General features: G+C 39.8%; 7 protein-coding genes across 16 annotated transcripts; 6 read left to right on the top strand and 1 right to left on the bottom strand.

Moving 5' to 3' along the window:
* The first annotated feature begins 925 nt into the window (after positions 1 to 925).
* smad3b (SMAD family member 3b) lies at positions 926 to 18600 on the top strand. The gene is made up of 9 exons (XM_086298779.1): positions 926 to 1382; positions 11092 to 11285; positions 11383 to 11517; positions 11739 to 11813; positions 11911 to 11961; positions 14163 to 14375; positions 14475 to 14612; positions 14753 to 14897; positions 15902 to 18600. Exons 1-9 carry the CDS (start codon positions 1180 to 1182, stop codon positions 16023 to 16025), a joined length of 1278 nt encoding a protein of 425 aa, XP_086154905.1. The 5' UTR covers positions 926 to 1179; the 3' UTR covers positions 16026 to 18600.
* Positions 15323 to 21950, bottom strand: aagab (alpha and gamma adaptin binding protein). Its single transcript, XM_086298781.1, has 10 exons — positions 21756 to 21950; positions 21280 to 21470; positions 21103 to 21199; positions 20925 to 21014; positions 20726 to 20809; positions 20564 to 20643; positions 20294 to 20390; positions 20060 to 20164; positions 18657 to 18706; positions 15323 to 18572 (listed from the first exon to the last, which is right to left on the bottom strand). The coding sequence occupies exons 1-10, from the start codon at positions 21847 to 21849 to the stop codon at positions 18495 to 18497; spliced, it is 966 nt and encodes a 321-aa protein (XP_086154907.1). The 5' UTR covers positions 21850 to 21950; the 3' UTR covers positions 15323 to 18494.
* Positions 21951 to 22172: 222 nt separating this feature from the next.
* iqch (IQ motif containing H) lies at positions 22173 to 44139 on the top strand. 7 transcript variants are annotated; one of them, XM_086298776.1, is made up of 20 exons: positions 22174 to 22495; positions 22601 to 22696; positions 22802 to 22893; positions 23024 to 23099; positions 23990 to 24091; positions 25878 to 25980; positions 26665 to 26807; positions 26913 to 27446; positions 29376 to 29442; positions 30325 to 30408; positions 30489 to 30670; positions 31550 to 31822; positions 31921 to 32136; positions 37533 to 37653; positions 37898 to 38184; positions 41110 to 41268; positions 42558 to 42680; positions 42795 to 42843; positions 42961 to 43022; positions 43900 to 44139. In XM_086298776.1, the coding sequence occupies exons 1-19, from the start codon at positions 22445 to 22447 to the stop codon at positions 42990 to 42992; spliced, it is 2790 nt and encodes a 929-aa protein (XP_086154902.1). In that variant the 5' UTR covers positions 22174 to 22444; the 3' UTR covers positions 42993 to 43022; positions 43900 to 44139. The 7 variants fall into 7 exon arrangements, with proteins under 7 accessions (XP_086154900.1, XP_086154904.1, XP_086154902.1 ...); XM_086298775.1 differs by lacking the exon at positions 43900 to 44139 and adding an exon at positions 43596 to 43704; XM_086298772.1 differs by lacking the exon at positions 42795 to 42843 and adding an exon at positions 43596 to 43704 and having other exon boundaries at positions 22176 to 22495; positions 43900 to 44138.
* Positions 44140 to 45826: 1687 nt separating this feature from the next.
* On the top strand, positions 45827 to 47339 carry lg7h15orf61 (linkage group 7 C15orf61 homolog). The gene is made up of 3 exons (XM_086298782.1): positions 45827 to 45957; positions 46292 to 46575; positions 46672 to 47339. The coding sequence occupies exons 1-3, from the start codon at positions 45827 to 45829 to the stop codon at positions 46797 to 46799; spliced, it is 543 nt and encodes a 180-aa protein (XP_086154908.1). The 3' UTR covers positions 46800 to 47339.
* Positions 47340 to 84097: 36758 nt separating this feature from the next.
* On the top strand, positions 84098 to 92065 carry skor1b (SKI family transcriptional corepressor 1b). Of its 3 annotated transcripts, XM_086298784.1 has the most exons (8): positions 84098 to 85216; positions 85608 to 87352; positions 87683 to 87782; positions 87877 to 87981; positions 88097 to 88156; positions 88735 to 88809; positions 90414 to 90488; positions 91066 to 92064. In XM_086298784.1, exons 2-8 carry the CDS (start codon positions 85625 to 85627, stop codon positions 91161 to 91163), a joined length of 2241 nt encoding a protein of 746 aa, XP_086154910.1. In that variant the 5' UTR covers positions 84098 to 85216; positions 85608 to 85624; the 3' UTR covers positions 91164 to 92064. The 3 variants fall into 3 exon arrangements, with proteins under 3 accessions (XP_086154910.1, XP_086154911.1, XP_086154909.1); XM_086298785.1 differs by having other exon boundaries at positions 84098 to 87352; positions 91069 to 92065; XM_086298783.1 differs by having other exon boundaries at positions 84098 to 87352.
* Positions 92066 to 92668: 603 nt separating this feature from the next.
* pias1b (protein inhibitor of activated STAT, 1b) lies at positions 92669 to 107094 on the top strand. Of its 2 annotated transcripts, none has more exons than XM_086298786.1 (14): positions 92669 to 92765; positions 95298 to 95730; positions 95888 to 95972; positions 96142 to 96189; positions 98839 to 98929; positions 99033 to 99167; positions 99283 to 99388; positions 100197 to 100270; positions 100505 to 100665; positions 101358 to 101491; positions 101573 to 101747; positions 101846 to 101985; positions 102842 to 102879; positions 105102 to 107094. In XM_086298786.1, the coding sequence occupies exons 1-14, from the start codon at positions 92742 to 92744 to the stop codon at positions 105447 to 105449; spliced, it is 1992 nt and encodes a 663-aa protein (XP_086154912.1). In that variant the 5' UTR covers positions 92669 to 92741; the 3' UTR covers positions 105450 to 107094. The 2 variants fall into 2 exon arrangements, with proteins under 2 accessions (XP_086154912.1, XP_086154913.1); XM_086298787.1 differs by having other exon boundaries at positions 92689 to 92765; positions 95412 to 95730.
* Positions 107095 to 109569: 2475 nt separating this feature from the next.
* morf4l1 (mortality factor 4 like 1) lies at positions 109570 to 117355 on the top strand. Its single transcript, XM_086298788.1, has 12 exons — positions 109570 to 109708; positions 111875 to 111921; positions 112270 to 112337; positions 112428 to 112514; positions 112989 to 113066; positions 113161 to 113186; positions 113294 to 113385; positions 114501 to 114602; positions 114711 to 114799; positions 114954 to 115126; positions 116721 to 116805; positions 116887 to 117355. Exons 1-12 carry the CDS (start codon positions 109669 to 109671, stop codon positions 116969 to 116971), a joined length of 972 nt encoding a protein of 323 aa, XP_086154914.1. The 5' UTR covers positions 109570 to 109668; the 3' UTR covers positions 116972 to 117355.
* Positions 117356 to 135107: the final 17752 nt, after the last annotated feature.

The following is a 135107-nucleotide window of genomic DNA, read 5'->3' on the forward strand; positions in this document are numbered from 1 at the left end:
TTTCAACCCAGTATTGGAACAATATATAAGATAAAATAATGAGGAAGCACGCAATAGGTCCCCCTTTAATGAGTGACATCTGAAGAAAATCTGTAATAATATATAATTGTAATCATACTTCCATTATAAGCCCTTGGGTGTTTTTGAGATAAATGCACTGAACACTGGAATACTTTCAGATACATGCAGCACTCAGCTGGCTGGTGAACAGAGAGTCATGAAGGTGTCCTTGTGACATTGCCAAGACAGCTATAATATTTATTTAGGATGAAGGAAGTAAGGAGCTATGCCAAATACTTACTTAAAAATAGACAGGAGTCATTGATAGAAGCTATAAATAAAGAGAGGGAAGAGGGGCTTGTCCTGGATGGGAGTATTTATAGCGCAGGCACACAGCTGTTTACGGGAGGCAGTGCACTTATCAATAAAACCATAAACCCTGAAATACCACTGAATGCACAGTGACCCCCCTCATACATTTCTGGAAAGATGCATCTGAAGTGAAATTAAATCACCTTTATGAGGGGATCAAAGGGATTACTCCCAAGGGTCTTCTATTCTCGGACACAGTAAATGCAAAAGTTGGATCACTTTTCAGTGCTCATATACTTTTTTGTCCTCCTCCCCCTCCCCCGTTTCTCGTGCAGGTTTTTAGTCGCCAATACTCCTTCTTCACTGATTACTAAATAAACACTGAGAAATTATATATTAAAGTTTCATAAGTTTAAGATTGAACATCACATACATTTAAGAAGATTTTTATTTTAATTAATTTGTTTAGCTTTATATTTTTAATCGTCTAAGAAAGAAGCGTGTATTTTATGTCACTGTTTTTTTTTGTTCTATATACTAAGTAGCATTTAGTGGCTGTGTAATGTGTAAGAAAGTTGTGTGATACAGGTGCAGTAGGGCAGACCAGCTGACTGAGGAGCAGGAGGAGGGGCAGGCAGGCAGGCTGGCCGAGGTCCTGCTGCACGCCGACACTGAGCATACTTGAACGGAGGGAAGCTGCGACGCGCACCGCTGCTGCTGGTTCTGAGCCCCCGGCAGCCATCAGACATTCACCTGTCTAGGAGTTTAGCTAGCAAGCTAAATAGTTGAAAGTCTGAAAAAACAAAGTGTCTACAGTAATAAATTAAAGATAGGAGCTGTAACTAGTTGTTGCAGTTGCAGGTTAAAATGTCTATCTTACCGTTCACCCCTCCAGTTGTGAAGAGGCTTCTTGGCTGGAAGAAAGGAGAGCAGAACGGACAGGAGGAAAAATGGTGTGAAAAAGCTGTCAAAAGTCTGGTGAAGAAGTTAAAACGGACGGGACAGCTGGACGAGCTGGAGAAGGCCATCACAACACAGAATGTCAACACAAAATGCCTAACTATACCCAGGTAAAGACAAAGACAGAGCGCTGACTGACTGCCTCTGAATAAGTGAGCTAGCAAGCTAATGCTGGTGACAGCTAGCGTTAGCCCAAGCAGCTAGGTAGTTAGCTTGAGTTGATATTAGCAGATGTTTGTATTTAAAGCAGCTCTATTTTATAGAGAGCAAAGTCAAACTGGCGAATTGCCACATCAAAGACAACATAAAGCGTTTGATGTTATGACATGGATTTTGATTGGACCTGCCGCCAGAATAAAACCAATCGTGCATTGTATTTAGAGCTAACATTAGCTCTATCATCTTATCATCTTAACCCGTGTTAAATAGATACAATTTTGTTCTGCAGATGTTAACTCCTTACAGGCAATTTTATATATATATATATAAAAAATTATTTGCCTGGTAGCGTTAAAGGAATAATATGGTGTGTTTCAACCCATATATTAGAGTCTGTTATGTTATTTTCCAGCATTAGTTTGCGCAACGATATGATCTGTAGTAAGACCAGCTGTGCAGCATGTAATTGTGAGGCAATGCTGTAGTAGTGAGTGTTTATCTCCGAGCTAGCTTCACCTGCTGACATGCTAACTAGTGCTGCATAAATATGTCCACAGTTCACACATGTGATAAACTGAGAGGGAGTGGTTTGGCTAAGCTGGAGCTTGACTCATAGAGGATGTTTAGACTGTGTGTGTCTGTTCTCTGGGAAAGTTATAATAAGAGTCCAGTTTGGGATTCCCCATATGGGATACCCATCTGTATTAGACCTGCACAATTTGTCAGACATATGAGGTGGACTCACTGGGTGTGACACATCACATTGGAGCCACATAGTTGTATTACCGGTGCTTTGAATCAGTGCACAGAAGTAGACTGATTAGGCACAACATAAAAATCCTTAGTGAAACACTTAACTCTGATCATTTTGTCAGACTGCAGTGTTTTGGTGGTTGCTGGGATTCATGCGGACAGCACTTTGACATGTAACACCATCTTAAACATGATTACTTGCCTCACTCATCTGGTGGCAGTGGAATCCCTAAGCAGGGACACACTCCACAACATAAAAAAGCAGTTCACAAATGTCTCAACCTGGCATCACACTCCCTGGATTCTTTCCAATCTAATCAAGCATCAGTGGGCAAGAACAGGCCTGATGAAGGAAGACTTTATTCCAGCCTAAAGGGTCTCCTGTCAGTGTCCTGGCGCCAGACAGTCCTGGACATCCCCAGAGGTTTCCCAAAACTGTTTTGTCTGTATGCTGGGTCCTACCCAATATTAGGAAGGTGTTTTTAAGCGTTAAGACAACTCAGTGCATGTGTGCAGTTAAATATGTTTACTCATAAGTAAATGTGTTTACTTATTGTATACAGTCTTCAATCAAAGGACACAAAAAGTAGCCCCTTTCCCTTATAAAGATCTCCCCTTAATGACTAGGTTTGACACCTCAGTATATCCAAACAGACCTGGTTTTGTGACTATTGGGTTCCAAGTGTAGCTGCATAGGCAGAGACCATTCCCATTAATCTCTGATGCACGCCCAATCATTTTGTTCTATAAGCAGGCCTGAAATATGAAAGAACCACTCAGTTCATAAAAGAGATTAAAGGGTTACTCCTTGTTAGCTTTCTATGGGTAAGGAGTTAACATAATGAATGTTGTTACCATGACCTTGAGACCTGTGACAGTCACAGAAAAAATTTGGACCTTAAGCCCCTACTTATTTTATGGTGGCGTTTTGCTGGCATGCTTTGGGTCACCTTATCCCTTTAAAGTGAAAGGTTATACAAGTCAATACAAAGTTGGTTTTAATGATCACTTTATCTTATGATAAAACATTTCAAAATGGCAGTATTCAATTCCAGAATGAGTGTTTCCCTGTTGGCATGAGTGATTAGTAAACGGTTTGATGAGTGTCAGAGTGGTGTAACTCATAAGCTATGTCTTTCAAATCAATTCAGGTCTCCAGTGCCACAATCAAAACACCAAAACAAGATGTAGCATTTTAAGAATGGTGTCCCGTCCAGTAGAGGCCCAGGGACTTAAGGGTTGTCCTCACAGGAAGAGACTGGCATAAATTTAGTGGGGGTCTCTGTGGAATGTCAGTAAAATTCAGACAAATGTAAGAGTGAAAGTTGATTCTAAAGGTTAGCAGTACAAAGTGGTTGGTCAGAGTTGAACCTTTTTCAAGTTAGAGGCGAGCCCATTGAAGCAGCTACCAGTAAGAACGAAGGATAATGCTGATTGACAAATTGGGGAGGTGGTAAATATATAAGCGTGTTGTCTAACTGGAACATGGAATGTGATAAACTGCTATATTATGCCAGGTTGTTGCTACAGGTATAGCAATGACAGTAAAGACATTGGTATAACACAAAGCCTGCTATTTAAAAAGATTCTTTGTTTCTTTAGCTTTTGTTCCCACATAAAACAAATAGGGCTGTTCCACACCTTTTTTTCCTCTTAATAATTAGTACAAAAGGAGCTTCAGTGACCTTAACAAGCCTCCAGAAATTTTTTCCAAGCCCTAAAAGGCAGCTTGTAGGCCTGATTGCTAACAAAACTGGGAGTCTCCCATCACAGTAAGTGTGGATGTCAAAGCATGGGTGGTAACCTACATTAAAACCTTTTTCTCAGTTGTTCGGAATGTGCTCTGGGCTCTAGGGAGGGCGTGGGCCACTGTTTGGATTGTGGTTCAAGTTGTCAGTGGGTTCATAGACAGTAGACTTTACAGAATAACAGCTGTGTTGCTATCTTTTGGGGATAGAGTGACTCAGTGATTCTGTATTGCAGCCAGCCTGCATTGTGCTGTACTTTCATCACCTCCTCTAATGTGGCGTGGAGAGAAAGGGGTTGTGAGCATTTAGAGTGGTCAAGTGCTTGCCTGAGGTGCTTGCACCTAGAATGAACTTAACCAGCAGGAAATTATTATGTACCAAAATGTCAAAACTGTGAAACTAAGCGCACCACAATTTTCTGGCATCCATGACTGATTTTAAAGCACCCACAGTAAGTAGAGTAAAAAGTATGAGCTTACTGCAAAGGTTTGCCTTTTAACTGGTCATGTTAAAAAATAGGGGTGCAATGATACTCGTATCGATATTGAACCGTTCGATACAGTGCTTTCGGTTCGGTACGCATATGTATCGAACAATACAAAATTTGTAATTTATTTTATCAACTTTCCTTCTGACGATGCTGTCTGTGTTGAGCGCTCAGTGAATCTGCGTTCGACTACTCCGCCTAGGCTGCACTGTCGAGCGCAGATCCACTGAGCTTCAACACAGACAGCATTGCCAGAAGGAAGAGCGCAGGACAAGCTAGCGAGACAGAAGTTAAGCTCCCCTTGCAACATGGCAAATTGAACCTCCCCCACCCTCATTCAGATCTGGCGTTTGGAATTATTTTGGTTTTCATGTGACGTATGACCCTGAAGGTAAGCGCGTCATGGACTAAAGTAAAACAGTATGTTGGATGTGCCACGCAATGCTCAATTACATGGGTGGGAGCTCGTTAACGTGTTGGCCGTCTAGCCCCACGCACGGGGCGATCAGGGGTAGCTCGTTAACGGAGATTTGCCGTGTTGTGGCGTTAACGTCATTTCAACGAGATTAACGCTGACAGCACTAGTGGGAACACAACGAATATGACTGCCCGTTGACGCTGACATCATCCTAGTGCAAAGACAAGTGGAAGCAGACAAAAACAACAAGCATGCATGCTACAAACTTTACTCGAGTCATTTAGACAGCCGTTAGCACATGATTTATGTTTAATATTGTGGCGAGCTCAGACAAGGTGGAGACGGAGGTGTCGTTTGGTCTTGCTTCCCGTGAGCTAGCCAGGGAGCACAGCCGTTTATTGACATCTGCAGAAGAACACTGCCGCTAGCTAACTGCTCAGCGCGGCAACAGCACAGCAACAACAACAACAACACACAGGGCGCCCTCTGACCCCGGAAGGACACACCGTCGCAGCGAGAAGGCGTCACCCGTCACTATGGCAACATAAACAAAACATAACTGTACAAACAGAACCCCGAACAGCCCTGACCCGCTACATAGCCCCCACCTAAGGGGTCAGTCGTCTCCGACGACCCCATTGCCCCACACAAAGTCCTGCAAATGTCCAGGTGCCTTCTTTTGGCGCACCGGCCGGTCACGACCGGCGGGGGAAAAGTCACTCGGGTCAGAACATGGGGTGCCACCATCATCCCACTTCTGACACCAATGTGGCGAGCTCAGACAAGGAGGAGACGGAGGTGTCGTTTGGTCTTGCTTCCCGTGAGCTAGCCAGGGAGCACAGCCGTTTATTGACATCTGCAGAAGAACACTGCCGCTAGCTAACTGCTCAGCGCGGCAACCGCACAGCAACAACAACAACACCACACAGGGCGCCCTCTGACCCCGGAAGAACACACCGTCGCATCGAGAGGGCGTCACCCGTCACTATGGCAACATAAACAAAACATAACTGTACAAACAGAACCCCGAACAGCCCTGACCCGCTACAATATGCTGCTGAGAATATAGCCCAGAAGAAGTGTATAGTATTGCTTTTATTTTGGAAAGAGCCTCTGTAATAAACTCTCTTTTCCAAAGATGAGTGATTCCTCAATCAGATACAGGGCTTGCAAAATCGCTAGCCCGACGTCCCGGGGCTAGCGGTTTTTCCAGTCGGGCTACCAAAATCTATCTCTGCCCTGCCCGTCGGGCTATTGAAGGAAAAATATATGTCAATGCTTTTGCATTCTTTTGGAAATGTAGCTGGGTAATTATGTCATTGGCATCGGTGAGCCACTGTCAATATGTGACATATTGAAATCGCGTTTGAATTTGCGCTTGTTTTTTGCTTTCACTTTGCAATCGCGCGAACTGTGTATAGAGAGCGACAGCACTGATTGGTGAGTGATGATAATTTGCGCACCAATTCCTCTGACATCGTCTTATCAATCGTTAGCTTACTATGCAAACATGACAAGTGAAATCTCCCGCAGCTTAAACATGTGAGAGGTTGATCGCACAGAGAATCGCTGACCGTTATGCGAGTGGTGTGTAAAAGCAGCAGGATATATATTTCAGTTCTGCTGAGCCAAATAAGACAGGTCAGGGTGAAGAAGTGACAGCCAAAGAAAAGCTTACCACAAAACGGAAAAGTTATGACAAATCAGACTATAAGGCAAAAAGAAAGTGCAGCTTTATGGTTTCATGGACAAAAGAATTTCTGTGGCTGCAATATGACGAGCTATATAACCGGGGCTGCACATAAGTGGTCCGCAGGTGCGCATTCGCTGTCAAAAAAAACCAAAAAAAAAACCGCGCACAAGATATGAAGTTGCAACGCGTGTTTGCATACATAAGATTTTCTGGAGGAGGACAGACATTTGTTTAGAACTCTTAAAGATATCGAAGAAGCAAGCTCGTTTAAGCAATTACTTTGGTGTTCCTCTACCTCCAAACAAATGTCAGAAGGAGTCCGAACCACAAAAGAAGCATGTATTCTCGGAAAAGTGGTTGCAGGAGGTGAGCTGGCTTCAAACAAATGAAGAATGCACAGAGATGTGGTGCACAATGTGCCGTGAAAATCCCACTCTAGCGGACAAAAACAGTGCCTTTTATATGGACGCAAACGCGCGTTGCAACTTCTTATCTGGTGCGCGTCTTTTATTTTGACAGCGAATGCGCACATGCAGACCACTTATGTGCACCCGTGTAAATAACATAATGTTCTGCCGGGTGCGTTGTTGGTTTTCTCTCGATTCCTGAGTCTACAAGCGCCTCTGTTACTGGGACCAGTCATTTTAAGAAAGGCCCCCATTAGAACCCATGAGAAATGCAAGAAATGCATTATTGCTCAGTCTGCAATATCTTTCCCAGAACAAACACCAATTGCAAATAACATACTAAAAATAAACCTGAAAAATCTGTTTAGAACAGCGTACTATGTTGCAAAGAGTGAACTACCACTGGCAAAATTTAGCAGTCTTTGCAAACTTCAAAAAGCAAATGGCCTAGATCTTGGTTCCACTTGTCTCTTACCCGTGACTTCAGTGGAAATTTCAAATTCAGGATCTGACACAGACTGATTCATGTCCTACACAGTTCTTACAAGTTTATAGAAATTTCTGTTCAATTAGAACCAAGTATTTGAGTTGATGATTGTAATTTTTATACAATGTTGTAATTTGTTTTTCAACAATTTTTTGATTAATGTTTTGTTTCCTTTACAATATTATACTTTAATGTATAATATTGTAAAGGAAACAAAACATCAATCAAAAAATTTCTCTCTTTTTTATTCGGGCTACTTACATTTATTTTGGGCTACCAAAAACTGAAGAGTCCCTGCCCGAAGGGCTACCAGGGATTTTGAAATTTTGAGAGCCCTGAGATATATTTATTTTTTAAATTACTTTTTTTTCAGTAACATTAAATTAAAAAACTGTACTTTTGAGTTAAAATATATATTTATAATTTTAATAAATGACAAATTAAAAAGGCATGAACATTTTTTTGTATCGAAAAAATATCGAACCGTGACACCAAAGTATCGAACCAAACCGAACCGTGAATTTTGTGTATCGTTGCACCCCTATTAAAAAAGTTAAGTTCATTGGTATTATAATGTAAACCTCTCTTGTTTACTGTAGATTTCAAATATATTGGTAATGGGTTGTGTTTCTTGCCCTTAGGTAAGCATTTAATTAATGCCACTGTTAAAATAATTCAGTTATTTTTTGGAGTTTTGTTAATGATTGGCCTATTATGAAATTATACTAATACTTACTTTTAACCTTGATATCATTCACTCAAGCAGAAAATACATTTCTCTTTATCAAATGACCACAAATAAGAGGAAATTGCAAAAACTTAGGTTAAATAAGACAAAACATCTGGGTTAGCTTAACTACATGTGGCAAAGCCATGCTTGCGAGCATAATGGGAAGCCAGAAACAACCCTGATTATTTAAGATGGTGTGGAACCCAACATTGATAAAAGATATCTTATAAAACCGGACGTAGACAGTATGTCTGTTCATATTCTTGCATTTGTTAGATTAATATTATTGTTTATTACACTATATTGGCTATAGGATCATTTTGAATTATTGACCCTCAAGTTCCATACTGGTGCATTGTTGTATAAAACTACATAAATGCAATGAAGGGACTTGCGTTTTGGTTAAAATGAACAGATGTAAATAAAAACTGAGCAGCTGGTGATACTGAAATCCTAGGTCCATATAGTGTGTGTCTTAACTAGTAGGCCACCAGATGTGCTTTAACAAAGACAAACGTTGTTAACATTTTTTAATGCGCTTCTGCAGATGCAGGCACTTTGCGCTGCACTTGCATTTATTTATGTAGTATAATCAGCTGCTTGTGGTTGCTTCTGGAGTTGGAGTCTTTGACAGAAAGTGGTTTGTCTTCTACTCGGGGGGTGATTTGGTTGGTAGTGTGATGCTCTAACTTCCTGGCTGGTAGATGTACTGTTGTTGTATATTCAGCTAAACAGGAAGGTTGCCTCAACTGGCTGTGTGACATCATGTCAGAGTGGCAAACCAGGGAGACAGAAACTAGCCCAGGCCAGCCTCTCAGCTGAGGCTTGCAAATGCTGACCTAAGCTGACCCAGGAAATAATGCTGCAGGTCATCATAAGGAGGACTGGAGTTCTTTCTATTTTTTAAATACCTGATTGTATTACGCTAATGAAAAGTAAGCTCTGTTACTTACTGATTATAGTAACAATATTGGCAACTGGACCTTGTTTTCTCTCATCTTAAAATGAGATTTTGTCCCTCATTGCTTTATTTGAAATCTTTAACAATGGGGCTCTTGTTTTTTCATTTTAGCCTTTCCGCAGTTCTTCCAGTCGTTCCACCATTTGTCATTTTAGCTACTGGAAAAAACAGAAGTGCCATCCTCTGTTCTGGTTGCACATTTTCCTTGAAGATTTTGCCCCCATTGTGAGGCAAAATTGCATAGTGAACACAAGGCTTATAGAGAACAAAATTAAATGTGGATATTGTCATTATACTAAACCATTAAAATTCTGTGGTCTGTTTTGTATGTCTGAAAAATAAAACCACCCTTTTAGGTATTGCATTGCTAACTGGGCCTCACTGGGTCCTTGTGTGTCAGTCTCACTGAGCATCTCTACATGAAGCTACAAAAATGACCAGAATCTACAGTCCTCATTAAAATAGAGGACATTTTTGAGACTCTTGTATAGCTGTTACAAAAACAATCTTGCAGAATGTGTCCTGCAGATGGTATTGCTTTCAAGGAGCTCTTAGTGTTATGTCTTAGTTCAGAGAGACATGGGTGGAGAGAATCAGGATAGAACCTGATTTTGGTTCTATCCTGGTTTTGGTTTTGGTTGGTTTTGGTTGAAAATAAGATGTATGAGCCACATTGTGTTGTGATTCAAGGGACGAGCTGGAGGGACAGTAGGTCATGTGAGTGTTGAAAATAAAAATACCACCTTTTTCCATAATGTGAATAACAAAAGAACAAGTAATGTGTGCACAATGTGAGCAGAGTGTCTGTTATTACGTCTCTAAAACAGTGTTATTAGTGCCCGTTATCCCAGGTAGTAAAGAGTACCTTAAAGACACATACGTCTTCTTAGTGTCTTGCAACATCAACAACTAAATCAATGTTCAAGAGACCCAGAAGGTTGGTGGGTTACATTAAATCACCGTGCAAAGGAACGTACATGCTGGACTTAAAAAGGGCAACGCCCAAGTAAATTCACTGATTAACTTTATGTGCTGGATCACTCCAATCAGCAGTGAGTGTAGACAGGAAGCAGAGTGATTGGCACTTAGGTCATTGGGCCATTCACAGTTGAGGGAGGGACAGCACAGCAGAATTTACGTTGGGTCAAAAAACTCATCATTGAAAAAAAAAAAAGTTTTTCCAGTTCATTTTAAGAAGTTAATGCATAAAAAGATTATTTGTGCACTTAAAACTTGGCCAAAGAATGAAAACCACTTTTCATGTTGCACAGCTCCACAATAAACTGAAATGTTAACTCATCAAAAAGTTACCCCACACTGAGATTCCAAGACAATCCTTCCTTTGCATTTTTTTAAATTTCAGTTACATGAGGGTATACATAGGTTTACACTACAAAGGTACCATAACCTCCTAGGACCTGGCGTCCACATATGTGGACATCACATTTTTGGTTATTTAGACCCAAATACTCAATTTTGCTCTACAAGGGCCTGATATCCACTTACGAGGACATTATACTGCTACTGTTCTATTGAAATTTTAAACAAATATCCTAATTTGTGGCTCTCATTTTTCTTAGAAACGAAAATTTGGTAAAAAAATAAATAAAATCTGGTAATTCTTTGTTTTTACATTCATCGGGGCCCAATATGCCCAAATATCAAAGATAAATTAAAAATGCATGCTGTGGAAGAGTTCGGGTCTTAGGAGGTTAAGTACTTAAATATTATTATTAGTTTTAACGAAAGCTGCTTCATGGTTGGCCTTTTCCACTTCAAATGTAAAAATAGACATTTACATTCTGTTATTATTAACCCAGGTGTCAGTAGAATTGGGGCCCTGTTTTATTCTTGGACATATTTTGTGAGCTGTATTGAAGATGAAAAATATTTTAGTGAAACAATTGAGGGTAAACCAGCACAGAGTGACTAAATTTAATCTGAATGTTTTATATTTCGACTGTGATGTCTTTCAGGTCTTTGGATGGACGTCTGCAGGTTTCCCACAGAAAAGGTCTTCCTCATGTGATCTACTGCCGCTTGTGGCGCTGGCCGGATCTGCAGTCCCACCATGAACTCAGAGCTGCCGACCACTGTGAATTTGCCTTTCACACCAAGAAGGATGAAGTATGTGTCAACCCCTATCACTACCAGAGGGTGGAGACACCAAGTGAGTGTTCTTAATTGCTACGTGTTCCACATGATTGTAGTTAAATTAAAGCTTTCTCCAAACTGGGTACAGAACTGATCTGATCCACTGTCTCCAGTTTTGCCTCCCGTTCTAGTGCCACGACATACAGACATCCCTGCCGAGTTCCCACCACTGGATGACTACAGCCCATCCATCCCTGAAAACACCAATTTTCCCGCTGGCATTGAGCCCCAGAACAACTATATTCCTGGTGAGGGGAAAAAAAGCAAAAAACACATCCCACTCATTCTTGACTCGGTCTCTAAATTATTTTTCTCAGGGATGATTTAGTTTGTGGCTCATGCCCCAAAAATGTTGTTCCTGAGTGCAGTTTTTATATTATATTAAAATATTGTATTTGTGTAGTTGTATCACAGAAGCAGTTTAAACACGCAAAAGAACAATGATGTGTGCTTAACCCATGTGTTACAGAAACTCCCCCACCAGGGTACCTGAGTGAGGATGGTGAGACAAATGATCACCAGCTTAACCACAGCATGGACACAAGTGAGTCACCTGACTGTACACACACCTGAAGCTTATACTACTCTAATTACAGCTTATAATGGTCATGAACCCACCTTCTATTACCACTCTGTTTCAGGTTCACCCAGCCTGTCACCCAATCCTGTATCCCCTGCAAACAATAATCCTGGTAAGTAACATCAGTCAGTCAAGTTTACTCAGCTTTAGCTCCTGGACATATTTTAAGTTATGTGCGCCAATAGAAATTTCAGCCATTCATTTAAAATCCAGTGTTTAATCTGGATTTGAAGTTTTTTGCTTGTTAGGAAAAAGCTTATTACACCCTCCAAGATATATGTATATATAACAAAACTGAGCAGTAACAGAACTGCCCAATAGTGAATGGGAAAAAAATTGATAATAACATATTTAAAAAGAAACTTTATAAATGGTTCTCCAGTTATTACGAAAGTCAAACCTGTAGTAATGATATCATTAAAAGTACAAGTGCTGTAATAGAATATTTGCACTTAATTCATGTGTTAGAGCCTGTCATCGCTAAAGTGTGTGTCATGCAACAGAGCCTATAAAACAAATTGAATGGTCAAAGCTATCATAATGATTTTGAGGTGTGTTGCTTGATTCAAATTTGAGGAGCGCAAGGGATTTAACTGGGTTTTTTTCTCCATATGTTTGTCTGTATTTGGAATAGTAGAGATGAGAAGTTGGCAAAAGAGCCATTTAGTTTTCAAACCGTTAAAACGGTCAAAGTTCCTTAACTAGCATGGATGACAATAATTTAATTAGGCTTGCTTTTTTCTCTTGAATTCACATGAAAACTGAATTTTTTCAAACACTAAGTGGTTTTTATTTATTTTTACAAGGTAACTACCCTTTTCTGATTTTCTTTATTTGGTTAGTGTAATTGGTCATATTTCAATATTTTTAGTCTGATCTCAACCTCTAAATGTAAAATGAACACTTATTGAATTTACTTCAAGAGGGCAATCGCCCCACATGAAAAAACACGGATGCATAATGACTTTATATAGTCTGAAATGGTCACTGTTGTATGAAAACTTGCCACAACTCTACTGTACACATGCTTGTGCTCACTCTTTAATACCTAAATAAATGCTGAAAGACACTGGCTGATAGACACTATCATCATGTACACCTGAACTGCAGATTATTAATTTATAATGGTAAAGAAGCATTTGCATCAGCGGTATGTAGTTATGCTCTATTGGCTGCTCCATTAATAGATGTAAATGGACACTGGGGCTGGGATCCTGGCGGCTCAGTTGGGTAACACACACAACAGTTTTTGGGGGGTTTTTTGGTCACAAGTGACCATATTTAGACAGCAACACCAACAAATGTGGCTAACAGGATGCTTCAATAAACTGTATGGGTGCAATACAATTCCAGTCACCACAACTGAAGCACAAACTTCGTGGACAGTCTGTACTACCGTGCAGGCCACTTTATCTGTCAGACAGTTCCATTGTCATCTTTCAAAAACTACACACACCACAATTACAGTCAAAAGGCACATTTCAGTAACTTAAATTAGAAGAGGTAAACCCTAGCAGTCAGCTATAGTGGCTGTAATTGCTTTTATTGCCCTAGCTCTCACTCAATGTGGCTAAACACCTAATTTTAAAGTCTCCAAAAAAATTCACTATATAAGATATATTAAGAAAAAACATGTATACAAAATTTCGTCATTAGTACAGTTGTTAAGAAGGTGCAAATTAGCTGTTAAGTGAAACATTTTCACATGGGAGTCCATCTCTCTTGTTGCAGCCATTGAAGCAACTGTATTTTATGACACTTCTGCATTGGATCAATGCATCACTTGCATTACTATCCTTGATTTTCTTGTTGGTTTGTTTATTTATTTGTGGAGAACATTATGTTATTTATTTATTTATTTTGGGGGGGTTGGTGTTTTTGAATGTCTGTTTATGAGACTGATGAGCAATATATGCACACACTTGAGTGAGTGGATCGTGTCTGGCTTAGCTTCAGGGCAGTAAGTATGGTATGAATGGAGTCTTTGTGTTTGCTCTGTTCTTATGTGTGGAAAAACCAGCTACATGCAGCTTTAAGATAATGCAGTAAATGTCTGCGTGGCGGGTTATTCTATGTGGAGACAAACTAGGAGGTCCTTGTTTTGTTTTGCTTTTTAAGAAAGGTATTTCATGTCTGGCTGAGGTTATGAAGGTCATGGGAAAGAGCTTTTGGAGAGGAACCAAAGGAAACCTTGTCAGGACTTTGTCATGATGCTGCACCTTCAGCATCAATTTGATGACAGAGCTATTCAACTATTTAATTCTTTCATCATGGAAATAGATTAAACCTGTAAATGTCTCTTTGTCTTACCAGACTTTCAACCTGTGACATATTGTGAATCTGCCTTCTGGTGCTCCATCTCCTATTATGAGTTGAACCAGCGTGTTGGAGAGACCTTCCACGCTTCACAACCCTCCCTTACAGTAGATGGATTCACAGATCCCTCCAACTCCGAACGCTTCTGTCTGGGCTTGCTGTCAAACGTCAACCGCAACTCAGGAGTAGAACTCACACGCAGACACATAGGTATTAACTGTATTTCGAAGCGACGGCATAAATTTGTTCTGATTATATGTGAAGGTTGTTTTATGCTGAGCTAGCTTTTTTTTTCTCCTCTTTTTCCAGGTCGGGGTGTGAGGTTATACTACATCGGGGGTGAGGTGTTTGCAGAATGTCTCAGTGATAGCGCCATCTTTGTCCAAAGCCCTAACTGCAACCAGCGCTATGGGTGGCATCCTGCCACTGTGTGCAAAATACCTCCAGGTCAGCACAACGTGCATACAAACACAAACTCATTAAAGGCAATATGACCAGAGTATGACTGTATAACTGTGTTCTTCTGCTCCTGACATTTATTTTATTCTCTGTGCTAGTAAACCTGATAATAAATATTTTGTTGCTAGGCTGCAACCTGAAGATCTTCAACAACCAGGAGTTTGCTGCGCTGCTCTCTCAGTCAGTCAACCAGGGATTTGAGGCAGTCTACCAACTCACCAGGATGTGTACTATTCGGATGAGTTTTGTTAAGGGTTGGGGAGCTGAGTACAGGTAAATATTTTACTATTTTTCTTATATTACTTACAAAGTATAAGATATTGTTGCATTTGCTTATTATTTGACTGACAGTAAAGTAATACGTGAGAAGGACTGATGTCATGTTGTAGTGGCGTAAATGTGTAATATGGTGTTCTGAAATGGTAGAGGTTGTGTAGTGATTAAAATAAATGTCATTTTCTGGTTAGGTCATTTACAGGTAGTTAATAAATGTCAGTGTACTAAATATTTTGGCTGGTAGATGGCCTGCTTAGAGGTCAGAAGACAAGTTAACATTTAACTGACCCAGCTAGTGAGTGGCTCGTATTACTCATGTCTTTCAAGTCTCTGCCGTGCATTTTTTTCCCTAAACGTGATGTGGAAACTTAAATTGTACACTGCATATACAATCAAATTGAGGTTCAGTGAGTCAACATTTTGTTTATTAGGCAGTAAAATGCTGGAAGAAAAGAATTTGTTCTGTTTGGGAAACATGTGGACAATTGCATCTATTGTAGAACTTATTACACAAATGAATGCACATTATTCTAAAGAGGTTGTTCAACATCTTCATTCATAATTGGAGAAGTGAGGAATAAAAGAAGAAAAACATGACTTTGGGTTGTTGACTGAAGCCGACTTTTAACAGGAAAAGAAGGTGATGGGGGATGGTGTAACTGTGACTCTGTAAGAGAGGAGGAAGAATGCAGCAGGCATGCAGTAGTGAGGGGGGTATGAAGTGGGGTGTGGACATATTTCTAACTGCCTCTGGAAGGGGGATTCCCACTGGACTATGAATGGTGCGTGTTGTATTTCTGGCACCAAACACCTTGGAGAAAAACATCCTCAGAGATACTTGAATGGCTTCAGAAATAGCCCAGAGCTGGCATCACTGTTCGGGAAATTCTTCCAAAAATATGGACTGTATAAGCTATAAGACAACAACCGTTATAATATAGTACAGAAGAAAAGGTTCAGCAATGACAGAAATGTGTGCTTTCCTTCTTTGTGTTCTGCAGACGTCAGACAGTGACCAGCACCCCCTGCTGGATAGAGCTACATCTTAATGGTCCCCTTCAGTGGTTGGACAAGGTCCTCACACAGATGGGCTCCCCCAGCATCCACTGCTCTAGTGTGTCCTAGGAGCAGCCCTCCTTCCCATCCACACTCAAACCCCCCCATAGGAATCAATCCACAGAAACAGCATTTCCCCTGCTGTGTTTGACATTTCTCATCACATGTACAGCACTGTCTTTAGTGTCATTTAGTGTCTCAATTTCATGGTCATTGTAGGACATTTTTATGGGTTTTATTATTTTCAGAAGACAGAAGTGCATCTTCATGATTATTCTTTTACATATTATGTCCATCCTTCCTGTTAATTAACTTTACATTTCACAAAGGAGACTGAAATGTTTGTTTTCCAAGTTGGAAGATATGCAGTTTCAACTTGGCCATCGACATGTTTTAAAACATTTTTGATTCTATGAATTAATCAATATTATGAATAAGCCTTTAGTGTCCCAGCAATCACTGAATTGGGAAGCTTATTTAATAAAAAAACGATAAATTAACATGAGAAATGTTATTTATAGTGACAGAATATATTTCATTAATATTTTAAGTAGAAGGTACTTTCCTTTATTGATTTATGATCAATAAAGAAACCAATTATCTGATCAGTGAATTGGTATTTTGTCTAGCTTTAAAAAAAAAAACAGTATCAGTGTTTCTGATATAGAGCCCTTGTATTAAAAGTATTTTGCTCAATGAAAGAGACATTTTCTAAGTTATTTTTGCATATTGTCCTGCATGAGAATATATTTTTCTTATTGCCTAAATATGATTGTACATAAATATTTATAGCTTGTGTAATCTGCTAGTCATCCATTGCTTGAAAGAGTGGATCAAAGTGAACTCTGGCATGGGTGGATTCATAGTAAGACTACTTAGATGAACTTTTCAGGTGAGTTGGTTCTGAAGTGTGGCACAGGAATACTGTACCAACCATTAGTGTTATTTGATAACAGGCTCGATGAGTCATTATAGTAGACTGACTGAATCTGGACACCATGTGACTTGAAGTATGAAGTGTACAGTGACCAAGGTTGTGTTCATCTGTTGTTGGCAGTGTGGAGTGAAAACAACAATGCAGGTCTTCTTATGTATTATCAATTGTTAACCAATGGTACACTATGCTCCTTATGGGTAAATGATGCATTTCAAGTTTATTGTGTCACTTTAATGGTTGCGGTAATTTGCTTGTCCACTAAATACTGTATATTACATGTACATTACAATATAAGGCATGTGTAATATGCTCACTGTCCTTGGTCGTTGTCTAAGACGTCACCATGTTAATCCTGCACTCACTCACAGTACATAAGACTGAGTCACCAAGCAATCTATTTAAAGGAGTTACATGGTGCTGAACGGAAACACTGTACTACACAGTACATTAGGTATGTGGTAGGTCTGTATCAGTACTTGAGTTCCTTGATATTCTTTTAGTGGTTTTATGATCCAAGTCTTATGTTTTTGTTTTTTAATGTAGACTAATATTTGTTCTCAAATGTCTAGAATTATCTGTGAAATTTTAATAAATTGCAAAACAGTAAAAAGAGGGCTGCTTCTCTGTAAAAGGAATTATGTATGAAATATAAATGTAAAAAGAACAGTTGCCTCACAGCAGCTGGTGCATTCATTGTACCACTAAATTGACCCTTTCTGTGTTAGGGTGGCGACCTGTCTGGGGTACACTCTGCTTCTCATACATGACCCTGCACCAAGGAGTAAAGTTGCTTGTTGAAACATTATTATACACCGTGACAAAAATTTGAAATTGATATACATAAAGCGGATAAGTGTCCTGTAATAAATGATATCATCAGGAAACCTGTAGAGGTGACGCGACACTCTTTTGCTAAACGGCATAGTTTGTGATGGTATGTATGTACAGTATAATATATTTTTAAATGTGCTTCTCTACTCATTAAGGCTTGATAAAAATATTAGAAACTCCCCACTGCGCTACATCTAAATTACTTATTTACTGCAGAGTTAATCGCAAAGCACAATACACATATCCTTTTATTTAAGTTGAATAGAGATTGTGAACCCATGTGAGTGTTCACAACAAATAAACCATACTCACTAAATATTAAAATCACAAGGTTTTGTGTTAATTTATTCCAGTGTGCATTATGTCTTTTTAGGATAAGGCACATCATTTACCTTTAAAATATATGTATCAATGTACCTAATAACAAATACACAAACCACATACATTTCATGTCTTTCCCCACCTTCAACACCATCACGTGCTGAGGTTCACTTAGGGCTAAAGTATAGTGAAGAACCCAGGGGAGTAGATTGAGGATCAGGGCCACTCATTTGCTTTTCTTGCAATCAGGAATTCCCATCTGTTTTTTCAATACATCATTTCATGTTAAGAATCCACAGTTTTTAAATATACTAATGCCTACAGTGCCATCTGTAAGCATCTCCACTTTCCAAGTGCAAGCAGGATGTCACGGGATGCTGAATCTTGTGGAAGCCCCAAGAAAAACAGGAGGATCAGGTGAAAGGAGTCCAAGTTACAGCCAGCTACTTTTAGCTTTCTTCTCCCGATGATAACCCATCTATCTCATCTTCATCACCACCGATGGCCATCCAAAATGCTTTTGCCACCTAGAAAGCAGATTGTGGGTAAACAGATCATGTATTGAACTAATGAAGGGTTAAATTAAAACACTAAAGAAAAAAAAAACTTACCTTTTCTGCGTGAACTTTTCTCTGCTCGTGGGGTAATGAAGAAGCTTTGTCTGTAGGTTTAAAATAGAGAAGACCAAAATCATCAGTCAGCCACAATGACATCAGGTGCACTGGCATCCAAATATTTGAGCACTCCTGATGAAAAGTTGATTTGTTGTTTTTTGTTTGTTTGTTTCTGAAACCTTGAATGCAAGACTAGAGTTTTTGTGCAATGTAAGTATTCCAAAATCTTAGTAATCTCAGAAATCCTGAAGGTAACTACCTTGTCTGTGCTTTGGCTTGTTCATAGTAATTGTTCTGGAAACTTGGGCAATGCACATTTCAAGACTTGCATACATATTCTGACTCCTAAAATATTATTCCTACAATAATCAGCCATTGAGTCCTCTACTAAGTAAGAGCGCCTTGTCTTTTGAAGATTAAAAATTTTATGCCCACAATTCAGGATATTGCTTTAAGAAGGCCTTTACTCAGCTGGAACTGGAATTAATGGAACTGATTTACTGTACTTAAAAAGAAAGGAGGGACATCAAAGTGATGTCTGGAAAACAAAGCAAAAAAAAAAACTTTAAGAGATCTAATCGTAGGATTGCTAGAATCAAAACCCTGTGATGAAAACAAAGGAACTTCAGGAAAATTGAGCAGACTGTGCTTTAATCTACTTGTACAACCACGACCTTCGTGGAAGAGATAATTAAAAGCATCAGAAGTTTTCAAATGAACATCTAAATAAACCTAATGATCTCTTTAACTGTTAAGCATATGGGTGGATGGCTTGTGTTACAGCCACTGGCACAAGATAGAGGAAGGATGGATTCAATTATACACCACAAATTCTGCACTGCAGTATCTGCAAACAAAAAGCTCAAGATAAAAAAAGATGATGTTGTTTAACAACATTTTAACAATCCGAAAAACACCTCAAAATCCAACAACAACTACTGAGTGACGAACACTGAAGATTTGTCAGTGGTTCTTGAAATTTCCTGAGCTAAACATCTTCAACAGTTGATGGAGTTTAAAGAAGCTGTGCAGGCCAGAACAAAGATCTGACAAAACTGAAAGATGTTTGCAAAGAAAGGGTGAAAATCCAACAAACAAGAATGGTAAGATGTGTTGCTTACAAAGTACTGACCATGGGGGCTTAAACTTTTTATCATAATCACTTTCTTTTTATTAGTTAAAGTAATCATCTGAAATGCATCAAACTATTTTGAAAATATAATGAAAAACAAAAGCTAAATACATCAAAGATGCTCACTTAGCTATTCAAAGTGAACTCTATAGAAAATATTTAACCTCCACAGGGACAACATACCTTTAAATAAAAAAAAGAAAGAAAGAAAGAAAGAAAGAAAGAAAAAACAAGATTTGCATATCTTTTTTAAAATTCTCCCATTTACCTTTCATCTCCTTTAATTTGGTAAAAAGCCGTTCAAAGTTATCAACATCTACATCTCCAGTTGTGAGGTTAGCGAGCTCCTGAATGTCCAAATCAGTCATTGCATCTGAGGGAGATCAAAAAAATGTATGTTTATACACATAACTAACAGTTCCAGCAGCAGTATTTTGAGGAATATGAGAAAAATTGATTCACGACTTAGTAAAGAAAATTCTATCACAAGGCATTCGCTTACCAACTACTGCCTCTTCCTGTGTGTCTGTATTTGTAGTACTTTCTGTATGGTTAGGCTCCTCATTGTTAACGGTGCCCTCTACTGGTAAGCTGGAAGACTACCAAAAAAAATAAAACAGCTTGGATCAGCATGCCTCCACAAAAACGACTTTAAAAAAACAAATTTAAATTGTATTGATTCAAGCAAGCAAGCAAGCAAGAAAATGCATGAAAAAATACTGTTAAAACCTAAATAAATCGATCATTATCAAAAAAGGAAAACTCCACTGACTGGTGGATCTTGGCAGGTGCGTGGGTTGTTATGTCTGGAAGCCACCAAACTGCTCATCAGACCAAAGCCCTGATTGTGCCCTGTTAGAGATGTAAACTGTCACATGCCATACATGCATACACAGAGTATGTAGTAGTTAAATCAAAGGTTATGTCATCTTACCATCCTTCATTTCCACGCTGGACCACACATTTGCATTGAGAGCCTGAACAATTCTCTTTACACCTGTGGATTCTGGAAAGTCGTCTGATAGAGAAAACAGAATAGTGTGAATGCGGGTGAAAATATTATCAAAACACAAAGAATTGAGATATAAATCTGGGTGATGTCACTGCTCATTTCTCCCATTTGAGAAACTCACCATCCTCATCTGGGAGCTCCTGAGGATTGAGTTCTACGAGCTCAAATGCATGAGCCAAACACCACTGCTGCGCTTCATGTCTGGTGACTCCTACAACATAAATTAGAAGTTGTATCCCCCACGACTTATATGTAAGACAGTGTTTTCTGCAAGCCACATGCAGAGCAAAAAAACTGACCATTTTCACAGACTCTGTCACAGACCAGGATGAGCACCTCTGGCGCAAGATCTTCCACTACCGGGATCCAAGGTTGTAGCTTTTGCAGCCCATCTTTCTGCAAACATAATGGATGATATAAAGGCATGAAGAAACGTGCTGTTTAGACTTATAAATATAACTTCTTATGTCACATACCGCTTTGCTGTCAAAATAAGCGATGAAAGCTTGCATGGACTGGGCAATCTCTGACGACATGTGAAAAGTGCTTGATACAACACAGAGACTGACATCTGCCGTATAATACTTGTTGTTGATGGTCCAAGGGTACCAGACCACTGTTTCCTCTCGCTTTGTCGGCTCGGGTAAAGTCTTCGTACTGAGGATTTCTGAGACAAAAACAAATCTGTTGATCTACACGAACAAAGACGTCAAGCTAAGCTTCTCACGGTGAAAGCTCAAGCAACAGGAATAGTATTAACCTTAATTAGCATTACCATATCGCTTGTATATCAGCCTGGCGAAAGTAAAGGACATAAAATGGCTTAGACGCCTTGAAGAAATTCGCTATTAACCCGAGAAAAAGACATAAAAGGGCTTCCAGATGCTATCGCTTAGTTAGCTCTGTTTAACGTTAGCTTCCTTACTATTATGTTATTTTCACCTTAACTTACGTTTGATTAGTTCTTCTTCTTTAAACTCGCTGTCACAGCTAGTGACAAGCACACATGGGGTGGCTATTTCTGTGTTTTCTTCTGAAGCTGACATTTTAATTATAAATTGGAGAGAAAGCTTCTTCAGCTATTAGCTTAGCGTTACGATGGAAAACTTGGGAGACCTTTCAACTCTGACCGGCCTCTTCCGGTGCACGTTAAACAGTCTTGTGACGTTTAATTGTAAAAATATTTTTCGATCCATCATTGAAACTAAGTAATAATAATAATAATAATGATGATAATGATAATTATTTAAAAAGCAAAATCAAAAAATTGCACTCTGCGTTTATGTGAAGTGGAGGGACACTGTGAACAAATCTAACATCAGCTGATATGTTTTAGAAGGTGATTAAAGTAAAGGCCATGGTTATGTGGCAATGGGATTGGAGCATTGGGATAAACAATTATTTACTTAGACGTGACCCTTATATGCCTGACTGTCAAACTCCAGGAAGAAATGAGCTGCACGGTGTCTCGTCGTCAAGGTTACGTGTACCGAATCAGAAACTTTCACTGGTGACAAGCTAATTGTTTCGCTAACAGTGGGTAACTCAATGACTGTAGAAAAGTCATTGGGGTAACTAGTACAGTTCGCCATTGTGCTATATATATTTCAGTTACAAACCCATAAATAATGATGAAAAAAAATGTCCGAAGTGGTTAAAAAGGAAGACAAGTCGGGAGCTGTTTCGGTTCGGGTAAAGTTTCCTTGACTTATCTTGCCTTTCGCTAAATCATCAAACTCGTGTATGCTGTTTTTAGGTCATTTTCTGGAGTATTTACATTTTATGACTGTATTGCAGGTGGAAGACGATTTAAGACAACTCAAACCTAGTCTTGAGAAAGTGACTGTCAGTGAGGGGAGGACAACACTGAACACTCAGGCCCTGAACATCAGGGTGAGAAATCTTCACGCACAGTAGCATTTATATTAAATAAAGAGACTTAAGTGAAACATAGTACACGTAAGAACCGACAGTTAATAAGTTTTTGACTGTCTGTAGAAACATGCAGAGGATTGTTTGAAAACAGTGAATAAGCAGCAGCTGGTTCTTCCTCCCATTGAAGATTTACAAAAAAAGACTATTTCTAAATGGTAAGTAGTATTTTTAGTGGGAATATTTTGCTCAACCATTACCTTTTTGCAAATTTGATTAAATATGTTTAGAATTGTTGTGAATTCTGGTTAATTGGGATTGTGAGTCTGAAAGAAAGTCTTTACACAGGACTCCTTGTCTGGAGAAAATCTCAGATGTGAAGAAACAGAGAGAAAACCTTCCAGGAGCTCCAGCAGGGGAACAGGTAGATTATTATGTGCATTCAGAAACTTTAAAAAAGGATAATAAATGACCTTTTTTCAATTAATGAGGGTGTGTACAAGCTAAACACGTGCAATACGATAGGGAAGGTAAAAGCGGGCAAGGATTGATACCTTTTTTGTTTAGCAAAAATCCTAACTATTTACACGCTCATTGGAAAAATTATTAGGTACACCTGTTTGCATTAACAGCATGTCAATGCAAATATCAATAGCCCAATCACACGGCAGCAACTTGGTGCATTTAGGAATGTACAAAATCACCTGCTGAAATTCAAACTGAGCGTCAGAATGGGCAAGATGATCTCTGGACGTAGCATTGTTGGCGCCAGGCGGTCTGTTCTGAGTATTTCACAAATTGCTAGTTTACTGGGATTTTCCTGCACAACCATCTCTATAAGGTATACAGAGGATTGTCTGAAAGAGAGAAAATATACAGTGAGCGACAGTTCTCTGGATCAGAGGAGAATAGCCAGACTCCTTTGAGTTGATCCATCACTTTACGGTTACAGTGTAACCATCTTCAGATGGCTGCTTCCAGCAGGATTATGCACCATGTCACAAAGATTGTTCACCTCAAAGTGGTTTCTTGAACATGACAATGAGTTCACTGTACTCAAATGGTCTCAACAGTCACATGATCTTAAACAGAGCACCTCTGGGATGCAACAGATCTGTATTAGTGGCGTGATGCTGTCAAAGTCTCTGAGGAATGTTTGCAGCCCCTTGATGAAACTTGTGCCATGATGAATTAAGGCAGCTATGATTCAAAAGGGGGTTCAACCTGGTACTGATGAGGTATACCTAATGAATAGACTAATGAGAGTGCATCTTCTATTACAATTTCTGATTTCTTTTCCTTTCTCTGTTTCAGGACAAGTTAGCATTGAACATGTGTTTGCCAAACAAAAGATCCATTAGGCATCAGAAATCTGGGAAATTGCTTACTGATACTCACAGGAAGAGAGCAAATGAGGTAAGTAATATTCCATAAATGTAGAATAACCTGTAGTTGTAGTTTGCTATCATGCATGATTTCTTTAGAAACTACACCTTACAGAAAGCCATAGGGTCTTTCAAATGAAGTATAAACATGGTATTACATTTACTGATCATATACATAATGTTATAACATAAACAACTCTTAATCCAGTTATTCTTATTGTGATGTATTATTTATCACAGGTGGGTCTAAAATAAACCCTGTGAACTTGCCACTTTAGTCAACTTTTCTCTGGAGCCTTTGAATCTGTTTATTATGTCGATAGTTGTTTTTTTCTCCAAAAATTATGTGCTACAGTTTGTCGGATTGAATACTCTACACAAAGTAGCTGACAGATAATTTGCAGTGGCTTTGTAAAACGGAACCACAAAAGAGAATTTCGACTTTTCATTTGTTGCAGACATCAGGCTCAATGTTTTCTAATTATATTTGAAATGTTTTCATGGGGCATTTCAGTCTTACCGCTGGAAAGAACACCATTCACTGCATGAAATCTCGGCTATAATCATAGTTTTGTCAGAGTTTAATCATGAAATAATAATTATTTCCTCCGGGTATTTGCTTTGTACAGTGAGAAAAGTTTCTGCTGCACCTGTGGTGAATTAGATATCATTGTTCTTTTCCCCAATACTTACTCTCTAATCCTTCCAATAGACAGTGTGTGCTGGAGTGAAGAGTGATGGTAGTGTTCTGTATTAATAGATGCCTCAAGTCTCATGTTCAGACAGTCTGTGACGTAAAGGTCACTTGGCTTAGGGATGACATCCAGCACTTGTCACAGCAAACAAATTAATCTTTGCAAAGGTCGGCATTAGTTTTAGATCTATTTTACACACTTTTCTGATATGTTTTTGGGAATCTCTACCTGACACAAGAAACATAGGCCAAGACTGTCACTCTGATATAGGAGAGATGGAATTGCTGGCTGCAGAAAGCGGAAAGCAGCAGATTGCAGCACATCAGCATTCTTCTAAAGTAACAGGCGCCTGATTGCTGTGCTATGGGCTACTGGTTTACAGCTGTCTCAAGACAGAAGTGGATACCTGGTCCAGCATGCCAATAAGACAGCCGTAGCTTCCCCAACTGCTAACCACTGGCTCTCTGCCTGCTACCATCTCCTGCAACTCAGGCCAGCTCTTCTTCTCTCCATACCCATGCCAGGCAATGAGCGTTTGCATTTTAGCAATTTTACAAAGGGTGCCACCTTTTTCCCAACCTCATCTGAAACAGATGTGTGCCTTTGAGGGGAGAATCTCACTGCACCTGGCTGCTACCTGTGGTCTGTCAAAGAGCTCAGTGGTCTGAGAAGAACAAAAGAAAGGACATTAGGTGACAAATCTGGAGGAGCACAAACTTTCTGTTTTATGAGTTGTGAAATGTTTAAATGTAGTCACAACAAATTCATACTGAAATTAGGCCAATAAATCTTGTTTTATTTTTATTGTAATCCAGTGTTATGAATTAAAATGTTTAAGGTTAACAGATTTGAATAACTATGATTGACAGTGAGTTACAGCGAAGGTCCTATTGCCAGTGGCACTTTTCTAAATTCTTAATGAATGCAGCAAACCTGTTGTTTCTGATAAAGCATGCTATCCTGAACCGCTTGTTTATACTTATTCCCCTAGAAAATGTTTTCATGTCTAATGGGACAGATGGGTTTTAATGTGGACAGTAGCAGGTAATGTCAGGCAGCGTTTTGTTGGTTGTGTTTACATCTGATGTGCAGTCACTGATGTTGCGAAAATCTTCTGTTCAGGCAAAAGGTGACAGGATAATCTCTGGCTCTGTGGTGAATCTTCAAGGAGCTGAATCAAAGGGCCATCACATCCTGGTAGTTCCCAAAGAAGACTTTTGGACAGGTTAGCAGCATTTCACCACCCCTACACCATCTCCTCATCTTTTATACTCCAGACAAACATCTTTTGACATTCTGTGTTTGCTTAATGTTTGCGGAAACTTTGATCAAGTCAGTAATTCCACAATACTCTATAGTGTCAAACTCCAAATCATATAAATTTTTATATTAAGTTAGTAGTATTAAGTTTAGATACTATTATATATATTTTCTTAATCCTGGGAGAGGATGAACGAGGACAGTGCCACATCCAAATTTGTGTTCTGTGTCGATCGACTACAAGGCTGCATCTCTTTATCCCAGAGAAGATTGATATTTTTCAAAGATGGGACAGCGCTCTACAGAGTCTGTAGCAGTTTTTCCTGTTTCTGTCTGCTTTTTACATTAACCTTGAATTTATTATTTAGGGAATATTAAAAAATGTCTTTTATGGAAAATGTCATTTATCTTTGCTAAAAGTTCTACTTTTTAGAATACCAAACTTTTAAGAATCTGGATAAAAGTCCATCAGCTTTGCCAAAGCTATTATGTTTTTTGTCTCATCCTTCTAGCTGTTTTAGTTTTTCTTTCATGATTTTAGGTTAAATATCTCAATGACTCTGTTCTTGAAGAGATAGCTGATGCTTGATTTGACTTCTGATCACTTTTAAAATGTATCTGGGTCTTTCTGTGAATTTTGCCCTGATAGATTCAAAGTCCACGTGCCACGAACAGCCAGTATGTAAAACAAAAGCTGAATCCACTTATTTAAGAGCAGACAAAGACTGCACACCCACTGAGACACCAGCTTTCGCCACAACTTCCAAGAGCATGGTTCCTAGAAGTCCTCAGGTACACTAATTCAAAAATAGTAGGTGCTAAAAACCAACATTTTCATGAATTGTAACACTGTTATTAATAACTAAGCTGGGTGTCTCTCACTTGTTTCCTCTTTAGAGCCTGCCTGTAGATATCCCCAGGTACCTTTTTACAATCAGAAGTGGACAGGTCGACCCAATGGCTGCAGACTTCTGTCATTTCAAGCAGTGTTTTGTCTTGTGCTGGAGCAGTGTGGTTGATGTTCTAGAGGCCCTGCAAAAACTGCTCAGGGAGTTTGCTGTGCCTTTAGCCAAAGTGGGTGGAGAGCGCCTGGTGGAGCTGAGCCATGTTTGGGATAGTGGTTGGAGTAAGGCTCCTTCAGCGATGCCTGTCCTCTCAGTGCTAGAAAACTGGGAGGAGGTTTCAGAACTCATCTCGCACCCAGGTCAGCGCTACAAGGGAGAGGGAGGCATCGAGGCCGCTGCCATCCACATCCAGTCCTCCTGGAGGCGCTACTTAGCCCGGACAGCCTACTTGTGCCACTGTCGCCGCAAGTGGGCGGCGGGCACCATTGCCATCTCATGGTTGATGCACGCTCAGCTGTGCCGTGTCAGGAAGGCCCTGCAGGCTCGGCGTTTTAGTCAGCTGGAAAACAGCCGCAGCCGAGCACAGGTGATGCTACTTTCTCGCTTCCATCTCTCTTTTACCTAATAATGCTCTGGTACCTGTTTTCTTGACTATTCTCTCAATTTCTCCAAATCCAATGAATCCATTGATATTTGTCCTTTGACTGTAAATGGATTCCTTTTCATTAAAATAAGGTTGCACATTGTGATTCTGTTTAGTATAAATGTTCTGTATTTTACAAGCATTTTTAAGGCACATGGTCATTTCTAGAACACCAAGACAATTTTAGAAATTTGGACAGAAGCCATGTAATGCTATGCTAAGATGCAGTGTTATAGACAATTGTTTACAGTGGTAAAAAATGCATTTCTCTAGTACTTACAGTGTGAGATTTAAAGAAACAAACCCAGATATACACATTTTAGTAAAGTTTAAGGAGAAAACAAAAAGACAATGGAAAAGTGGACGGGATGAAGACAATAAATATAAGTATAGCCACACTGTAAAAGAAGACAGAAGCAGAAACAGTGGTAATGAAGGCTACAAAGCCTAGGGACAATCAGCTGATTGTCTGTTACACTTCAAGTAATAATTACTACACATATGATGAAATGTTATAAAAATGAAATACGTGTTTTGGCATTTGTTAGTTATTTGATCTCTAAAAGGGAAAGGTTTCCCCTCTCTCTCTTCTGATACTCAACATCTGATTTAATGAAAAAAATTGATTATGTATTTTCTCAGTGCCACATCAATTGTGTTCTTTGTCGATCAAGCACAAGGCTACTTCTCTTCACCCCAGAGAGGATTGATATTCTTATAAGATAGGACAGCTCTCTACAGTGTCTGTAGCACTTTTACCTGTTTACCAGTTTTTTACAACCTTAGATTAATTTAGGAAATATTAAAAAATATATCTTTCTGCTTTTAAAAATGCCACACTTTTTAGCAAGTGAGCATGATTTGTGCTATTAAGTATCAATCCTGATCTAATGAACAACTAATGAATCTTATTCCACTAGTATGAAATAAAATATATTTACATAGTCATGGCTTCTGCGTTTTTCAGTAAGCTACAAGGCAGATTTAGGTGAAGAAAATCAAATATTGTTCAGAGAATGTGTTTTATATATTGCCCACATACTGGAAAGGGACTTTTTCTTCATTCAAAAATAATATGTTACTGTGAATTTTAACGTGTAAATAAACAGTAAACATGTTCTAATCGCACTGGCATAATTTAAGAGATGCAAAAGAGTGACGGTACATATAATCTACACCAGAACTGCAGTTAAAAACAAGTTTGTTTTTTTATTTATTAGGCTGAAAAGACTGATTTTCTTCATTGAAGACTTCCAGGCAGGCTTCCCAAAGTTTATGTTCAGTATCTCCAAATATTTTAACATCTCCTTAACATGGCAGAATGCATGACGTATACTTAACTACGTTAACTTGTAATCTTAGACATGGGAAATAAAACAGTGTTTCTATTTAAAAGACTGCTGTGACAGTTCAATTGTTCTACATACGTAATATTCTGTAATCCTTTTCCCTTTTCTTGTAGATGTCATGTCTCTGTGTCATCTGGCTGAACATCTTCTAGAGCGCTGACATAATATTAATTAGTGCCTAAAACCTCATTTAGTTTTACCATTACTGTGTGTGTATACATGCACTAAATGTATGTTCTCACTCTTAAAGCATTCATACCCTGGTAATTAAGCCTGCTAATCTTCCCCTGGCAGTAGCATCATGTACCTTGCTGATTGAATTAATTGTGAGAAGATGTTCCTAAAGTAAACGCTTAATTTAATTACGGTGGTATTTTATGCTTGGTTTGCTTCTGTGAGCCCAGAGAGAGATTGGCTTGATGTGTTTTAGCTATGCAATGATATGATGATTTGTGTGTGTATGTGTGTGTGTGCATACGCTCTGGCGATCCCATCTCTGATCGCTCCTTTTTTCCGTCCCCAGCATCTGGCAGCCAACTGGAAACGCATCCAGTCCTTCAAGAGGACCATTATCCACATCCCTTCATTAGGTAGCTTTCTTTGCCTGCTGCACACACACAAGCACATCTGATCTAGCAGCAGTCACCCCCGGTCTCACCACTCTGCTGCCCCAGTCTGTGGCCCTGGTGCAGGCACTCTGTCTCGTTCAAATGACTCTCTGCAGGAAAGCACTCACAGGATGATGACAGTCCCCATGCCAGGGAACTGAACAATTTAGTCTCAATCGCCATTTAATTTGTAGATTAAGCAAATGAAAAGCCATTATGGTGAATATTTACAAGCGGCACAAAGGTCTTATTTTATTGCTGCGCAAAAAAAAGGCAGAAAAAAAAGACACAAAAGAGGAATCGCTGCTGTGTTTTTCACACTAAACACAGAGTGCAATCTAGGATCGGTTCTTGTTCTAATTTCACTGCAGCATCCACATTTAGACAGTAATCAGGCATGTGCATTGTAAATCATTGAGCGATTGTCTAAAATTATTAAGCCTAATTACTAGCAGATGGAATGCTTTATTTGCACTTGGGGTGACTACAGAGAGTGCTGTGTGAGCAAGGATAATTAGAAAGTTGAACCCCATTGTTGTTAATTAGCATGAATCCAATCATTTAATTACCTTGATTCAGTTGAGGATTCTCTCTCAGGCAGAAATCCAGACATACATGGGCTAAAATCCTGGCGGTATCACTGAATGTAGTTCAGTGGTGGCTGGACATGGTGCAGCAGGACTCCCAGCATGCGACAGGCACAGCACCTGCTAGTTATTAAGCTAAATTAATCATCGGATTGCACTACAGTGTGATTAGACTTAAGTCCCTCATCCCCAAGTCTAGTAACACACGCATTATCAGTAGTTGTACAGAGCTACAGATTTTTAAACTGTTAGATAACATATAACATTTTTCTGACAGGATACTCTCAGAGGAAACGACTGAACTTGAGAGGCTTTGACATCCTACAGAACATCCAAATGAGCAGGTTGTGTGATATTAGAGGTAAGCTGCACAGCTTACGTTTTTTTATTGTTCATATCTGTAAACATGCCATTTGTAAAACACTCTTTGTGTAATTGTAGATGAAAATGTGGAGGTGATCTACATATGTCCCCAGCATCTGGGAAACGACATCTTGGACTATTACACCAGCCTCCTGAAGTGTGATGGAGCCACAGATGGGGCTGATACCAGGACCGCTCGAGCCTCATCCTCCGTGAGACGCTACATCATCCTCACACCTGAGGCTGTAGATTATTTCCCAGTAAGGATGACAGTATTCACCAATTTACTTGCAACTTTTAAGTATTAACATGATAACAATGTGCCTTTTGAGCACAGAAATCTGCTTACTATATATTTATAGATGCCACAAGCGTTTGTAGTTTATAAATTATCCTCTAGAGGGTACCAAAGGAGGTTGTTGTTATAGCGCTACACTCTGTCTAACATTTTTTCATCTTTCTTTCTACTTGTCAAACCAAAACTCTACATATTTTGCAAGTTTTACTGAATTTAACTGAGGGTGTTTTCAGATGTTGTTCAGCAGATGATTAAATTCCATAGTGGGTGGTTTAATTAACTCATCATTACATTTAAAGGCTGTATTTTTAATAGTTCTGAGTATCTCACTGCTATAAAAGTGAAGCTGTTGCTATATTTATCTTTGCACATCCAGCCATTCTATCCATCTTATTCCATCGTTTTGCGCTAGATTGAATGTGCAACATGACATGGTCTTCTTCATTCTTTTTATTGATTTTCCTGCTGTTTTGTTGTTAAACTGTGCCAGACGTGTTGCTGAGATGAATCACTGCTACCCATGGCTGGCAGCGCATTCTGCCAGTGACAGAAGGGATAATTCCATGTGGATCAAATAAATACAGATGTGAAGTAATTAGTTGTATTCCCAAGGAGCTCATTGGGAGCACACATTAAAGATGTGAAGGATAGGGGAGGCCTCCCACAGGCAGCTTTTATCAATTCAACCTGCTAGAATACAGGAGAGGTCAAAACCCTGCTGGCTATTTCAATAATAGATCTGTTTTGTGTACACAGTGATAAATCAGGTCAAGAAACAACCCTTGGAAGAGACAGTGAAAACGCTCCGCTTTGAAAATCGTCCTCCCCTCTTCTCTTCCAGACCCATAACATGTGCCTGTCTACACTTCTGAAGTACAGTCCACAAACCCTGAAGCACATCAGAAACCTGATCCAGGGGAAGCATGCCTATATTGTGGGTGGAATTGCCCACGTGGATGACCTGGCGGTAGCTGATGAGTTAGGGCTACCAATCCTGGGTCCAGAACCTGCTATTGCTCAACACTACAGCACCAAATCTGGAGGGAGGAGAATTTTTGTGGGGGCAGAGGTCGATGTGCCACCTGGTCAAGGAGACATCTACTCGCTAAACCAGGTCAGACACCAAATACTGCATTACACAGTCCTTCATCACTGCTCAGTAACAGATGAAAACATAATACATTTTCCCTCCTAATGTTTGTGTTAATTTAGTTTGCACATTTTTCAATCTTGGTCAAGCTTCATGAAACACTGGCAGAGCTTATGACTCAAAACACTGATGTGCAGCGCTGGCTCTTCAAGATTGACTCAGAGGATGGCAGCCACGGTACAGCATATTGTGATACATGCCATCTTAGTTGCTATAAGTGGGCTCTGCAGGAGTATCATCGTTACGGTCCGGAGCTGTGGAACCCAAAATGCATTCAGGTAAAGATGTGACTCAGAGCATTATGTCAATCTTCCTGTGACTTAAAATTTTTGAGCATAATTTTACACTCAATTTTATGCAATGTTTTATTAAATGAGTTTGAATTTGGAGTTTCTGTTTTTCTTTTTTGATTACTTTTCCTTATTACATCTCACCAAATTTATGTTTTTTTTACTATTATATCCTGTTTTTATGGCTCTCTCCAAAGCAGTGGTTTTGCAAAAACACAATACAAATAAAGTTTATTGCGATTATTATTACAGCACCCATGAGGAATCTCCCACTTTAAGTTAACATGGTAACAACTAAATAGTTAACAGATAACACTACAGTAGCGACTGGATATTAAAGTCCAGACTGTGCCCAGGTGTTCAGAAGAAGAGAGAGCCCCAAAAAAGGGTTAGATTCACTTCTGTCACTGAAGGAACAAAAGTGTATGTCACATTAGGGTCAAAGAGATGTCATTTTTCACCCTGGGGTCAGTGGCAATGCTGATTCCCTTAGTACAGTATTTTAAACGTCATCCCAGGAGCCTCAGAACAGTAAATCAATAGATGACATTTTTTAATTTTATACATATTTTATACATATAGATATATCCTGAAACACACACATAACCTAGAGTGCTTTAACTCATCCAACAGTAACAAATCACGGTACACATAGTGTATTTAACATACTGTTGCCTATCCGTATAGTACTGTGCAAAACTCTTGAGTCACCCCCTCATTTTTATATTTTCCTAAGAAAACAAGTGCAGTGACTTATTGAAATGTCTACATACATACAAATAAATACAGTATATAAGGCATAAACAGAGTTTATACCATTCTAACAACATTGAAAGTCAACATTTGGTATCACCACCTTTAGGAAGACTTTGTTGCAATAGGCTTCTTGAAGCTCTTCTTTGGATGTTGCAAATCAGCTTTTACAGATGGTGGATCCTGACCTCCTCCGTCCATACTAACAGCGATTTAAACCAAAATCTTCAAATTTGGTTCACTGCTTTTTAAGACCTGTTGCCACTGATTTTCAGTCTAGTACTTGTGTAATTTTTCTTTCTTAAGAATCGCTTCTTGGCAGCAACCTTTCCACTGGGATCATTTCTAATGGGACAGCAAATAGATCAACTAAAGTGTCAAATGTATCTCTCAGTCCCTGGCTCAGGTCTTTATTGGATTTTCTCATATTTCTTAAGGACTTTCATCTGCTGTTCATGTGCTGCAGATAGTTTTTTTTTAATTTTATGTCATTTTTTGTAGATTCGGTTAAAGAATTGGAAGCAAATTGTGTTTATGTGACAGCAGCTAGTAACAAAGTTCCTAAAGATACAATTTACAATTGATACTTTGCTGAGTTGCTTGTTGTGTGGCTCAACAAAAAAAAGTAAGAAAAAAATATTCTTCTGAAGATGGCCAGTTGCAAGGACTGGACTGAAAATAAGGGAAGAAGCAACCAAAGAAAAACTTCAAAAAGTCTAGAGAAATATTGCTCAAGATCACTTAGGAAATTAGGAGAAAATACATCCTTTAAAACGAAATTTAAAGAAATGGGGGGAGATTCAAGGCTTTCCCAAAGTAATGTGTATTTTGATACTTTTACTCTGCAGCTTGAGTGAGGTTTTCGCCTTAGTTGTTACCTTAGCATGTAAAGTTCTTTGTGATGGCTGCTGTGAATTGTCACTGTATCAGTAACTTTGTATAGAACAGAACTGAATAGTTTAAATACAAGTTACATTAATATTTGCTATACTGAGCTTTTTACATCTGTTACACTCATTAGATGGATCTGAGCTCTCTGTAAAATAAAGTCTAAATTGCAAATGCGATGTTGCAAGAATTCATTTGTTTTTCCTGAAAATATAAATCCTGGTTTCATCTTGGATCTATTTAGAACAAATAAAATGTATTTAATCAATGGTAAACCATTCATTTACAACAAATGCAATCTGTACACAGCGCCTGAGCCCCTGGCTCTTATTTCTCATATGCTTACAAAGTAGCCTTTGATTTTCTGTCATGTGTTAATTACCGTATTTTGCCATTTAACTGGGAGCACTGTGTAAACTAATTACAGGCTAATGATTGTGGGCTTGGAGCACAACAATTTTACTTTTTATTCCATTCGGAAGAATAGCAGTCATCTCAAGGTTCTTGTGGCTCCCTCTGTTTTTGTTCCTATTAGCTCATTCTTTAATTCAGAGTGTATGTGTGGTGCGGGGCTGTAATTGTTGTGGCTTTGGTGCTGTTAATTATGGCAGAGAGTGGCTGAGCCACAGCCAAGGTCCATAATGGTGGCTGAAGCAGCACAGGGAAGTAAATGGGGTTTCTTTCACCAGCTGGGGTCCCATGGAGAGGGAAGAGTGCCGAGGCCCCCAGTGTAGGCCGACAGCCTCGGGGCTTCTGGGCCATATGGACACAACACTTTAACTGGCCTTTATTCTACACCTTGCTCTTTTAATCAAAGCAAAGCCCACATCCTGTGCTCTTCATTGCATGATGTTTTTCTTACGATATTGTTTTCTCCTAAAATCTGTTAGCCACTTGGATGTGAATCATACTGACCTTCTGTTGAAATGCTTTATACAGAAGAGTGCAATCTGGCTCTTTGTGCTGAAAGATCATAAAACAGTATTGTTGAGTAGATCCGAGCATATTAATATGTTATATTAATGTATCTAATCGTTATCTTCTTCACACAGCAAAAACTATCATGAATGTTTAACCTTCTTCATACATTTTGAGAAATGACGCTCATTAATAGAGCACTTTGCTGAAAAACAATAGATCTAACTGCACTCGTAATGACAGCTAGTGAATACACTCCAGAATATTTCGCAAGCTTTACGAAAACAGTAGTTTTAATAAATTATTAATCAAATACAAATGATCAAATTAAGCATTATAATACTAATCCATAATTTATCAGCTTTCACCAATAATTGTTTACCAATAAATATCAAAGGGATTATTAAAGTGTATATTATCATATGTGTCATAGTTTAGTTAAAGTCCCATTATATTCACTATAAAAGTAGATGGGGGATAAATGAGTGTGACTGGCCCTTTTTTCTTAATTATTGCTTGCTCTGACGGGCTCCATATGAGAAAGCTTGAGTCAGATGATACCATGTGCTCGTTCAAAATAATATTAACATTCAGAACCCTTCTGGCTATGCAAAAGGATAGCCTAAAATGATACAAAAAGGAGAATGGATGGGTGGTGGTGGTGTGTGTGTGTGTGTGTGTGTGTGTGTGTGTGTGTGTGTGTGTGTGTGTGGGGGGGGGGGGGGTTCATCCTTACTATAGGAGCTTTTGCACAGGTCTTAGAAAGCGTGTGTTTCTCAAAATATTGTGAGGCCCACAGCTTCCAGCACAATGTTTTAGCCTGCAGAAAGCCCCCAGGCCTCTTTTAGCATTTACACAGAGAGAGGTTAAAGACATGTAGATCTGCAGCCTTGCAATGCCCGAAGGGGGCCATACACACACTTAAGCGCTCACACAGCTTGCATATGGATCATTAGGCACAAGAGGGTAAAAATTACACCTAATAGCGTCAACAGATGGAGTATTTCTTTTTGTCATGCTGTGTACAAACAGATCTTGAGCAACACCTTATTTAGGTTAAGTTTGTCAGCGAAATGGGTCATTTGATAATCACTACCACTGAAGAGGTAGAGGGACATTTAATACAGATGTTCTATGTCTAAATATTGTGCAGTCTGTGCTTGCATGGAGGAGTTTAAATATGTAATGTTTTGCCTTAATATAATTAGCCTGAATTTAGGAATTTAAAATATTTCCTTTAGTCTATATTTATATATGTATATATATATATATATATGTGTGTGTGTATATATGTATATATATGTGTATATATATATATGTATATATATATATATGTATATGTGTGTGTATATATATATATATATATATATATATATATATATATATATATATATATATATATATATATATATATATATATATATATATATATTAGTTTTGTTTTTTTCATTGCAAAGACAATCCTAAGTATTTATTTACAATGTTTATGCAAAGAAATTTTGCCTCAGTTTGTACAAGAAATCCAAGGATGAGGTTGAAGTAAAGCAAATATTCATGCGAAATATATAAGTAGCCTGATTATATCTTCCTGTTCCTGAGACCTGTTCACTGTAGTATCTCAGTTGTTGTGCTATGTAGTGGAGAGGTGAAATGGCAATCAAAGAGCCAGGGCAACATCTATTTTATTTATGACCAGATTGCTTGGCTTTATGTGGACACCAAGCAAAGGCTGAATCCTATCACAGGGTACTATACGCAGTTTAAGTCCAAATAATTTATTGCAAAATACCTCTCTTTCTTTTCTTACTGTCCTGCTGTTTCTGTGAACTGCATAGGCAAAGTCCCGGGGTGAGTTTGCTCTTCCGTTGAGAATGACAACCGTTCCCTTACACTTTTTGCCGCACCATTGTGTGCTTTATGGTTTGTATAGGGGGAATCACTGTGTAGCATTTGACCTCGCCTCTTACAGTACTTGAATATGATGATGGCTGTTACATGACTGGAATATCAACAGTATAATCTCTGGTCCTGTCTCCAGTGAAGCCCAACAGCGTGCACTCAAAACAAAGTAATGATCTTGATAGTATGAGGACAGAAGAAAGATATTATTTCTACTTATAATTTAGTCATCTCTTAAAAATGTTTTTCATGTTTTATTGTGTATGAAAAAAATTAAATTCTTCTCTGTTGGCGCCACACGTACAGCATTGTTGTTGTTGTTGTCATACTGGCTACAGAGGGTTTAGTCAGGGCATTGTATTTTAAATATAGCCATCATAGCCTTATAAGAAGAGAGTTGTACTTGTTGTTGTCAAACTGTTTCAGGGAAACCTAAAACAAAAGTTAGAAATTAACAGCATAATTAAGTGGTGTAACCATTATGGCATTTCCTAGTTACAGAAACAAGAGTGATATCGATCTCAGTCAAGCCCTGATTGATCCCCAGATAGATGGGGTTAGCTTACGTATTCATCAACTGCCCAGTGGAGAGAGTTGTTATTGAGGGCAGCTGCTTGGAGGCTGTGAGTTAAAGCCATTAGACTCCTGAGGCCTTCTGATAATAGGCTGTCACTCACAGATGGACCCTCCCGCAATATCCATCAGACACTTGCACAGAAATTGAAGCAGCCACCCAAGGTCTGGGGGACAACAAGCAGTCACTGGAGTCAAACACAATGTGCTTCCAATAATATGGTCAACACATACAAAGCTTTAATAATAATGAAGTAACTGAAACTTATTATTTTGCATTGAATTGATACAAAAACTCCTAAAATTTGCACAATATTCAGTAGATGCTTAATGTATGCACTTTCTTTCTGTAGGAGACTGTGCTGCTCAGATATTTAGATGAGATCCCAGAATGGCTGACCCATTATGCCCAGCCTGCTAAAACCTCCTGCTATCCCAACTGGGCCTGCTTCCTGAAGACCTTCCTCAGGCAAGGTTAGATATCTATTGTCAGGCACTGAATGCTTTTCACTTGCAAATATAGCAGCATGTAATATGGATTTCCTATGTCGTTCCTGCTTCACAGGTGTTGCCTTTGTGAAATGCGAAATTCAATAATTTTCATGTAACTTTCTGTGATTGCTAAACAGCTGCTAGGAGAGTTCAGGTCCTGTATTACTGTTAGGCTGTGTTTTGTTGAGGGTACTAGAGCCATTTATCTGCTCTGCTATGTTCCCAGGAGGTGTGGTGGAGGCCTACCCCCCTTCAAACAGTGTCACCTGTCTGACAGTAGATCTGCTGCTGGAGCCAGGGGGTGAAGTGACCATGTTCTCTTGTGGAGACCAACTCCATGGTGGTTGTAAACTTGAAGCTATAGGCTCCATTGTTCCTCAGAGCTCTGTACACCCAGAAACTTTGCACTCCATCTGCACCCGTGTAGGCCGGGCCTGCCTGCAGCGGCGTATCGTAGGTTATGTCTCTGTGGATCTCGTTAGCTTTCTGGACCATAACACCATGGAGAAGAAGGTGAGACACAAACAGAGAAGATCTTAGCTTATCTATCATAATAGATATGATCTAAGGTGTTACAACACATTCTGCAAATGCTTTTATTTCAACGTATTGGTGGAAAAGATCAATTTTTAGGCTGGATCCATAGGAGCAGTTAGGTGCCGCCCATATTAGTCCCCTGGGATCTAAAAAAAAAGATAAGGCAAACTGTGGGCACTGGGAGCAAATGTGTCACAAGGCCATCTAATAAACTGTCAAGTCTTATTGTGTCGATACACTGATTCCACCATTTAAGGCTTGCCCTTTAACCTTACAATACTGAGAATTTCAGAGGCACCTATCTTTCAGACAATAGGTCATTCCAAAGTGATTTGGCAGCTTCGGGTGGGGGGATACCCTGTCAGTGTTTAACCCCTACCTGCAGCAGTCGGCTGAAATGTATCTCGCTATTATAGCCAGGCAGCATGGAAGTCTTATTTCATTTGTCAGGATTAAGTTTTGCTGAAAGCACTTTGATTTATGATATTTGAAATGGACTGGTTTATGATGCTTTAACCTCTGCTCCTAACATGTGGCTTGACTGACTGCCTATTGATTTGGAGCTGTATGATGAAATGCTTTGTATGTAATGTAGTCTATAAAATACTGTGGAATTTTACAGGTTTTACAAAAGCACAAAGAAGAAAGAAGGACACTATCTTCTTTCCCCTTCTTTCATTAAAAAACATGAAAGAACACCAGTAGCAGAATACAATTTGTCCTCTAGTTATTTATGATGGATTTTTATTCAGAACAGTTCAAAAAATATCGTCCCTGCACTTTTCCGACTTTCCTTCTTTTGTTTATATTCATAATAGATATGCCGGAGTTGGAGAAAGAGCACACTTGCCACTAGAGGGTAGTATCTTCTGGATTAGATGTAATGTACAATGTAAGCAAAGCAGTGTTGCAATTTGCATCCTATAACCTCAAATGTCCGATTTTGTTTTAGATTATCAGCATTTTTTCTTTCTTTGAAGATTTAGAAATCCAGCCAGGAATGTTTTTGTCAGTAGGCTTTGCACAGACTGTGGACTCTACCATGCTGTATTTATTTTAGGGTAAAAAACCAACTTGCAGTACTTTCTTACATCCTGTGATTTTATTTAGTCAAATTAAACTGTCATTTCAGTGACAAAATGGTGACACTAAAAGCAGAAATTTCTTAAATGTATTCGGGACAGAATCAGGCCCTTTTTCCTTTACCTGTTTAGAATGAAATAATGACAGGCTTAAAATTAATTTTCATCTTCAATGTTGACCTGAAATTGAAAGGGACTCACTGACAGCATAATTAAGAATAGACTATAAAACAGCGTGTGCTTCAATAGAGGCAGGAACATTAATGACAGATTTTTAACCATCTCCCCACACACACAAAGCTTAGATGGAAGAGAGCCACATGGGCAAACCTGTCTGGGTTTAAACATCAATTTAGATTCAAACCTGTTGCTAAAAGCTGCCTACTTTATTTGATGGGAAGAAGTGGGTCACATATGTTTGCCCTTGCAGTCTTTCCTCACATTGTGGAACGGTGGGGCCCCAGCTGCAGCATCGGGGCTTTTAATGAAAATGCAAGGCAATAGAAAACAGGTACAATCCAGGCTTACATTTCCCACAGCTTTGTTAAGAGCAACAATGGGACAGGGGTGTATGAGTTTTAGTGAGTTGAGTGAATGGCTTGGTGAAGTGTGTCCATCACTCAGGCCCAGGTATCAACCTGATATATAGAGACGTGAATCTGCCCACAGGTAGCTAAAGTACCACCTACAGAAAAGCTCACTCAGTTCTGCTAAAGTGTTTCCCACCTTGAATTTTTTTTAACTTTGTATCCACATACTGTACTTTTTCTTTTTGACGTTTTTATGTACCTCGTGAAATTTTCATACTTGTTTCTGCAGTTTATAAATCATAAGTTTGGGCATTTTCTTATTGGGAAGAAAAGGTTACTAACCAAAACTGCGTAACTTCTGCCCTATAAATCAGATTATGTCAAATCAGGAAAAAGCTATTTTTGTCTCTATAACATTTTAAAAACAAATTTTTCAGATAAACATGTCACACATTTTCCAGTTTTCCCGCTTGTGCCAATCTTTTCAAGTTTTCCAAACATCTCACATTTTCAGGTATCTCTCCGGAATTGTTTTTTACACGCTGTCGCACTAATCGGTCCCAAAAACAATTGTTATAGAAGCAGACTGTGCAATATGCTTTACAATATATTCAAATTTCATATAAAACACAGTGAAGCATTTAAGATAATTACTGCGTATGGTCAGATGTCCATGTGCTGGTGGAGATAAAGTACTCGGGTTACCGAGACTGCGGGTTCAGACAGGCAGCAATTTGCATTCGGTGGCAGGAGCGTTTACTTTGACAAATAGGAATGGCTAAAGGAGGCAGCCAACTGCCACTTAGTTATTAACAACTCCTTCACTGGTGATTTATTTGTCACTTTTGAAGAAAGGGCAGAGCTATTAGGTTATTATTGGGAAAATTAGCCCTGTTTAAGCGGAGGGCTACGACCATACCTGACCCCTTAATATACTTATAATGATGCCATTTACCATACATAACTGAACTTTACTTCTCATCAGACTTGAGCCAAACATGCCCAGGGCTGCCCGAATTCAAATACACAGGGAAGGATCTACTTTGTGCACATGTCAGAACTGAATTACCTAAATCAGTCAAACACTCACCATGCCTGTGTTTTCCTTATGTTTGCCTCTTAACATGAGTAACACTGTAAGGATTAAGAGGTGCTAACTCTTCGCTTTGTAAGGTCCGGGGATGAAATACTTTGATGTTCCATTTTTTTTGTGATTAAATTGAAATGATTAAGTCTATAGAGTTTTGTCTTCTCTCCATGACACAGAGTTCACGACGTCTTGTTTGCAGGTGTGGGCTGTTGATCTGGACATCACATACAGTAACCAGCTGGCCATGACCCAGATGCTTCTGATGATGACTGGAGGAACGCTGAATTGCCGCACAGGCTGTTTAGAAGCGCCAATGCCAATCAGCGAGAAATGCTGTGAACACCAGATCGTGCCCAAAGTACCGTCTTATATTTGCTTATATTTGCAGTTTAAATTATGTCTTTACTCACCTATCAGTGTGTTGAGTTTAGATGCTATAATTTAAATTCACACTTTTTTCTTTTTCTTCTTAAATCAAATGATGCCGTCACGTAGTTTCTGCAACAAAAAAGCAGCCTGAGACTATGGAGGCTATTCGTAGCCTTTCAGTAATCACAAAGATAGATCAACGTTTTGCTCTTCATTATTGTTAAATACAACTAAATACTGTAATTATGCACCGAGCTCAATTGGTGTTTAGGTGCTGAATTCATTATCATTTTGATAGATGAGCCTAAATAATCAACACATTAATAATTCATACCATTTTCATTATGCATGTGTATGCATGCTTGAACACCTCATCAACCTGGTGCCAGGCCTTAAACAATAGAGTTCTTTTATTAGCAGTATGCCCGAGTTTACGCTTGTTGATCTGCGACTTGTATTATTTTATCAAACATTCATTTAGTTGGTGGCCTGGTGCTTCAGTACAGCAGTTGAGCCACTGCAGTGGTTAATGGCTTCGGCGCTGGCCGTCATTAAGGCCCTGCATATTACAAACACAATTAAATCCCAGTTGGACGCTTTTATTGTTGTGTGAGGGCCCTGCATCTGACAACTGCAAACACACACCCTTCACAGCAAGTTATGGGCTATCTCCTGAGCTCACGGGGGCTTAGGCCTACTCTTTAAGTCTCCCAAAGGTGGCTGAGAAGCAGGAACATTTTTATCCTCCTAAGCCCTGCCACTTTTAAGTAATCAACCTCTCTGGTGTTACTTATGACACATGCAAACAGAATCCCTCTATTACGGTGATACAGAATGTTGTGTGCAGTGAGTATTCCTTTTGTGGATTCACTAATGCTTTGATCTTAGATTGAATGAAAAAAATCTGCAGTTCCCAACCTGTAGTTTCTTTGATTGGTGTCGTACAATTAAGCTCATCTTGTGTTTGGCATGTCTTCTAAGCATTAATTGTTCCTCCCTGCAGTTAATTAAGAAAGGCCCAACAGTTTACCACATGTGCCCCGTACTCATCACGTTCACTAATCACACACACAAATTCAGCAGTGACCCTAAGGACATGTCTGGGGTTTAGCCATTTCTGCTCTATCTATTTCACACACCACCACCATACTTAGCTGCCAAATATAATCAAACTTTAAATTATTGGATTCAATGAATTAATTGACAAATAGTCATCACTCACATCTTCTGCTGTTTTCTTTTTTCTTTCTTTCTCTCTGTCTATTTTTTTTTGTCCAGGCTCCAGTTGGAAATCTTTGTGCAGTTATTGGGAACCACTTATTTCACTCTGACCTTTCCATGTTATACAATAAGGTGTTCCTTATGATGTGCAAGGCCCATGGCATAAGATTTAACAAAAAGGTAACAATTCAGAATTGATCGGCACGCTTTTCTATCATCATTTCCACTGTTCCTGTTATATGGTTAATACAAAGGGAAACTGCACAGATTTTACACATCAGAGTCTGTTTTCAGGTTTTAATGAGTACAACAGCATATGGAGGGAGGGCAACATACAGAAAAGGTGTGAATTTAAAGAGCTTAGATTTAAAGCAGGGTTGAAATGCACTAATAGTTAGTACTCTTTGCTATACAATGATGAAGCTTTATTTTTCTCTGTTTTTTGTTGCTTGCGTTTCAGACAAAGCAAGGCACAGTTTTCGCTTTTTTTGACAGCAGTAAGCGAAGCAGTATTGGAATGATGTAAGTATGTCTTACTACACCAGATCCATACAAGAAAACATGAGTTATGAACTTTCTTTCTTTATAGACAAACCATAAGCTGATCTTTTATTATTTTAAGTCAGAAATATGGACAAACATAATGTGGAAGAGAATAAGATTTTTGTTTTTTTGCTGCATATATGTGTATAAAATTTGAGGCTCATCCCCGGGAGATGGAGCCTTACTCTCCTCTGTTCAAATAGGCGATCACTTTCCAAAGAAGATAATAGGCGATTAGGTGAAAGACTTCACATGGCTAAGAGTAAAATCAATTCTTTCAGAGGATTAAGATGCCACCTCTAGCTTTGGTAATGCTACAAACTCTAAAAGTTGTTAAGCAGAGGGTTATTTAACATATTTATCACACAAATCCTTTCGCTTCCACAATGCTGTAACAGTTAAATCAAGCTGTGCTCATCCCCCTAAAGAGCGAAGATGTTGTCTGCTGAAAGTTTCATTTAACCACCACTATCAGATGAACAAGGTGATTGTTTCTTAGCTGGCGACTTGGGGATCATTAGTAAACTCGTTTGTTTGTGGTGTCGTTAATAGAACAGTCTCAGAGGATCTCCAGAGAGCTCTCGCGACCTTTGCTCGGCATCTGTCAGTCATTCATCAGGAAATATCAATCCCTAAAAGCCAAGGAGAAACCAATTTCATGGTACCATGTTAATGAGTTAATAATCTCTCCTCATCTATTTGTCATGAAACTTGTGTATCAGTGAAACTGAAAGCATGATCACTACTCATAAATATCCTAATAAGAATATATTTTCAAGTTAATGTTGATGATTTTATGGAATAATAATAGGTAATACTCTAAGTTTGCTTCCTTTTCTGTCTGCTTTACTTGAAGGAGGTGATTAAGGAAATAGAAGATATACTGCAGATGACTCAGAACAAGCTTCAACGGGAGGCTAAACCTGCATCTTAGATAGTTCCATTATCAGTGTTGCTGACTTGCTTTTCCAAAATCACTAAATATAACTAAATATGTCTACTCTGAAGATGATTGAAGGACTTTCCATGTGTAAATCAAAAAGTGTGTACATAAAAAGAAGTCAAATGTGTGTATATAGCAATGTATGCTTCTTCTGCCAAGTCAAATGCTTCTGGTATATATATATATATATATATATATATATATATATATATATATATGCGTTTGGTGTCACAATACACACTAGGATCTCCCAGAATACCTTTCTTCTGTACAAATTGGGCCATGCACTACTGTGGTTGATTTTTATTAAATTAGATTAGAGTCAACTAGTTTGATTGTCAAAGTCCTCATCTGGAAGCTGACAATTTCAAACAACTCGCCTCATATGGTGACATGACAGTGTTTCAGTCTGGTCCTCACTGGACTGTGAACGTTGACTTTCTAAGCTTTCTAAGTAGAGACGATGCGTGTATTCGTGGATTTGAGATTGCAAAAAAACATTTAAATCGTACTTAATTTTTATTTTGTAATTTGTATCAAGGATTTATATATGTTAATTTTATCCAAGAGCCTTACTTGATGTACATTTTTTAAAGCACATAAAATTTTAGATTTCCAGGAAAAAGCACTCATAGTCATGCTTTACCCCCCTCTGTTCAAATAGACAGTTGTATTGCAAAAAAGACAACATGTGATAATGGAAAAACTTCACAGGACTAATTCTTATGGAGGATTGAGCACCCCAGTGGCTCTGTTACACCTTTAAATCCAGAGACTAGAATTACATTTGAATGTGTGCATTATTTTCACATATTTGACTTCAGAAATAATATTTTAAGACACTGAAAACATCTGGGACAAATACATCTGTAATTTATTTTCACATCACTTAATTATTATCTATTTGCATTTCACACAGAATTGGACCTAAATTATTTAGCAAATCATTTATAAAGCATGCAGATGGGATTTCGGTTGGTTTGTGAAGTTGTTAAGGCATTACCAATCACCCTGACAAATTACGGTCAATCAATGAATCAATCAAGCTTTATTATATGGCCCCCTTCCTGCAGGTAAGTGCTGCACAAACGACTGAAATGCTAAAAGGAAGACAGGCAAAGATATATTCAAATAACATGAACGAAAACGCAAATTAAAAAAAAACAAACATGTTTATTTATTTATTTTTTATTTATTTATTTATTTTTTTTTTGGGGGGGGGGGGGGGGTATTTTATTACATGTAACAAAAATCACATCACATACCACAAAATTTATAGCCAAAGATAAATTAAAATGTCTGTTCTTAAAGAGGTTCTTAAAAACATTTTCAAAATACGAGTAAATAATAAAAGAAACAAAAATGATGAGCGCATGTATTAAATATAGCATATGTGTATATGTATATATTATGGCTTATTTGCGGTGTTTAATTACCACGTAGTTTATAGACTGCTGTCCATGGTCCTGATCTACAGCAGTTCACTGAACCGTGGAAATGCTTCAGCAGTTGCTGTGGTGGTTTTAAGTGGATTTTAAAGGAGTAGGTGGTGTGGTCATGGAACCAACAAAAACACTTATTAGCCTATTGGCACTCGGGTCAGTGGTGGTTAATTTTGAAGAGGTCTTTTGGTAGCTGGAACATACATTTGTCGTTTTCATGCTTATTTTTTTGTGGTAAATAACGGTAGAAGTATAAAGAACAAAATAACTTTACGTTTAGTCGTTTTACAGGGTTGTTGAACACGTGGCAGTCTATAAATTCTTATAAAGGATATAAGTCCTATATTGAATGAACCGGCGAGTACTTGATATAAATAAATACCAGACTGAAGTTAATTATGTTAAAGAGGAACGGGTTCGGAGAGACGCGTTTCCAGCCGGATGAGTTAAACCGCGGTACGAGGTCAGACGCAAGAAGCACAACAGAAACAGAAAACCAACCAGATGAAAGCTGCTCTTCTTCTCACAGGTGGTTTAGATACATGTGTGCGAATTCAGCATTTCTACAGAGACACGTCAGGTGTATAGGTCAGTGTTGGAACATCTCAGACATGGTCTGAGGATTTAAGCTCGCAAATCGTACGGGAGTTTTCTTGCTAGCTTTAGCATATCTCATGTCAGCTGCTGCTTTGATGTGTTACAACTTGGTATTTTCACTCTTAAAACGTTGGTATATTCCAAGTGTGGCTAGTTATAGGCGTGTCCTTCTGCAGTCCGAATGCTAAAATACGAATCTTTAAAACCATGAAGGAGTTTTTGAAGAAGACCCACAGCCTCTTTCTGAAGATCGCTCTGTTTCCTAGCACGTTAGGCAGGACAGGTCCGCGGCCAGCTGCTTCGGAGGTGTTAACCTGTCACCTGCAGCAGCGCAGACTTCCTCCGTGGACTTCATACTGTGTCCGCTACAGCTCCGTCCACAATGACCAGTTTGGAATGTCAAACTTTAATTGGAGAGTTCAGGGATCCAACTACCACATTCTGAGAACGGGATGTTTCCCCTTTATTAAATATCACTGCACTAAAGCGCCTCCTCAGAAGCTGGATTTTGAAGACAGATTTTTCACCATGTTAAAAGTTATTAATCTGGGTCAGTATTTCTTCCACGTTGCTGTCATTGTTACATACTTGTATTTTATTTCCAATACAACAGAGTCCATATATTCAGTGTCCCTTTAAACTGCAGGTATCCCTTGTTTGGCCTATGGCATTGGCTGCTGGATGGTGGTGGGAGCATCAGAAACAGTACAGACGAGTGTCGGACCTGTTACAGTCTATTTTGCCTACAAAGAGGAGGAAGGTGCACAGTACTGAAGTGAAGAGGAAACAAAGTAACTTGAATGTGTTTTCAGGAGGATATTATCTACCAAGCTGCTGTATTTTTGAAACCATTAAAGAGGAGCCTTTGTGTTTTTTTTCTTTGCTTTTGGTCCTATATGCTATTTTAATTATCGACGCTCCTGTTATACAGAGTTTAATAGTGAGGTCATCTTACATTCAAGCAATCCCTGTGAATGAATGCTTTGAAGTCAGACTGCTCTGAACACTAAGTTGCATTTTTGCTACTGTTGGCTTAGTTTGATCTCAGGCACATACATGTGAGTGTGAGCAAAGAAGCCCTACCCACTGATCAGATCTGAGCAGCCAATCAGAAGGGGAACCAGAGAGAAAACTGCTTATTTCAGATAGTAAAAAAAGTGTCCCAAGGCAGAGCATAAGAAAAATATGGATTTTTTAAAATCAATTTTTCAAAATCCTGTCCTGTCAGGGAGCTTTGCAATCAGATTGTGATATGGATTATTTTTAAGCATGAGTCAAGCAAGAATAAAAACATGGAGCTGGAAGTGAACATAACAGGTCCCCTTTACCGTCATGTCAGTAGTGCTCTAGCTGAGTGGCACATCATATTGACTGGACGAGCAACCAACTTTCACATGGGGTCATTCTGCTCAAGTTTGCTTTTTTTTCCAAGGAAAAAAAGCTATGCACAATTATAACCAGACAAACATTGTACACTAACAGAGAAATGTAGCTGCACTTATAAATGTGCAAAAATATCTGTCAAAGATTGCAGAAGCAAAACAGGAGACAATCAGTTACAGAAGTGGATCAGCAATCTCACCACGGTCTAGAACAGTTGACTGTGGGCACACAAGATCTTTAACATTTTCCCATTTGTTTTGTCATTTCCAAGTAGACTCGTGCTTTAAAACTATCTGGTTTGGGTACTTCCCAAAGTCTGACCTGCATAGCCTCACCTGTTCGGTGTCGTCCTCAGTCATGCTGGGTACCACAAATGCTGCAGAAAGACTAAACTACCATGAACGAATGATTATACTGAGTTTGCACTGCTATAACTTATCAGTGAGAGACAGGTGTTTACCAAATTGTATGACCTAGTTCACTTAGAGTAAGTGTATCGCTAGAATTCAACTTAAGGGACTCTGAGTTTCCAGGGTAGGCCTGGACCCCTGAGATGCGCTTCTTGGACTGCATAGATTCAGTTGTGTTTAAGTACTATTAAATATTTAAAGTTGAAGTTCAGTTCTTGTACTATATTATTCTTTAGCAGAAAGCTTAAGAATACCTCAAGAATAGACTGAAGTATGGAGCGATGGAGATTTTTCATCTTGGTTTTATTGCAAAAGGAGAGGAGACATTATGAAATCAAATTATTGAGAATGGCAGAAAGGAGATGATATAATGTTTGGTTTTTATGGCACTTGTACTTACACGCGTTGGAAACGAGAAGCTTCTCAATGTCGCCTGTTGAAAAAACATAGCTTAAGTTTGTCAGATGTTTCCTTCAAGACTTGATGTAAGTGATATGAAGTGACATAATTTATTTGATGTCTTTTGCTTAATTTTGTGTGACAGGTACAGGAATCTAAATGGCCACAGCTCATTTATTTAAAGTTAAATTAGTGATCACCCTCCACTCAACAGATAGTCAATAGTGTTAGAGAAAAACCAGTGATACAACAGGTCTGAGAAAATAGGTTTTAATTACCAAAGTGTGGCCTTTGTAGAGAGACATCTACATCCCTTCCTTCGGGCCTTCTCTGGCCTTTGATTTCTGGTAATGTGCTTTGCTGACAGGGCACACTTACCCCAGCTGCAGAGTTCCCCTCCCTCTGAGAGGCAGGTTGACAAACTGCCATATTGATTTCTCCTCTCAGCATCTCCTACTAATAGCGTTTATCAGCGACCTCAATTTTCAGGCCTTGGCCTCTTCAATTTTTAGCAACAATGAAACTCTAGGAATAATTTCTTGTCGTACACGGGAATCAATGCACCTTGTGACCTTCGCTGGAGTTGAAGGCTACGATTACTTGCCTGCGTGTTGTTACAAATGTTCTGCATCCTCATGATCATCTTATGCGAGAAGATTTAACTAGACATTTACATGCCGCCTGACCACATTTTTACTTTAACACCCACGTCACAAAAAAAAGTAATAAATCAAATAATCATTTCTGTTGCTGAATCTGTCTTGAAATGTACAGTAATTTAGACGGTGCCTCGGCAACACTTTAAAAATACGACTAGCTTAAAGGTTTTTATTGTAAGCAATGCAGCATTTGCTTTGTTGAAAACCTCATGCAGAATTCATGTGCAAAATCCTCTTAAACAGCGTGATGACCCCTCGCTATCTCTTTAATCATACTAATTGCCTTGAACAAGGAACATTTAGACACACTTATGGAAATCTGATCCTTCGTATCAGGCTGCACTTAAATCCCCCTCCTTTCATTGCCAACCTTTCATCAGGACTGAAAGTGTGCATGGGGAATGCTCAGGCAACCATGTCTTAATTACTCATTGACCCTTTGACCCACGAGCTGCATTGATACTGCCGTATAGCCAGACACAATTGCACGGGGTTGGAAGTGACTGCAGCTTTGTGCGCTGCTAATACGGGCCGATGTGCGTCAGTGAAATGTAAACTGCGGAGCATCTGAGTACGATGTATTTGTTTTCAGGACTTCACCTTTGAGTCACTCTAAACTGCGGGGGAGCGACCCCTTCCAGCTCGGGCTAAGGATTAGCATTACATATCAAACTTTAGTCACCACCACAGTGGGTGCAGGATGCCGGGACTGCAGATGGACTTGTGCAAATTAACAAAATGCGCCTGCCTTTGGTACGAAAGTGATGCCTTTTAATAGCCGTAATCGTGCAGTCTTGTATTGAAGTGTCAAATTACCCTACATGCATTTAATGTGGTAATGAACAAAGAATTAATGCCTGTTCGGCAAGTTTAATTGCACGCTGGAGCTGGTAATAAGTTTTGCCAAGGTGAAATCTTTAAATACTTATACTATTTAGAATTTAGGTAAGTAAGGCAAAACAAGTGCTGAAATTGAGTGCAGTCTTTCTGTAAGTTGTTAATGTTCAGCAGTGAAATTGCTAATCAACTTGCAGAGACTTGTAATTATCTTCTAATTAGCTAATAAGTTCACAGTTTCTTCAGAGGAAAAAGGAAAAAAAGAACAAACGATCTCTGAAATAGTTGACGCAGCCGCTCCGTAAATCAGTTATTTAGCAGGAGAGTCACACCAGCTTTTCCTCTGTCATATAGATATATGGCTTGGCAGAAACAATTATTGTGTGAACAACCCCTGCAGCTAATACTGGCGAGGTTATCATTATTAAGCCTCCGGATCGGCCACCAGCACCGTCTCCATGCTTGCTCCATGAACAGCGGGGTACCTGAGCCATCACTCAGATCACTTTAAGGATCATGCTGGAATTACATGTTTATGCAGCAGAGTCAAGACAACATTGTCACAGTGTTTACTGTCAAACGGCACTTTCTGAATTATAATGTGACGTGAGAATCATTGCGTTTCATCTGGAGACATCTGATGTTGTAAACATGCGCACGCTTTGATCAACTTTGAAAAAGAAATGCTACGGAAAAGTTTGCTTTATTTTTTACCTGCACTTTGTAATTGCTGACCTCCTGTCACTGACATTCAAAACACAACCTTTCCTTTTTCTTTCGGTGAGCAGATAGCCATTAAAAATCTATTATGGTGTTTTTCTTACCCAGGGGATGACAAGGGGCACCATAATTCTTTTTTTTTCTTCACTTCCCCCACTTGTGTATCTGTGCATGTGTTTGTGTGCGTGTGTGTAGGGGGAGGAAGTGAAGCCACTGAAAGAGTATGCCTGCTGTGCCAGTGTTGCCAAAGCTACTGTCAGTGGGTGGCTGAAACGTCAGTCATCTATTCTTTCTTTTTCTGCTTCCAGCTGACATTAAGACTAAGCTGCAACTTATAAATAAATAAGACAATTTCATCAAGATCAATTGCACTTCACATTTTAAACACAATAAAAAAAGAAAAAACGGCGATGCTTTGTCTTCATAGAGTGAATCTGAATTTCTAGTTATAGTTGAATACATCATTGTCTTTGCGTGCACTGTGTTTAGCTGATGCCCTTAAGCTCGTGCACTTATCTTCGTGCCCAAACCTCTTGTTTCTTCCAGTTCAAGTTGATTATTATTTTGCGTTTTCTTTCTTGTCGATGACAGCGGTATGACATTCACTTCATTCATACTTAATGCTTACTCTGTTGACATTAAGAGAGAAATGGTTTTTAATAGTTTTTTCCGCGACTTATCCGGAGAGTGAAATGAACTATCCATTTTTAGGAGTATTATATATTATGCAGTATTTAAAGTTTCAGCTCATTAAAAAACAGACGCCCTCCACACCCCCCCAGGCTGTCTTTTACCCCCCACCAGCATGCAGTCAGGCTCCTCTAGCCACAGGCTCTGCTTGATCTGTTTTTCCTAAGTCAAAATTGAAATACTCAGAAATATTTATTTATTTGTTTATGCGTTTTTATCTCGCTAAGGAATAGCGTAATGTCTTTGTAGCTTAAACAAGCAGCATCAGTGGATTGGAAAAAGGAAACGATGAATGAATGCTTTTTGTTTGATTGATATAATCTGCTACATCGCATATGTGCTTTTATCATTTACTCCCAGACAAAATCATATACTGTGTAAAGACATACCGCGTGCACCTTTATCTTACAGCAGAACAGGTGTCCGTGTGTTGTATGATCACCCTGCTTCTTACTTGCACAATAAGCAGCAACCTGCACAGCAACTCGGTGCTAGATTGGGGGGATTTACATTAAATACACTGATACAGATGCTGCATACAAACACAGAAATGGAATAAATCAATTTTGCTCCCAGAAATGTTTCACATACTTTTCGAGGCAGCGTGATCTCCAATCTTTCTGCAAATGAGCTGCAGTGCCTTGTAATGGTTTCTGCTCCTCGTGGGAGGCCGCCGTCTCAGAAAAAATGCTGATTGAGGGAGAAATGTAATACAGGTGTAAAGCAGACTTGATAGGGGTCTTACATGAGGGTTATGCATTTTAACAGTGATATACATACTGTTACATATTTATCAAAGAATATGGATTTTGCTGGGTTGACTCTTTCTGGCCTGTAGAGATTTGAAGGTTTCTGCTGGAGTGTTTTTAATTCCTGTTGGAGAGGGTGGCTATTATGTTGAATTAATAGGAATTAAGGGTTTAAATTGGTTAAGTAAGCACTTCATTAATCGTGAGTGGATTGCTGAGTGTGAGAGGTTTATAGGTGGTGTAGACTGCTAGCGCATAGATGAGAGAAAATGAGGCCGTTCTGTCTTTAAAAAGCAGGTTCGTGCTCAATAGATGTAGATAAGGAAAGCACAATAAACAGCATAATGTAGAACTGAAATGATTAGTACTGTTTTTAGTTGTGTTGATTATAGAACAATAGCTTCAGGTATTTTTTTTAACAAAAAAAAGTATAAATAAGCACAGAGACTCTCAGGTTGCAGCTTCTGCTTCGTACCTGAGAGTTTTTGTGCACTTAAACTGTCTTAGATCAAGACTTTATTGAATTTAGGGATTTATTTTATTCAAAGTCTCCCTTTCAGTGTGTGTAACTGTTTGATAATGTAATCTTTGGCCTTTACTTTGGGCGTGATGTGAGCTGCTGTAATCAATGCATGGGTCAGTTGGAGCAGCCCGCCTTACTAGACGTGCCTCCCGCAGCAGAGGTGGACTAATTGTTGAGGTGTGTTTTTATCTGAGCTTGCTAATAATGATGAGGGTGCAGGAGAAGTAGTCTGTCCCCCAAGGCTGAAGAATAGCTTGACTTAGCCAACCTTCTGTACTTATTGTCCAACAAAGGGGGAATTCACTTAATGCAGTGCTTCAGAAAAGTGGATAATTGTGGCCACGATCAATAAAGTAACAGAGCAGAAAATGAACGTTTGGGTGCAGTGTAGATGTGTGGATGTTTGAAGGAATCCAAAAGAAACTAGATTCTTGCTTTTGTGTTTGTTTCGGAGAAGTCATCGAACACGGAGGCAATTTTTGGTATACAAGCAGGTATTTTACTTTGCGTATGAAAGGCTGTGACCATCAGCGGGTGTGTGTTTGCATGCGTTTGTGTGTGTGATAGAGGGGGTAGGCTTGGTTGGATGAGCCACATTGTTCCTGTGCGGCCCACTGACATCGCTGGAGGGCAGAGAGGGATGGAACCTGAGAGGGGTGACAGTGATAAATAGCCCTTTTAATAACAGCTGCCCCACTTGGCCAGCTAGTCCCAGTCAGTGTCCTCTGTGTATTTATGCCTATGTTTATTTATGCATCCATAGCATGCAGGAAATCACCACCGCAGGGGTACAATTATTCTTTTTTTGTGTGGTGGGGGGGATTGCATTGGTTTTTACTTTGGGAGGAGGTAAGCAAGCTGATCTTAAACCAGGCATATATTCATTTAAACCTGAGTTTGGTCTGTAGCTGTGTCTGTGCTGGAATATAACTACACGTGCATCACAGAGAGGTCTCGCTTTGATACACAAGCACAAACAAAAGTTGCCAAGATTTCGTTATTGGAAATGTCAGCTCGCATATAGTTAGCAATGACATTGAATGCCACAGAGAAGAAGATAAAACTGCACATTAGCAAATACTGAAAAGATTTTTGCAGTTTCTGAGGACAGATTCAATACTCTAAACGGCACATTTTCCTCAAGAAAACTAGCTTAACAATGGCTCCGCTGATGCTTCACGAACCTTTCAATCTGCATGGCTTTTAATTTTTTGGTTCATTGTTGCTTTATGACTGAAGTCAAAAACCTTTTGTCTGCTGAAATATGACCTCAGGCCCAGGTCTGTGAGCAGGGAGAGGGGAGGCTGTAGATCAGAGGTGTCAAAGCTTCTTCCCGCAGGGTGATGCCGGCTCTGTTCTCACTCAAACCAGTTCCCTCCCTTTAATTGGTTCAATTAGTTAAGTATCTGTATACATTATCGCGTATGCATTTTTCATGACTCCTCTTAACGCTCTGTTTAAACAGAACAACTTCCGGCTATGATTTGCCATTTGGATGAATGTCAAGGAGACTAAATGATTGCGCTAATTGAGTAATTAAAACCAGATGTTGGAGCAAGAGCCAACAACATACACTTTAAACACTTTGCCCTCCAGAAAACCTACAGTGTTTTTGACACCCCAGTTATGTATGGTTATCCCAGAGGTGCCTCTGTAATAGTTACAGTTTCACCCTTGTGATTATTCAGTTGAAGTCTTTGCTATTGAACCAAAATAGTGTTTTTATGCTATTTTGACCATGGGAAATGGCCTGGAAAAGAAAAGCCCATCACGCTGCCTAATGGCCAGACTCAGTGATGCACAGATTCAACGTGAGCTCTAGACAGCCAAAGCACGATATCTCCGCGCTCACCCAATCAGTCTCACCCCCCCACTGTCCTCTGGTGGGACACTAGTGGCCTGTACAAGACTCTTTTCAGGGAGATGATGTTATGTTGAAGGTAATTAACATTGGAAATGTGCCAGTAATGGGAATCAGTGTGCCATCAAATCACAAAGGAGCAGAGTGTATTTCCATGGTTTTGACAGCTGTGGTGATTGGAGCATTGCTGGAAGGCTTTACAGAGTGCAGATCAATAAGTAACAATTTTCCTATTAAAGAAAAATTACTTGCACATTGTACTAAGATAGCTTGTGGCTCTTTCACTTCAGAGCAGTTATGGAGGAAAGGTGTAGTTGAATGAAGGTTTGTGTAATTTTAGCCTTGATGATATTTGCTTGCTTTCTTTCATTCTAGTTTTCAGCACTTGCTCATTCTTTTTGTAAATGTGTTTGAAAAGAAGTCAGACTTAATTCTCACTGTACTCTGGCCCTAATCTGAGAATTACACTGCGTATATTTTTATTTAACCCTTGTATGGTGTTCGGGTCTGTGAGACCCGTGTTCAGTTTTTTTCAAAAGAAAAATTAAACAATTAATTATTTTTTCACGTGTAAATGTGTTGTGTCTTTCCACTCACTCCACTTGATTATAACTGATTTATTTATAATATTTTATATAAAAGAAAAACGAGAAGCACATTAATTCATAAATGTGATCTAACAAAGGTAAAGGGAAAAAATTAACCATGTTTGCTGTTCATATGTCTTGTAATTGGGATGAAGTAAACATCTGTTGAGTAATTTAACATAAAATTGTTTGATAGTGTTAATTTGGAAAGCCAAAACTCTAGCGGGTCCACCAGACCCATGAACACTGGCTGAGTAACAAAAATACGAACACCACACAAGGGTTAAAGATGATGTTTTGCCTTAATGTTCTGAAAATCTGCAGCTTTTACAAAACATTTTACAAAATTTTAAGGTAAATGTTATTTGAATTACTTTGTAGACCCATCCTACAATAGTTTTTAACGGGCTTTATTCACCGACAAGAAAAGCAAATTCAAACTGCTGATTTTATCTTTCTTTTATCTTTTTGACCTCTTCTGTGTTTCATATCATTATAAGATGAAAGCCCACGACTGTAGGACTGCTGGTCAGATACAGTTTGAAGGCTTCACTTTGGGCCCTCAGAACTTAGAGACTCAAATTTTCAATAATTACACGAATAATTGAAAAGATACCAAGAAGCTAGCTCATGGTTCAGTCAGACTGCTTATTAAGGTTAAAATCTTTTTTTTTTATGTTGATGTATATATCATTTTATGGGGAAGTGTTTTTTTAAGAAACATTACATTTTATTTCTTGTATGACAAGAAATAAATTCATGTGACATTTTTTCTTTAAAGGGCATTAAGGATCATCCCAAACTCCTCCTAGTAAACACTGTATTACATAATGTTTTTTTAGCTTAAGCCTTTTTTCTCCAATTGGCTAGCTACGAGTGCCACCTGTAAAGCAATTTGCACACAGTGATAACCCTCTTAAGCCTGCATTAAGATGTTCAAAAGCAGTGGCAAGATTTGATGACAAATTTTGTTTTAATAAATCTCTAGGCCACTACCGTGGCTAATGAACTTAGTAATTACTCATCACTGGTTGGAAGAGTTTAGCCCGGGTGAGATGAAAGCATTGGCTGCTGGGAGCCACAGGAATGGCACAACAGGCAACAATCAACACAGTGTCTGCACAACAATCAATCAAATCTGTCAGGCCCTCAACAGTCAGAGTAATTTTCTGGTGTTTCTCAGAAATGAGTACACCTTGTAAAATGTAGCTAAGATCACTTTCACAAACACCTTGCAGCACAATATGTTTAAACCAATGAGATTTGTGTTGTATGATTTATCACACAGCTCTAAGAAAAATTATTATTTTTAGCTAAGAAAGTGTTTTATGGGCTCCACTCAACCCTGAAGTCACTTCCTCCTACAATGTACTGCTCAGTGTTACAGCTCAGGGGTTTTTATTATTTGTTTTGCTTTGTTTTTCACTTTAATGTCTAGTCAGTCACACATTTGATGTCAGCATAAGGCTACATTACAAGGATCTAGAGAAAATATAATGAACATAGCATTAGAATCTATCTATCTATCTATCTATCTATCTATCTATCTATCTATCTATCTATCTATCTATCTATCTATCTATCTATCTATCTATCTATCTATCTATCTATCTATCTATCTATCATTTAGAGATCAGATTTTACTGAACATCTGTTAAAGTACAGTAATATTTAAATACGAGTCAGAGCAGGGTGGTGAGTAACATTGGACTATTCACAGATGCTTCTTTCTGCAGAGCTCTAAATCATGTTCCTTAATTCCCAGAGCCACATCTCAATCATACTCCTTGCTAATTTGAGAGTCACCCTCATTTCATTTTAAACGATTCATTTTTGGCAAATTTGTAAATGGCCCCGATGTGTTCCACAATTTAGTCAATTACTGTTTCAGCCAGCAGGACTCCAGGGACCAGGAGCATACATCGCCTGGAGGTACCATCTCAATAATTGTTTCAGAAAAGTTGGGAATGGATTGCTAACGCTCTGTTCCACTTATTGAAATGTCAATTGGAGCCAAAAACCCTTTTTCTGTTCTCTTTTTCTCATTCTTTCTCAGTACAGTATGACAGCTTTGCCTTTCCTGAGTCCGAATCATTGCTGAGTGATGAACTGAGTTTGATATGTCCTAATATTTAATGCAAAACCAACTGTGTTCTTGGGATGACTTCCAACACAGATTGTGTCACAAATTGCTTCTCTGAATTAATCCATGGCCTGCACTTTTCCTGTCATGTGTCAAATAAAATGTAGCACATAATTTGAACTATACTGTAAACTGAAATTGTAATTAATTATTAATTAGATGGATAAAATTAAGAGATGATAATAATCCAAATTAGGTCTTAATGGATACTAATTAAGAGGAGAATCCTTCTTTATGGAATCAAACAGCATGACCTCAAGACCCCAATTAATTAAGCTATTATTAGCCTTTTCCTGTCTAGATCTCATTCAAATGAAGGCAAAATAGATTACAGAACCTTGGAAAATGTGTTTTTGGTTTGTTTTACCACGAGGTCCCTAACCCATCCTTCAAGCCAATTAACCTGTGATCAAATGTTGGCGAATGCTTTTTAATCGGAGCCCAAGGAGATCTACACATGATGCAGTGATATACATTAGCATTTAGCTGTTTTTCTTTGTCCCGGCATATGTGCAAGAACCTACGCAGGAAATTGTCTGTGTAGAGTCGTCTGTGCCATTCAGACACAAGAAGGTCAAAAGCGTTTGCTGCCATACTCATTCACTGTTCAGTAAATCTTTACAATAATGCACCACAAACATAAAGTTTATTTCTGCAGCACATTTAAAACAACTTCAGATGGAAAATGTGCTTTAGCAATTACACAAAATATACAGCATACATAACGGTCCCTAAATTAAAAAGAAAAAAAAATCTAATTACACCTTCTTCTTTTTTTTAGACTTTAGGTTGTTGTAAATGTGTGATGTAATTTCCATCAACATTTTTGATGTGCCAGTAGTCCAATACTGTCACCTGTTTGGTTGCCCCAATACTGTAACTTCAGCATTTCTGCGGTAACATCATAAAAGGGTTATTACTGTAAATTATAGCTACATGTCTTTCGCCATGTGGACTGAATTAAGTTTATTTTCTTTCTTGAACAATGACAAGATACCAGCTCTGCTGTAATTCCCCGTTTCTTTAACACACACGGCTACAGGTACCAAGACTTTTTTACAGTAAGAAACCGTTGTTGCAGATCACAATAGGAACACTTTTAAGCTGACAAATCTAGCTGCCAGTTATACTGTACTATAATTGACTGGAAAAAATCTTATGCTTTCTGTATGTGCCATTATAGGACATTTTTAACGGGTGACTAGGGCACAATGAGTCCTAGGATGTCACTAGGCTTCATTGTAAGCTAAAATACCCTCAGGAGATGGATCCATGTATGACTCTCTGCATATCATTTTCCTGTTATCTTCCCTATTTTTCCCATCTATATCTGTTTCAATGAAGGCAAAACGCGAAACGAAAACATTAAAAAAAGACCTGTGTGTGTGTGTGTGTCTACCAGCTTTAGTTTCCATTTTTGATTTTGAAGCAAATTAACGTTGTGTTAGAATTTTTAAAACTCAATAATAAGTTAAAATCATGTAAAATGTTTTCTGTATTTTAACGTGAAGTTAAAAAGTAAGTTTGCTTAGGAAAATGCTTTAAATTGCTGTCTTCAGTTAATTATTCACGTTGTAAGAAGATTTTTTTTTTAAAACTATAAAATAGCCGCTTAGTAGCATCTCTCAGTCCGGCAACAGTTTAACAAACTTTCCTCCACGGTGTGTATTACAGTCATGGTTATTGATGAGTAAATGTGTGTGGTGTGTTCGTCTGTACCGCGGGTCAGCTGCATCTGTCTGTTCTGATTACTGGATGGGTAATTTTGTAGTTCTGTGTGTAAGACCTTCAGCTCTATTCTATAATTAACTTTTGCCTGCGCCCATCAGGTTTCATTCCACACTTGATGTGTCCATAGTGACTGTTACATGCAGCCAGCTTGCCATTCAGTATGTATTAAGCTGTCAGAGTGGGCTGCTCTCCCAAGCCGCCTGTCTTCACTGAACAACCCAGCCTATTAACTCCTATTGACTGTGACACACATGTCCCTCCAAAATGAGCGGTTCCGTATTGATTTTTCCTGAGCGCTGCTCACTTCCCCCTTCCATGCCGCCAAGGGTGAGATCTTTATCCTGACTGATTGTATATGTTCATCGTATCAGAGTACTGTTGTGCAATTGCCATTTCAGGCCCGTGAACCCTCTTTTGCCGTCCCCCTCCTGTGTATCATGGCTACTTGTGTGCAGCCAGGTCTCAGTGAGACAATTAAAAGGCTTGAATCCCCTGTGTCCTCAGTAACAATGCGGTCAAATGGAGCTGCAGACCTTCCACGCAGCCCATAGTCTCCCCGCAGCTTAATGCAACACACAGCATAAGACATAAGACATGACAGCCAGCTCCTCTCCCCCCGTTAACATGCAGTCGCGAATCGATGGAGCTGAATAGAAGGGTGCCATATCCTCTCATTGATGCTCTTTCTAACTGCTACAGCCAAAATGAACCCTGACAGCATGTATCGATGTCATATCAAGCTCCACCATTGAGAGAAAAATGATTATCTGCTGCTGAAATCAGTTATCGACATACTGTGGAATAGCTTCCCCTGCCCAGAGGATTTATTGATACAGTTTATTGCATATAAATATTTATCTAATATGTGTCTGAAATAGATTTGTCTGGTGTTTGTGCGTGGTCTAGTCCACAGAGGGCTATAAGTGCCTCGCTCGCGCTCCCCGCCACTCAACCATGACTCTGCCTTTCGCTCTTGTTGGATACTGTTTTTACAGACAGCATGAAATTGCTTTGGCTGTTGTGACTCGGTCTTGAAGTTAATAGTAAAACATGTTGTAATTACATTTTATTGCCTCTCACTCTAGAAAATCAAAATGCCTTTACTGCGGCCATCATATTGTAAATGCATGTAGAAGTGCTACATGCCACACCATCAGTGGGAAAGGTGCTCAAACCCTGTAACGGGAGAAAAACTAGAACCAGCCCTTTATTACTACTTTTTACTCAAAGCTCTACTGGCTAATTTTTTATAGCAAAATACTGGTTATGAATTTCTACAGTCAGTGTAGTTTATTTCTACAGGATATCAAAAAAGATGTTGTTTTTTTATATTGCTATATATAAATCTACAACAAATGCAATTAGCTATTCAAATACAGCCCAATCTTATATTAAATACATTTCTCTTTTTAGCCTATACAATAAAGGCTCCAACCATCTTTATCTGATGGAACCTCGCTACTATCACTAAACAATGCAGCATCTGTGGCTTTGCATAGCTACAAACATAAGATTTTGCTGTTACATGGCTTTTAGGTGCCTAGGTTATCTCGATGAGTGCTTAGTCATCCAGGTAAGGTGGATCAGACTTTCCTTCATCATCTTTTTTCATCAACATCAGGCAATATAACATAATTATACATACTTATATTTACTCCTAATCAGAGATGGGCTTACAGATTACTTTTTTCAAGTAACGAGTAAAGTAAGGGATTACTATTGCAAAAACGGTAATTAGATTACCGTTACTTTCCCGTAGGAATGCTGCGTTACTGCGTTACTAAAACCGTGATTTTTTTGCTAGAATGTCTCATGACAATGACGTAAGCAAGTGCGACATTCCTGACAACAGCTGTGTGCAGATCAACAATGGATCATATATCAATTGTGGGAGAGAGTATGAGCGTGCAGCGTTTAAAGCGTGGAAGTACTGACCTTACTTTGAGTTTGATTCCATAGAAAGTGACAAAAACATTAGTGTCCGTCGTGCGTGGGAAGAAAACTTCTTTTTACAGCGAAAAAAACCCCCTAAACTTCCAAGCAAGCACCGAGTGCGCTACGACGTAATGGGAAACTCACAGAGAAACTCGCGGATTCTTCCACTGACCGCTGCGGCACACCTGCACCAGGGTAAACCTCCGCCTACCCCACTCCTGCTTTACAGGTGAAAATAGAGCAACAGGACCGCTAGTCTTTGACTTCATTTATTTTCTGCTGTGTTTTACTTGCATCTATTTGAAAGACTGAGTGTAAACACACACAAAAAATTGTATTTTATGTGCTGGAATGTGCAGAAAATAGGTCTAAATATTAAACAAATTTCTTCCAGTCAGAGAATGTTGCATATAATTAAATTTTTGCTTGATGCATAAAGTTAAAAGATTAAAACTAATAAAACAAGTTTTAAAAAGAGACTTTTCCATTTGATTACATTTTGTATGATGGATTATGCAGAAAAAGTAGAACTGGGCTGAAAGATCTTTCGCTTTATCACCTCTTCAGGTTGTAAATCGTATTTTTAAAAAGTAACTAAGTAACTAAGTAATTAATTACTTTTGAAAATAAGTAATCAGTAAAGTAACGGGATTACTTTTTTGGGGAAGTAATCAGTAATTAGTTACTGATTACTTTTTTCAAGTAACTTGACCAACACTGCTCCTAATACACTTCTATTCTTCCAGTTATTTTACATTAAGATGCAAACTACCCTATTAAAATATTTTTTTAAACAATCCTAAATGGGTAAGTTGATGGCTAAATTAAATGGCTGTGATCGGTCTAGTTCTCTTTTTCACTCTTACGCACTCTGTTTTTCAGGGTACTTGGTCGGCAGGTTCTTCTAGCATCTTGGAAATCTTGCTGCAGTTCTGTGAATTTAGCCTCTTTCCGTCTTGTGTTTCACGTAATCAGATCTGGCAGGGCCCTGTGAGCGGCCAGCGTGCAGCAGAACTCAAGCCTTAGTTCATCTTGTCTCTAGGGTTATGTCTCTAGATGTACGTGTGGGGAAATAGGTCAGATTCCCCCACACATCTTCGTAGTATTGTGTGGGATTCTAATATCTAAAGTGTCCCAAACTTTTAAAGGATTTCAGATAACTATTGTTTTCATGGTTAGCAGTGAGATAATTGTGCCTCTATGTCCTGGAAGACTGACACACCCCTGTTACTCCTCTTAAAGTTTCTTAAATTTTACATTTACTGATCCAAATCACTTTATGTAGAGATATTATGTACTGAACTAACACACCACTTCAAGCAGATGTGTAATTTGTGATATCTGGATATATACTGCGCACACAATCAGCTTGACTTTAGCAGCATAAATGAGCAGCTTAGAAAGCTAGGAGATTTTCTGCCAGATTTCTGTATCTCCTCAGGGTGTTGCAGTAAAGTCCCCCCCAAAATAACTAAAATAGTTTCATTAATATTAGAAAGATGTAACTATATTTACTAACCGTTCCTGTTCTGTAGTGTTTAGACGCCGTTTTCCAGAGTCTGTTCTTACAAATTAGTAAAAATGACGAAGCAGTTCAAACCAAACAAATCTGACATTACAGTGTCCATCGGCTTCATGTCACTTGCAGCAAGTCTTGTATCGATCTTCCTCCTCACACAGCACCTGAACTTGACGTGACCTGCTTCGCTGCTCAAATGTTTGGAGGAGGGAAAATGCATTTGTGGCATTTGACTTTTTCAGTTTTTTTCTCACCCACCGACATGCAGTTGTCTTGCCAAGAGGTCTTTTGCTGATCGTGATATTGCAGGAAATTCACAGAGTGCAGTCATGTTGCATGATATTGATTTTTACAGACAAGCATGTGGCACACTGACTTTTTCTCCTGGATGATGCACAACCGCAGCTTCATGAACACGACAGGCGCTCTCAGGTCAAATACATCTGCTTCCCATCCTCCGCTGTGTCTCTATTACAGCCTTTTGACTCTCTGGCTGACTTATTGACCACCTCTCATGCTCGTTACTCAACAGAGGAGTAGTTTGCTGTGATTGATACCAAGACTGTGCTAAGAGTCTCTCTTCGCCCCCACTCTCCAAATCCTATCTGTGGTTTTAAAGCCATGAGTGGTTTTCATTAATGGTCTCTCCTGTTTATGACACCATAATTAGAGTTGAGGAAAGGCACCTAACTACCACGGTTCCACCATACTGAGAAAGTCAATAATGCAAGCCCAACAACTTCTCACACAATTGAGCCCTGTGGAAAATCTATATGCTCTGCTGCTCTATGTCTTTATGGTGCCGTTTTAGAAAGAGGCCACCTGATTTGTTAGAGTTTTGTCCTCCACTTTTAACTAATCCCACAGAATTGATTATTAGCACCGACAGCATCGTTTAGCTTTCAGCAGCAGCCTCCACAGAGTAGATGTAGCGTGGGATGTTTCCTGTGTGTTCAGTATAGGAACTAAGTGCAAGCCTCGTGGCCATTTACCTGCTTTGTAATTTGTTTTGTGCTCCACCTCATGAACATGCAGGGACTCCTGTAAGAGCCCAACCAGGCTGACCGCTATGCATGGGCTGTTTGTGTGGAGCAGGTCATGTGGGATATTATACTAGATTGCCTTCCCAGAAAATAATTCTGCCAGGTGCTCTATTGGGCTTTTTTTCTTCTTCTGCGTATTTGTCAGACAGGATCGTGTAGAGTTACACAGAGAAAGAGAGCTGTTTGAATACACAAATACATTCGCCCATCTCTCTTTTTAATTAAAGTAACAACAAAAAAATAGCACAGGTACTCCCTTTGCTATTATTTGTTGCACTTCCAGAAGAACATGCACTGTTGCCGGATTCATCTTTGATAACGAAATATATATGTTCACTTATTTAGAAGCTATATTCAAAAGAACGCTTTTTTTTCTCAGTGTTAGCATAAATGTCATCATATACTGCTACTTAAAAAAATGTTTCTCTGCTTGACACAATGGGGAAATGTTGAACAGAACAGTTTTCCTTTTGAGTAAAGAGTAGTGTGATTTTAGTTTTTTAACAGTCGAGTATTGCAGAGACCTCAAAGGGCTAAAAAATTTTTTTTAAAGAGTCCACATAAAGTTTAAATTAGAATTAGCTTCTTTTCTTAGAGCCGTTCACCTAGAGTGCCGGTATTTGTAACAGAACTCCTTGTTTCAGCTGAGGCTTTGTAAAACACCATGAATTGTTGATGTCGGAGTGTTCGCTGCAGCCCAGGCTGGAATGTAAATAAGAAGCTGGTGGCTGGGGCAGCGTTTCAAGGGTCAGGCTCACTTCAGTTTCACATGGATGCACTGTTTGCACATCTCCTGTACACCTTAGAGAGAAGGCTAAAGTTTTACATTCTGACCAAAAGAAGAAGAAATACACAGTGCAGCCAGTTTTAAGTTCTCAATACTACAGTGAGTGTGGTGACAAGTAGCGTGTAAAATTGACCATCAAAGGTTAACATGGCATCAAACTAAGATCTGTTAGTTAGCACCAAACAAAAATTCAGCTCAGTTTCATTCATTTTTGTTTATATAGCACCAGTCCACAATGATCATGTCATCTCAAGGCAGTAACTCTAAAAAAAAAATAATTTAAAGTCTTTAATTTAAACTTTACTACAAACTAAACTCACCGTCACTGACAAATTCAGCTGTTGTCAAGAAACAGCAATCTCAACACTGATTAATAACCACTTTCCTAAACAGCGCTTAACTAATTTATTAGCCCACCTGTCATAAAAACATGAAAATACAAATATTTTAGAGATCTTTGACTTTAGAAATGATTTAAGTCTATTTAAAACAAAGAAATTGTATTTTTATTTCCAGGCAAATAGCAGCAGAATTCATGTTAACAATTAATCGCACATAACATTCAACCACTAAAACTATTTTTTCCAGTCAGGAAAAGTAAATGGCTAAAAATATTGAGCTTTACTATTTTACTATTATTTTATTTTACTATTTTTCCTGCAATTTTGTAGAACAGTACATTTGAAAATTAACAGATAACTGAAATAATCATATTTTAGCATTGAAAATATAATGTTGATTAAAGAGCTTTCACATACTGGTGGATTAAAAATGACAGAAACATAAAACATTTTTTGGTAATTATAATGTAATTATTGGTACCCTAACCCAATGTCAACATCTGGACACAATGCATGTGAACTCCGAACAATGTTTCTATTGCAATTCTTCTAATAGTTGTTAAATTATTATATTGTGTAAATTTTCAGTTTTAAGTAAATTTTGTAGTTCACACGTAGCAGTGTGAACACTGCCGTATGAAAGCAGTGTTAATGAGGCCGGGAAAACATGTTGAGATGACAGCAGTTTAATGACTTCCATGACAATATACAGGCACTGGTGTAATCACAACTAAATGTCAGACAACATAAGGCCTGGTGCATAATGGCTTCAAATTGATATCTCTCTCTTGCTTTAATTATGAAATGCAAATTTTGCTTAAAAGGTATTGATTGTAGTTTAAAGGAAGAGCAAGCCGTCAGCCTGAAAAGTGAAGAGAGGACCCTGGAGTCACAGCAGACTGAACATGTGCATGGGGAGGGGTTTGCTTTGTGAAATAAAAGCCAGGGAGGATCTTTCTGGTTAGCTGCCTTACTTTGTCTTACATAAAATGAGATTAGGGATTAAGTAACTACAAGGTTGGGATGATTATCAGTTATGATTGCTACTATTTAGATGCAGACTTTGGTCATTAATCAAAGCAGTTAGTCCCGGACCTGTGAAGCAGATTTCCAAGTAACTGAATCCCCAGAGTCAGGTGTGTCACTCAGTTTGGGAAGCAGGAGATGAACCGGTGCAGGGAGCCGGACTGTGGATAGCTATCTATCATGGACAAACTAGGCTTCCGAGAGCAGAGTGACAGGTCTTGCACACAGAGCTAAGCGGCATGCCAGGCTGGGACGTTTTAACCCTGGAGACACTGCACCCTCTGGCTGGCCTTCCCAGGAGAATGAATGTTATTGCTTGGGATTCAACATGTGCTCCGGTAAACATAAACCAAACCTAGCTCATATTGCTTCACCCTCGACTGGAAACCTAACCTCAGTGACTGAATGAACCAGTATCATAATTAAATCATCAGTGCTTCGCTTTTACTGTGCCTGCAACCCTAACCACAGCAGGAGATGGGTGAAAGGAACACGGCTCTGCCAGCCGGTGATCATAGTGTAACCAAAGGCTGAATAGTGGAGCATGGCAGGAGCCAGTAGGGCAACAGACACCCACCTAACACCCACTTAGACCTTATCTGGATATCTGTGCTATCATTCTTTTAGTTACTCCTACATTATCCTTACTTACCGCAGCCCTTTTGAACATTGTTCATTACAATTGAGAAGAAAGGTGCAGATTTACTTATTAGCCTGCACATTTTTAAACCTTTTCTGTGTTTTTTACCCAGTTGTTTCTGGTTTTACCTTTGAATTTCCAATCCTCAAGCTCCTGTCAAAGCTCAGCTCGCACACCCCACATATCTAGATTTATGTGACGATCGTATGGTGTGATTTCTTTTTTTTTTAGTGGCATATGGCATGAAGTTATGATTAAAACTGCAATGGACAACTTTCCCCTCCCCTGTAACCCAGATGGCAGCTGAACATCATCAAGAGCTCCCACTCTGTGGACTTCTGGTTTCACGGTAGCTGCTTACAAGATAGTCTAATATGAATGGGGCCCTATGGAGCTGTAGCCAAAAATGCTCATTATTGTTTCAATAGGAGTCAATACAATAGATATAGTTTTTAGGTTTGAAATAAATGTGCCTTTCTGTTAGTATTATGCATGCCACAGCACCTCAACCACTTCACAGCATGCAGCATTTTGATTTTATACACAAAGCAGCGGTCGCTGTTGGATTATGTTGTGATTTAATTCAGCTCCTAACATTTCCTGTAGCTGCTGTTTGCAAACAGGTGCCATCAAAGAATTATGTCATCTCAAATCCTTAATATAACTGCTAATCAGCATTTGGAGAATGCTAAAGTTTAGTCAGTACTGGCATGTTAGAGAAAATAATTAACTTTTCTTTTCAACTGTGTGCTGCAGCAGCACAATAGCTTATTCTTTATGTGGTGAAAGAACGCAATATCACTAAAGCAATGTATCATTAATATTATACAGGTTACAGCTGACTAAATAGAATTCAAATTAGATAACAAAACATTGTAACTTTCAGTACCAACATTTTCTTTTGTCTCTCAAACACAACAATCAGCTGGAGCCATCAGACAGTGAATGATCTGAAATCCACAACCTTCAGCAAACTCTGCAGGTAGGTTTGCTCGCTCTTACTTCAGTAGCTAATGGCATGTTGCACTGCATGTCTAATGACTGAGACCCTATCAGAGCTCATCCTGTCGAACAGAGGATATTAAGGAAGGTAGTTACAAAAGCCAGACTTTAATTTGACCTCTGCCTGCCCTTTTCTCTAGTGAGGTGGCTCCGAGAAGCAGGCCGGGAGTTTGGGCAGTTGGTGATGAATGACTGTATTTGGTGGGCAGATTGCTACAGTTCCACACTAATTGAGGGGGTCAACACAAAGAGCAAATGTGGTAATTGAGTCACTTGACTGTGGCTGTTGAGCTTACCGCAGTTCTTTTGACCCTGTAGCCCGGCCTGGAGTCTCCCACTGAGCCCTGTCTGTTTTTGTTCTCAAAGATATTATTGTCTGTTTTATTAGTTCTTTTTATGCACATCTTCAGTTGTCTGAGGGAGGTTTATTGGACTCTAAGTGCTGCACAGTTTTTATTAGAATGATTAAAAGCAGTCAACAGTATATAGAGCTGTCCTGTGGTCGGGAAAAGTCTAAGCTTCAGGTGACCTTTATGTTGTATTTTCTCACCAAAAATATGCTTCATCCCCATCATTTATACTGGAATCATGTAAAGAGATTTCTTTTATTAAGCTACAAGTGCAGGGAGAAAAGCCTTTCTGATGAACCCATGACCATGTGAGTGTTGCATTGAGAAACACTGGAAGAAATGTCAGCATACCTTTTAAATTTATCTGTGTGAGTTTTATTAAAGTTTTCAAATTTTCAGAATATGAGTTTTTAGTGAGAATGAGTTTGACCAAGTAAATGATAAAGGTCTGAAGATTATTGGACTGTCTATGCCAAGCATGCTAAACTACACATGTGCTGCAATATCCTTTTACCAACTCTATTACTATATTGCTACACATGTTATAGTTTTACTTCACTGGAAGTCTGATGGTCTTATTTAGTGTTTTCATGAATAACTCCCGAGTCCATGTACATTACTCGCTTCTACTTTTGCTGTTTTGGCAGTGTTAAAAAAAGCAGCTGCACAATGAAACAGGACTTTACATTATCTGTTTTTCTTCTGATTATATATTTTATTATTTCTTTCTATAAAACTTTAGAAAATGTGAAAATGACATGATCTTCTCATGTCATATTTTTCTAATCTACACTTGAAGATCAAGAAGATTTTTTAGGATTTACATATACATATATTTTAAAAAATGCAAATATTTATAACATAAGAGGCTTCAACTAAATAATAATTGCCACTAAAACATGTTTATTATAAAAAATAATTGCTGGTTGACTCTGTTTTAGGTCATATATTTAAATTAAAACAAATAATAATAATTTTCTCTGCTGATTGTATCATCTACTCCGTTTTCCTTCTCTTTGGTAGATCGCCTTAAATAACATCTGTGTGTTTGTTTGTTTTTATCATGTTCTAACTTCTTCTTTTGAGATATTTTGGCTGAGCCACCCTCCCGTTTTTATTTTGCCAGAGGAGTCATCTTTGTGGTGTAAGACAGGTTCCCGTGTTATTGGATGGAGTTTAATGGATCTGTTGGCCTTTGCATTTGCTTTGCTCCTGAAACATGTGCTCAGCTGAGACTTGGGCAGAACACCATCCATTTACACCTAATGGCCAATGCCTTTGGATGTGTTGAGTTGTGAACAAACCTCTCACTGTGCACGTGTGTGTGTGTGTGTGTGTGCGTGTGTGAAAAGCTACAAGGACAAATGCATTCTGCATTTAATGAGTGTGGGCCAAAGGGAACCTGGGTAGTTAAAACTGAGAGTTGGCGAGACTATTTTGTCCCTTGTTACCTGACTCTTCTGTTGCACCTTTAAACTGCAACATGCCACTAAACTACTCTGATGGTCTCGCAGGACAGATGTAGAGGCTGCAATCCTGTGCGAATGGGATTGATGGACCACATTAAACTCTGAGCTTCATCCTGCTTAAATGCTTTTGCACTCTAAATCTTTTCTGCTATATCGCACTGTGGTAAGAGCACAGACTGTAAAAGGTTTATCCGAGAGATTGCTGGACTGTCATTTGAACTGTATATGTGGTTGATATGTATGCCTATTTATTTTCTTAAATGCATGGGTAGAAACAAAGATGAGATTTCTTTGTTTATCTTGGCACATCTCCCAAAAGCCTTTTAAATGTCCGCCCTTCTCCTCAAATCCTCCTTACTCCTAAGATGTGATTGTTTGAACGCACAGAAATATGGATGTTGTAATTACTATTTGCGCAAACAAGACAGCAGCTTCATTGATATGCTGCCACTGATAAGACAAGAGCTTGGCAGTGAGACAATGGTTGAGGCCACCAGGGGCTCGCGAGCACCAGGGACGTAGGACCGTCCTGCCTCCTTCGTCAATGCAGACAACCAACAAAAGCGGCCTGTCATTCACGGCACACGAGCGTTTTTAATTAATTTTCACTCAGCTCTCCTCGGAGTGCTTATGTGGTGATGTTGACCCCCAGATCTGAATGTAGATCTGAATGTAGCTTTCTCTTCGTCTCTGCCCGTCAGAAGGTCAGCAGTGCAGTCATCCTAAACAGAAGCCCCATTTTCTATAGTCCTGGACTCATGAGGTTGTTAACATTGTCCTAACCAGGGACGTGTTAGAGGTCAGTGGGGAAAATCGCAAGAAGGCTTGTGTAAGAGCATGCAAAACATGATAAACAGTACGGACCCGCATCGACGATCTGTGTAGAATTCAGTGATGTTGCGACCTGTAAAAAACTGCCAGCACAATCTACCTATTAGCCTTTACAACAACGTAATGCACACATCCTTATGCGGCATTAAGACTATACAGAGAAGGGTTTTAATGATGTTCTCGCCATGCATAAGTGCAAATCTGGGTGGCCTGTGGATAAGCCGGATCAGGGTTGATCAAATTGCTATTGTCTTAAAGCCATTCTGATTCGGATTAGTTCACAGGAGTGGTCACACCCGCTTGGTCTGTAAATCTATAGGTCCTTATGTTTCCACCTTGCACTCCCACCAGGCTTTGTGATCTGCCAGGGCTTTGGAGGATGAAAGGAAGTGGGATCTTGTTATTCTTTTTTGAATGTACCAACTGTGTTCAAGGGAGCTTTTGAAATAAGTGCCCTTGACCTATCCTTAGGTTTATCTCCCCATGTCTTTGCCGTCCCTCTTTTGTCTCTGCAGGGGGCTGAATTTAGTCTGATTAACTAATGACGGCAATGCTGTTAGAAATTAAGGTTTTGGGGTGACCGCAGGGTTTTCTTCAAAGTCCCGTCATCCTGCAGGTGGCTCTTCACCTTGGCTTTCCATGAGGAGATTAAACTTGCAGTTCACCTGATCTGCTTACTTACATCTCACCCATGGCTGTAAAAGCAGTGTTTTGATCATACCCTCTAGACCTTCATCATTTTTATTCCATGGTCTTGCCCACTGCCTCCCCTGCACCCCTATGCAATAAAACCAAATTCAAAGGAAGAAGCTACTGAAAATATCTTTAGAGTAGCTTTAATGCCATTCTTTGAAAAATATTTAACCATCTTCTGATGAGTGTTTTTTGGGGGGCTAATCAAGGGTGGCATTATTTTAGCCAGCTTTTCAGTCTGGCCCGGGTGGCTGGGTAAGATGTCCTCTGGTCTCTGAAAGGTTTAGAACTAATAGTGGACCATTTTGCTCACAATTAATAGAGCTCCCCATGAGACCAGAAGCCTATAGACTTGTGGAAATACTGTAGCAGCCTTCAGGCAGCTAGCTAGATGTGGCTTTCTTCCCCGTCACTCACATTTGTCGTAATGGCACGAGAGCCTCACTGGCTATTCCCCAATGCTGTGTGTATGCATGAGTGTGTGTGGAGCCCACTGCCCCAAGCATGTCTCATTTCAAAGTGCTGTCACTCCCTGCTTCCTGGCATCTATTAACACCCACCATTATCATGCTAATCTACATTGTATGATTACATAAAGTAATTTATGCACAGCTCTATCCCATGTCTGCACAGAGAGGCATGCTGCTATTGTTGAATGTTTTAAAAAGAACATTTCATGATCGTCGCATTCACTTTATTTCCTCGCTTTTTGAATCTTCTCACACTTTTCACTCTAGTCGTCTTACTTTATCAACAAAATCCTTAAAAGCTCTTACGAAGGTTTGAAGGCCTCTACCTACTGGGAAAATAATAGCTAAAACCACTAAGTGAACCACGCTGCTTTGTTCATGAAGAGGGGATGAGTTTAGATCAGTTTCCTCGCAGTCCTCTTTAGCTCCATATCGGAAATGGCAAGAATGTGTTTTCTGTTGAAAGCAGAGGGCAAGAGATGAGCTCTCTTCCTCATTTATTCACAGCTAGTGGAGTAATTAGGAATGCAGAAGGCTGTTAAATTAAAACTGAATTGCACTTATTAACATTTTAACTACCAACCCCACCCTCTTTAGACACTAAACAAGGACAGTTTCAGCTCTAATATGCCTGAAGAATCCCGCTGAGGGGACTTTTTATGTATCTCTAAAACAAAGACGTTCTTTAAAGTAAGATCTCCCTTTTGTTTAAACAACCAAGCATTTAACATTCAGTGTAATATGCCCAGGCTTCCTCCATGCTGTCAGGAGACACACCACCAGAGCTTCTCAAAGTCTCTGCTTAATGGAACACTATTTGTGGTCAGATTGGATAGCTAATGGTGCTCCCTTTGAGGGTAACTCTCCAAATTAAATAGCATGGATTCACATCTGTCAGACAAAACCAGGAGGCTCTTTGTAATCAATGACCCAAACCAAGAGAGGCTCCACAGGGGGAACCTCCGCTATGATGGCAGAAAGCATAAGGAGCCACCAGGGAAGGAGGCAGCTCACCTGCTCTAACAACCACTGTGCTGGGCTTGTGGAGAGCATGCTAGAACCTGGAAGGGAGCATCGGCAGGGTTAATGTACATTTATAGAACAGGTCAAACTACTTAAGCCAGGCACTGATTTATAATGCAGGAGTGCAATGTGACTAAACTGTAAAGGGAATTCTTGTTTTTCTGTGCAAACATTGCCGTCGGTGTTGTGTTAAAATGTTGAACCCCATTAATTTTATCACTCCCCCTCTCTTGTTTCTCTACGTCTCTAAATTTTGTTTGGAGGAGAGACTAGCAAGGCCTCCCGCTGTTGCGGAGAATTTCCTCTCGTTGTTAATTTTCCCTGCTCCATATGGCGCCACAGACACTTCACCTGCAGGCTGTAGCAGGCCGTGCAGCAGCCAGCAGACATCCTCGGGCTCAGGCTGTCATTTACACAGGCCTGTGCATCTGTCTGAGCAGAACAGAGCGCAGCAGAATGGAAACAGCTCTTCCGTTCTCACCTCACCGCCTGAGACCAGCACCAGCTACCTGACGAAATCAGATACTGTTTCTGAAATACACTGAAATGCAATAAGGAGGCAGCAGCAGGTTAAGACAAGACACCGTCTTTGTAGCGGGCTCATGCCCTGAACCGGCACTTTGGAAAAGTCCAGCTGGAAAAAAGCCAGCGAGATCATGCCAGACGTCTGCATGCGAGTCTGTCAGTCTGTCTTTGAGCACGTGCATGCATGTGTGTCCACAGTGCGTTTTTGTGTGTGTGTGTGTGTGTGTGTGTGTGTGTGTGTGTGTGTGTGTGTGTGTGTGTGTGTGTGTGTGTGTGTGTGTGTTTTCAGGGGACCTGAAGTTTGCCTATGGCAGAGCCATGGAAGAGAGCATTTCATCCTGGTTTGTCATTGATTAGAGAAGGGTCTTTAATTCCTTCCCACCCCATGTTGTGATTCATTTGCATTTGTGTCAGGAGGTAATGGAGTTTTGCTCCACGGTTTGCTCTGAAAATCTTGAAGATGTGGTCTAATGTGCATGCAGCCGCTAGCAAAGAGCTTTCTGATTTATTAGGTCTCTTGTGTTGGCTCATTTTTTCCCATCTTCCTTATCATAGGACTCTGTGCTTCTCAAACACAGAGGAGCGAATACTGTAAAAAAAAAAAAGAAAGAAAGAAAGAAACTCTCAATATGCTTGTAATGATTATTATTTTACAGAAGAAATTTGCATCCAAAACAGACACACAATTTTGTAATAGAACTGTACAGCAGTTTTCTATTCCGCTTACATTAATTTAAAACGTTATATGATGTATATGTTTTATTTACTGCAAAATCTCAACCATTATAAGCTCTCAGTGACATAAATTTGAAAAAATATATATATAAAAAGAGGAAAACCTACAGCCCATATCATAAATATATCAGCAAAAGTAAAATAAAATATCTCTAAATGCTCATAACAAGCACTGTGAATTTACAGTCTTTGTTTTTTTTTTCTAAAAATGATTTTAGAAAAGTGCAAACATCCGTTTTTTTAAATTATGTGACAGTTTGTTAATTAGTGTCTGATAATTCTTCGAGTCTTTTGCACTAATTTACTGCAGTGAAAGCCGTGAGATGTCCCTCATCATCCCAGCACATGCCCTCATTTTCCATGAATCTTAAAGGGTTCCTGTTCACAGAGGTCTGATTTTCCCATTATGTCGGAGATGAGATATGAGGTTAAGGGAAGCGCCTGGATTGGCTGTGGGTTGGTAAGTTGGTCTGGTTTTCTCTGCAAAGTTGGGAAAATGTGGTGATAAAATTTGTCAGCCTCTGGGGGAGGCCGTGTTCAGGGTCACGGCTAAATCTGTGTGCCATGGGCAAAAGGCTAGCCCATAATTCCAGCACAGACGAGCGGAGAGCTGACCTCACTACAGCTGAGGCCAAGCCACACTGATTTCAGCCCACCTGCTGGATAGTCAGTGGGATAACAATGGAGGCGAGGGAAGAGACAGGGGTCTCTCACTCTCTCTTCTTTTCTCCTTTTCTTCTCGGTCTGTAGAGAAACCTAAATGTCCTTGCACATTGGCAGACTCGCAGCTTTTTCTTCATTTCCTCCTCAAAAGAATGCAGCTGTTCACATAACAGCGCCGTGCTTTTCAAGTAGCAAATGGAATTTTCAAGGAATCCCTCCACATACTCAGTCTATCAAAGAAAGAACTCAATAAACATCAAAAACGGCAGAACTCGCACTCTTACAGTTGCTGTTTATGTTAATCCACATATTGATTTTCTATTATATCAAAGTGTTGCATCAACATGCAATCACATTAATACATCTTACCTATTGTGAGTCATGGCTCATTCAACTGATAAATATGTAAATTAAGATGTTTTATAGTTGATGGCCAACATTAATCTCATTTGGATGTCTTAAACCAAATTAAATGAGAAAGGGTAGCTCATAGCAGTTTGGAAAGAGTGTTGCAAATTCATCTCTGAATTAAAAAGGAAATGAGCAGGGGATAGAGCTCGCTTTTTTTTTATTACAAATGTTAATGAAGAATGTTATTGACTTGAACAAATGGAAAATACACCTGGAAATGTATATTAAAACCCCCTTTCCAATTTCTCTCTCTGTGTAGTTTGCAATTATAGTTATTTCAGCAATAGTGGGGGAATTAATTTTGCGTGCAGACTGATAATGTTAGCAGTGTAAAAAGAATGGATATTGTGTTGGATAGGGGGTCTCTAGGTATTTAGAAGGAGGGGAGAGAGCAAAGCTTTATTTAATTGAGAGAATGAATCAATAACAGCTGCGGCGCTTTGTCAGAGAAGGCCTTGCGAAATGAGCAAGTAATTTAATGTGGACAATCCAAGGCCAGGTGGATGGTTGATTGAAGGAGTGTATTCGTGGTGGAAGACCATCAGCTGTAGCTAGATGCAGGTGGGCATCTTAAAAACTTAACAAGTTACAAGGACAAGCACTTCCATTGACGCTACGTTTTTAGTTGTGGCTGAGAAGTATAGCTGTTCTTTCTCCTCACTAGATGATGACAAGATCACTGGCTGCTTCTTTGTCTCTTAACATATCTTGACCAAATATCCTTAAATCCACAATTAAGAATGTGAAGTTTCAGAGTATCCATCCAAGTGATGCCGCTTTAATGGTAAATAACAATCCTCCACTTCATCCTGATAGGGATATTTTTTTTCTTCTTGATCTAAGTTTCTGGAAACTCTTTTTCTCTGTTAGAACAGTTCTTACTGTTTATAAGTAGAAAGAAAAATAGTTTTTCCTCGCTAGTTACATCTTACAGTTCAGTTTCATTGTTGCTGGATGCTGGCAAATGTTTTTTTTTTTTCTTCAGATCTCACGTATGCATCATTGCTCTCAGGCCATCACTGAAATCCTTTCTAGAAAAATCAATCTTTAAGGTAAATTAGTCTCCCTGCGCACTGGCAGGCATCCCAGTATGTAAATTCATGTGCTAATTCACAACATGATTTCATTTCAACTTTCAAGCAAATGAGATTTTAATTGAAAATGAGATCTTCCATAGAGTTTCTCACTGGAGATGTGCAGCAGGGGAATGGTACTTTTCGCAGATTGTTTTAAGAGGCACGAACACTTTTGTTTTTAATCTTCCGAGCCATTTTGCAAAAAAAAAAAAAAAAAAAAAGAAATACACACACACACACACACACACACACACACACACAAAAGACATTGCACATTTCTCAGCATTTCCTCCACAACCTGCAGGTTGGCGAAAAGGCAATGTGAAATTAACATTGCGCTTCAGCTCCTTGTCCGTATGAAAAGGTGGGCTATTAGCGTATGTGTGTGTTTTCATTATGTTAATGGTGTTAACACATGGCCGCAGATTGCCACCAGTGGTGCAGTAATTTTGTCTTGCTGATCATAAAGTGTCCGAGTGGGTCATTTTGATTATGACACGCTAATTACATATTGCTTTGCCTCTTTGTGTATTCTTCCCCTCAAACTCAGAGCGACCTACAGTCTTTAATGGTAAGCTTTTATGCGTTGGAGGGAAGAAAATAGCAGGAAAAGATCTCTGTCTATGTTCCTGACGGCTATGCTGCATGCATGCTTCACTGCTTCCCTTTAAACTTCCTAAATTGTGTTTCACAATAAATAGATGCCCAAGCCCTTAACTGCCAGTATTAGATTAGATACCATTAGATGTAATAGAAAATTTTCTCCCTGTAATATTTTCATAAGAGTTTGAGGCATTTGATTAATCTGACCACATTTTATTGCATTAATGATTTTTTTTCCTTCCCACTCTGCTGTAAAGACATTGTATACAGGCTAATGCTGTTTTCTCTCTCCCCACTCTGCTCGCTCTCATTCATCCTCAGCCGTTATTGCAATGCATTGTTGATGAGGTGAGTCGGCGTCTTATGTGCTTTCACTCCTAAAGTCATTCCTAATGGAGTGGAAACCTTATATTTTGTTTCCTAATGAAGCACAGGAGTGGCAGACAGCTCCGCTTGGGCTGTCCTTTGGCTGCCTGCAGGTTGAAGCCACCGGGCCGAGCCTCGCTGCTCTGAGGGAGACAGCGGGGGATGCTGGGCCGGGGCAGCAGACAGCTTATGCATGAACTTATACACAGGATGCGGGAAGTCTTAAAGAAAAAAATCTTTTAAAATACTCCATTGGAAGTAGAGGTGCGGATTTAGAATTTAACTTAAGTAAACATATGAACTTCAACACTCTGGTACAGTGGTTAGCAGCGTGGCCTCACAGGAAAAGGGTCCTGGGTTTGAATTCACCCGCCAGCTAGAGGCTTTCTGTGTGGGGTTTGTATGTGCTCCCTGTTTATGGGAATGGGTTGCCTCCAAGTTCTCCGGCTTCCTCTCATAATCCAAAGACATACATGTAGTGTTAACTGGTTATTCTAAAACATCATTGGGTGTGAATGTAAGCATGAATGGTTGCCTGTCCAAGGTATACTGTGCCTTTTGCTCTATGATAGCTAGGATAAGGTCTAGGCCTCATGACACTTGACTCCTATGACCCTGAACTGGTCATACTTGGTTGGCTGGATGAAAGTGTGAGAGCAGCAGCAGCAAAATATGCGTTAATTATGAGTAGTTAAAGAAACCATTAAATAGCAGATATTTTTATGAGTGTCATGTTTTAATGCCATAATTGGATGATCAGATGTTAATCAGATTTTGTAAACGAATCTGTGGTTTTGTGTCATATCTGTCTATTACATACATAATGAAGGTACAGCCAACATGATTTTACTTTAATTGAACTCGAACGCTGGGGGAAACCGCTAACCTTGCGTTGGAGAACAGCATCTCTAATTTAATTGGCACTAAAACTGAAGTGTAAAAATAAGTTGGCGCACTCACACGTGTTCTTTGTTCGTGCTAAGCTAAGCAAACTAGCTGCTCAGTCTAGCTGCAAGTGCCTTAATTAACTCTCTGATAACTTGTAGCTGCATCTGTCAGATGCTGTAACATCTCCATTTTAAACAGTGTAGCAAAGTAGAACACAGAAGAACTCAAGTGAAGTACAGCTCGCTTTAAATCGATATACTTTCAGCTATCAGAAACATCTGTAGTTTATAAAGGAAAGAAAATACAAGAAAAACTGAACCGTTGAGGGGTCGCTGCCTTTTTTTTTTCTTTGTCTCTGAAAATTAATGCAAAGTTGTTCTGAGTGATCACCTGCTTCCTAAAATTAAACATTGTATTTAACACAGATCCCACATCCTGTGGGAGATAACGGATACCACTGTCCACAACAATTATCCAAAAATCCAGTGAAGTATCATCTCCTGAATAGTTCACATAATGGACCAACACCTCACTAACTAACTTTATGTTGTTTTTTCCCCCTTTTTTGTCACCTCTCTGCGCATCAGTGCATTAACACATCGGATTATTCATTCAGATCTGCATCAGAAATCGAGGATTTCGTGACCCCAGTCGCTGCTTTAATGCTGTGTTCAGCCAGAACTGAAGCGGTGATGGCTCTGCGCACTCAGAGTCTGTGGAAAATCTGAGCTATTCTGAGCTGAGGTTTCACAGCAAGGTCACTTTTAAAACAAAATGTCTCCCCTGCTATCTAGGTCACAGCACATTCTGTTACTTTCTCTGAAACTTCCTCCCTTCCTTCCTGCAGCTTATAATTAAACACACACAATTATCCCAAATTTAATGGGATTTCAGAACCAGGCTTTTATTTAAGAGGTAATGAATAATATTTTAATTGCATATGTAACTGTGAGATCGAAATGTGCTCCTCTCATCACGTGTAATTACTATGCCACATTTTTCTCGTGTAATATTCTATGAATGCGATCAATAACTGATGAACATCTTTTTGTATCAGTTATTAATTATGAAATGTTCCAGGAGGATGAAAAAGAAGAGGCATAGGTGCACTGAAAACATATGGACTGAGTCCTTTTGTTTATTGATCTCTGTAATTAATGATATAATGCATGTCACTGAAGTAGTTTGACCTCTGAACCGATCATTATTCGGAGTGTAGCAGCATCAATCAAACTGCGCTTTTCTCAGATCTATTTCTGAACACCCCCTTAGGGACAGACAAAGCACCCACTGTATCCTCATTTCTATTCAGCTGACCGTGGCCTTAGTATGAATGATTTAGACATCTGTACATCAGACACAGATAGTATGAGAAGCAGTAATGTGAGATTTTACAAGCCGCTGCTGAAGTTCATAAAGAACACAGTGTTTGCTTTGCTGCCTCAAACTCCCAGAGAAGAAGAAAAAATCATTTCCTTTATAGGACTTTGGTGTATTTACTGATTTGTTGTTCTCTCTGTTCCACCTCGGAAACAACATGTATTTACTCGTCTTGGCGAGATGTTGTTTTTGTGTCCAGTAATGACAGGCTCAGTGGTGTTATTCGCCCTCTTCACATCATAATGACCAGATTGTTTGGGCTATCCGGAAAAAGCGACATGCATCACCGCCCAGCCTGGGGTCTAGAGGTGGTGTGTGGTGTTTATGTCCCACTCCAGCAAGCGTCCCAGGCTCTCCTTGGGACGGGTGTATTAGAATAAGTCATTCCGCTGTTAATTTAAATGGCTTAATACATCACTCTAAGGTGGCAGAGAGATGTGAGCGGCAGAGGGAAGGAATATGAGAGAGAGAAGCCAAGGGGTGTTTCTTCAATATCAAATGAAATTGAATCCTGTGTTACCTCACTTTTGCTGTTTCTCAAGCAGCTCCCAGGCTATTAATGGAAACCTGGAACAGGATTGGTTCAGTCTTACGGTTCTTTAATTTCACCACAGCTCCCAGATGTTAGGTCTTTGTCTCATTGCTGATCCCTTGCTGATCTATGCTGTTGTCTTTATCCCGCCTCCAGTCCGCTGTGGCTGTGTGTTGTGTTATTGGGTCAGGTGAATCTATCAAGGACGGAGAGTTGGGCAGTTCACACACCAGGGGGATAATTACAGGGTGATTGGTGTCCTCACGCTCTCTGCTCTCACTATCTTTGTCTCCTCCCTGCTAGCCTCACCCTTACATGAACGCACACAGCATGCCTGGTATTGGAAGTCGACCAAAAAAAGGAAAAAAAGAAAAGCTTCTTAGTCCCGGGATCCCGGCCCTCTTACCTTCTAGATCTCGGGGGCCCAGTTTGAACCAGCTGTGTTTGTTTGACAGAAAACATGCGCGTCATTGTTTACAGATGTTTTGCACTTATTTACACCACCTCATTGTGCAGAACACAAGAGACAGCACACTGGATTTCTGCACTACCTCCACATCTGCTGCTATTATTACCCTAACCTCCTCCCATGGATAATTCATCACCCTTACCTTCCAACCACATTCTCTTTCTGTCTTACTCAGCCTTGATTCCTCACATCTGCACGTCCTTTCACGGTCATAATGACACACTGCTCAAGTTGAATTAATTACTTTGTAAAACCCATTCCAGTTTTCACTCTTTAAGGAATAGGTTGTCATTTTGGAGGATACCCACCTTTGCGGCCCTGGTGAGAGTTAGCAACTTAGCTTAGAGGACCAATGCCGCTCTTCTGTCTGTCATTCAGACTTGAAGCTAGAGTCTAGAGTCTTAGCTTAACTTAGCATAAAGATCAATAATAGCTGGCCTGGTTTTCTCCAAAGATAAATATACTCTGAGTGTGTTTCTAGTCAAGACACTTTCATCTGTTACCATGTGGAAGGTCAAAGATTCATGAGAAATTTTCAGTTGAGTCACCAGCATGCTCACTTTTAACTCAGGGAAATAGTGAAGAAACTTAAAGCCATGCAATAATTATTTGTTTTTATTTCAGTATGAACATACACAAGCCTAACCTCTTCACAAAATATACTGGGTCAGAAAACCCACCAGATAATGAAGTCGAAGCATCCCAGTGCAATTAAATATCTCTTCTGACTATCAACTACAATACAAATATTGTGAGGTCAAATAATCCCACCACCAGCTTGTGTGTGTGTGTGTGTGTGTGTGTGTGTGTGTGTGTGTGTGTGTGTGTGTGTGTGTGTGTGTGTGTGTGTGTGTGTGTGTGTGTGTGTGTGTTGTATTTTGTTTTCTTTTTTTAATATGTTTAACAAATACTTAGCTAACCGTGGTTAGGACCCCTGTCAGTCACGTGACCAGGCGGAGTCTCTGGTTTGTACCAGCTGCTTCCTCACCTTTGCTGTGCCGGTTTTATAGTGACAAGAATGTAAATCATGCACTTAAAAAAATGTTGTCCTGTGTTGTCCTTTAAGCAACACCTCTTTACTCTCCTGCGTGTTGGATGCACCTTGTATTTCATTGTATATTTATTCGTGCGCTTTTCAAAGTTTGTAACCTTGAAAACACGCTTTCTTTGGCGAGGGGAGGGAGGCTTTTATATTTTTGTGTTAGACATGTTGCTGACAAGTATGTTGCACGCCCTCTCACCTGCATGTGATCTTGATGGAAATCTCTGGTTTTTTGTTCACGCATACGCGCGCACACACTTTGCACTTCCCGACTTTGAAAACTGCCAATAGAGCAACAGCAGGCTGTTTCAGCACTCTGGACAGTTCCTCCACAGAGACCCGCGGGGATGTTTGAACCGGAGGCTCTCCTCAGCAACACCACCACTCCCACCCAAGTAAGACTGGGGACACCAAGGCTGAGTCCAGCACTGAGATTTGCCACTTCCAGATCCTGATTGTGTGTGCGCGCATGCACAGATGACTCCACTGGAGTCACACAACCCTTCCCCCACATACGCATATCATCCACCCAGAGCTATTCTATCTGTATGGAAATTTGGGCTCCACAGCTGGAATCCCACAAAGCACTGTCATCTACTAATAGTTATTATCGCTTTGGCCTGCTCCCTCACAAAAACCCTGCAATACAAGCACATCGCATCTTTATGGTAATGCCCTACAATAACAGCCCCAAGCTATGGTGCATAGACCTTTGTTATCATTACGATAATTCCCATTCTCACTTGACTCCTCATTACACTATTGAAACTGCTCGGGGTTGGATATAGACAAATTCCTGTATCTCCCTTTATTACACTGTAGCATACAGTGATAGTGCACAGAACTTAGGGTCCCTAAATACTCAAGCAGTCCCTATAATGGCAATTTAAGAGTTGTTCTTATGAATTAGCAGCAGAGAGATCTGTTTGCTATAGCATTAAGGCGCTTTTGAACTTGGTTCTTGTTGGGGATGAACAGCGTGGAGTTTAAATGCAGATTGGATTATGTTTGACAAAACTCTGTTTATTTTTATTATACTGTAGAAAAGAAATAGCAAAATTATTTTGAGGTCCTTTTTTCTTTGTCAACTGCTTTCTTCAAGGTCAATTTTACTTCACACATTAAAAAAAACTTCTATGGTCTTCTATGGTTAAAAATGAATTAATGCATATTAGGTTGTTTCCAATGTAATTTAACACATATTTGCTACAGTGTTAATATCTAGAATATATTAGTATATTACTGTCTTTTTGTCAGCATTATTTTTCGGTACTGGTGGTAAATATAGCTTTACATATCTGATCTCAAAGTTAAGTTAAATGCTGCTACGACCGTTTGATTTCTTTGTATATTTTTTATTTTTCTTCCTTGGATTTTTCTATTTTATTTTATTTTATTACTTTTTTGTCCAGCGTCGACCAAAATCTTCATTCGCTGCCATCAGGATCGTGAACTCTGTGCTCTGAACTCTGCATCTTCATTCATGAAGCTCATTGCCTTTAGTGACTGCTTTAGCTGCATGCTCGATCTAATTGTATTACACATATTAGTATGGGCAAAATGCATCTTTGAATCAGTGTGATGTTTGCTCTCTGATGGGTGCAGAGTTCATCATAAGAAAAAAAGGATTTGAATTTGCCAGGAGGTTTTCTCTCTCTCTCTCTCTCTCTCTCTCTCTCTCTCTCTCTCTCTCTCTCTCTCACTCTTGGCCTGTTTTTTCCAAAACAGACGAGTCTGTGATTTACGACACACGCCTTCTACGATGCGCTTCAGGTCAGCTCTATATTGCAAGCAAGGCTCAGAGAGACATGGCAGCTTGTGTCCTTGCATCTCTCCATGAATGCCCGCACAAGGCCTCTGGATTGCACAAAAAAGTAATTGCGGAGTGATGGGCACAGCTTGTCCCGTGCAGCCTGTGTCCCACACTTGAAGGCTCTCCTCGGAGCACCCTCATTGTCACATAGCCTTTTAGCACCTTTGTTCCTTCCTTCCCTCAGGACCTCACAGCTCACCATTGGCAGATGAGTCCCTGTCTGTGACAAAAGGGTCCCTGCGCTCAGCCTCATTTGATGCTGTGATGAACTCCCCCCCCCCTCACTCACACTCAGCACACACACACTGCACACCTCCTCCTGCGAGAAGAAATGTTCCGTTTAGCGGTGGAGGATGTGGGGGTCAGGACCCAGGGGTGGGCTTTTAGGAGACAAATAAACATCAGAGCAGGAGAGGGGTGATGACTTGTTTACACATTAGCGAGCATTTAGCAAGTCTCACTGTTTTCAGCGCGTCTCTCCGGTGGCCTCTCAAACAGCTGATCTTTCTCTTTTGTTGTCCTTCCAGCTCACGATCAACACCGGTGGAATCATGTTGAACAGTCTCAACTTGATCTTGATGCGTACCTGATCAGTCCTGGATCACGTGTCTTTTATCCATGAATTACTGCGCATCGCCCTCTCAGAGAGAGCAAAACCGGGAAGATCCAGAATAATTAGCCTGCAGCACTTTTGCCAGTGATTGTCATCAAACAGTCTCTTGCACATTTTGCGCTGCTCTTACCCTTCCAGTGTTTTTTTTTTAACCTAATCAGGCAAACACACACATACACGCATTTGAACACACTAACTCACAAACTGCATCTTTCTAATACCATCTAATGAGGTGATGACCAACCACTTGTTATAATTGCTTCAGTCTCCTTTTAATTTTCAAGCTTATTAATCATATGTAGAGTTATTTAAGAATGCATAAATTAATCTTAGATTAAAAAGCCTATCAAAGCTTCAAAACAATTAAAGAGTAAGGTAAGATTTCCCCTGGGCTGGCACTTTTATTTTAATAGAGTGTTCAGGTGATTATCATACTTTGATGCAGCACTGTGATTAATGCAGACACACTTTTAAACGAGCTGTTCTGGCTTGCACACATAAAAAGGTAGAATAAGCACGAACCTGACGATGACCTCACTGACTTCTTTTTTTTTTTTTTTTTTTGGAGGGTGGGCTACTTTTCCCATTTCCTCGCCTGTAGGTGTGGTTGAAAATCGCTTTTTACACACCACTTCCTGCAGAGAGGGAGTCCTGCGAAATAAGTCTGTAGCATTAACAGGAGGTCGTTGTCAGTCTTTTGAATACTTGAAAGCATGCTCATTTGGAGTGGTTCAGTCTGTCAACACAACTTTTGATTCATCTGAATGTAACACCGGCTGTTAACGGGGTTTACTCTGCTGCTTCAGTGATCAACGGATATTGCCATTCAATCTGAATCTGGTTACTCATTTGAGATGAACAACACCATCGCATTCTCCTTTTTAGCAAAAATAAAAGAATATTTTTTTATCATACAATGTGGACATTAATCCCATTAATTTGCATTCGGCGAATATAAATGTTTCTACTTCCACATTTAACGCTGACTGGACAGAAATCTGCATTAAATTCATAATTCTGATATCAGTAATATGCATTTTTATTAGCATTTTGCAACTGTTTTATTATTATTATTATTATTATTATTATTATTATTATTATTATTATTATTATTATTATTATTATTATTATTATTATTCGCGTGGTATCACATGGTACACCTCTCAGAATAAGTGAACAATTACAGATACGTTGTTATTACCGCTCTGCCCCACTGGGGTCGATGGGGCCAACGGGATCGTGTCCTGTTACCTTCATTAATATTACATGACTGCCTGTCGCAGCACTTGTGCCAGATGAAAACAATTAATCCAAACCTTTATTGGCTTTTAAAGGGTAAATGTTGGTCGTTTATGGCACGAGGCTTCACAGTTTTCTTCTCGTGGATGCCTTTCTTTCAAAAAAGAGGGAAGGACCCAAGCGAGAGATCACCAAAGTGACCTTATAGAGCAGCTGGTGATTGTCACAGCGCGCGTTTAGGCCGGGGAGCTGGTAAACGGCGTGTCCGTGGGAACACAGCACATGATGAAGGCCTGAGCGCCGTATTCATAGGCGGACGCGCACAACAATGTGTTGGGGGGTCCCTGCTGTTTTTAGCGGAATGCCTGATCCCACTGCAGCCTCCTCCGTGCATAATGCCAAATAACCCTGAGAAGGAGCAAAAAATAATGAAACGCATGTAACCGACACCACATCATGACGGAATTATGATAAAATATTATATATTTTTTTTAATTTAAATGTATTTTTATCATATTTAAAATATAAGAAAGCCGATTGCTTTAAAAAAAAAACAACAACAACAACAACAACGATTTATTCATTTATTTAATGTATCTTTTCTAAACACTTTACCCAATAAACCTCCAGGCTGCTTTGAGACTAAGCACTCAGATCAGCTCATCTTCATTGGTCATGAATCCATAGTTAATTCAGACTGCCTGTGTGAGTGGGAGTGTCTTGCCATAAGTTTTGCCGTCACTTGATTGCGATCGTTGTAGTGGAGTGGGGGGGGCTGTACCACAGTCTGCCTGCCATGTGGACTCTGCTGCTGCTGGTGGCGCAACACAAACCATCCGCACACACTGAGAGGGGAGCAGAGAGGCGGGAGGGAGGCGGTGCTGCACGGACAACTGCGTCCCACTCCTAAAGCAAACATCTTCAAGTCCTCCAGCGCGGAGTTGTCATTGCTCCGACATTCACTTGATCACAGCTTTGTCGTTCACGGCGGAGGGGAGCTGCGCGAGCGTCTGAGGTGAGTTTGGGAACAGACTTTGGGCAGCAGATGCACTGAGTGTTTTTGGGGTGTTCCTTATTATTTACGCGCAGTCTCTTTGATATAATCGTGTTCATACACTGAAGAGGTTTAAGATATTAAAGCAAATATAATTCCGTGAACTTTAAGCGTGGAATAGCTTATATGATTTCTCTGCAATGTCCTAAACACGAGTGTCTGCTTTAAAGACTAATTTCTAAAAATAAAGCATCAGCTTCGTGTGTCTTAAATTAAAAACGAAGGCCTGCAAATGACTTGTCCTCGACCTAAAAACGCTGCAGTGAAAGCTAATTATAAAGCTGGAGTTTTGGCGTTCGTTTAACTCACGTGTTCATATCAAACCTTGCTTTTCTTTTTTTTTCCCCTGCAGCTTCTAGGCCTCCAAGGATGGACTCGATACCTGCGGGGCGAGACTCCACTTCCTCGCCAAACTCCAAACAAGAACTTTCCTACCCGAGCACTAACTTGAAGCCCAACCAGGTCGGAGAGACTGCGCTGTACGGAATACAGATCGTGTCTTTGGTAATAGACGGCCAGGAGAGACTGTGCCTCGCACAAATATCCAACACCTTATTGAAGAATTATAGCTATAACGAGATACACAACAGGCGTGTCGCGCTGGGGATCACTTGCGTCCAATGCACCCCTGTCCAGCTGGAGATCCTGCGGAGAGCAGGGGCGATGCCCATCTCCTCCAGGCGCTGCGGGATGATCACTAAACGCGAGGCAGAGAGACTTTGTAAGTCCTTCCTAGGAGCTCACTCGCCCCCCAAACTTCCGGAGAATTTTGCCTTTGATGTGTCCCACGAGTGCGCCTGGGGGAGTCGAGGCAGCTTCATCCCGGCCAGATACAACAGCTCCAGGGCCAAGTGCATTAAGTGCTCCTATTGCAACATGTACTTCTCCCCGAATAAATTCATATTTCACTCCCACCGCACGCCGGAGTCCAAGTACACGCAGCCAGACGCAGCTAATTTCAATTCTTGGCGGCGGCATCTAAAACTAACAGATAAAGGCAGTGCCATGGAGATTTTACACGCGTGGGAAGACGTGAAGGCCATGTTCAACGGGGGGAGTCGCAAGAGGACGCTGCCAGGCAGTGGGTCCGGGTCTAGCTCTCCTTTGAAATCACACGAGCCCAGCCGTCCACAAAGCTCCTCGGAGATCCCCGCAAAGATCCTAAGCTGCGAGGGCAGCCGGGGTGCTATGACGAGCACGCGCAGCTACCCGGTCATCCCGGTGCCCAGCAAGGGCTTCGGGATAATGCAAAAGATCCCACCGCCCCTCTTCCCTCACCCATACGGGTTCCCGGCTTTCGGCCTGTGTCAGAAGAAAGAAGACGGCATGATGGGCGAGCAAAGCAAAGGCGGCCTCCCGGGTGTGCTGTGGCCTGCCACCAAGGACAGCGCCTACCACTCCTTCCCCATGTTCTGGCCCGCGGCCGGCGCGCTGCCCATGCCCCCATATCCCCAAACCCAGCACAAGCCCCCTCCAGAGCTGCTGTGTCCGCCCAGGCAGACTGACATGGACATGTCCGAGCACAGTGACCGCAGCACCAACACATCGAAAGACAGCGCGGTCGATAATGACCGATGCTCCAGCACTCAGTCTCTGCGCAACGAAGAAGACAAGTCGGGGGACGAGGGGAGGCCGGCGGAGGGGGTGCCGCTCCAGCCCCGGAAAATCAGCTACGTGTCGGCGTTCAGACCTGTCATCAAAGACGCTGACTGCATCGCCAAGCTGTACGGCAACAGAAGCGCGTACAACGGCTGTCGCACCGGTTACTTATCGCCCGACTTTTTAAGCGAGAGCTCGAGCTACCGCTCTGTGTCCCCGTGCGTAGACAGTGAGGGCGAGCCAGACGTGGACGTGGAGACAAACAAAACGCAGGACGAGGAAGAGGAGGAGGGCTCCCGGCCTCTGTCTTCGGTGTGTCCTCGGACTCCCCTAGCTTTGACACACACCGTTTCACCACACGATTCTGACTCTAAAGGCCTGCAGGAGAGCAGCCTGGTCGATTCCCAGAAAACGAGCCTGCACGTGGCCCAGTCCTCTGAAAGAGAACTGCAGACCAAGCAGTTATCAGAGAGCCACATAGCTGCACCTTTCACCGAAGTGAGTGACTTCAAACACGGGCGATAATTCAGAGCTGTAATTTTCCCCTGAAGATCGGGTTCTGTTCTTTTTGCCTGTATGTGTACGTTTCAGCAGAGAAATGTGTGCTTGTGGGGGAATTTCTGTCTATGTTAAAACAGTGTAACACAACAAAAGGCATTTCCACATCACTTAGGAGGGGGAATAAAATCTTTTATCGTTTCTCTAATAAAATATCTATACATTAATTAAAGGTTTTCATTATTCATTTTTTTTTTTATGTTTTACTCCATTACAAATATTTTTTTTTTTCACCAAACTTCAAAGAAGTGGTAATTCTTTTTCCTTTAGGTTTACACACCAGAGAGGAGTGAGCTGCAACAAAGGAGCAGTCCGTATCAATTCAGAGCTGCGAATTACCCGCCTGGAGTAGGCCTACTTACAACAAACGGTTAGACTTTTATTTTCCTGCCTTTGTTTAAAAAAAAAAGAAAAATGAAAAAAAAAGGGAGGGAAAAAATTATATCGACTTATTTTGTCTTAAGATGAGAGTGCAAGTAAAGAAGAGCCGTCTTCCACAGTGGAGGAGATCGAAACGAAATCTTTTAACGAACAAAGCAGCGAGGAGCACCAGCGAGAGCCGGATGAAGGTAAGTTACACCGAGGTCAGAAAAAAGGGATTTCAAACAAAACAAAAAAAAAAAGCTCAGTAGATGTGGGACTACATTTTTGCCGAAGAACTTAATTTATATTATGTGTACTCAGGCGAGGACGCGCCACCCAGAGCTCTACCAACACAAAGGGACATACAAAGTCTGGCAAAAGGTAAGCTATCTACTGCTTCTATTATTATTATTATTATTATTATTATTATTATTATTATTATTATTATTATTATTATTTACATTTGACGTAGCCTACATTATTGAGTTTTTCTCCATCACATACATTTATAAATATTAAAAAAAAGCTCATGAGAGGTTGTAGATTAGCGGGCCTAAATTTTATAAATCAAGCAAAACTTGAGTCAGTTTCAACGTCCTGTCGCTCATCTGCACCTTCAGAGTCCTTGTATTTTCGAGGTGGAGTGACCTTTAATTAAAAAATTAGAAAAACTGAAGTTAAAGTTAATAAGACAACACCTCAGACTTTCCACTTTCATCTTTTGTTACATAAATGTGGGGTTTGGCGGGGGTGTCGTCTGCAGTCCAGGAAGACCTGCTCTGAATTTTCAGTGCAGATGATGATAATGATGTGCTCATCACTGTCATTAAAAATAGCAAAAGTGTCCTACATGGAAGCTGATGGGAAAGCCCTCATCTTTTCTCCTTCAACACCCGGCGTTTTTGTTTGATTTTGATTTGTTTCTTTTTCTGTGTTTATTTATTTGTTTATTTTTGCAGAAGAGCTACAAAAGCAGCTCTTGGAGCAGGTGGAGCTGAGGAAAAAGCTGGAACGTGAATTTCAACATTTAAAAGGTAAGCTAATCTCTGCCACGGTGCATGTAAAGGCAAATGTTCCTCCTCTCTGTGACTGAGGCCAAAACATAAGCCTTAATATATCAAATCCACCTCAGCAGTAGTTCCCATGTGCTGCAGCGGAACTAAATAACTGCTGCTTTTAATCTGATCTACCTTTGCCCCTTTTTCATATTGATATACTGAATATATGTTTTTTTAAAATATATGTGGACAGCAGAAAAAAAAGGGTAACTTTAAAAAGTCAGTGTTTGATTTTTATGAAACACTAACTGAAAAATATCTATAATAATATAATTATATATAAAACGGTTCCCCATCCACCACAATGAAAAATGTTACAGAACATTCCCATCTGCAGTCCATACATTAAGACCATCTGGATATGACACTAACAGCTTCACACTGGCAATGTAAAGATCATGATTTTGAAAATGAAACTAACCATGTCCTCAAGAAGCAGCTGCATTCAGGTGATTAATCAGGTGAATATCAGGTGAGATATGAGCAAATATTTTTTTTGTAACTTAAAATAATTTTATCCACCTTTTCTTACAAACAAATAAATACCTTTTTTCTGAAACATATTATATAGCAATATGAATATTTGGCAGACTCATATAAAAATTGAGAATTGATGTAATACCCAAAATATGTGCACTGGTTGCAGTACAGGTAAAGATGAATAGAAATTAAGATAAACCTGCAAGAATGGAAACTAAACGATGTCACATACAGGTAGTTAAGTGATGATGAAGGCTTCCATATATAAAACTATTTGTTTTTCAAAATTTTTGGAAAGAAATTAAACCTATATGTGGCCCATTTAGCATATATATATATATATATATTAAAATTATTATTAAAAATCTAGGGACAAGACAGTAAAACTTGTTAATGTTAACCCTGTAATATCATTAATATTGGAAACTTTTTAAAAAAAATTTTGATACCTAGCATAATCATCCTATTACTATATCTGAAAGTAAGACTGTTATGAATATAAGAGTGGTGAAGAAACATTATCAAACAAAAATCTGAGCAGATGTTATGATGTAACATATTTAAAGGGTATTCCGTTTATATTTCTCCTAATATAAACATGTCCTTGCAAATGCTTTTTTTAACTTTCATCAGTGGCATCAATATTTTAATTATAGGTCGGATTTATTTTCATTTAAATGCTATAAATAAAAAAATTATTGTCATAAGAAAATGTTTTTGTTTCCAGCTGAAGGCATGCCCGGGTGTTTGCTACCGTTGATGCCCTTGGTTTGTAGCTTTAGCTTGAGAAGAGCGCCCTCTACTGATCAGCTGCCCGACAAGTTTAATACATGCATCTGTTATGAATGGCATCAGCCTCTTAAAAGCCTTAATTTATAAGAAACTATTGCCTCTCTCTAAACAAACATTCCACTTTGTTTGTTTATGCTGTGGAGGTTACATGATTGTTTAAAATGACAAAGATCAGAGGTGCAAACATTTCCTACATGGTTCTGTCAGTAACTTTGGGGACAGCGGTGGCTAAAATGAAGGGGTTTTTTTTCTGTCTGTGAAATAATTGTGGTTGGTTTACTGACTCAGATCTTTCATTTGCTTCTCAGATAATTTTCAGGATCAAATGAAAAGGGAACTTTCCTACAGGGAGGAGATGGTCCAGCAGCTTCACATAGTCAGAGGTGAGAAAAATAAAGCAAAGGCAGCGCACACAACAGCGTTTCAAGATGTTTCTAACTGTGGGATTTACAGATATTTTATAGCTTATTTTTCATGTAAAATCACCGGCGACAGTCTATGTGCTCAATTAGGTTTATTTTACTGTTTTCATATATAACGGACAAGCCTGATTTTTCACATGATCTCTGTTTTTGGCATCGGGGGTGCAAAGTGGTGAACAGTATCATAACGTAACTTTATATCAACAGATATTAGTGGCCAGCTCTTGCCTCTTGCGTGCACACTTACCCCAGTGAATTGCTCCAGAAAGAGAAGGTCGAAGGGTAATTGTGGATGGACAGGCTATTTGAGTGGATGGTCCACAGCCTCTTTAAACGCTTCCAAACTACTTGTTTTGAGCAACTCCTACTCATATCATGAATCGATCATATAATCATTTAACTGTAAACGTGCAGTTGTGTTTAACTTGTCTTATGTAGGTCTAAATGTTTAAACAGCAGCAGCCTCTGTAATCCCCAGCAGGATGATTTACGCTCACATGCGCGTGCACTATTGATTGTTTGATCTCCTTCTTCATAGAAGCTCACGACGCTTTACACCATTTCTCCTGTAAGATGTTGACTCCTCGCCACTGCACCGGATCCTGCTCCTTCAAATCGCCTCTGCTACCACCGTGAATCAGACACAGGGGCGCGAGGACGCAGCCACAGCTTCTGTTAAAAACCACACCACGGGAGATTTAAAAACCACCACGGACACTCTGAGCCAAGCTGAAAGTAGTCTAAAGTGTAATTACCTGTAATATATTAAAAAAAAGTAAAAAAAAAAAAAAAAAAAAGTGGATCTCCACCCTCAGCGTTTATGTATCTCGCATACAGTGATTTGTTTTATTGAAATTATCCCATCGATTATTATTATTTGTGGCAAAGTGCAATGACAATGTATGTTTGTTGTAAAGGTGGGTTATTATTTCTTCTTCTTCATTTTTTCCTCCCCCTATCAACAATAGCAGCTTTGATTAGACGGTTCATTGCTCCTTATCCTCTCAGTATTGTAAATAAGTCTACTAATTTTAATGTGTTCTTCCATGCAGGCCAGTAGCTCACTTTGGATGTTATGCACTTTAAAACGAGTGGTGGGAATTACAGTAAAAAACAAAGCAAAACAAAATACAAAAAAGCCTCCGCGTTGAAATACAGCATATTTATTTCTGTAGCGGTCAAACTATGCCTATTTGCTGTTGGAAATTTGAAAAACACAGAAATTAGTAGGCTGAATTAGTGCATCTGCGACCTTGTAAGCAGTGACATATCCTATTAAGAATAGTCTATTCCTCCATGTAATATTTGTTTTTGTCGCTAATGAATAAATCATTTTATTTAAAGAAGTGTGATTTATTTCCCCCCATATTTACATTTCTTTTTACCTTTTTGATTCCCACAACTTTTTTTTCTTTTTTTTTCCTGCAAGTAATCAATCAACACAGGATCTCGTGAGCCAGTGGACTCCTAATTTAGCAAAACCCACTTATGTGAGTGCACCTTTCACCTTTGTGAATGAATGAATGAAGCTATATGCTGTAAGCGTTATTTAAATAACTGTTTGTGGAGGGGGAAATAATGCCATATCCATGAGAAAACAGCTTTCTACACGCGGAAAACAAGCAACCCGAGGCTATTTTGAGTGTGGAATATTCGTCTAGGTAATCGACGACTGAGACCTAGATCCAACTTCCCAGAGCCCAAGGAAACAACTTGAAATGATCAGGTGTTTAGTTTATATATATATATATATATATATATATATATATATATATATATATATATATATATATATATATATATATATATATATATATATATAAAGTGATAAGACAAGGAAAAAGTGGCGGATTCCCAAGTTAAGATTGCCAATATTAATTACGTCTAAATGACTTAATTATAAGGATCAAATATTTCCATTGTCAGTTGACAAATTAAATAAAAGATTTACAAATTATAGCACGAATAAAGGGAAGGAACACTGCGTCTTAAGCCTAATTGCGACCCTGTTTTATCTTTACGTACTGCAGAGCAAGCCAACTAAGATCTGAAGGTGCGCCCTGCTTTTGTTCAAAGTAGTCTGTAATACCTCGGAGACGCCCTGTGGTCGTTTGTGTGCCAGCAGCGCCCCCTGCTGTGCACTGTGGAGAATGAAAACTGACTTTTTATGTTTCTTGAGGATGGCTGTTGCGCCTGCGCAACCAGTGTAACAAGATGGCGGAGAGTGCGGAACTGAAGGTAAAGCGAGTACATACGTTAGCTTGATAAATAAACGTTTCACACACTGAGATTTCAATTTCAGGTGTTAGCGCCGTTGACACTTAACAGTAGACACCCGAAGAGTGTTGTTATGAAGGCATATGATAAGAAAACAGCAGAGCAGAAACGACTAGATAGACAGTTAGCTGACGAGCTAGCTCGGTAGCACTAGCTTTGTTATTGTTGCACACTCTGCGTTAGGCTGTCTGTGGTTCACCTGCACTTATATAAGGTCGGATGTGGGCTTTAGCAAGAGATGAAGCTAATATTCCTGTCAGCGTGTGAAACCCACTGGCATTGTAATGTTAGCCTCCTAGCCTTAACAGTAGTTCGCCGTGCGAACCGCAGTGTGTGTTAAAGATGGGCTCTGTCTATTCCCTGGAATCCTAGTGCAGGTTAACTTGGATTGGCTATACTTTTGACATCTAGTCCAACAAATTACAGACACTGTCCACACTCCTGTTTTAGTGTAATCCAACGCGATTTGTTTTCAAACACAAGTTAACACAATGAAAAGTCTTGTTTTGTTTCAGTGAGGTCACACCAGCATCATGCGGGCGGTGTTAGTTAGTTTTTACTTATTAAACCACAGCGGTGTGTCCCCACTTTCTAATTTAATATTGTTAATGGATTATTATTTCACTGTGGATAATTACACTACATGCAAAAGGCTTTCATTTTGATCTTCACTTCAAATGAACTAATATCTGCGATACTCACACGTTGCATTGCCAAAGGTGATCATATCAACTGTACTGTAGCAATCATTGAGGTTGATCAGTAAGTGTTACTTTTGTACAGCATAAAATGCATTTGAGATGAGCTCACTAAAGATTTAAATCTATCTGTAATTTCTAAGAGTACCGCTTTTGAGTTAAGAGTTGGATTTGCGCAATACTGCAGTACACTTCTTTAATCTGGCTTCATCATTATGTAGGGAATGTGTTATAAAGGTGTTTTCATGCGTGATTCTGATTTGCACTGCTGGTGTTGCAGTTAAAAGAACACAGATTCTAACACTAATTAGTCATTTGGTATTTAAAACCACCAAGACTGTCTTTATTAGTGGTATATACTATACTGAGAGAGAGAGAGCTCTCTGTGATCCCTTATTCTTGAATATGGCAGGCACCACCCTGTTATGGGAGTGTGTTACAGAAAAAAGAAATGCCATTGTAGTCATCTCCAAACTATGTTTTAAGTTTTCTTCGGGGCGATCGTGGCTCAAGAGTTGGGAGTTCGCCTTGTAATCGGAAGGTTGCCGGTTCGAGCCCCGGCTCGGACAGTCTCGGTCGTTGTGTCCTTGGGCAAGACACTTCACCCGTTGCCTACTGGTGGTGGTCAGAGGGCCCGGTGGCGCCAGTGTCCGGCAGCCTCGCCTCTGTCAGTGCGCCCCAGGGTGGCTGTGGCTACAATGTAGCTTGCCATCACCAGTGTGTGAATGTGTGCGTGAATGGGTGGATGGATGACTGGATATGTAAAGCGCTTTGGGGTCCTTAGGGACTAGTAAAAGCGCTATATAAATACAGGCCATTTACCATTTTCTCAAGCCAGCTTTAATAAGTACATATTATGCAACTTCACAGTATAATTTGCACCTCTAAGGCGTCATGAGAATATTTTCCATTGCTTAAATATTTATCCCGGGTAGGTCACTGATTGATTGTCAGAGGAGATTACCAAAATATTTGCATATGGACTATATGATTGCAGCCTGTCCTTTTAATGCTGACGTTGCTTTATTTGTCTGCAACGCAGTCATCCACAAAGATATTACAGCATGTAGTCAGCACAAGAATATGAGTGGAGGCTTTACAGTAGAATGTAAGATAGTAGAAACTATTTAAAATTGACTTTTATTCTCTCTGTGTCTCAGAGGCTGTCATGCAGGCTAGTGTTGTTGCTTTGCTTCACTGCATTTCACTCTAAAATATTTGTTTTGTTTTTAAACAAACATAAAAGAAACTCAAGTCCTGCTAAATCCTTGAAAAAAATAAAACCACCATATAGTTTAATGCAGTCTGTTGCAGCGTTGCCACCTTCATTGTCAAACATTACCAGAGTTAGATTATCTTGGACAATGTCTCAAAAAGTTTCTGTAGTGGATTCCATTATTTTGTACAGCTGACCATGTCCACATCCTGTTTTACCACGAGCAACATGTGCTGATGTGTTATGAATTAAAAGTACAAAGACGTTGCATTTAGAAATGTGCATTTCTGCATCTAACCAAAAGCCTGTCTCTTCCATAGTCATCTCAGAGGGGCTATGTTTACAGACAAATATTAATGACTCAGTGAAAATGTTGTGTGTGGACATTGCAAGATAGCAAAGGATTTAAAAGCATTATTTATTTATTTAAAAATAAGAAGAAGAAGAAGAAGAAGAAGAAATTATTTAACAGTTGTATTTAATTGACAAAATAGTTTTTTGTTTCTTTATGACAGATTAGAAATTTTTGTTTTTAAGTTGTTATAGATCTTCTTTTCCTCACTCTTCATTTTTCACCAGCAAATGGTAATGAGCCTTCGTGTTTCTGAGCTCCAAGTGTTGTTGGGATATGCGGGACGGAATAAGCATGGGCGCAAACATGAACTTTTGACCAAAGCTCTCCACCTACTCAAGGCTGGTTGCAGTCCCGCAGTGCAGATGAAGATCAAAGAGCTCTACAGGCGGCGCTTTCCAACCAAAATGGTTTCGCCAGTGGACCTAGCTCTTCCCGGTGTTCACGCTGCAGCCAGCTTGCCCACTGGCCTTGCCCAACTGGGGTTTGACAGCCACGGTTCCCCATCACCGCTGCTGCCTGTTTCCTTACTCGGGCCTAAGCACGAGCTGAGTCTGCCTCATCTTTCCTCCGCTCTGCACCCTGTACACCCTGATGTCAAGCTCCAGAGATTGTCATTCTACGATGTGCTGGATGAGCTGATAAAGCCAACCAGCCTGGGTGAGTCCACAACTTCCTGTTCAGCTTTGTTTAGTGATAGCACCTCTCCATTGCGTGCATCCCATGAAAGCACCGGGTAAAAGTTCAGCATCTGTTGACCTCAGTCGTTTCTGTAGGTTTCCCCACTGACTCTGTGTTTCTGGTTTCTTTTTCATAGCTTCAGACAACAGTCAGCGGTTCCAGGAAGCATGTTATGCCTTTGCATTAACACCGCAGCAAGTTCAGCAGATCAGCAGCTCCATGTAAGTGAGAAAGCTTCTTGGTACATTCGGCAAGTTAAATAAATGAGAAGGCAAATAACTGTCACTTTTAAAGCTTTATCGCTAATTAACCTTTTATAATTAAATATCGGAGAAAACCGAGTCATTCATGTGTTGTGTGTTAAATATTTCTTCTTTTTGAATTCTTCAGGGACATATCCGGGACCAAATGTGACTTTGCTGTTCAAGTCCAGTTAAGGTATGACTAAGATAGCCTTTTCTTTTGAGCATCTGTTTTAATCGGTGTGATGTGGCGGTGTGAGTAATGGGTCTGTTTTTAGCTGCTCTCCATTTTGAATCAGCCAGAAATAGTAATGTCACATGAACAAAAGTTTAGAGAAAAAAAGAGCAACTGTGCACACATCCAGACTAACTTTTCTTTTAAGTGACAGAACAGAAAAAGGTTTGAAAACTAAGTGGCTACAAGTAATAAGTGAACCCTTAAAACACTGATACACAAGCAACATTTTGATCCTCAAGCGTGCCAAAGAACAAAAAGCCTAAGAGAGCTCATGCAGCTGGAAACTTGTTTCTAAATGTTTTAATCCTGAACAAAAGTTACGACAGTTTTGTTTGTTTTAAGCATGCTGCTAGTGTTTTTCTTTTCAAATTTAAGAAATGAAAGCCTCAACCTGCTAATTATGATTTTAGTTATCGTTAATGATAAGTGACAATGATGAGATCCTGCCATCCATGCTCTTCTGCTTATCGTTATCAGGGTCATGGGGGGGGGGGGGCTGGAGGGCTGGAGCCCATCCCAGCTACGCAAAGATAAGAATTGAGTTGAATTACATTGAGGTCAAATTTTCAAATGAACAGTGAAGGATACAAGGCATGTTTTTCTCTTGGGGGCTCAGGCTTTTGTTTATATTCACAACGGACATGAGGGATTACAAAAATAATCAAAGAAAAGTACAAGCATATTTGGATGTGGACACATTGTTACCACACTAAACAGTAAAGGGGAAGTTTGCTTTAAAGAACACATAATTTATCCAGTCTAGCCTGTAGGATTTCCCAAGCCAGCATACAGTGGGGCAAAAAAGTATTTAGTCAGCCACCGATTGTGCAAGTTCCCCCACCTAAAATGATGACAGAGGTCAGTAATTTGCACCAGAGGTACACTTCAACTGTGAGAGACAGAATGTGAAAAAAAAATCCATGAATCCACATGGTAGGATTTGTAAAAAATTTATTCGTAAATCAGGGTGGAAAATAAGTATTTGGTCAATAACAAAAATACAACTCAATACTTTGTAACATAACCTTTGTTGGCAATAACAGAGGTCAAACGTTTACTATAGGTCTTTACCAGGTTTGCACACACAGTAGCTGGTATTTTGGCCCATTCCTCCATGCAGATCTTCTCGAGAGCAGTGATGTTTTGGGGCTGTCGCCAAGCAACACGGACTTTCAACTCCCGCCACAGATTTTCTATGGGGTTGAGGTCTGGAGACTGGCTAGGCCACTCCAGGACTTTCAAATGCTTCTTACGGAGCCACTCCTTTGTTGCCCGGGCGGTGTGTTTTGGATCATTGTCATGTTGGAAGACCCAGCCTCGTTTCATCTTCAAAGTTCTCACTGATGGAAGGAGGTTTTGGCTCAAAATCTCACGATACATGGCCCCATTCATTCTGTCCTTAACACGGATCAGTCGTCCTGTCTGTTTCCACCCCCATGCTTCACAGTAGGTATGGTGTTCTTGGGATGCAACTCAGTATTCGTCTTCCTCCAAACACGACGAGTTGAGTTTATACCAAAAAGTTCTACTTTGGTTTCATCTGACCACATGACATTCTCCCAATCCTCTGCTGTATCATCCATGTGCTCTCTGGCAAACTTCAGACGGGCCTGGACATGCACTGGCTTCAGCAGCGGAACACGTCTGGCACTGCGGGATTTGATTCCCTGCCGTTGTAGTGTGTTACTGATGGTGACCTTTGTTACTTTGGTCCCAGCTCTCTGCAGGTCATTCACCAGGTCCCCCCGTGTGGTTCTGGGATCAAAGCTCACCGTTCTCATGATCATTTTGACCCCACGGGATGAGATCTTGCGTGGAGCCCCAGATCGAGGGAGATTATCAGTGGTCTTGTATGTCTTCCATTTTCTGATGATTGCTCCCACAGTTGATTTTTTCACACCAAGCTGCTTGCCTATTGTAGATTCACTCTTCCCAGTCTGGTGCAGGTCTACAATACTTTTCCTGGTGTCCTTCGAAAGCTCTTTGGTCTTGGCCATGGCGGAGTTTGGAGTCTGACTGTTTGAGGCTGTGGACAGGTGTCTTTTATACAGATGATGAGTTCAAACAGGTGCCATTCATACAGGTAACGAGTGGGGGACAGAAAAGCTTCTTACTGAAGACGTTACAGGTCTGTGAGAGCCAGAGATTTTCCTTGTTTGAGGTGACCAAATACTTATTTTCCACCCTGATTTACGAATAAATTTTTTACAAATCCTACCATGTGAATTCATGGATTTTTTTTTCACATTCTGTCTCTCACAGTTGAAGTGTACCTCTGGTGCAAATTACTGACCTCTGTCATCATTTTAAGTGGGGGAACTTGCACAATCGGTGGCTGACTAAATACTTTTTTGCCCCACTGTATATATGACAGAGAATACTTAATGACATTAAAAACTGGTGAATGACATCCGTTAAGAAGTGCTCTCCTGTATCATAGATGGAGATGGCTGTACTTGACACAACCGAAAACCTAAAATAAGCAAGAAAGAAAGAAAGCCAGCCTTTTTGTCAAAGTGGTAACTGAACAGAAACAAATTGTGTTTGCCATTTTTTCCTCAACATCTGAACTTATCCTCGATGCAATTTGTTTTCTCTTATTTTCAGATTTTGCTTATCAGAGACAAGCTGTCCCCAGGAGGACCATTTCCCCCCAAATCTGTGCGTGAAGGTGAATGGAAAGCCTTGTAATCTTCCGGTGAGTCCTTGGTGTTTGTTTTGTTTTTGTTTGCTTGTCATAGAGCATTTCCAGTGTTTAATAATGTGACTGTGAGTTACTAAATTTGTTGTGTTCCTTATAGGGATATCTTCCTCCCACCAAAAATGGAGTTGAACCAAAAAGGCCCAGTCGCCCCATTAACATAACGTCTCTTGTCCGGCTGTCTACTACAGTCCCCAACACAATTGTGGTGTCATGGACTTCAGAAATTGGCAGGGTAAACACACTGGATTCTCATTTTTTTATGTTTAAACAAATGGTCTGCGGAGTTGTGAGGAGAACATGAACCATCAGCATGACCTGGTTTGCTTATTATTTCCTCTTTTTTTCAGTGTTTTTCCATGGCTGTGTATTTGGTCAGACAGCAGTCGTCAGCGGTGTTGTTGCAAAGACTACGGGCCAAAGGAATCAGGAACCCTGACCACTCCAGGGCTCTGAGTAAGTCACGATATTAATTGGGAAGTACAAAGAACTGGATCTGCCCCATGATTTGTGAGAATGACATTTAAGAAACAGAAATTTCATACAGTAACTCTGCTACAGTTTTCTAACTGGTCTGACCACAGAGTCAAAACAAAGGTAAAGGTACTTTTCTTTGCATTCCTCATATGTTCTCTGGAAAAGTCCCTCTGTTTGTTTATGTGAACAAAGGCCAACGGTGGAGCTTACATTTTCTGCTTCACAATTTTGTAGTCCTTACTGTATGTGGGACTCTACAATACTATCAGAGTAATTCCCCTGAATTTGCTTGTTTCAGTTTGGTTTTTAATGTTTAAAGTGTTTAGTTTTTACTTTAGCTTTGTTTGTTTTTTTATATTTGCAATATGAAATAATTTGTCAGTAGCAAGGTCACAATTGTTCCTTTAACACAGACACACTGGGAACAATGTTTGGTCTCAATAAATCTATGCAACAACATTGTGCTTCAGTTCAGTTCAGTTTTACTTCTGTAGCACCAAATCACAGCAACAGTCGCCTCAAGGCATTTTATATTCTAAGGTGAAGACTCTACTGTAATATAATGTTTTAAGAGCTTTTCTTTTATGTTATTTTTTTTTTTAAAGTTTTTCAATACATGTTAACTTTTTTCCACTTTTTTAGTTTTGTTATGTCTTTTTAGTTCAACAAACTATAATAACCTTAAAACATTGTTACACAAGCAACATTTTGAACCTTAAGTGTGTCAAAGAACAAATTCCATTAAACATTAAAAAGTTGTGACTCTAGCACTTTGTTTTGCTTACAGTCAAAGAGAAGTTGACGGCCGATCCAGAGAGTGAGATTGCTACCACAAGTCTAAGAGTTTCTCTCCTGTGTCCTGTAAGTACCATTCATCACTATCCTCCTTGCTTCTTAGTTGCTTCTTAGCCTGCTGTTAGAGCAACAAGAAATACGTTTACAGTTTTAGTGACCTGAGGTTTACGGTATTTGGATGTAAAGTGGTTGGGGACTGTTGCTTTTGTTCTGTGCTATTATATAGTATAAAACTGATCACTGTGTCAGTCAATGAAAGCGACATTTATCGAATTATCTTTCTTTTCTTTTCTTTTTTAGTTGGGGAAGATGAGGCTGACAATCCCCTGCCGAGCAATGACATGCTCACACCTCCAGTGCTTCGATGCTACTCTTTATATTCAAATGAATGAGAAGAAGCCAACATGGGTTTGTCCAGTCTGTGACAAGAAGGCACCATATGAGCACCTAATTATTGACGGGTGAGCACGTCTTTTTTTTTTATTTTATTTTTTTAATGTCGGGTATGGTTCCATGCCCATCCGTTTAGTATGATGTAGTCAGAAATGCTCTCCTTCCTCTACTTTGTAGAAATGTTAATCCAGTCGTCTTCTGACCAGAAAGGGTGGAGCAGGTTTCTTTAACATTGGCAAAAAAGGGATGCGCTGAATGCCTTTTTAATTTGATTAAACCCACTTGTTCTGGGTGGATGTTGCTGATCAGACAGCTTTAGCAAAAACGGATGCAGTCATCTGGTTATGAAGTTAAAGTTGGCTTAACTTTAACATCCTGCATTCCTGATTTTTATCAGGATAATCCTGCAGCTTGTCTGACAGTTGTCAAGATAAATAATAATAAAACTGCATGCTGCATAAATAGCGTGTAGCTTTATAAGCAATTAAACTCAGTTAAACTTCTTGTTTTAACTTGAAACAGACTTTCTTTGGTTTGTGTTTTATTGTCTCCTGACTATCTTGAACACAGCTGTTTCTGGACTGGATTCCTGGACAGGAATTGCCAATAATACAAATCCTTGTTTATGTTTATTTAGTATCAGTTGCTCAATCTGCTCATGATGAATCACAGCTGTATTGTAATTCTGAAGTTTGACTTTTAAGTGACTCACAAGTACTTAAGATTATTGTAATAGAATTGGAATGGCTTGTTTTTCTAGGTTGTTCATGGAAATCTTGAATAGCTGCTCTGACTGTGATGAAATCCAGTTCAAAGAAGATGGAAGCTGGGCCCCTATGAGGTCAAAGAAAGAAGTGCAGGAGGTTTCTGCTTCCTACAACGGTGTAGACAGCGGTATGTCAGTTGATTTTAATCTTTAAATCTAATCTTCCCCATGATCTGGGAACGCAGACTGACATTGCTGTTTCCTTGTAGATCTGTCTGGAACCGATGCGCATGAGCACAAACGGTCTTCTAATGACAACTGCAAGAAAGTAGATGTGATCGATCTGACACTGGATAGCTCCTCAGAAGATGAGCTAGATGACGAGCCGCCTCCTAAAAGAGCCTGTCCCTCGCTGTCACCCGTCTCTCCACCTGCAAGCAAAGGGTAAGTCATGAAACTGCAAAGGAAGTGAGATGACTGTAAAAAATGTGTTCAACTCTGTCTGCTTTTGTCTCTAAACATATGATGTTATTTCCTCCCAGAGTACTAAACCTGCACAGCCAGGCCTCACCTGTGAGCAGAGCTCCCAGCATGCCACCTGTGGAGACCAGTTACATTCCTCCCCCACCACCTCTCATCCAGGACTACCGCCACTACTATCACACAGCCAGTGACCTGCCAGGTAGCCCCGTCAATTTCCCTAAAGGAAATGAATTTTATCTCACTGCCATCATAGCGTGTATGTGTTAAATTCTGTCATCTGACTACCAGCATGAGTGTGCCTCCTGATAGACAGAACTAGGGATAATGTTGATGTCTTACAGTGTCGCCATGTCATAGGGAGATAACTTCACAGTGATTATTGTAAGTCATTAAGTGTACATTAGTCACGTAGGTTTGCGCAAGGGTGAGACAGTAGAAACAAAAACCTGTTCGTTTGGTTGGTTGTTTGTTTTTTTTGTTCTGTTTTGTTTTCGTGCAGTGGTCAGTTGAAATTTTGTAACACTTTTCTTTTTTTTTCTTTTTTTTTAAAGCATGCTGAGAATGATAAGACTTTGGTTTTTGTTACAAAATTTTCCTTATCAGGACACATTTATTGTTGTACTGAATAATTTGGCTCTCTAATCAGATAATTTATCAAATGTACCAGTGTAATTAACTGGGGAAGGTGTTTTTACTTTAAATTTTTACTTTAAATGCTACTTTTCCAAAAAAAAACAAACCCAAAAAAACTTTTTCTCAGAACTTTTTTTTTTTTTTTTTTTTACACACTGAGCGAAAAGGAAACTGAAAAAATGGAGAACATGGACGCTTTTTGGGAGGGATTAATAAAATAAAAAGATATTCAAATTACCTCCGTAAAAATATTTGGCTCTAATGTGTCGATTAAATTGAAAGAAAGGTTTTTGTTGTGGGAAATATTCCATATACTGGAGACCTGGGGAATTTTCATTGTAATACATCGGTTGAAAATTATTCACTTGTAATGACTTCATGCCTCTGAACGCAGCTTGTAAAGTCGTTTCTTTTTCTTACAGATCAAAATTTCTTCTCCTTCCTTCAAGGCGACAATCAGGTACAGTTACTCATTCTCATCCAGCGACCACAAACCCGCCTAAATAGATTGTAAAAGAGTGATATATTTTCAGTAAGACAAATCTTTAGATCTGTACATTGAATTAAATAAATTTACAGATGTTTTTTATCCAGTGATAGCTGTGCAAATCAAAACTAAGCTTTATTCATACATTTAGTGCTGTACATACAGCAACCTCACTTTTTCTCACATACTTAAGTTACTAAAGTGCTGTTTGAATTATTATCTCGCTAACAAATAACACTTGCAGGTAGGGCTGGGCCATATTATACCGTTCACGGTAATACCGGTATAATGTTAGGCAACGATAGGAAAATGAAATATCGCGATAGAATATGAGTAAAACGCGCATGCGCAGTGCCTTTGTTTTCATACGCACATGGCCGATTGTTGAGTGAAACAGATGAACCAGAATTGGTTTGTAAAAATGGTGCAACTTCAGTGATGTGGAACTGGTTTGGTGTTTGTCCGTCAGATACACAACAAAGCACATTTTTTTGCAGAACATGCAAGCCGACGTCGTTATTGTTGTATTTGTCGGACTAAGATGCTCTTAAATCTGGGAGTAATCTGGGTCCTAAACTCCGTATTCTTCAGGTCAAACAAACACTGCAGCATCACTGAGAGTTAACTGTCTAAATTCTTTCATCTTTAATAAAACGATCAGCATTGCTGCTTTACCAGGTGTAACTATGAAGTTTAACTTCCAGGCATCCATGAAAACAAAAGTTATTACATTTAACGGAGTTAGAAGTTAGCAGGAAGCTAGCGGAAGTTAGCTCGCTAGTTTCGCTAGTTACCTAAGCATGATATAGCATGTTCTGACTGAGAGATTTCTGAAAAAAATCAAACGTACAGCTCTGCTATCACTTCCAACATAAATGAAGGCAGGAAACTAAACAGCAGTGACGTTTGTAGGGTTACTGAAGTTGGGCTAGCTGGTATATAATGATGTGCTACGTGATCGCTAGCAACACAGCTATGTTAGCATAACATAAACAGTGAAGCTGGAGGATGAACACTAAGGTTCCTCATGGTTAGAGACAAATGCAATCGCATGGCAGGATGCTGTAAACGGACCAAACGTCAGTCAGGAGAACAACTGAGATAATCCATCCACAATACAAGGCTAGTCATTAATATACTGCAACAACATGGGAATAGAGCAGCTGCCAGAGAATTCAACATCAATGAATCAATGGTACAGAAGTGGAGGAAGCAAGAAGAATGAGTTTAATAAAGTTTGATTTATCTAACTGCTTTGTTTAGCTCAATGTGCCTTATGGTCCAAAAAATACGTACTGCACACTACAGTTTAATGTTGCAAAGCACCTCTTTTTAACTTCAGTGGATATTATATATGGTTATGCTCAGGATATGTCAGCCCATTTCTACTGGAAATGCCTTTTGGTTAAACTTTCAGCAAGGAATTTGCATTTGCACTGTTACATTTTTATAAAGCTTTAATGTACATAAAAACCAGCTTCTTGTTTAAGTGAAAATTAATGGAAGGTTGTCTTTTTGCGCTAGTAATGTTGTGGAGTATTTTGTCTCGCATCAATTATATCGTCAGTTATATCGTTATCGCAAATTTTCAAATGTATATCGTGATAAATATTTTTGGCCATATCGCCCTGCTCTACTTGCAGGTGTACGCTGAGGTCCGTGTCAAATCTGAGGTCATTTGGAAAACTGATTCTCAGATTTCTGCTAAAACTAGTTTTCTGTTATCCTCTTACAACAACTGGTGTCTTCATGTGAGGCGTTTAGTGATTGTCTTTGTAGATTGTTACTAATGAAAGTAACTTGGTTTGCATCCCTCTTTCCAAATTGCACGACTCTCTGCCCGCACATCACTCACACACAGCGCCATTCAACACCACAGGAAAACATGCCAGTGACATTTGGGAACAACCTTAAACTTAATATTCACTAAAACAACTTAATTTGCCATTTTGCTTCTATCTTTAGCAGCTGTTAGTTGAACTACTGTTTATTATATTAAAGCATGCATGCAGTCAGACAGGCACAGGTCTTAGTAGTTTGTCTTAAAACTAAAACTTGGTCATCTGTTTTTGCTTTTTGGTTTGTTTTATTCTCCCCATTCTTCAGTGTCATGAAGTTTTGTAAATATAGCACTAGGCTTTAACATATTTCTTCACAGTATGCTTGACTGTTGTCACTCTTCTTTGTCCTGTTAGCATTACAATATGGTGATGGCTGCTGCAGCAGCTGCGTCGGCTTCAGCCTCAGAGGATCATGACCTGCTCCTCAACCGTTTCCTGCCCTACAGCTCCCCTCAGCTCTTACGTGAACAGCCAGGCACCCCGGGGAGCAGCACATTGGCTGCCACCAACGGAGGCAGCAACAGCGGCAGCACCAGTAGTTTGGTGTCTTCGAGCAGTCTGCGGGACCACGACAAAGACCGGGATCGGGACAGAGACAGGGACAGCCATTCCATTTCAGGATTATCAAGGTCCTCAGTGGAAGCAGCAGCAGCTGCAGCGGCCATTTATGGCTCCATATCTGACATTATCTCTCTTGACTAGATCCACTCAGAACTGAAAGACAAGGGAGACCTCGAGAGCAGGAGTTCTTTGTAAATAAAGAAGAGGAAGATGAAAGAATACAGTGCTATGTACAGAGAGGAAAATCTATTTTCAATTTTACTTATCATATGTATATAAACTTAGGACGCTTCCTGTCCGGTGAGTTACTTCAGTTGATATTTTTCTGTGAATACTGAAGACTTTTTCACACCTCTTCATGTGGTCCTTTGATTAAATTGTACCTTTTGTACCTGTTTTTACGGTTTTGTTTCGATAATTCATGTCAATGGCATTATTTCAGTATACATGCACAGAACGCAGTGGGGGTCACAACCTTATGGAGCGTAATATTCAGAATATAAAGCAAAAGGGCATTGTTATAGATGTACAAAAGGCAAGTCTCAGCAAAACAGGAAAATGGGTAACACTTTCTTTATTTTCTAAATGGCTTTATTTCTGTTGACATGCTGTGGGCAGCAGAAAGATCGGCCATTTTTTGCCATCACTGTAGAATTTTTTCAGTAGAACATTCATGCTGTGGTCATTATTTTAAATAATTATTTATGATGTAAGTTATGTAGGATGTGTGCTGTTTTTTTTTTTTTTTTTTTTTTTTTAAAGAAGCATTCCCTATGCCTCTAGGAACTGTTGCCACTAGAAATGCAGGAGTAAATGCTAGATCCTTCTATTGTCGTAAGTGCTCTCTTTTCCTCCTCACTTCTTTAACTCAAATCAAACATGAGCGATGTTAAATTGTTCAAACTGTACCTGGATGACATAAATTGGGAGAAGTCAGTATTGTTAAGACAACACTTTTATTTTAATTTTATTTTGTTGTTGTTGTGTGAATGAAGGGCACAGGTCCAGCAAGAACCACTATCGGACCTTTTATATAAGTCTTAGATTTGCAGTATTGTGTAATTTTTTCTCTCTCAAAGTGTAGTTGTTTTACTTTGCATATTATATTCTTAAAAACATGCACAAAAAAAACACAATTGATGAGTTGATACCGATAAATTTCTGCTCCACCGTCAATGGGAGACTAGTTTCTGGTCCGCGTGAGGTGAAATGCTATATTTGAAAGGTGTAAAACTGTTCACTGAGTGCAATTGGATTAAATACATTTCACTGGGTTTGATTTTAGCACTTGTTGCTTTTTGTTTTTTAATTTACAGAGAGCCTGTTTGGAGCAGTGAAGCATTACAATGTGCAATTGAGTAGTTTTCAGCTTTATGTGTGTCTACAAATTACCTGAAAGCTCACCTGTTTGAGTGAATCACAACACCCTTTTTTTTGGCCCAAAACTCAAAATCATCTATGTTACTTTGGACTCCTCCCTTTCCTTTATTTTGTTTGACTTGTGCTTACAGTTAGAATTATTTATTATCATATATATTTTTCAGCATTTGTTTGATTAATGAACATGCATTGCTGTCATTGTATGTGATCATTTCTTTTGTAATTATATATAATTAATGCTATTTAAAGATGTCATTGTTGCTTGACATGCATTGTAACATTTTCTGTTTGTCTGTTTTGCTATCAGATGATGTCAATAACTCAATAGAAGCTTTGATCGTTTTGAACGGCTGCGAGGTCTACTGTGCTGTTTGATATTTGTAAGAATTAAAACCAATACAAGGAAGTGCATGTTTTGTAGATGGCGTGAGGACAGCTCCGTTTGCTTCTCTGGTAGCTTTTGAGAGCATTCAGTATAGCAACAAAATCACTCGGTTGAATGTCGCCAGCAAAAATGTACCGTCTCTGAGGAGCGGCGTGGCACTTAAAAGAAATCTGCATTGTTTATGAAATTGTTTTTCAGTATCAAGGTCTTAGGTTACAAAAGGATAAAGCTACGTAATATCATTGGCAGTTATTATTAGAAGAAGAAAGAAAAGCAACATTGTACACATTTGCTTGTTAGTAGTTTTCTTGATTTTGGAGGAGTGGAAATGGCCTCGGGGTATCCCTGTGTTTTAATGGTTAATTTAAACTAGGAGTGATGGCATATTCAAAAAATACAAAATAACTGAAATGATATTTATGTACTTACAAACCAAACTAAACTAAAATATTAATGCATACATATACAGGAAATGTCACTTTTTAAGTCTTTCTCAATTTGGTTGAGTATGTAAACCTGACAAAGTGCCGCAGGCTTTCTGCATTTGTTTATTCAGTCAGCATGGTCGAAGTCCACTTCCCTGCTGTGTTTACCATACAAAATACGTTATTTACCCTGTATTTAGAACTTTTTTTTCATGCAGTTGAAATGGACAGGTTGCCAGTCTGTGGCAGAGACTCAGACGAGCATTCATGTTCACATTCACACCGATAGTCATTTTGAAATCAGTATTATAGGACTGTGGGAAGAAGTCAAGGTACCCCATAAGGAACCCGTGCAGGCACAGGGAGAACATGTAAACCTCACTCAGTCATGCCCAACTGGGGGCTTTTTGCTATGAGGTGATTACCATGCAGTCCTTAAAAATACATCTGCCAGATGACACTCTGCCAGACAGATAATTTGAATTATAGATGATAGTAGCATGAGATATAAATTATTTCCTGTATCTGTCTTTGTGGTAGTGGAGCTGAATCAGTCTGTTACATAAGGTGGACCTCAGTGATATTCCTGTCCATCACAGCTTTAAAAGTTTCCTGTTTGCAACCAATCACAGAGCCACAGAAGCAGATGATTTCTTCATCTCAACAAAATCATTTACTAGTTAACAGTCAAACATGGTGGTGGTAGTTTGGTGGTCTGGGGCTGCTTTGCTGCTTCAGGATGACTTGCTGTAATTGATGGAACTGTGAATTCTGCTCTCTTCTAGAAAATCGTGAAGGAGAATGTCTGGCCATCTTTCCGTGCCCTGAAGCTCAAGCACACTTGATTTATGCAGCAGGACAACAATCCAAAACACATCTGCAAGTCTACCTTTGAATGTGCTGTGCTGGCCTAGTCAAAGTCCAGACTGAAATCCAAATCAGATACTTTGACATAACCTTACACAGGTTGCTCAAAAATGCTTAATTAAAACAGTTTTGCAAAGAAAAGTGAGCCAAAATTCCTTCCAAGTGATATGAAAGATCTATTGCCAGTTACCACAAATGCTTGATTGCAGTTTCTGCTGCCAAGGGGCACACAACTAGTTATCAGGTGTAGGGGACAATTTTAACACAGCACCAGTTGGTTTGGCTATCTTTTTCTTTTTTACATTAATAAATGAAATTATCATTTACAATTTGTGTTTTGTATGTATTTTGTCTTATATTATGCTGGAGAGTAGTGACAATCTAATTTGTTAACTAATGCCATTGTGCAGTTACATACACATTTGCATTGTTTTTATTTATTTTCTATCTATTTATTTATTTATTCATTGCAATTTTTAATAACTATTGAAATTATAATTTTTGGGAGTATAAGAAAAAATATATGTTTTTAAACTTTTTTTTCTACCCTGGTCTCTGGTTTCTGTAAAAGAAATTAACTGGTGAACATTGTATACAGAATCCAGACACTAAACATGGCATACCTTGTTGACATTTTACCTCCTTTTTAAAATTATATTTAGTTATTTATTTACTGCGTTGGTTCAAATTTTATGTTAATTGTCATTTCATGATCAATATTATTATTTATTTTTACAGTATTGATATTATATTGAACTTCTGAAAACCTGCTTTTGGCAGTTATCCCCCACTTAAAAAATAATAATAATAATAATATTGAAAAAAAACCAAAAACTAACAGAAACCTGCCAACCCACTCTGAAACTTTTACTTAACGTAAACAAACACCAAATAAAAATAATATATATATAAAATCACCAGTCTTTGGAGCATCTGTTCATCATATGACACTAATTAATAGCACACTTGCGTTCGAGCCAAACCACAGGTCTGTCTCAGAGGACATGGGCACAACCAGCTGTTTTTAGCTTAAAGCCGTTTCATGACTTGTTGTCTAGCCTGCATTTTATTTTTTTTAACAGACACCGATGCTTCAAAAGTCCAGCAGAAGGCAGAAACGTGTAAGGTAAATGTGAAAAGAAATCCTGTTTTGCATTCATTGCTGATTTGGAGTGTGGATGTGGGTTTAGTCGGGGCATTAAAGCGTCATCGCGTCGGTCATGACGTTTTTAGAAAGCGGCGCCGCTGCAGACTGGAATGGGAGCTGGCGATTTTTCCCATATTTTGATAGTTTAATCCGTGAATGGCGCCGAAACAGGACCCGAAACCTAAATTTCAAGAAGGTAACAGTTTGTTTCCTTCTTGTTCTGTTAGGCTTGTACCAGCAGCGAGTGCTGGAGTCGCCGAAAAGCTTCAAAGTGTCAGCTAGTTACTGATCGTAACAAACAGCTAGCCGTATTAGCTCTCATTGTTGTTACTGTGAACACTAAATGGGACTCGGGAGTTTTTATTCGCCGCTTTGGTGGTTTATTTCGTCCTGTCATTACTACACAAACCAATTTCAGAAGTAAGAAGCTATATAAACTGTGTTTTCGAGATCTTTTATTGAACTGAAGGTTATATTTTCATTCATGCAGCGTTAGCTTCTCATTGACTGTTAGCTGAGTCCTAGCTAGCTTTTTTTGTACACGGCGTGTTAGCACCGCCTGCTGCTGACTTGGCGCTCATTTGTTGAATTATATACAAGTGGTTAAGTTATTAAATTAACTAGCAGGACTACGTTAAATTTATTTAGTAAAAGTCTTCCTTTTTATTATCAGTGACCAGAATGTTCTCTTGACAGTTAGTCATATTAGTGAGATAATAGTCGAGTTTTCATGTAAACTTCCCTAAATATGCAGTTGTGGTCAGATGTTTATATGTAGTCGTTATGGGCATGTAATGCCATGGTATTTTTTTCCACCCTGGAAAACGAATGAGTATACATCATTAATGACTTTAACAACCAAGAACGTGGTACACAAAGTATACATACAGGCTCAAATGTATACATACATTCACTTAAAGCTTTTAAGTAGTGCTTAAGGTTCTACAGTGTCTTTTTAAATGACAAGACCAAGGCGCATTAAGTTCTTGTTGGTGATCATGACTGACTACAACTGGTAGTTTTTATTTTTTATTTATTTTTGTCTGGGGAAAACATTTGTTTGACAGCATTAATTGGGCTGACCAATACCAAAAAAATATGATCTTCTCGATCTATAAAGAAAAGGAAAATATTTAAATTAAGTGAATGTCTCTATTTAAAAACAAACAAAAAATTCATGATGTGATATTATAGTATATAGTATATCAGAAATCTGTTCACTATTTTTATTACAAATTATATCAGTAAGGAAGCTGACTAAATATTCACTGATAATTTATGGCAAAGGGGTGGGATTAAATAAGTGTATACTTCTTCCCACTCCCTTTCAACATGTAAATTAATCAGAATGTTTTTTTGTATGTAATTTGTATAGTATTTTTTTCTCTCTTATTTCTTTTCTAAATGTACTTGTGTATTGTTCACATGTTGAAATAAATTACCAATCAATCAATACTTTGAACAATGGGACTTTGATGGACCAGTTGGAGAAGTCTAAGTAACTAGGTAAAGATCTAAGAAGAAGATTATAATTTTATTCAAGTTGAAAAGTTGAACAACCCACAAACCACCAAGTCTCAAGCCTGCCATGAACTGGAAACCGCTGCAATACCACCATCACTGTGGTTTCACTGAGTTTTACATTGCTACGGACTAACAGGGTGCCGACCAAGAATAAGCCCCAGCTCCAAAATCAGCACCTTCAAGATCAACTGAAATTTGCAGTTGGCCACTTGAACAAGTCAAATGTCTTCTGGAGAAGTTTTATGATCAGATAACTCCATCCCTAGTAAAAAGTTGTACCGTATGTCTTGGCCAGGAATCCAACAAATTTATATTGCCTCTACCAAGTCTGCTAAGAAGAGGGGTCAGATATCCAGTCAGAAGCTTGTTGATGACTACCAAAAGCATCTGGTTGAGATGGAGCTTGCTAAGAGACACAATCAAATATTAGGAGTGTATGTATACTCTTGAGCCTGTGTGGTTAGGACAACATCTAAAATAAATTCAAGTGTGTGTTCGTACTATCCTGGTGGGGATCAAAATCTGACATATACTATACTGGTGGGGAGTTTCTGCACCGTGGGGACCAAAATCCAGGTCCCTACGGGGTTGAAAGCAATTTTCACACTCAAAACGTGGTTTTAGTGCCAGGGTTACAATTAGGTTATGGTTAGGGTCAGGGTTAGGCATTCATTTTTGATGGTTAGGGTAAGCGGCTAGGGAAAGCATTATGTCAATGGGATGTCCCCACGAGGATAGCAAACCAGACGTGTGTGTGTGTGTGTGTGTGTGGGGGGGGGGGTTCTTTCTTCTCTCCTGTCAATGCCTTACTCACGTCCTTATTTTGTTATCTTTTCAGGTGAAAGAGTGCTGTGTTTTCATGGGCCATTGCTCTACGAAGCTAAGGTAAGCTGCCTTAATTAAGCGTGTCTCTCATTCATATTTATATTTATAACAAGGTGCAATAATAATTAATGTGCAATAATAACAGTGTGCAATACACATACACTTATTCTTCTTTTTTATACTAAGTTAATATACTGTGTTGTGTTGTTTGTTACGTTGTGATGTGTCATATCGTGTCGTGTTGTGTTATATGTAGTGCCGACGTAGGACAGTTTTTCCAATTTCATTGTACTACTGTACTATGTATGACTGTGCAATGACAATAAAGAGTTATCTTATCTTATCTTATCTTATTCAGTCGTCTTCTTTGTGTCTGTGTTTGACAATGAGTCATCCCTCTCTTTGCAGTGTGTTAAGATAAACATCAAGGACAAACAAATCAAATACTTTATTCATTACAGTGGGTGGAATAAGAAGTAAGTTTTTGGTTCCAATAAATCCCGATTAACGTTTGTACAGGAACTGTTTAACAAGTGCTTACATTCTTTTGATGTTGTGTCTTCCAGCTGGGACGAATGGGTTCCTGAAAGCAGGGTGCTTAAGTATGTGGATAGTAATCTGCAGAAACAGAGAGAGCTTCAGAGGGCCAATCAGTACGTCAATACTCTTTTTCTATTCACTATCGACTTTGAACTGACTGTGAGTTCCTTATGACTGTTGGAGCAAGTTAGGCAAAATCCTTCATCCAATTTCAGTAGCACACAATGTGTGCTATGTTTTAAACGTATTGGGACACAACAGAGTTTTAGTCTAGCTCACAATGGGCCTCTATGGAGTCACTATACAAGTGAAGCACATTCAGTCTTAATAGAATATTTTCCTGTAATTTTATTTACACATTAATCTGTTATTTTTATGCTCGAGTAAATGTCCCACTTAGAACCCCCCCCTTTATTTGTGTACTAAATCCCTTTATGCAAGTGCCAACACTAATGTGTCATGCCTATTCATAGTACTACAAAAACTGTGTTGGGTCACGTGCTACAGTGATTTTTAAATCTTGTGAAAGTGTAGTGAGTGTGGTACAAATTAATTATTCCTGAATATCTGAACTTGTTTTAATACAGAGACCATTATGTAGAAGGAAAAATGAGGGGTCAAGCGCCAAATAAGAAGATACCTGCTGCATCGCAGAAAAACGATGTGTGAGTTTTTGTTTTGTTTTCCTCTGTAACATAAGCTGCCAAACTGCTTTTCATATTAACACTTCACACTTAATTAGCTCTTCTTTGTTTGTAGGAAAACCAAAAAGAACAAACAGAAGAGTAAGTACATCACATTGTCTTACAATGTTAGAATTTATAAATGCGATTCTTAAAATTGACTCATTATAAGGCAAGAGTGGCAGTTAATTAAAGCTGTGTCTGTGCAGCTCCTGGAGCAGGAGAAGGGACTAGTTCAGGGGGAGATCCAACCCATCCTCCACGCAAGAAAAGAGCTCGTGTTGACCCAACTGTGGAAAGCGTAAGTTCAGAATTTTGTTTCTGTTGGTAATGTCAAATAATACCAGACTGTGCGAAAATGAACAGGCTTAATGTGCCAATACACCTGCTGCAGTGGTCGCTTTGCTCACTGCCACGCCATCACACAGATGCAGCCATTTATGCCTGCAGTTAAGGCGCAAGAAGTTTGTAGTATTCTCCTAAATGATAGGTGTCGCCACTCAGACACTATCTTGTCATATGCGCTGATGGGGAGAAGTCAAACCGGGAAACCAAAGCTTTGTCAAAAGTGTTTTGTTTTTGTTTTATTTGCAAAGTTCCTTTGACAAGCTCAGCCGAGCACAACGCACCAAGTCGCAAAAATCAAGAGGTGCACGACCGACCAACATGGCACAAGATGTGAAGTGAAAATTATCAAGAGACTACACAAGCGACGCGGCAACCATAAAAAAGCCCTAAGGCTGCTTTGTTTTCTCCTCATGTGGTTTATGAGAACAAAGTAATCGCACTTGGGTGCAGACCAGAGCAACCGCACTGAAACCCTTTGGGGGAGCTGATCTTTCTTTGGTTTCAAACAAACTTCAGAGCGGTTTGTTTATGGTTGTTTATAGGTTTGAGTGGAACACCTTGCTATAGCCGAGAATGCTTTGCATTCTGGAGTGTTGCAGCGTGTATAAACTGTGAAATATTAACCAGATAAAATACAAATGTTAGGACTAAATTTTCCATGTTATCCACTATTCCAGACCACAGCACCTGTTTCCTGTATTTACTTTTGTTGCTCTCACTCCAGACTCGAGTAAGCATACCGAACATTGTTGCATCGTTTTTAGTGACGCATTTTGGCTCACTTGGAGTTTGATTGGCATCTTCTGTGTGAAAAGAGACGAAACCATGGGAAAAAGCTACAAGTTTACAAATTCATGAACTGCATCAGACCAGAGTTAACAAACTATAGGTGTAAAAACGCCTTAATTCACTGCAGTTGCAGCAGTGTAGCAGGAACTACATTTGAAACCACTGTTTATGAAATGTTTCTGAGGCTTGGTTTCCATTTAGGTGTGTAAACATGATTGTTAAAAGCTTTCTTTTAATTAACTTTTTCTTTTTTTTCCCCCCGCACTCCTGTTTACTCAGGAGGAAACTTTCATAAATCGAGTGGAGGTCAAAGTGAAAATCCCGGAGGAGCTGAAACCCTGGCTTGTGGACGACTGGGACTTGATTACACGGCAAAAGCAGGTTAGTAAGCACTGACCTTAAACTCAAGTTTCACTTCACAGCATTTTATACATTGTATTTGTCTACAACATTTCCAAAGTTATTTCTTTCTATTTTGTTTTTCTTCAGCTTTTCCACCTACCTGCCAAAAAAAATGTTGACGCAGTCCTTGAAGATTATGCAAACTACAAGAAATCAAGAGGAAACTCAGACAGCAAGTAAAAACTTCTACTTTTCATCTTCTCAAGCAAAACTGTTTATGGTGCAAGCAATGCAGAGAGAGAAAATGTTTTATTTAAAATGTTTCTAGGACATGGTGAACAAATACTAAGAGTAAAGATTTGACTTTTCTGTTTTCTCTTCACTGATCAGGGAGTTTGCTGTAAACGAGGTGGTTGCTGGTGTCCGTGAATATTTCAATGTTATGCTGGGGACACAACTTCTCTACAAATTCGAGAGGCCTCAGTACGCAGACATCCTTGCCAACCACCCAGATACACCAATGTCTCAGATCTATGGGGCTCCTCACCTACTCAGACTCTTTGGTAAAAGCACTTACACATCATCATGTTTGGTGAAAGAACTAGACAATGAAAACTGTGTAGAAGAGCTAAAGATTGTCCTGTTTTCTTATCAAATTATTCATATAAAGCCATTAGCAAATGTATATTATAAAACTATCAGATGTGTGTTGTAGGTCTTAATGCACAAAAGTGATTGAACATGTTTTTGTCTAAGCTTTAACATATTAAACACTGAGCTGTTTCTACCATAAAACTCCAAAGATGCAAAGATGCTTTTTTAAAAAAGATTATCTGCCTTTTCACTTGTGTTGAAAGAGCTGACTGTAAAATCTCTTGATGATTCAGTTGTTACTGGAAATTAACTCTTTGATCTGGGGGAGGTATTATTTCCACTGTAACCACAGTTTGAAGGCACAGCCAAAAGTTTTTCAACTTCATCATCTCTCAACTTGGACTAAGCCCAAAATAACTCCCTATTGGCATTGTCATAATTAAGGTTATAAAAGGTCAGATTCTTTTCTGGATTCGGTCCATCTTTTATGGATGCTTTGTGAAGATAAGATTGGGCCTAGACAGGTTTTTAGTGTCAGGGCAGTGCCCGAGAAATCAGAAAAATATATGCCAGCATCAATCATAAAAAGGAATTGATAGCTTGGAGGCTGTTTATACCCCATCTAGGGCTGGCATGGACAAAACACGAAAGGCATCTCTTTCCCAAGTTCCAAGGAGCCACAAAAGCCACTTGTTAAGTTGGTGAATTAACTCTGGGGTGAGCTGAGGCCAGAACATCAAGCAAATCTGTCCACAGATTCAAAATGGAGATAATCCAACCAAAAGAAACAAAAGGCAAAACGCAGCAATTCAATACCCAACTGACATAAGTATGAGAACTGTTCAAAATTGAATGCAGCCCACCCTTAGTTATTCACACTTGAACACAAACACATTGCAAGAGCTACATGTGTGTGGCAGGTTGAAGCTTGCAGCCGCCCCCCCCCCCCATGCAGATCTTTTAATCCCTTCACGACCCTCAGAAAATCGGGGGCTTGATAGAAAAATAGCTGCAACTCCTAAATGATTTATACGTCTTGATAAACAGTTATAACTGAGAGTCTACACTTTAGTCATATCTTAATTTATTTTAAAGTCTCCTGTGGCAGTGTACAGAGACAAAACTGCGAGAGGTTTGTGATTGGCCAAAAGCCTATGGCCCTGACTGCGATGCCATGTTTATTACAGGGTATGTTGTCTCAGTTAATTTCTTGTCATAACAAAGCATCATAAATAAAGTCAAATGACATAAGCTCGGTAAAACATTTGTTGAGAGAAGTGTTGCACACACACCTCCTTTAGATGGTGTTGATTTTTGCTTAAGCAGTAGTAGTGTAGAGGTGTTGACCTTCTCTGTCTAGTCCCGACTTTATCCTTTTTTGTGTGTGTGTGTGTGTATTAAACACACACACATATATATGCAAGCATCAACATTTAAAAATAAGGGCTGCTTTAAATTGAAAGTGTGCGGGTGAGGCATGGTTTTGCAATGAGCTGTTATAAATGAAACTGAGGTCAGTGGTCACATGACTTATAAAAGGCTGTCATTGTTTGGTTTTGAAAGTGAGAATCGGAGCCATGCTGGCGTACACGCCCCTGGATGAGAAGAGCCTTGCACTGCTGCTCAGTTACCTACAGGACTTCCTCAAGTGAGTATTCAGGAATCTTAACGAGGCTCATGATGATTATCAAAGCTCAGCAGAGATGAGTAAAATGTTTCTTCATTTCAGGTATCTTGTAAAAAACTCTGCATCGCTCTTCAATGCAAGCGACTATGAAGTTGCCCCTCCAGAGTACCACCGCAAGGCAGTGTAAGGTTTTTTTATTTTCGGATCAGAAGGCTTTGTGTGTTGACGTTTGGAGACATTCTTCCCAGTTGAAAGGATGTTTTCACAAAACGCCTTTGGAGAGCGGATTGTGAGAGATCTGTTGACGATGTAGAGGAGAATTGGAGCAAGATGTCACACTAATCCCTGGACAAATCCATTTTCTTTCATGTGGAAAGCTGCTGATTATGCTGTTCCTGTACTGGTATGTTTTTGAGTACCACTTTGTAGTTTTTTTTTTTGTTTTTTTGTTTGTTTGGGGTTTTTTCTCTCTTTAGAGAGAAGAATTTCACGTTCCCTGTTTTAATTCAGATGCTGGCTTAATTTGTCATGTAGGCTGTCACCATTTTTCTAATAAAACCATTCTCCAGATGTTTGTCCTTACATTTACATTTTGTTTAAAGACGTGTTTACGTGAAGATCCTTTGTTTTGTTTTTTAAATGTAGTGCTTTATGGGAGCGTTACAAAAATCAAAATGAAGATGTGATTAGTTGTTTACAACCAAGGTACAGATTTCTTTTCATATATTTTGTTGAAATATATGAAACCCGTTAAGACAAGTCAGTTGTATAATATGCTGTAAATATTTTTAATAGATTAAATATTATTTTGCACTTTTCGCTCAAGTTTAATTTTACTTGAATTTCACTCTTTTACCCAGCGTCATAGTTAATGAGCAAGGACCAATAACAAAGCTTTTCTTTTATGCAATGAATGTACGCTAGGACTTTTTTTTTTTTTTTTTCCCTTAATGCCTTTTTAGGAAATGTGTACTTAATAGAAGATATTGGGTTTTTTTTTTTTTAAAAGATCCGTAATACAAATGGAGGTTTTAAGTGCAAACATTAGTGCTTGACAACTTATTTTCTCCATCTTTTGATTCTGCTCTCATTTAGTTTTCATTCATTTCAAGTATTTTATGTAAACATGTAAATTACTCAACACTGAAACACAGTGAGCTTTTAAATGCACAACTTGTACATTTAGTCATTTTAAAGACCAAATTTTTAATTAGTACATGGTGTTTAAAAAAATAAAAAAAAATTTTTTAGAAAAGTATTATGTCTGAGGTCTGCAGAGCCAAATCAGAAAGATTAAAGTTGCATCTACTTCTGTCATGTGAATGAGCCATTACTTGGCTTATCTAACAGTGTATGTGGGGCATTTGATGGTGTAACAAATGCAGCAGTGCCATTGCACTGAAATATTTAAAACCATATCTAAATATTTTAACGGCTATTTTGTGCCTGTTGTAATCTACAACATTTACTGTTAAAATACATTTATATAAAATATATGCTATAGAAAACAAGCTTTATACTGTTGTCACATTTGGCATTTGGTTGTCATTTTATCCTCTTGGCTACAATTTCCCATAATCAGATCATCTCAAACTGGTTTCTTGAACATGACAAAGTGTTCACTGTATTCAAATGGCCTCCACAGATCTCAGTTCATCTGTGGGATGTGGTTGAATGGGATATTGACATCATGGATGTGCAGCCCTCAAATCTGCAACGGTGTGATGCTAATATGTCAATATGGACTAAAATTTGGTATCTAGCCTGAAGATGGAGTTGACCACATGAGGTTTAGTCTTTTAAAAAGATCACCCTCTAAACTTTAGTGCTGTTCTTGGATAAATCACACCACATTGCACCCAAAGTCTGCACTAAATAACTGAAATAACTCCACTGACCATAACAGTTCTTCCAAGTGAATTATTTGAACTTAAACATTTGGATACCCAGAAATCTTTACACTCCATGAAGGAAGGGGGGAAAAAACGGATGCATTGTGTCATTACAACCAATTGCTGTTAATACTTTTTGTTCAAAGTTGAAATTACTCAACTTTATTTAGAAGAACATATGTACTTTACAAAATGACCTCTATTACATTTACAGAGGCATTGTGACAGGGCTGGTGTAGAAAATCAATTGTGCCTGAATTTCAGCTCAGTTTCAGGGTCCTGGTTTTGTGCACGCTGTCTCATTGTCATGACTCATTGTTGAGCTATCAGCAAGGTTAGTAGCAACACCTGTGCTTTTCTTATGATCAATCAAAACGCCTACTGTGAAAATATTTGTCTTCAGCTAGGATTAACAACGATTTAATTAGTCTTTTAAATCATCCTGTCTCGGTCTGTGCTGTTTAGACAGGGATATTTGAGTGTCAGCCACACCAGGCCTGTTCTGCTTTATTTCAGCTAAGTGCCGGATCAGGGCCGCAGCCAAGATTCCTTCTTTCCTGCAGAAATTAAATGTAACTGATGACTTACTTAGTATGAACTGGACAGATGGTCTTAATTTAAACACCTAAAAGGCTGTTCTCCGTGAAGCCTTTAATGCTCCACTTAAAGAATCATTTCAAATGTAGACACCTGTCTTTTTCCTCTCACGCTGGTTGAGATGATTCTCCTGCTCTGATGATCTGAACAAAGGGAGCAAACCCAACTCTTTTACTGCCAGCGGTGGAATAACATCTGTGTGATGGAAAGCATGTGCTGCGCTCAGGCCTAAGAACAGTTTCTGGCCACTTGAGGGACAATTTATAGGGCCGCAAATTTTCAAGCCTGTCTTAAAACAACAATCAGGGACCCGTGTGCAAATAAAGCCTTACTATATGAACCCCGAAACACGCTTTCATGCTGTAATCATTTCACCTTGTTGAGGTAAGAAATATAATAATCTGTCCACATCCAGAGAGCCTTCCTCCACTCACCTCTCTCCACTGTTCAGCACAGTCCCCTCCAGCTGGCTAGTCTTCCACTGTTGTGACTGAGTCGACATGAAAAAGAGAAGCTAAATATTAGTTTCAGGCTGATTTGTGGTTTCATCTGTCAGCTGCTTGCAGTTGTTATGGCAAGAACGATGCCGAGCGTTTCAAGAAGAATTTCTTTAATCCAATTTCCCCCGGCCTCAACCAGAACCATATGTGTTTTCACTGCAGTGCGCTCTGAGATCACAGCGCCCTGATGGCTTTTAACAGCCCATCAGGAAGACTGACATGAAACTAAGACTTCTCTGCAGATCCGTTCAGGGAGACACCTCAGCGCCTGCTTCTTGCTTTGGCGTCATTTACTGCTGTGATTAACGCGTCACGCTCCCAGACAGAGGTCGGGTCACCGAGAGGTTTCCTCTGGTGTGAGAGCTTTCATTTGACCCAGGTGACAAGTAGCCTTAGTGCTGTCATTATCTGACAGATGAGAGAGACATGTGCGCAATGTGGCCTTCACCAAAATGGGAAAGATTTAAGTCTGAGTGATGTTTTTTTTTTTTTTTCCTTCACGTCTGCTCTGATCTGCCAAGTAAAAGAGACACTTCAGAAAGGTCTGCAGAAACCACTTGGATCAGAGATCACAAAACGGCCCGAGTTCACTGCCCTTTGGGAATGATCAGAGTCAGGATTTACCAGAGTATTCCAGCAACGACTTGTGGTTGTGTTTTATATATTAAAGCAAATTAGCCTTTCCTCTTGTGGAAAAGTTTTTACTTTTACTCGTCCGCATTTTTCGTTGCTATATTAAAAATATAATATAAAAGTTTCAGCTCAACCAAAACACTATTTATATTTACCTCATATACTCACATTTTTGCTCCAGATCCTCTGGAAGAGCCCGTTCAGCACTCTTAAGTGCAATTTGCCCGTCAGCTGCCTCTGCTATTTGTATTAAAATGTTCAGTGGTGAGGATGTGGGTTTGTATTTCAACGCTTGCTCACTCGAGAATCTCACCAATATTGTTTTGATAGTAAACAAACATTTGTCTTCTGTCTTGAAAAGATCATTATGTTGTCAGTGGAAAAGATGCAGGTCGAAATCCTGATCTAATCTATTTAACTACAAAATCCCCCCATTTTTTGTGCCCACCAAACAAGCTCACTGTAATGTTTCGTGAGAGCCACCAGATGGCAGGATTTCACAGGATAAGTGCAAAGCCAGACAAGACCTGAACGGTCCAAATCAAGATATTCTGGTTTGCGGTATACTTATCAGCTTTGCTGGTTGTTTTGCTTTTTTCTCCCAAATAAAGTTTTCTCTATCAGAAGCACATGTGAGGCAATCACTCCAGAGAAAGATTAAGTTACTGTAGAAATGTAATGCCAATTAAAAAAAAAAGAAGACTGTCATCCAGTCGTCTTCTGTCCAAACTGTCTGTCTGCAGTCCAAATTGTAAATTCGAGACAAACTCCTGCAGTGATGGCAGAGAACCCCCTATTATTAGAAAACAAATGTTATCAGTTTAACTGACTGATGAAAGGCATTTGTGCTCGATTACTCCCTCAGAACGCATCCATCTGTTTCAGGCTCTCTGAGGTGAAAGACTGTCAGTGTTTAATGTGGTTGTGAATGTTTCCCCAGACTAGGATTTAGTGGTAGACTAATTACACAATGGGCAGGCAGCCTCAGCAGCACACTGCTGCCAGAGTCTTGTGTGACTGTATGTCATTAGTATTGGAACAGAGCGTTTGCCACAAAGGGCTGCGGTCACTCTGAGCCATTAAAACATGAAAGACGCCTATCCCACTCTTCTGGAGAAGGAATTTGCAAGACATAAACAGCCTGTAAAATGGAAAACTACATCTGTGTCCATTTGTTTTCCTGAAAGGCGGCCAGATTTGGTAATTCGTACTGAGATTCTTTCCAATAACAGAGCGCAGTCCAAATAAAGGATAAGGACTATTTGATCCATCTGTTTTCAATGTGGCATAGTAGTGGTTTTGTGCACAGGATCTCGATCCAGTGGGAGAGTAAGGAACTGTGAGGGCTTCAGAGTATGTTGGTGCCTTTGCTCAATTTGCACTCAGAGGTTTAGTACATGTGTGATGTTTCTCAAGTGAAACACGAGCCACCCCAGTGCATTGCTGGAGAGTAACCCATTTACTCGACTACTGTATTTGGGTCTATTTACACTGTTGTATTACTGCTTATACAGGCCTAAAGTGAACATACCAGCATTTTTCCAGGGAGTCAAGAACTTCCATAATACTTTGCAGAATCCGAGGAATGTCATTGTTACATTTGAAATTTTCCATTTCCATAAAAAAAGAAGAAGAAAAAGAGAAAGTTTGGGGCCTGTAATAGCTGTATTTATTTTGTTAAACAGTAACTGTATTGTCTCTTTTAACCACATCATAGTCATTTTGTTATGCTCTAAATTTAACTGACAGCTGTATGAGGATAGGTTTTCTCTCTCTGGCAATCAGTCCTTGTTATTGCAAGGGAACCCTTGATTTTTGTATTTCCAAATCCTGCGAGTTGTGTTGCCTATTGAATGCCTTCTAGGTGATGTATTTTGGGAACATGCTGGAGAGATTATCTATCCTGGCTTGCCCTGGAGAAACCTCTGTATTCAAACAAAGAAAAAAGGAGATGGTAGGCAGAGAGAGGGAAGTTTGGGAAGTTTGGGATAGCTACGCTGCCCCGCGTATCCCGTATGGATCATACCCAGATAAGGAAAGGATGGATGCACAATCACTGGAACTGATTTTCAATTTCCAGAGCAGCAGATCATGACCATACCGGTTTGTGGGCCCTCTTCTTACTGATTGTTCAATCACTAACCTTTTGCTGTTGTTGTTTGCTTAACTATTTGCTTTTCCCAGAGTTTTCTGGAGTAAATTATTGCTTAGTTTTACTGGTCTACCGCCATGCCAACAATTTTGTAAAAACTTTGATCATTGTTAAGATGCTTACAATCAGAGTCACACCTGTAAAATCGGGCTATATTTTGTGCTCTTGCTTGAACCCCAACTGACCATAAATGCACAAAATCTGATAGTAATCCATCAAAGGCAGCGTGAAAATCACAGGAAAGTTAGTGAACTTCTATTCATCCTTTTGTTAATCTTCTTTTAGACCTCCTCAGATTAACCACATGACTCCTCAAGGCGCCGATCTTTGCCCTCAGATTGGAAACCCGTGAACAGTACTCACTGAAGTGTGAAAGCGTTGAGAGGAAAATGTAAATGAGCCCTTCAGCGAAACAGTTAAACGTTAATTTAACCTGCAGGGACTTCACTATATTAGACATTACCTTGCCAGAAAATTCAATCTTTCTTTTGATGTTGAGCAGGGGTGTAAAAAGACTGTGAACTGGCAGCTCTGAATATCTAAAAAAGATAAGCCGGTGTCTCTCTCCCTCATTAGGCTGAATGCTGAGCTAAAACAGCTTTTCATGTCACCTTAGTAAACAGTTTAATGTGCACCTCTTTCATCTGCTATTCCCCCCCCCGCAGCTTTGATCCACGCCTCAGTGTCTGGGTACGATTGCACCTCTTCACTGTAGATTTGTCTCTATGCTAATTGAGATTTTTTTTCATGAGCTTGTTCTGAAAACACCCACTGAGATAATAAATGAAAGGCCGGAGTGTCGTTTAACCTCTGACTCCTCTCGAGATTGAGATGGAATATCCTGATCGTTCATTGTTCTTTCATTTTATTTTTTCAGTCAGATCACATCAGGAATGTGTGCACCTTCAACATATTTTAGCAAATCACCATAAAACAAATCATAGGGAGATTTAATTAAAAACAAATACGGCGTATTGTGATGACTAACAGGACGGTTTAATAGTTTAAAGTTTCTCTGTGAGGATGAGGTGCTGTGCTTTAGTGCTGTAACCTTCTTCTATAGATTGTCACTTGAAACAGTAGGGGGGCAATTAGTGGCAAATCTAGTCAGCTCATGACCTTCTGAGCGGCCTTCTTCTTTAGTGATGAGTGAAAATGAGAGAACCACTTTCACGTGACATTTCATTCATTGCACAGTGTCAGGGATCGAACCATCGGCGCTCCAAACTGCTCCACTTTCCTGAGCCGCAGCCATAACCGAGATAAAATTCGAATTAAAAGTCAGCTGCATAAAACTATTTACTGTGAAATCAAAATCAGGTGGTAAAGCGGTCATATTTGTAACCTGCAGAGGGCAAGCTTGGCTGAGAAATAAGCATCAGAGCTGAGAGCCACACTCAGCAGCCACTTTATTAAGCACCCCCAGCTAACGTATTTCTGTATATTTAACATAGTCCTGCATCAATTTGTGTCTTTTTTTCTCTGATGTCAGCCTCTTTGCAGTGTTTACTTTTTGATTAAAGTGTTTCAAGTATTTTATTTTGATATTTTTTTTTACACCTCATTCATCTGATGGTAGATTAGATCTTAGAATTAACAACACCAGCTGTAGCCTCAAAAATTAACTACAAAGGTGAAACAGCAGATCTCTAGGACATTTTTTAACACAGCTGAGCATTATTAGATTCATGAAGGTTGAATTGACAACAGAACAGCTGCTTTGTATTGGTTTTTTTTAATCTAGAATCTCAAACTATCTGGCATTCAAGTGTATGATGTACTTTGAGGTCCACTGCTAACAAGGTAACAAGATCCAGCTTTCTCAGGATTCAGCTTCAAGAATCAGGATTTATATTCAATAAATCAACACATAATCTTATTAGACTGTGGTAAAATAGAAGGCTTATGTTTTATATTTTAAAAATAGTTGCTTTTCTGAATGCATTTCTCAACAGGAGATGTGATGACGTATTTTAGGTTTGCAGGAATCTAACAGCGATATCTCATTAGGAGGCCTGTACCGAGACAGTTACATCTCCTCCGACTGTGCTGCTGGTCAGTTCTAAGCTGAGTGATTTTTCCTGACCCTGACGTGCCACAGCAGTGCCCTCGGTGCTCAAACTATCCATGTTGCTTGTTGACAGCAGCTCCTCTTTGGGGCTGCCGGAGATTGGCCCGAGGCTGACCTCCCGTCAGTCTGCTGGAGGAAAGCAGGAGACTAGTTTGGACTGGGAAGACAGGGTGAAGCCTAGAGGAATAATAAGGAGGGGAGGGGAGAGCCCGACACACAGACAGTGCACTGCGCATACACACATTTGACAGAGTTGATCTGAGGTTTTTCTAGGCTTTCCTCCCACACATTTCCACCGCGTGAGTCAAAGGGCAAACTGTTAATTTATTAAATTACTACTTTCTTTTTTGCTTCCAGGTATGTTTTCAAATGCTATAATTAACTGTCAGGTGTATAATGACACAAATATTTTGATGGTTGTTATTCATTTTGTAAGTTGATCTAATGGTGCATGAGCTGTCTTCATGTCTAACTGGGTTTGTTGACTGCAGGAACAGGACAGCACTGTGTTATTATCATTTGAGAGGAAATGTTAGGTTTCATCTGCGCTCATAAATAGTCTATCATCACAGAGCAGCACATAGTGGGGAAAAATTAGTGCATATTTTTGTGCTGTAGATCAAAGAAAAAAATGGCACAGAATCAATTAATGATTAATATGCCATCTGTTGGTGGTGGCGTTTTGAATATCAATATGACTCCCCTCGGATGTTTAATCACCTGATACCATTGTGTTGGAACACAACAACGGAGCTGTTGAAAGTGCCGTAGTGTCAGAGAGCCCAAATGTTTTGATCCACCTCCACGATATCATAAGATATTCATCGCTCCAGTGGAGAAACACGTCTTCGGGGCCCCGACAGCAGAGCACACATGCAGATATCTGCTGTGCGTGCAGGGCTGCTGTAGAGATCCCACCCAAGGCAAGGCCCCATTCGCTCTCCAGCACGGAGGATGTTGTCGATATGGCCTTGACAGCGCGTTCTAACCCTGAGGCCCAAAGAGGGACAGGAAACAGTTGGCTCTTGATCGACTGAAGTGGTGCCTGGGACTTTCCCACACGCCTCGGGATGCTCCTCGTTGAGCCTGGTCTGTGGTTGGAGCGTGTGTCTGCACCACTTCACACCAGGGAGAAGAGGGAGGGGAGGGAGAGGAGCGGGGCACACTCAGCCTTACTGTAGAAGTTGGAGAAAACTTTTCAGAGGGGATTCATCGCCCCTTAGCTGAGAGAACAGCATAAATTATTTGCGCTGGCAGATGTTCACAGACCCAAATATGCATGAATTTGTAGAGCTGGCAGGCTTCCCTCAGTCAAACGTACTAGTTTTCACGATGCGTGCAGGAGCAGTTGTTATTCTGGCTGTTTTACAGAGAGCATTAATCTGAGCTGTCAGCACCACCAACCACTTTGGTGGAAATTATTTCACTCCTTAATAAGGGAACTCTGGTGCTGTATTACATATGGCGGTCAGGGTAACATTCTTGGTGGGTCTGTCATCATGTAGCTGCTCTCCAACAGTGAGCCTTCTGTGTTGGGCCTGCAGCACACTCTCTAACCCAGAGATGAAAAGAATACTAACTGGGAATTAAACGGAATAACTACCTCTCACATTCTCTCTCGTGGCGAAGATGAAGAAAACCTCCTGCTAGGAAGAACGAGAAACTCAATAATAGTACTATATTGACCTATTACTGAGCTTCTCTTATTATTTATTATGTATTATATGTTTTTTAATGTAATGTGACATAATACATTATATAAACCCAATTTAAACAAATTTAAAAAGTTGGGGCGCTGTCTAAAATGGGGGCGATCGTGGCTCAAGAGTTGGCACTTCGTCTCGCAATTGGAAGGTTGCCGGTACGAGCCCCGGATCCGTCAGTCTCGGTCGTCGTGTCCTTGGGCAAGACACTTCAAGTCATGCAGTTTGCGGTTTAGCATTGTCTTGCTGAAATATGCAAGGCCTTTCTTGAAAAAGATGTCATCTGGATGCGAGCATATATGCAAAGATAGAATTTCGTATTTCGTTCAGAACTGATGGTGCCCTCCCAAATGTGCGAGCTGTCAATTTCGAAGGCACAAATGCATACGATCAGGAATGCAGGCTTTTAAACAGAGTGCCGATAACAAGCCAGATGGTCCCTCTCCCGCTTCCAAAAATATTTAAACATTTTTTATTTGTCTGACCACAGACGTTTTCCACTTTGCTTCAGTCCATTTCAAATGGTTCATACACAGCTTCTTGTTGGTGTGATAGAGCTTCAGCCTTGTTTATGGATGACACGGTGAACTGTGTTCATGGACAGTGATTTCTGAAAGTGTTCCTGAGTCCATGCAGTGATTTTCATGACCGACATCACGTCTGTTTTAATGCAGTGCTGCCTGAAGGCCCGGAGGTCCGAAGGTTAGGATTTTCAGCCTTGCTCCTTGTGCACACAGATTTCTCCAGATTCTCAGAATATTTTAATGATATTGTGGACTGTAGATGGTGAGATTGTCAAAGTCTGGACAATCCTACATTGAGGATCATTATTCTGAAATTGTTCCGTAATTCGTGGATGACATTTTTTGCAGATTTCTGAACCTCCTTTACTTACTTAGACAAGCTCTGCCTGTCTAAGAAGCTCTTTTTTATTCCTAGTCCCGACCTGTTTCTGGTTACTTAGCCTCCCAGCTTTTTTTTTTTTTTTTTTTTTTTACTGTTTATAATTGTTAAAAATAAATTGTATGCTTCTCATTTCTTTCTCCTCTCTTATGTCATCTCTTAAGCAGCTCAGGTTTTAGCTGAAATGTACAGGCCCCTTTTCAGCCAAATGCATAAATCTGAGTACATATTTTTCTTATTTATTGTAAAAACAAAGTAAACCCCGGATGCCTCCCAGGCCAAAAAAACTTTAGTCCCGATGATTTATTTTTATTTTTTACTGCTGATCATTTTAGCATTACAACCTTCACAAATGTGCTATTTCTGCAGGACTGCTGTAATTACATAAGACCACAAATGTGCTCACTACATATGGGCATAATGAAAAATAGATTAGGGAAATGCATATTGTGGTGCCTTCTGTGGTCGGTTATCCTGGCCACTCTAAGCACTCTGGTCATTATATGGGTTCTAATGTAGCATTTTGCCGCACATGGAAAGCCAACGTTTGCAAATGATCATGTTTCTATTTTCCAGCACCTTTTATAGGCATGCAGTCATCAACTAAAACCGTGTGACACCTGAATGTGAAGCACAAAACATTAGACATTGTATAATCAAGCTTTCATCGGCGTTCCAAGAAGTAAATAACAATAATAAAGGTGGGTGAGACAACCTGTAACTGTCACGCTGTATCTAACTGTGGAGAGAGAAGTGACTTAGAGCCTTTCCAACAGGAGGGCTTTGGCAGACTGCCACTTAGTGTGGTCCCCCTGAGGGCCCTTACTCATGAATCAGAGAAAATGGGAATTACACATATTAAAGAGGGTAAACGTCAGTAATCACAGCGCTGGGAAGGATGCTTGAGGACTCATCAGGCCCACTGCTGCTTTTTTAGAGACACTTGTTTCAAGGAGCCACTGTGTTTAGTGGCTGGCAGCAACACTGCGACAGGCTAAATTACAGATTTCACCTAGAATATTCACCGTCAGCACACCTGCATCTACTCCCAAGCCTCCACGAGTCTCCGTCTCCACGCTGATGGTGCACACCACAATAACGCCGTCTGACTGCTCCCCCACTCCCCGAGTCACGCAGCAGGCAGGTCGAGTTACAGCCTGTCATGTTCGTTATTGTCTTCTGTGCATTGGTATTTCCAGCATGTTTGTCCGACATCGACTGCCTTGTGGTCCGTGATAGAGATGGGCTTGGTAGTTTTGACACGGAAAAGTTTGTTTGTTTGTCTGTCTGGTCAGCAGAGGTCACGCAGCAGTATGTTTGTTTGGCGGGTCAATTGAGTCTACTAACAGAGGAGGCCAGTGAGGAGAAGTGATGGAGGGAGAAGTGCTCATTAGTGGCCCTTTCCTCCTATGTGTTCCTCCTCTGGTGGAGATGGGAAGACCACCAGGCCCTTTACCCTGACTCCCAGATAAGATGTCTGGAGTCGCTCCACATGACTTAGTGTTGTTGGTACTTTGACAGAAAACAACCCTCAAGGGAAACTCAGGCAACCATAAATATTTAGGCACCAAAGAGCTTTATGGAGTTTGTTGTAAAAGGATTTATAGCAGCCTGGGAGGCAATGCATCAGTGTCTGAGGGCCTTAAGCATCCAGTGTTTACAGGACCTCGTATGAATCCTCCCAAAACTCTCAGCCAAGCCTGGAGAATTGGACCAAATAAGCACTCCAGCACCAGGAATGCAAACACCACAACTCCTCCAAATGAGTTTCAGAAAACAGGTGTGAGCGCAGCAAAAAAAAGAAAAGAAACGAAAAATGACCTACAGATGATTATTCACAAACAAGTCAAGTTACTGGCCTTATATGGATCGACTTGGAAATATTGGTTCTGTGCCTTGTGAGGATTTGATGCAATTATTCGCTGTGTAAACTGAGACCAACAGCTAGAAAGGCCATCAATAAGCTTGTAAAAAATACATTTGGGGTTATGAATAGTTCAGGATCTGATTTACCTAGTTCAGCTGTGTATTGTTTAATGTAATATCGGCACTTGCTGTCTGTGTCAGATAGGAATTTCACCCCTGGACAGAGCCGAGCTTGTTGCTTCCCAATTTTGCCATCTTTAAGCTGAGCAGAACGATTCGAAAGATCTGAGCTGTGTTCAACAGGGAAGCTAAAAAAATGGTTATTTTTTGCAATAACTCATTTTTGGGACAAACTTGTATGCTTTAACCATCCAGCAGACACTGAGCAATGTTAGCATCCGTTTAGTCGCCTGCTTCCCCCACCCCCCAATACACTCTTTTTGGTCACTTGTGAGGCAAATGTTTGTGTCTTTAGCTGCTTACCCTTTCTGTCTGTCCATTATTTGGTGCTAAGCAGTCAACACTCACTGAGTTTTATAATGGTTTTCCAATAGAAATTTCACAAATGTAGAGAAATTGTAGAGATATTTTGTGGACTTTTCACAAAGCTTTGCACCAGGAGGCCCTGTGGTGCATGGAGAATGTTATGAAAGTGAGAGTGTCTTAAGTGCTTACAGTCTTGCCTTACCACACCAACGTCAGCCAAGGATCTGCATAACTTGGATCTAAAGTTTGACTCCCCCCGATTCAGACTTTTTGAGAAAGGGAGCAGAAATCAAAACAGTTACATTGTGGGCTGTAAGGCTGAAATTTGAACATATGCAAACTTTTCAGACATGTGGGAAGTTTGGTGATTGCTCTCTCTCTTTAGTGTAAGTGACACCTTTCACATACTGGTTGAAGTGTCCCCTGTTAAAGCCACTTAAATCACTGGAGAGCTGTTTGTTATTCAAATTCAGCCTCAGCATGCCATGGTATGACGTGTTACACAAAAAGCCTTTATGGATATACGCTCTTATAATAATGGCTCGTTGAACCAGGCGTAAATAAACAACCGTGGCGGGTAGCTGATTAGTTATTGTTTCCTCTGTGGCAAACTATTGTTTCACTAAAACAACGGCACTCTCTAAACAAATCACTTGTAGCAGCAGGCTGTCTGGGCAGCCTCCACCGCAACTCTTCCTTTACATTCACTCTCCTCATCAATGTTGCATGAGGGTGTTATCTGCATCCCTCTCATCTCTCCCTTCCTCCCCAGGTTTTTATCTGACCAAGCTCTTTCATCTCTATCCTTAAGTGGAAGCCGGACATCTCGGTCCACTATCCACGCCACCCCTGTCTCTGCTGGCCTAGCTGCTCCTCTCTTCATCCTCCCATGCTGCCCTTTACTACCTCCCCGCAGGGTCACAGGGCTGCTTTGTCCCAGATTGCTGGAGGATCAGGATTCCTCATTATCCCTTTAACTGTACATTTATCTGACAAGACAGAAGAGAGAGAGCGACCCCCGGCATCATTAAGCTTTAATAGACAGCCAAGAAATGAGGGAGAAGCCATAAAAGCAGGAGCCGAACCAGAGTTTCTCTTTAATGTCTCTGATCGTCCTGACAGGATTATTAATCAGGAACTAAAGGAATTTAAAACCTTTGCTCTTGGCTTCCTCACTTAGAGTCTTTAGCTTGCACCATTACATAGCAACCCAGGGTCAGGAGGTCTGTAGCTAATTGGTTCTACAGGGTTTTGAATAACAATGAGCTGAGCCCAATTACTGAACTACAGAGAGGCGGAGATGAGAAGAGAGGGAGGGGGACCCGGTGGAACAGGCACAAGGATGCAGGGAGGAGGCGGAGGAGGAGATGAGGTGGGGGGGAGGCTTTTTCACGGCTGCTGTCTCCCTCCTCCTTAGAGTGGGGATATTAATGAGATCAGTAAATGAATGCTGGCATAGATGGGGATGTGCTGCTGTAGAAAAACAGCCGCCCTGCCCCTGCAGGACAGCAGCAGCAGCAGTTCCTCATTCACTATTCCATTTGACTCGCACGAAATGTGTGCGCCACGTTCTTTTTGTCCCAGATTTTTCCCCCTTCTTTGCATCACATGTTCGTTTATTAGTGATGTATTTTCCTTTCTTTCCTCTGACACAGGGGATCTGTTTCTGTGGTCTTTTGATAGCTCGGCCGTATAGCAGTCTGCCTTGTTGAGCCTTTAATGTTGTCTTCGGGGGTTTGTATTCAGCGGTGGCTAATGCAGTTAGTCCCAGCAGTTTAGAGGCAGTTTGGTAGTAAATTCACAGTCACTCCGAGGCATAACAGCTGCCGATTGTTCCTTATTTTTGTGACCCCTTCTGCTTTGGTCCACATCAAGACTTGTTTTTCACCCTCTTGCTTACCCATCATAACGTGCTGCTGCTGCTGCTGCTGCATATCCAGTGGGTAGATTAAGCCGAGCTGTATCCACACAATGTCTCTCCACTCTAGTGTGTCATGGCCCGTCTTGCCTTGCTTGTGCTGATGAAACTAGTTTGGATGGAAGCATTATCAGATTTAGAGAGCTAATTTGCTGCAGCGGCAAAAGGACCGTTCATCCTGTTCAAGGGATGCTTTTTTCACTTTGGTGGTGCTCCGTATTTTTTATTTTATTTTTTTTTTAGCCCTTGAAACATTGCATCAGTGCTGAGCTGTAAGACTTTTAAATTGATCTCTGCTTAAATAATCTCTTTCAAATTCATGAATTCACATCGAGCAATCCCCTCTTCTGAGCATTCATCACTTTCAATAAACCCCCGAGAAGCTGTCATTATGCCTCCACCTCCTCATCGTGCTCTAAACTGCTGTTCAAGGGCTGCAATTTGGAAATGTGATTTAAATATTGCTTGAAATGGATAGCTCGTATTTACCTAAGCCCCCCCCCTTCACGGTGCCAGAGTCTGTCATGCGATGAAAGCCAGAGGATGTCAACTGCACTTCCTGTGCATGAGTTGTAGACATTAATTGCTGCTAGCACAAAGTTTAGCCCCGACCTTTCCAGATCACAAGGCAAACAGAATTCTCTGTGGGCCTGCTTTTCCGCACGCTTTTGTCACTCCTTCTTCATGGCTGGATTTCTCCGAGATGAGAAAGGATTGTCTTTGCTTACACTTTTAATCGGCTATAGAGCGCTGAAATACTCCAGCTGGAATGAGAAGGAGATAAAGGCCTTCTTAACTCCGGGCTGCAAATGAACTACAAATCCTTGAGCTGGATTGCTGTTCATTCTTCAGTTATGTAAGCCCCAAATCAGTTTTTTTCCCCCTGTTCCCACTCAATGGTGTCACTGTGTATATACAAATAAATTCTTGACAGACAAGCCTTATAATCTCGTTCAACTTTCAAGTACAAGCATTAATAAGAGCACGAGTCAATTTTTCCCAGGGTTTAAAAGTAATCAGCACACTCGCTGTGTGATGATCAACTCATGATGGCTTTGAATATTCATCACCAGTGATTGATTGGCTTCATATAGGTTTGTGCGAGGCTGTCTTACAAATACGCCTTTGAAATTCCTCCTCGGCAGCGTGCTTGGATGTGGATTACGCGTCGAATCTCATCTCTTTAAAAATGGTTGCGAGTGCCATTCATTCCAAACAATCCTTCTGAGCCCGTAATATATTCTGAACTCTCGAATCTGCATATTTGCGTACTGTAACCGAGTTGCAGCTGTGGTCTCAGAAGAGTTTATCATTATTTCACATTTATTTTGTCTCCCTAATTACCTAATTAATTCTGTTGTTTTGATTGTGGTGTTTACCGTTTGTTTTGTGGAGGCGTAATCCTGTTCTATTTGTCTGTTTGAAGAAGGAGCAGTCTCGCTGAATTATTCATGCTGCACTCCAGCGACAGCACAGCCGTTTAAATGATGAAGGCATTTATGAAATCCTCTCTCTCTCTCTCTCTTTTTCACACACACTTTCTCCCTTTCTCACTCTAGCCTCTCTCTCTCTCTCTCCCTTTTTCTCTCTTTCTCTCAGAGAGGGCCTGAGGCGATGGAGTGTAAGGAGGGGAGAGGATTTCACAAGGCGATGAGGTGATGGAAAAACATGTCCCTCTAATGTGTCTCACCGATCTCAGAGAGGGCCGGACCCCAAAGCCACGTCTAACCTGACGCTATCATTTGACCTTTTATCTCCACTTCTCACAGGAAACAGTGCTACGCCCTGCTCATTGTTCAAGCCTCTATGAGTGTGTGTGTGTGTGATTTTCTGACCGAGCCAAACCCCCACTGAGCAGAAATGTGGACACTTGAGCCGACACAGGCGCTCTGAAGTGCTGCTGAGGTGTCAAAACGTTGTTCACTGATTGGATATCACTGTGTCATGTGGTGGCTCGGTGTCCACTTCACACCTTCAGCTGTGACTTCTTTCAGTGTTGACGAGACTCGATAGAGCACAAGTCAGCAGAGGCTGTGGATCTATTCAAGGTTTACTGACATCTGGTTTGATTTTTCCCCCCTTTTTTAAGAAAATGCTTTGTCTCCGCTCTCAGTGTGGTCTTAATGGTGTTCCCACTCAAAGAGTATTGGAGGAGGAGGAGAGAGAAGAGGAGGGGGGTGATGGGGCTCTCTGGAGATTGTCTGTTTGCTGTGTTTACTGCCAAACCCTTAAGGACTTACAGGCACTTTCATCAGCACTCAGCAGTACATAATACACACCTCCCCGCCTGTGTTCGCTCAGCTTCTAATGTCTTATTTCACTCTCACACACTCTTATGCGTTTCTGAAAAACTATATATGACACCTTTGAGTCCCAGGGGTCACTTATGTCTGTCTGTAAGGCCTGATTACCATCTTCTAGTGGCAGCACACCATTATACATTTACATGAAAAAGATCTTACACCAGACATCATTTGTTTGAGCTTCCTTTCAGGGTTTCCCTGTGGGGCGGCATTGTCCTTAAAATGCACAAATCTCAGATAGTAGCTCTGGTTTTCAGGAGGCCTGTTTCTTTTGACGATTGCAAGCTTGATGGACGTTATCAGCCGCCATGTGACTCCAGGCTCAAACAAAAGCCTTGAGCAAATAGTATGTATGATTTTATTAAAAATCTTTCCTAATGTGTTGTTTTCTCTCTGTGGGCCTGTGGATTTTGCATGCTATTTGATCTGCCCTAAACATACATCTTTAATCTTAGCTGCAGGCTGTGTGAGAGGTAGTGCGTGTCACTGCCTCTCCACTGAGTCTGCGGGCCTGCTTTTACACCACTGCAGTCCCTCTGGGAGGCCTGCAGAGGGCAGCATGCTAAACACAGCATCCTCTCCTACAGCAGTTCCTTTGCACCTGCACCACCCCCTCCTCCTACTCCTCCACAACTATCTCTATTAAGGTACATCTTCATTAGCTCACAAGAGGAAATAAAAAAAGAGAAGAAGAAGAAAGAATAATAATAATAATAAAAAAACAGGCTGAGAATGAAACCATCATGGGCCCGCGGGGTGTTCTACTGTTTGTACTGACACAGAGGACGAGTTATGCTAATTGAGAGTTCTTTGCATAATTAGGCAGAAAAAACTTTATCATTATTATTAGTGGAGAATAGCCAGACAGAGGGTAATTTCAAGTTTCCCAGCAGGGTGCTGACAGAGAACAGAAACAAAAAGGACACACTCTCAATGTTATTCCTGCTGTCTTTTGATGCAGGGAGCATAATTCATCTAAGATACTTAGCCTGAGTACGCTTTAATGATGATGACTTTTCCCAATGTGATTTTTCAAAGTGTTTTAATGTATTGTCTTCATAGTGGATGTGTTTGCTGTGGTAAATTCGAGGACTGCATATTAAGTTATCCACCTAAATGAGATATTTTTTTCTTTCGTGTTTAATGAGCCTTCACTTTTTGCCATTTTTTTTTTTTGCAGACATCTTCATTCTGCTTTTGTGTGTGTGCGAGTGCGTTGTGGTTTGTGGCACATGTTTGGTCCTGTGTTGAGACTGGGAATGTGTGATACCACTGAGAGGTGATGCGGCTAGCCGCTCA

The sequence above is a fragment of the Aulonocara sp. 'chitande type north' Nkhata Bay genome, linkage group LG7 (assembly GCF_057382095.1).
Source record: "Aulonocara sp. 'chitande type north' Nkhata Bay isolate Kocher_YH1m ecotype deep benthic linkage group LG7, A_spYH_male_GT1.1, whole genome shotgun sequence".
NCBI classification, from domain to species: Eukaryota; Metazoa; Chordata; class Actinopteri; order Cichliformes; family Cichlidae; genus Aulonocara; species Aulonocara sp. 'chitande type north' Nkhata Bay.

What these genes read in the sequence shown, in the direction of transcription:
- smad3b (XM_086298779.1), top strand. Translation starts at nt 1,180, where the DNA reads ATGTCTATCTTACCGTTCACCCCTCCAGTTGTGAAGAGGCTTCTTGGC. An exon ending in AAATGCCTAACTATACCCAG is followed by an intron (nt 1,383 to 11,091) that starts GTAAAGACAAAG and finishes GATGTCTTTCAG; the next exon opens with GTCTTTGGATGGACGTCTGC. An exon ending in CCCTGCAAACAATAATCCTG is followed by an intron (nt 11,962 to 14,162) that starts GTAAGTAACATC and finishes TTGTCTTACCAG; the next exon opens with ACTTTCAACCTGTGACATAT.
- aagab (XM_086298781.1), bottom strand. Translation starts at nt 21,849, where the DNA reads ATGTCAGCTTCAGAAGAAAACACAGAAATAGCCACCCCATGTGTGCTT. An exon ending in CAGCGTGGAAATGAAGGATG is followed by an intron (nt 20,644 to 20,725) that starts GTAAGATGACAT and finishes CATCTCTAACAG; the next exon opens with GGCACAATCAGGGCTTTGGT. An exon ending in GCACCTGCCAAGATCCACCA is followed by an intron (nt 20,391 to 20,563) that starts GTCAGTGGAGTT and finishes TTTTTTTGGTAG; the next exon opens with TCTTCCAGCTTACCAGTAGA.
- iqch (XM_086298772.1), top strand. Translation starts at nt 22,445, where the DNA reads ATGTCCGAAGTGGTTAAAAAGGAAGACAAGTCGGGAGCTGTTTCGGTT. An exon ending in ACAGGAAGAGAGCAAATGAG is followed by an intron (nt 24,092 to 25,877) that starts GTAAGTAATATT and finishes TCTTCTGTTCAG; the next exon opens with GCAAAAGGTGACAGGATAAT. An exon ending in AACACCAGATCGTGCCCAAA is followed by an intron (nt 41,269 to 42,557) that starts GTACCGTCTTAT and finishes TTTTTTGTCCAG; the next exon opens with GCTCCAGTTGGAAATCTTTG.
- lg7h15orf61 (XM_086298782.1), top strand. Translation starts at nt 45,827, where the DNA reads ATGTTAAAGAGGAACGGGTTCGGAGAGACGCGTTTCCAGCCGGATGAG. An exon ending in AGCTGCTCTTCTTCTCACAG is followed by an intron (nt 45,958 to 46,291) that starts GTGGTTTAGATA and finishes TCTGTTTCCTAG; the next exon opens with CACGTTAGGCAGGACAGGTC. An exon ending in GTTAAAAGTTATTAATCTGG is followed by an intron (nt 46,576 to 46,671) that starts GTCAGTATTTCT and finishes TTTAAACTGCAG; the next exon opens with GTATCCCTTGTTTGGCCTAT.
- skor1b (XM_086298783.1), top strand. Translation starts at nt 85,625, where the DNA reads ATGGACTCGATACCTGCGGGGCGAGACTCCACTTCCTCGCCAAACTCC. An exon ending in TAGCTGCACCTTTCACCGAA is followed by an intron (nt 87,353 to 87,682) that starts GTGAGTGACTTC and finishes TTTTTCCTTTAG; the next exon opens with GTTTACACACCAGAGAGGAG. An exon ending in TGAATTTCAACATTTAAAAG is followed by an intron (nt 88,810 to 90,413) that starts GTAAGCTAATCT and finishes TTTGCTTCTCAG; the next exon opens with ATAATTTTCAGGATCAAATG.
- pias1b (XM_086298786.1), top strand. Translation starts at nt 92,742, where the DNA reads ATGGCGGAGAGTGCGGAACTGAAG. An exon ending in TCTCCACCTGCAAGCAAAGG is followed by an intron (nt 101,748 to 101,845) that starts GTAAGTCATGAA and finishes ATTTCCTCCCAG; the next exon opens with AGTACTAAACCTGCACAGCC. An exon ending in CACAGCCAGTGACCTGCCAG is followed by an intron (nt 101,986 to 102,841) that starts GTAGCCCCGTCA and finishes TTTTTCTTACAG; the next exon opens with ATCAAAATTTCTTCTCCTTC.
- morf4l1 (XM_086298788.1), top strand. Translation starts at nt 109,669, where the DNA reads ATGGCGCCGAAACAGGACCCGAAACCTAAATTTCAAGAAG. An exon ending in TACAGTGGGTGGAATAAGAA is followed by an intron (nt 112,338 to 112,427) that starts GTAAGTTTTTGG and finishes TGTGTCTTCCAG; the next exon opens with CTGGGACGAATGGGTTCCTG. An exon ending in TGATTACACGGCAAAAGCAG is followed by an intron (nt 114,603 to 114,710) that starts GTTAGTAAGCAC and finishes GTTTTTCTTCAG; the next exon opens with CTTTTCCACCTACCTGCCAA.